This window comes from Urtica dioica, chromosome 7 (assembly GCF_054948205.1).
Source record: "Urtica dioica subsp. dioica isolate 48M chromosome 7, U.dioica_male_clone48M_v1_H2, whole genome shotgun sequence".
In the NCBI taxonomy this organism is placed as follows: Eukaryota; Viridiplantae; Streptophyta; class Magnoliopsida; order Rosales; family Urticaceae; genus Urtica; species Urtica dioica.
In genome coordinates, this window is record NC_142762.1 from 34,803,143 (window position 1) to 34,947,321 (window position 144,179).

General features: G+C 37.8%; 11 protein-coding genes, 1 long non-coding RNA gene and 2 pseudogenes across 16 annotated transcripts; 7 read left to right on the forward strand and 7 right to left on the reverse strand.

The window, feature by feature from the left end:
• Nucleotides 1-4,680: 4,680 nt before the first annotated feature.
• Nucleotides 4,681-7,314, forward strand: LOC149391044 (chloroplast stem-loop binding protein of 41 kDa a, chloroplastic-like; annotated as a pseudogene). Its single transcript, XR_016300164.1, has 8 exons — nt 4,681-4,725; nt 4,824-4,915; nt 5,063-5,320; nt 5,401-5,523; nt 5,616-5,718; nt 5,793-5,931; nt 6,320-6,596; nt 6,878-7,314. The product of XR_016300164.1 is annotated as a chloroplast stem-loop binding protein of 41 kDa a, chloroplastic-like (transcript).
• Nucleotides 7,315-8,012: 698 nt separating this feature from the next.
• On the reverse strand, nt 8,013-8,467 carry LOC149391045 (uncharacterized). The gene is made up of 2 exons (XM_089618803.1): nt 8,281-8,467; nt 8,013-8,201 (listed from the first exon to the last, which is right to left on the reverse strand). Exons 1-2 carry the CDS (start codon nt 8,464-8,466, stop codon nt 8,064-8,066), a joined length of 324 nt encoding a protein of 107 aa, XP_089474929.1. The 5' UTR covers nt 8,467; the 3' UTR covers nt 8,013-8,063.
• Nucleotides 8,468-22,565: 14,098 nt separating this feature from the next.
• Nucleotides 22,566-23,312, forward strand: LOC149391046 (putative calcium-binding protein CML29; annotated as a pseudogene).
• Nucleotides 23,313-28,253: 4,941 nt separating this feature from the next.
• Nucleotides 28,254-30,384, reverse strand: LOC149391047 (acetyltransferase At1g77540-like). Of its 2 annotated transcripts, none has more exons than XM_089621443.1 (3): nt 30,210-30,384; nt 28,631-28,933; nt 28,254-28,492 (listed from the first exon to the last, which is right to left on the reverse strand). In XM_089621443.1, the coding sequence occupies exons 2-3, from the start codon at nt 28,898-28,900 to the stop codon at nt 28,421-28,423; spliced, it is 342 nt and encodes a 113-aa protein (XP_089477569.1). In that variant the 5' UTR covers nt 28,901-28,933; nt 30,210-30,384; the 3' UTR covers nt 28,254-28,420. The 2 variants fall into 2 exon arrangements, with proteins under 2 accessions (XP_089477569.1, XP_089477568.1); XM_089621442.1 differs by having other exon boundaries at nt 28,631-28,939; nt 30,210-30,382.
• Nucleotides 30,385-40,488: 10,104 nt separating this feature from the next.
• LOC149391048 (alpha carbonic anhydrase 7-like) lies at nt 40,489-42,617 on the forward strand. The gene is made up of 6 exons (XM_089620405.1): nt 40,489-40,647; nt 40,803-41,020; nt 41,476-41,694; nt 41,788-41,964; nt 42,052-42,105; nt 42,203-42,617. The coding sequence occupies exons 1-6, from the start codon at nt 40,551-40,553 to the stop codon at nt 42,299-42,301; spliced, it is 864 nt and encodes a 287-aa protein (XP_089476531.1). The 5' UTR covers nt 40,489-40,550; the 3' UTR covers nt 42,302-42,617.
• A 1,346-nt stretch (nt 42,618-43,963) lies between these two features.
• On the reverse strand, nt 43,964-48,620 carry LOC149391049 (protein NRT1/ PTR FAMILY 8.3-like). The gene is made up of 6 exons (XM_089619269.1): nt 48,297-48,620; nt 47,651-47,762; nt 47,348-47,565; nt 46,415-46,971; nt 45,124-45,544; nt 43,964-44,641 (listed from the first exon to the last, which is right to left on the reverse strand). The coding sequence occupies exons 1-6, from the start codon at nt 48,345-48,347 to the stop codon at nt 44,267-44,269; spliced, it is 1,734 nt and encodes a 577-aa protein (XP_089475395.1). The 5' UTR covers nt 48,348-48,620; the 3' UTR covers nt 43,964-44,266.
• A 6,453-nt stretch (nt 48,621-55,073) lies between these two features.
• LOC149391050 (bifunctional monodehydroascorbate reductase and carbonic anhydrase nectarin-3-like) lies at nt 55,074-58,632 on the forward strand. The gene is made up of 6 exons (XM_089620886.1): nt 55,074-55,217; nt 55,948-56,165; nt 56,905-57,123; nt 57,200-57,370; nt 57,471-57,524; nt 58,347-58,632. Exons 1-6 carry the CDS (start codon nt 55,124-55,126, stop codon nt 58,443-58,445), a joined length of 855 nt encoding a protein of 284 aa, XP_089477012.1. The 5' UTR covers nt 55,074-55,123; the 3' UTR covers nt 58,446-58,632.
• Nucleotides 58,633-61,730: 3,098 nt separating this feature from the next.
• On the forward strand, nt 61,731-66,089 carry LOC149391051 (UDP-glycosyltransferase 74E1-like). Of its 3 annotated transcripts, XM_089620614.1 has the most exons (4): nt 61,731-62,267; nt 62,451-63,292; nt 63,592-64,317; nt 64,849-66,089. In XM_089620614.1, exons 3-4 carry the CDS (start codon nt 63,697-63,699, stop codon nt 65,575-65,577), a joined length of 1,350 nt encoding a protein of 449 aa, XP_089476740.1. In that variant the 5' UTR covers nt 61,731-62,267; nt 62,451-63,292; nt 63,592-63,696; the 3' UTR covers nt 65,578-66,089. The 3 variants fall into 3 exon arrangements, with proteins under 3 accessions (XP_089476740.1, XP_089476739.1, XP_089476738.1); XM_089620613.1 differs by lacking the exons at nt 61,731-62,267; nt 62,451-63,292 and adding an exon at nt 63,371-63,499; XM_089620612.1 differs by lacking the exons at nt 61,731-62,267; nt 62,451-63,292 and having other exon boundaries at nt 63,371-64,317.
• A 520-nt stretch (nt 66,090-66,609) lies between these two features.
• EMB3137 (Ribosomal protein S13/S18 family) lies at nt 66,610-67,763 on the reverse strand. The gene is made up of 3 exons (XM_089618625.1): nt 67,585-67,763; nt 67,284-67,508; nt 66,610-66,966 (listed from the first exon to the last, which is right to left on the reverse strand). The coding sequence occupies exons 1-3, from the start codon at nt 67,696-67,698 to the stop codon at nt 66,799-66,801; spliced, it is 507 nt and encodes a 168-aa protein (XP_089474751.1). The 5' UTR covers nt 67,699-67,763; the 3' UTR covers nt 66,610-66,798.
• Nucleotides 67,764-68,677: 914 nt separating this feature from the next.
• LOC149391053 (uncharacterized protein At2g29880-like) lies at nt 68,678-69,668 on the reverse strand (the record flags this gene model as incomplete). Its single annotated transcript, XM_089619917.1, has 3 exons — nt 68,678-68,821; nt 68,927-69,277; nt 69,369-69,668. Coding segments are annotated over 3 exons (795 nt in total), but the record flags the coding sequence as incomplete, so codon positions are not given.
• A 4,788-nt stretch (nt 69,669-74,456) lies between these two features.
• Nucleotides 74,457-76,027, forward strand: LOC149391054 (uncharacterized). Its single transcript, XM_089619918.1, has 4 exons — nt 74,457-75,401; nt 75,471-75,521; nt 75,607-75,819; nt 76,013-76,027. The coding sequence occupies exons 1-4, from the start codon at nt 74,457-74,459 to the stop codon at nt 76,025-76,027; spliced, it is 1,224 nt and encodes a 407-aa protein (XP_089476044.1).
• Nucleotides 76,028-87,510: 11,483 nt separating this feature from the next.
• On the forward strand, nt 87,511-89,506 carry LOC149391055 (uncharacterized). Its single transcript, XR_016300384.1, has 3 exons — nt 87,511-87,566; nt 88,301-88,374; nt 88,546-89,506. It is a non-coding gene; the product is annotated as an uncharacterized LOC149391055 (long non-coding RNA).
• Nucleotides 89,507-128,255: 38,749 nt separating this feature from the next.
• On the reverse strand, nt 128,256-129,995 carry LOC149391056 (feruloyl CoA ortho-hydroxylase F6H1-3-like). Its single transcript, XM_089620192.1, has 2 exons — nt 129,482-129,995; nt 128,256-128,923 (listed from the first exon to the last, which is right to left on the reverse strand). The coding sequence occupies exons 1-2, from the start codon at nt 129,961-129,963 to the stop codon at nt 128,350-128,352; spliced, it is 1,056 nt and encodes a 351-aa protein (XP_089476318.1). The 5' UTR covers nt 129,964-129,995; the 3' UTR covers nt 128,256-128,349.
• A 6,135-nt stretch (nt 129,996-136,130) lies between these two features.
• Nucleotides 136,131-137,885, reverse strand: LOC149391057 (feruloyl CoA ortho-hydroxylase F6H1-3-like). Its single transcript, XM_089620288.1, has 2 exons — nt 137,315-137,885; nt 136,131-136,798 (listed from the first exon to the last, which is right to left on the reverse strand). Exons 1-2 carry the CDS (start codon nt 137,794-137,796, stop codon nt 136,225-136,227), a joined length of 1,056 nt encoding a protein of 351 aa, XP_089476414.1. The 5' UTR covers nt 137,797-137,885; the 3' UTR covers nt 136,131-136,224.
• Between the last annotated feature and the right edge of the window lie 6,294 nt (nt 137,886-144,179).

Genomic DNA, 144,179 nt, shown 5'->3' on the forward strand with positions numbered 1-144,179 from the left:
CCGTTCGTATGCTATATAGAAGCACAATAAATAAATATAAATATTATTTCTGTTAGAATTTAATTAGCTTTCATTGCTTCATTAAATTCTTATGTTGAATATGTTTTATTGTTTAAGAGCTATTTAGAGCTTTGAAAGCGTCTAAATAATTATTACCATTATTCGACAATGACTTGTACGAATAATAAGTAATAAAGGAGACACAACTAAGAGTTAGTGTTGATGATGAATTAAATTAGTGGGAGCTTCCTTAATTGGAACCTAGTCACTAATATTCGTATTGATTGAGTGGGAGCATCCTTGAATGGAACCTAGCCACTCTAGATTTATTGATTGAGTGGGAGCATCCTTAATTGGAACCTAGCCACTCTAAAATTCAATAATCGAGTAGGAGCATCCTTAGCTGGAACTTAGCTACTCTTATTCATTGACATAGTGGGAGCATCCATAAATGGAACCTAGTCACTAAATAACAAATATTATTGAGTGGGAGCATCCTTAATTGGATTCTAGTCACTATTGTTCAATAAAAGAGTGGGAGCTCTCTTTAATGAAATCTAACCTCTTGTTGTTGAATAAATAGCAACATCCTTCATAGGATTAAACCCATCATTGAAGATGTCATCCTTAACTGGAATATATATGCTATTATTCAATAATTAAAGTGGAAAGAGTAATCAATGATTACATTGCCACATAAATCAATGAATTGAAAGGAATGATAATTTTGAATTATCTTGTCGTTAAAATCAATAACCTAGTGGGAGCATCCTAAAATGGATCCTTGTCACTCTCATCAACAATAAACTTTCCTTAAATGGAAAGACATGATCTTGAGATATCACTCTCGATCATACTAACTTGTCTGAAAGTTATTAGCCCATATTTAACAGATCTACCTGTTAAGCTATTAGCTTAAAGGAATAGAGAGATCTATAAAAGGATTAATAAAATGGTTTAAGCTTTAATAAGCTATAAGGTAAGGGATTGAGCCCTTAAGGAGAGACATTATCATCAATGATACTCTTCTTTCTGATACCACGAACCACTTCATTTGGGATCTTCAAAATTGAAGATGAACTGTCCTTTGAGGATGAAGTTCCAATAACATAAAGACATGGATCAAAGTAGTTATACTACTAAACCTTTTGAAATATGAAAGGTAGATCCTAAGTACTTAACAAACTAATCATGATTGTACATGGATGTTTGTTATAATTGATATTTTGAGAATGATCGATAAGTGTAGCTCCTAAACAAGTGTCATGAATAAAGTCATTACTATTATAGTTCTAGACATCATTATGACACAAGTAAATTGACTGAGCTAACTGTTTCTAAAACTAAATTTAGAAACGACATGTTCGTTCCATTATGTCTCAAACATACTTATTGATATAAGGTATGAGCTCAATGTTGAGGCTATTGACATTATCTTTAAAAGGACTAATAATTAGACCTTAGACAATGTCGTATTTCCGAGAATAACTACATGTGTTGTAAACACTGTAATTTCTGGAAATAGTGAGATACTTAGTTATTTAAATATAGTAGATCCTTAAAGTCCTGTGTATATATTGAATATGAACACGACATACAAGGATGAACTATAAATAACCAAGTAATGGAAATAGGTCAATAAAGTTCTTATTCAAACACGTTCAATAAATCACACTATAGTAAATGGTGATGAGATCAAACCATGCAATGGTGCAACCTGTTTTGACACCAAAGGGGTGCACACCTTGATAGGGAGACTTGTTATCTTTAGATATAAAGTCTGGTGTATAATCTAAAGGTATGCGAAGTGTTAATTTGTTCTAAAGTAAATTTATTTACTGTGAACAAATTGACTTGACCTTAAATGGTAAGTCAAAGATCACTTGCAAAAATGCATGAACTAGAATAATATAAATGGGACATATGTCAGATCGACATAAATGATAGAGTATAGATAAAAGTGGGAATCCATATGATGGGAATCTCAATCCTGGGTCAAAGTCTAAACCATCTATAATGATGGCAAAGAATTAAATTGGCTGAAGGAAACTTATCTTCTCTGGTCAAAGTGGGAGATTGTTGGGAATATTGCCCACTTGAAGATAATGATTACTAAATTCGATAATAAGATTACTTTACTAGCATTATATGATTAATGGGTTGAGTTCTAAACAATTAGAATCAATAACAACTATCTTCCATAGCCTCCGTATCTAACTGAGTCACGTGCTGGGCACCTGAGTTCGGGTGTGTGTGCTAAAACATGGTCGATGACTGATATACGCCTGGAAAGCTATATCTAAAGTCATATATGTGGAACACATAGGTGAAGGCTGATCACTATGTGGGAGCCTTCTACACTTGTGGTAAGTGTACGACTTGGACATGTCTTGGTTGTAGATGTGTCGTTTAAGGACCGTTCCGACACACTAACCGAGGTCACTATGATGGTCACAGTGAGACTTGATCTAAATCCTGAAGTGATCATGGACACTGGGTTATGTTACTGAGCTCTTTGACTCATTCACTAAAAGGCTATTCATGCTAATCACAGCTTATGTCTTGGGAGTTTTCTCAGAGCATGATTCGAGTGGGAAGTGATTTAAAGATACAGAATCCAGCCTTCCTGAAAGAAAGTTAATGTTCACTCACCTAAGGGTTGATTCCAGAACCGATAGATTGCTAGCACTTTCGAAGTAAGTAACGTTCGAAAGAATCTTTCGCTGGGGAAGCAACAATGCTTAGGGCTGATATGTATCAAGAGAAGTATAACGGAAAAATTGACGTCTCTTGACACGGGTTGAACCTGGAGGATCTTGATCACGAACTGACTATATCAGTGGACACTCGTCACGATGAGTAAATATAATTCTAGTATAAAGGAGAGTTCAGTCTTGGCTTACAAGGTGGAGTATTTGACCAAGATTAGACGAATCGATGGACAAAAGAGAAATGACTATTTCGTCTTTTTCATCGGATTTGTTAAGCTCCTATTACTAGGTCCATAGTCCCCGATTCGGCTCTGATAAAGGCGGATAAGAACTTTCGTATAATAATGTTTATCATTATTAATCTCACTTGCTGTAATTGTGATTGACAACATTAATTCTGGAAAACGGGTATTCGCAGAATTAAATAAATATTTATGGTAGAATTGTTTATTTATTGTTTGATCAAGTAAATAAACAATTATTAATTATTTGTTTATTGTTGGACCAAGTAAATAAATGATTAATTGGGTTTTAAGCAATTGGGCCTTGCACAAAATATGAAAATCGGATTTGGAAATTTTTGGCACTAGGGTTTGCGCAAATCCCCCCTCGGCCGTGTGCCTAAAATTCGAATTTTATAATATTGGTATTTACCAATATTTTCTCTTTAGTTGTTTAAATAAAGGAGATAGAAAAATATAAGATATTGTCCTATATTTTCTCCTTATTTAAAGGAAAGTATTTAGGAGAATAATATATTCTCATTTATTATCTAACTAAATAAATTATTCTCTATTTAAATAAAATAATAATATCCCATAGATATTGATCTGATGAATGAGAGAAAAAGTAGGATTCACTTGTTGAGATCCAATGGTCTAGATTAAATCCTCTAGTGTGAACACAATTAAAGGAAATAAAATATTCTGGAAGATTCAATGAATATCTCCTTTTTACTACTATAAATAGGGGTTCATGAGAAGGCAAAAATAAGCAATTATTTTAAGGAATTTTTTGAGAGAAATTTCGTGCATCATTGGCCTCCCTTGGCCGTGCATCTGCCTCTCCCTCCCCTCGGAAATTTGTTTCCATTCTTAGTAAAATAAGAGAGAGATCTCGAAACACCTAGTTTCGTGATCTAGTGAGATAAAGACTGTGCCCACTCATCTTTCTTATTTGTCTCGGAGATTACGTTTCGGAAGACTAAGGTGTCATCCTCGAGTCCTTCATCAAGACGACGCAAGGAGTACGCGATTGGATTGGAGCGTTCTGTAGCTGAACCGAAAATCAATGTAAGTACTCGTTTACTCTTATATCGGTTGCTTGACTTATATGCTCTCGTGAATTAAATTAATTAAACATAACTAGATCTTGTTAATTATAACCATAATTTAATTAGCTTATGATCAGCGTAATTAATTATTTTTCCGCATTAATATGGTTATATGGTGGAATAATCTCAAACGAGTCGCATCGGAGCGATCGTTCGTGTCCGATGCGAGCTCGATCCACCGACATTAACGTCATATAGTATTAGGGACCAACGGAATGTGTAATTGTCAAGATTAGGGACTTTTACCGTTCAAAATAACGAATATGGATTATGTTAGCTGTTTCCTAAAACTTAAGTGACTTTTGCCGTCATTTCCTCTAAAAGAAATAATGAAATAAAAATAAATAGCTTATACAGTCAAACAACATTACAATATAGATACAATCAGGGTTAGCCTTAGGAGTAAACCACTTAAGCAATGACTTACAGCATCTCCAATAGAAACTCTCATTTGAGAAGGAGCTTTATTCCATGTTCGAGAAGAGCCCCGAGAGTATATCATAAAATCAGGGTAAAAAGTTGCCAACCCGCCTAGCCTGGGTCTCCTCGCGGAAGGTCTAGGAAAGTGTTCCTCCACTTCCTGAAGTTGAGACGGTCAAAGATGGGAGTGTCTCGTTCGATCGACGTCTGCGGGGGATGGAGAAGAACGTTGTGGAAATCATGACGATCCAGACGAAAATGGTAGAGACGCTAAATTATTTTATTTGTGCATCATAGAAGCAAGCTAGAGATCTAGTTCAAGACAATGATGATGACGATATCATGGCCATGCATCGAAGACTTCTAAGGAACATGATGACGACGAAGACGATTCTGATGAAGATGACGAGGGCAGAGCCACCGGAAGAAATAAGAAACACCTTAACTTTAGGCAAGAACTAAACAATTCACCATAACTAGGAGCCAAATTTACGATATTTTGCAAAATTTGCGGTAAATTTACCATTTAACTTATAATTTGGGTGGTAAATTTGGGGTATTCGTGATATTTGAGGTATTTGTAGTTTTTGTGCGGTAGTTATGCAATAAATAGCTCCCTCCTCGCCGCCACACGTCGCCCTCTCGTCACACCATTGTCGTCTTCGTCCTTCGCCGCCATCACAGCGACCGCCGAGAAGAAGAAAGTGTTGATCATCAACACCAACAGCGGCGGCCACGCCGTGATCGGCTTCTACTTCGCCAAGGAGCTCCTCTCCTCCGGCCACCACGTCACCGTCCTCACCGTCGGCGACCAAGCCTCCGACAAGATGAACAAGCCTCCGTTCAGCAGATTCTCAGCTATTACTCTCTCTCTCGCTCTCTCGTTGATGCGTTGACCGAGTTTGACCTCAATTGACTCAATCATATGGTTGTTCAAGAGATAGTGAGCGCCGGAGGAGAGACTGTGTGGGGAAATCCGGCGGAGGTAGGGAAGGTCTTCGCCGGAGCGGCGTTCGATGTGGTGTTGGACAACAATGGCAAGGATTTGGACACTGTGAGGTCATCTTTCTCTTGAAAAACCTTTATGTAACCAAGCAGAGCTTAATTAATTAGCAAAGTGCTTGATTAATTTGGTGCCTTTTGAATATTAGGCCAGTAATAGATTGGGCCAAAAGCTCCAGAGTGAAGCAGTTTCTGTACATCAGCAGCGCCGAAATCTACAAGCCCGCCGATGAGCTTCCTCATGTTGAAGGGGTACAATTGTGATTAATATTTCTTGATCCCTTTCTGAGTTTTCGTGAAATGATTCTGTTTTTATTTGTTTATAGGATGTAATGAAAGGCGACGCGAGACACGTGGCTGTTGAGAAGTATATCGCGGAGGCTTTCGGGTCGTGGGCGGTGTTTCGTCCACAATACATGATTGGGTCCGGAAACAACAAAGATTGCGAGGAATGGTTCTTCGACCGTAAGTCCAAAAATTAATTAAATGTTGTAAGATCAATCTTTGGGGCAATGTTTTAATAATATTTAGTAATTAGTCAATATTAATACTTGATGCAATAAGATAGAATTACCTTTATTTTTTATTCTTTATTCTTTGCTAAAAATAAATTAAATTAAAATAATTTATCTATATATAAATGCTCTCTCTCTCTCTCTCTCTCTCTCTCTCTCTTCGTTACATTTTTAGTCATGACGAAGGTAAAAAAAAAAAAACATCACACTTAATAGTCAATAATAACTGTTAATAGGTTTCTTGAACTAAAATCAGAAAAATTCTTAAGTTTGAATAGGCTTAATTAGTTATAAATCTTTTTATCTTTTCCTTGATATTTTTTGGGTGTAAAAAGCAGGTATTGTGAAGGATAAGCCGATCCTGATCCCGGGCTCGGGGATGCAATTGCCGAACATATCTCATGTCCGGGACTTGGCTTCCATGCTTTCCGTGGCCGTGGAGAAGCCCGAGGCCGCGAGTGGCAACATTTTCAACTGCGTGAGTGACCGTGCCGTGACTTTGGACGCATGGCCAAGCTCTGTGCAAAAGCTGCCGGTCGCCATGTCAGCATCGTCCATTACGACCCGAAAGCTGTCGGATTTGATGCCAAGAAAGCTTTTCCGTTTCGTAACTTGGTAATAAATTTTGTCTACCTTTTTTTTTCTTCTTCTTTGTATTAAAAAAGTATACAACAGATTAGGCCACTTGAAAGTTGTTGAAATGTTAACATTGCTATTTAACTAACATTTCAAATACAGTTACTGAATCTGACGTTTCTAAGTTAATTTATGTTAATGGCTACTTCGCAAAATTAACAAAACGTTGACCATTCATCAAAATTTATATTTGTACGTGATTGGTTCGCTACATAACCTAAAAGAAAAGCTTAATGATGTTGTGTGTGTGTGATTTTGAGCGGAGAGCTGCAAAGGAGCTTTTGGGGTGGCAAAGTACCACAAACCTTCCAGAGGATTTGAATGAGAGATTCGAGGAGTACGTTAAAATTGGTCGGGACAAGAAGGATATCAAGTTCGACTTAGACGACAAGATTCTCGAATTGCTTAAACTTCCCGTGGCAGCTTAATTCATCCCAAGGATTGCTTCTTTTTTTTTTTTTTTTTTTTTTTTTTTTTTTTTTTTTTTTTTTTCTCTGTTCTTTTTCTTTATTGTTCATTTCTTTCCTAATTGAGGTTGGTGACACTCAATGGCTGATTCAATAAGAGTTGTGGCGCTACAATATTGTTAACACAGTGCCTATGAAAGTGAAAAATACGGAATATAAGAGAATATAAAGATTGTTTGTAAAAAGGCTTCTTGATTCGGAAGTTGGACAAGTAAAAGCGAGAACGAGGATCTGACTGATGTATTCTATATGCAAATATGGATTCAGAGGTGATATAGTGAAATTGTAGAATAATAAAAAATAAAAAAAATTAATGAATGTATAAATTTCAGAAAAATAAAAGTACCAGCAGAATGCTTGTGCATGAGTTCTAAATTCTAATGCTGTAATACGCGTATAAACCCAGGGTATTTTCCTGTAGTTCACTCACAAGTCACAGCTAAACTATCGTGCATATTTTAGTAGTTCTAGTTCTAAATAAAAATTTAGTTCATTCCCTTAAATTTTTTGATGTACCAGTCCTTCAGTTCAGTCTAGTTGTAATTTATCCTGTCCCTATTAGCTAGCTTAGCATGATTTATTTGAATTTGGTAAGCTAAAGACACCATTCCCAGCCAAAATCCTTTGTACTTGAACTATGTAATATGTTAAGATACTGAGGTATCAATATGAGAACTCATAACTAGACTCAGAGTCCCTGATCCGATCAGACATACTATTTTATTTATTCTAAGGAGTCCCTTTCCTCTGTAGCGGATTGTCTAAACCTGTTCAGCACGGCCCGGGTGATTACAGGCAGTGATGGATTTACACGAGGCCCAGGGGGTCACGTGGCCCCCTCAAATTTTTTTTTTTTTTTTTTTTACATTTTTAGCCTGTTTTTTTTTTTTTTTTTTTAAATTACCTTAAAAGTTTTCAAATCAGTCCCACTTGAGATTTATTTTTTTCAAATTTGCCCCCTGGTGAGCTTTTCTATCCATCACTGATTACAGGCTTGAATCGTAGCCTCGATCATCTCAGGCTCGGTCACACCTTCCTCGCACATCTTCTTAATATCCTTGTTATGCTTCATCTCGTAAACTGACAGCCCTCCACAGTGTTGGTAATAAATATGGTACTGCCCGTGAAAAAAAACACCACGAATTAATATCATAAAATTATGATCACATAAACAGAAAACCAAGATTTTAACTCACAAGTGACGAGGAGCAGCTGCGGCGGGAATACGTGACGTTGCTGTTGTTGATCCGAGAGATTGGCTTGTTCTCAATCAGCGAGTCGTTGAGACTGTCGAAAATATCATCCTCTCTTTTCATTGTAGCGATAGCCTCGTCTAGGTCTTTCTTCGCTGAAGCATGGCCTATCGAGCCAGGAGGATTCATCTTGAGCTGAAAAAAAAGAACCAGGATTCTGTAGTTGCAGAACCTGAAAGATAAACACACACACGTACAGTAATATAAATGAACACACTGTGTTTTACTCGCATAATGAAATGGTGAGGAGAGAAATAAATATATCTAAGATAATATTTGGGACAATTTTCTTATCTGTTTTCTCTGAATAAAAACGTACAAGTGATAAGCTATTTATAAGAATATAACTTGAAAGCCCTATATTTGCTCCATGATCTTCACAACACGTGAGATCTTTTCCACTAACTCCACACACACACTAACATCTTATAAAACTTCCAAAAGACTAGGTCCTGAAGTAAAGTAACGTTCACAAGCCAAACGTATTTTATTTAAAAACAAACAAGCAGTAAAAAAAATAAAAATAACATCTTGACCAAGTCAAGATTACACCTCACAGATTCATTTGAAAGTATGAATAACAATGTGCGAGCGTGTAAAAATAAGTCAAGAGTAGATGAAATGATTAACTCACATTTGACAAGATTTTGAATAAAACAGCATTTTTTTCTCTCTCTCTCTTTCGAATTATGACAAGATATTGTACCACATGTTGAAGGATAATTAAATCTCCATCAGCGTAGGTTGGAACTGGTCCGGGATCATCATCAGTTTGAAGAAGAATATTTGTATTTTCAGAACTGCACTTCGGAGATGAAGCAAGGAGGAGATCCACATCGGCGAGAATCGTAAGAACGAGGAGCGAAAGTAAGATATGATGACCTTGAAAGTCACATGTGGCCATTGAGCTAACCGCCTGAGAAAACAGATTAGCAATTCTGTATATAAATTTAATTACGAAAGGTGTGGTTTATCAGAAAAATCACGATTGGACATAAAATCAGAACACATTACAACCGAAATAGATCTAAAAAAATGCATTCAAAATACTAACAATTCGTTCAGAGGAATACAAAACTCGGGCCCAACAATAACCGCAAATCTGTCTGCAAAATATTTGAATCGGTAATTTATTTGATTGACCGAAATCCTAATCCAAATGTATGATTAGGTTTAGAGAATTAGGACTTAGGCGTAGGCATAACATAGTGTATGTAATGATATTATACTGGCTTTTGGAGTGAGAGAAGTTTGAAATAAATGTATGATTACGTTTAGAGAATTAGGACTTAGCGCAGCTTATGATATTATACTGGTTTTGGAGCGAGAGAAGTTTGAAGTAAAAATTTAAAAGGGAAGCTATGATTAAGTTTAGAGAATTATGTTTTAGGCGTAGCCATAATATTGTATGCTATGATATTATACTGGCTTTTGGAGTGAGAGAAGTTTGAAGTAAAAATTTAAAAGGGAAACTGTTAGGTCATGATTAAGTTTAGAGAATTAGGACTTAAGGCGTAGCCATAATATAGTGTATGTTATGATATTATATTGGCTTTTGGAGTGACAGAAGTTTGAAGTAAAAATTTAAAAGCGAAGCTATTACGTAGACAAGTTCATAATTTAGTTTAGAGAATTATTAGGCCGTAGCTAACATAATGTATGTTAAGGTATTTATTTAGAGATTCACATGTGGTGCAATGTGTGACCAAACAGATAGAAACTTACGGTTACTCTGTCTCTGTGCATGGATAATCTCCAACCAAATTATAATGACCCAACTAAATAGCTTTCATGAAAAAAAAAAATATACCATGTTATTTTAGTGTCATTCAAACATCTCTTTAACTTTCTAACTATGCAAAATGTGTGAATTATATAGTCACACAATCTCTATTTTAATCACAATATTTTTTTGTTTCCTGAGACTAGAAACATATTCTTACTCACAATTAACCATACCTTCGTTCACAAACAAATCTACTACTGAAAAGTATCTACTCATAATTTTACTATTATGATTACAATTATTTGCGGCGCGATGTATTATAGTGCCAATAAGATTAACCCCTATTCATTATTCAATTCCTTGCAAATTAATTTACTAGTTACTCAAAATAATTACCATTTTTAATTCTTTGGCATTCAGATTAGCCACTACCTACAATTCATGCCATTGTAGTACTGTATCGGAATACTATTTGTTTCAACTTCTCTTTCTTTTATTAATAAAAAAAAAAAAAAAAACTTCTCTTTCTTTTTTATTTTATTTTATTTTAATTTTTTCGAGTGTAGTTCATTAGTGTTTCAATTCGATAATCCTTTTAATCATACACAATTTTAAAGTCTCCTTCACTTTTCTTGAGTGTTGAAAGTGAATCTACCCATAAACTCAAAGCCTAACAAGACTTTATTGATTTTTCTAAATAATTAGAGGTCTATTTCTTAGTACAATAAATATATAAATATCATTCTTAAGACATGACACCCTTAATTTTTTTTTTTATATAAAACATTCTACTACAATTAAAAAAATGGCTTTTTATACCAATTGGACTGAAAAAAATTAATTTGATTAACATAATTAAAACCTAGTTACTACTTACTATTCATTTTTAGCAACCGCTGAATCAAAAGAATATTAAGCTCATTTTGGTCAAAAGAATATTTTGTTTCACCCCAAGTTCTTGACACATTAGATTTAAATCAAATTAAATCTACTTTTAGTAGCATTTTCTAAAATTTATTTTTACAGAATAATATTTTCTAAAATTAATCTATAGAAACTCGCGTCTTTTTAATATCCCCAGCTATTTGTCCACCCTCCGTGTGGAAGACAAGAAGACTAAAGGTAATTTGTGCATTGATGGTTACTAGCTAGACTCTAAGGCTTCGTTTGGAACCCGGAAAATAAGAGAGAAAATGAAAATAATAGAGAAAATGAAAATGTTTAAGAAAATAATAGAAAAAGTCAAAATTCTAATTGTGTTTGAAAGTCATAGAAAATATGATAGAAAATTGACGGGAAAGTAACGATGAGACTAGGGACGGAGCTAACTCAAGTCCAGGGTGGGCTCTAGCCCCCTCCCCCTCAATTTTTTTATTTACATTTTTTGTCCATTTTTAAAATTTTTTACATTTTTTACCCTAAAATATTTACACTTTTGACCCATTTTTTTAAAAAAAAATTCATTTTTACCATGAATTTTTTTTAATTATAGCCTCCTAAATTTTTTATTTACATTTTTTGCCCATTTTTAAAAAGTTTTACAGTTTTACCCTAAAAAATTTACACTTCTGACCCATTTTTTTAAAAAAAATTCATTTTTACCATGATTTTTTTTAATTAGCCCCCCTAAATTTTTATATTTACATTTTTTGCCCATTTTTATAAAGTTTTACATTTTTACCCTAAAAAATTTACACTTTTGACCCATTTTTTTTTATTTTCATTTTTACAATGATTTTTTTTAATTAGCCCCCCCTTAAATTTTTTTATTTACATTTTTTGCCCATTTTTAAAAAGTTTTACATTTTTACCCTAGACAAATGTGATCCCCTCATAGACAAATGTGGAGAGATTCTCATTTTCCATTTGATTTTCGAAGGAAAATGAAATCCTCATTTTAATTATACACTTTCCCTCGTATTTTCCATCATATTTTTTTTCTACCATATTTTCCTCAATCCAAACAACCTAAGTAAAATATGAGGGATTTTCATTTTCCTTTCCCTCCTATTTTCCGGGTTCCAAACGGAGCCTAACAAGAGCTTGATTCCAATGAGAGCTTGGGTTTGTTCGCCATGGAAATATTCAAGTAAAAAGTGGCTCTTCAACCATGAATGATCATGTCCGTATACTTGCTCTACGACGTTATATCTCTGAATTGTCCTCGTCCAGACTCAATAACCCTTGTATTTTGATAAGTTATTCTTACCGAGTCTCTTGATCTTCTATAGCGGTTGTAGCTGGTATTGGGCCCACCGGGTGTTTGATGAAATGTCTAGCAGAGGATAATTTCCTGATCGGTATTGTTACTAGTTTGTCTCGTCTTTGGATGCAAAACGAAGCCAGAAAAAAGATTCAAGAATTGAGATTTCGTCCCATTTGCTTTGCTGTTAAGCGCTTGTTTCACTTTTGAGGATTTCATTTTTGTTTGTGCGGTGAGTGATTTAGCCTCTGGATTACAATGATGCTCAAGAAACTCGGCGGAAGTCAGCTTTCAAGAACTCCCTCGACAAGTTTACCTCTCTTACTTTCCGATGGAACTTCCGTTACACACCCAACCTGTACAATTCGGTTTCGAGGTTTCTCGAACTCTTTGTTCGTCAGCTCTGATTGTTCTAGACTAGAGAACCGGTTAAGCTGTCTTTCGAGTTCCAAAGCTCGCTATCGTCGTGATGCTAGCCAAAGTGCAGAGTCAAGTCGATTTGCCTGAATTGTTTTATAGGGATTCGTTTCTTTTTAGAGCTAAGATGTAGCCTAAATTGATAATGATCGGAGTTTTTGTTAGGATTAAATAATTGTTTATTTGTTTCAATGTTATGGTTGTTTTGCTTCAATTTTGACATTGTATATAAGTAAATTATTACTTTCAATAAAAATTTAATCCTAAGATATATTTTTTTTATTGATACGTGTACCTGTACATTTGTGTAAATTTTGAATATTTCACTAATTTAGACAAATAATTATAAAACATGCACAATTTAAAGTTCCATTCTGTTGTCGGCCCGTCTAGGGCCGACGAGAACAAATGCATCTCTTCGACACACGTGGCTAGTACGAGGTCTTGGACGGGAAAACCCTGACTCAACCAGGGGCCGGCCCAAGCCAATGGCCAAGTCAAATGCCTTGCCCAGCCATGGGCCGAGTCAATGGCTCACTCGGCCATTGGCCGGGTCAATGGCTCACTCGGCCATTGGGCAGTTCACTCGGCCGATGGCCGAGTGAACCCTCCAGCCACCAAGGCAGTTCACTCGGCCATTGGCCGAGTGAACCTTCCAGCAGTTCACTCGGCCAATGGCCGAGTGAACCTTCCAGCCGCCCAAGCAGTTCACTCGGCCATTGGCCGAGTGAACCTTCCAGCAGTTCACTTGGCCAATGGCCGAGTGAACCCTTCAGTCGGCCTTGCAGTTCACTCGGCCATTGGCCGAGTGAACCTTCCAGCAGTTCACTCGGCCAATGGCCGAGTGAACCTTCATCCGGCCAAGACTCCTCACTCGGCCATTGGCCGACCCAACCCTTCAGCCGGCCAATGGCCGACCCAAACTTGCTCACTCGGCCAAGGGGTCTTCAAACCACCCCTTGGCTGCCTATAAATACAGGGGCCGCTCCCCTAGTCCAGGTAATCCATTCTTGAGTACTGAAACGCTGTCGAACTCGTACCTCGCTCGTTTCCCTCAAGTCTCGGCCTCTAAACACCCCTAAAACCTCTATACTCCACCTCAATCCCACTAATGTTGAGCGTCGGAGAGGTAAACAGGGGCACCCCCCCTGTTTCCCCTTTGTAGTTCACAATCTCTTGTTTGCTTTCCAGGTATCGAGACGAGGTGAACTTCACCCACAGCTAAGGGACGACTTGGGATACCAAGTCCGACACGCTCGAGCCGGAGTGAGACCACTTGGTCCGGCCTTGGGTCTAACCACTTTGGGCTCCTAAATAGTTGTCCAAAAATGAGCGACAACATTTTGGCGCTAGAAGGAGGGGATCTCTCGACCTTGGCGACATATCCCCTCTACCAGTCTTCTTCTCACTTCTACGACTCTCGAGAGATGAGTCATGGCCCGCCACCGCCGTGGGCGCCCGAGCAACGAGCTCGAGGTGCGGCCTCCGAAGCCCCGTGCGTCGTCTTGGAGGGCAACCTCGTGATAACGAGAGCCAGCCCCGAGACCCGGCGAATGACCCCGAGGCCGCAGTCCGAGAGGACACGGCTCGAAGGCTCGCCGAACTCCTAGACCGCCCCGACGTTACCGGTGCGCTCATCGCCGACCTCCTCGACTCCGACAACGTCGACGACGTCAACCACGAGACCAACCTCGACCGCGCTATTCACGAAAGTGGACACACGCGCACGCTTCCAAGGGGACACCCTCGGGCGGCCGCGTCGAAACATAAACTTTCTGATGAGCACGCGCACGCGCCCTCGAGGGGACACCCTCGGGCGACCACGTCAAGGCGTCAAAGCTCGCACAATACCCGAGGACGCTCAACCTCTAGGCCCCGTGAGGGACGCTCCAAGCTCACCATCCGCGTCCAAAACCCCCAGGGAGATGACGACAACGACGGCCGTGTCGTCTATCGAGAACGTCACTCAAATGACGCACTCTCGCCTAAAGTGATAGGGACGGCCGCCGGAGACTTGAGAGATCACATCAATTCCCGGAAGGAATCTCGTGAGAGCGACTTGAGAGAAAAGCTCAACGCCCAACGCGAGATCGCGAGCAAGATCGTCTTGGGACGTCAACCACCTGACGCTGCTAACTGCGCACCTAACAAGAAACGCGCATCCACACTCGCCGCATCGGCCGTCGCTCCCGACTCGCGAAGGAAGAGGCGCAGAAAAGGTCGAGTCCCTAATGACCTTCCTTCTCCGACCCCGAAGCGATCCTTCATCCCTCTCAACACGACGCCCGACCGGATCCTGAGCTTACGCCGCGACGAGCTGGGAAGCCCCGCTCCACTCACAAAGGACCCCGCGAAGCGAGATCGAAGTAGGTTCTGCGAATACCACAAAGATCACGGACACGCAACAACTGAATGCTACCAACTTAGGAAGCAAATTGATTCCCTGGTTCGAGGTGGGAATCTCAGGGAATTCGTCGCATCCGTTAACAAGGTGACAACCCCGACCGAGCGCCCGACTCGTCAAATGGAATGAAGCGTCTCAAGGGGCCGATGGTTAGGCCGGAGGTCCCCAAGAGAGACGAGCACCCACCACTCGCCGTGACGACTACCACGGCTTCCGCCATAAAGCTCACGACCGAACTCAATCGGCTTCGTGATCACTTTTATTTCGAAAATGTAATTTCTTCTTTTTCAAAGAAGACCAAGTGCCATGACTACCTGTAACGACCCCCTTTATTGCAATAAAAAGTTATTCTACACATGACAACCTTTTTGTATACCTCCAACATAAGAGTTTCTTGGCCTTCGTCTCACAAACGCAAGAAACTCGGGGGGCTAACAGGGATCAATGCTCAATAAAAAACAACTCAACAACAACACAAAAAAAAAATAATAATAAAGTCTCAAGGGGCCGATGGTTAGGCCGGAGGTCCCAAAGAGAGACTTTACACATAACTCCTCGAGATGAGTTCATTCCTCGAAGTCGAGCCCGAATCCACGAGTCGACCGATACTCCTCGTGCCGATTCTTCACGAAGCTCCTCGTGCAGGCTCTACATGAGTCCTCGAGTCGAGCCCCGAGCCCACGAGTCGACTAATACTCCTCGTGCCGATTCTTCACGAAGCTCCTCGTGCAGGCTCTACACGAGTCCTCGAGTTGAGCCCGAGTCCACGAGTCGACTGATACTCCTCGTACCGACTCTTCATGTAACTCCTCGAGATGAGTTCTTTTCTCGAGTCGAGTTTGAATCCACGAGACGACCAATACTCCTCGTGTCGATTCTTCACGAAGCTCCTCGTGCAGGCTCTACATGAGTCCTCGAGTTGAGCCCGAGTCCACGAGTCGACTGATACTCCTCGTACCGACTCTTCATGTAACTCCTCGAGATGAGTTCTTTCCTCGAGTCGAGTTTGAATCCACGAGACGACCGATACTCCTCGTGCCGACTCTTCATGTAACTCCTTGAGATGAGTTCTTTCCTCGAGTCAAGTTCGAATCCACGAGTCGACCGATACTCCTCGTGCCGATTCTTCACGAAGCTCCTCGTGCAGGCTCATTATGAGTCCTCGAGTCGAGCCCCGAGCCCACGAGTCGACTAATACTCCTCGTGTAGACTATTCATGTAACTCCTCGAGATGAGTTATTTCCTCGAGTCGAGTTCGAATCCACGAGTCGACCGATACCCCTCGTGCCGATTCTTCACGTAGCTCCTCGTGCAGGCTCTACATGAGTCCTCGAGTTGAGCCCGAATCCACGAGTCGACCGATACCCCTCGTGCCCATTCTTCACGAAGCTCATCGTGCAGGCTCTACATGAGTCCTCGAGTCGAGCCCCGAGCCCACGAGTCGACTAATACTCCTCGTGCCGACTCTTCATGTAACTCCTCGAGATGAGTTCTTTCCTCGAGTCGAGTTCGAATCCACGAGTTGACCGATACTCCTCGTGCCGATTCTTCACGAAGCTCCTCGTGCAGGCTCTACATGAGTCCTCGAGTTGAGCCCGAATCCACGAGTCGACCGATACTCCTCGTGCCGATTCTTCACGAAGCTCCTCGTGCAGGCTCTACATGAGTCATCGAGTTGAGCCCGAGTCCACGAGTCGACTGATACTCCTCGTACCGACTCTTCACATAACTCCTCGAGATGAGCTCATTCCTCGAGTCGAGTTCGAATCCACGAGTCGACAAGCCACTCCTCGTGGTGACTCCACACGTCTCCTCGAGATGCGTTCATTCCTCGAGTCGAGCTCCGAGTCCGCGAGTCGACCGATGCTCCTCGCGCCGACTCTTCACGAAACTCCTCGTGCAGGCTCTACGTGAGTCCTCGAGTCGAGTTCGAGTCCATGAGTCGACTAATACTCCTCGTGCCGACTCTTCACATGTCTCCTCGAGTCAAGCTCCGAGTCCGCGAGTCGACCGATACTCCTCGCGCCGACTCTCCACAAAACTCCTCGTGCAGGCTCTACAAGAGCCCTCGAGTTGAGTCCCAAGTCCACAAGTCAACTAACTACTCCTCGTGCAGGCTCTACATGAGTCCCCGAGTTGAGTCTCGAGTCCGCGCTCGCCGCCCAGCTCGTGAGCCGATAGGCAACGAGTTACAAATGGGTTCAAGGTTTGCGTCCGCTGGGCGTATCTGGTCTAGCCAGCGTCCACGGGAAACCTCGCCACACAAATGTGGCATCGCGCTCGCCGCCCAGCTCGTGAGCCGATAGGCAACGAGTTACAAATAGGTTCAAGGTTTGCGTCCGCTGGGCGTATCTGGTCTAGCCAGCGTCCACAGGAAACCTCGCCACACAAATGTGGCATCGCGCTCCCCGCCCAGCTCGTGAGCCGATAGGCAACGAGTTATAAATGGGTTCAAGGTTTGCGTCCGCTGGGCGTATCTGGTCTAGCCAGCGTCCACGGGAAACCTCGCCACACAAATGTGGCATCGCGCTCCCCGCCCAGCTCGTGAGCCGGTAGGCAACGAGTTACAAATGGGTTCAAGTCCTGCGTCCGCTGGGCGTATCTGGTCTAGCCAGCGTCCACGGGAAACCTCGCCACACAAATGTGGCATCGCGCTCGCCGCCCAGCTCGTGAGCCGATAGGCAACGAGTTACAAATGGATTCAAGGCATGCGTCCGCTGGGCGTATCTGGTCTAGCCAGCGTCCACGGGAAACCTCGCCACACAAATTTGGCATCGCGCTCCCCGCCCAACTCGTGAGCCGGTAGGCAACGAGTTACAAATGGGTTCAAGGCCTGCGTCCGCTGGGCGTATCTGGTCTAGCCAGCGTCCACGGGAAACCTCGCCACACAAATGTGACATCGCGCTCGCCGCCCAGCTCGTGAGCCGATAGGCAACGAGTTACAAATGGGTTCAAGGTCTGCGTCCGCTGGGCGTATCTGGTCTAGCCAGCGTCCACGGGAAACCTCGCCACACAAATGTGGCATCGCGCTCGCCGCCCAGCTCGTGAGCCGATAGGCAACGAGTTACAAATGGGTTCAAGGTCTGCGTCCGCTGGGCGTATCTGGTCTAGCCAGCGTCCACGGGAAACCTCGCCACACAAATGTGGCATCGCGCTCGCCGCCCAGCTCGTGAGCCGATATGCAACGAGTTACAAATGGGTTCAAGGCTTGCGTCCACTGGGCGTATCTTGTCTAGCCAGCGTCCACGGGAAACCTCGCCACACAAATGTGGCATCGCGCTCGCCGCCCAGCTCGTGAGCCGACAGGCAGCGAGTTACAAATGGGTTTCAAAGGCTTGCGTCCGCCAAGGCGTATCTGGTCTAGCCAGCGTCCACGGAAAACCCGGTCACGTAAACGTGACACCGAGGCCCCCCGTGGCCCAAGTCGTGCTAATCGATCGCGCCTTCACTGGTAGGTCGAGAAAATAAGCCGCGCACAACAAAGACGTGCAAATCGATTACGCCTTCGTCGGTAAGTCGAGAAAATAAGCCACGTGCAATAAAGCCGCCCCTCGTGGCGCACAAAGGCCGTCCCTCGCAACGCGCAAAGGCCGTTCCCCGTGACGCACACCCGAGAGCATTCATCCCGCATCCGCATAAAAGCGTAGATTTTGAGTTTCCACTCGACCTACGCTCGACCGGAAACTCGGGGGGCTAATGTTGTCGGTCCGTCTAGGGCCGACGAGAACAAATGCATCTCTTCGACACACGTGGCTAGTACGAGGTCTTGGACGGCAAAACCCTGACTCAACCAAGGGCCGGCCCAAGCCAATGGCCAAGTCAAATGCCTTGCCCAGCCATGGGCCGAGTCAATGGCTCACTCGGCCATTGGCCGGGTCAATGGCTCACTCGGCCATTGGGCAGTTCACTCGGCCGATGGCCGAGTGAACCCTCCAGCCACCAAGGCAGTTCACTCGGCCATTGGCCGAGTGAACCTTCATTCGGCCAAGACTCCTCACTCGGCCAGTGGCCGACCTAACCCTTCAGCCGGCCAATGGCCGACCCAAACTTGCTCACTCGGCCAAAGGGTCTTCAAACCACCCCTTGGCTGCCTATAAATACAGGGGCCGCTCCCCTAGTCCAGGTAATCCATTCTTGAGTACTGAAACGCTGTCGAACTCGTACCTCGCTCGTTTCCCTCAAGTCTCGGCCTCTAAACACCCCTAAAACCTCTATACTCCACCTCAATCCCACTAATGTTGAGCGTCGGAGAGGTAAACAGGGGCACCCCTCCTGTTTCCCCTTTGTAGTTCACAATCTCTTGTTTGCTTTCCAGGTATCGAGACGAGGTGAGCTTCACCCACAGCTAAGGGACGACTTGGGATACCAAGTCCGACACGCTCGAGCCGGAGTGAGACCACTTGGTCCGGCCTTGGGTCTAACCACTCTGGGCTCCTAAATAGTTGTCCAAAAACGAGCGACAACACATTCTAATAAAATATAAATGAAAACTTGAAATTATATACAAATAATAATAAAACATACTTTAAAACTATAAAATTACTCAAATTTATTTTGTTATTTTGGGTGTTAATGCATTTAATATAATATTATTCTCGTACAATTTATGTTAATTTTAATATTAATAATAGCATGTGTTATGATTTTATTTATTCATCCACTAGAAAAAAATAACAAATCACTAAATTAAAAGGATTGAATTATAATATATTTATCATTATGTACCAAAAAATAAAATATTTTATTAAATTTTGAAAAATTGGGTAATCTTTAACAATTTTTATAAAGAGTATGACTAATAAATAATTTTAACCATAATTTTAGAAGATCCAAATAGTGCACACTCAAATATGATGGTGCATTATAGAAACCCCAATAATGAGGGTTTAGATTTTTCCATTGGAGATCCAAAAACCCTCAAGATGAGGATTTGAGGGCCTCCATTGAAGATGCTCTTAAGGCCTCAAATTATTATTATTATTATTATTATTATTATTATTATTATTATTATTATTATTATTATTATTATTATTATTATTATTATTATTATTATTATTATTATTATTATTATTATTATTATTATTATTATTATTATTATTATTATTATTATTATTATTATTATTATTATTATTATTATTATTATTATTATTATTATTATTATTATTATTATTATTATTATTATTATTATTATTATTATTATTATTATTATTATTATTATTATTATTATTATTATTATTATTATTATTATTATTATTATTATTATTATTATTATTATTATTATTATTATTATTATTATTATTATTATTATTATTATTATTATTATTATTATTATTATTATTATTATTATTATTATTATTATTATTATTATTATTATTATTATTATTATTATTATTATTATTATTATTATTATTATTATTATTATTATTATTATTATTATTATTATTATTATTATTATTATTATTATTATTATTATTATTATTATTATTATTATTATTATTATTATTATTATTATTATTATTATTATTATTATTATTATTATTATTATTATTATTATTATTATTATTATTATTATTATTATTATTATTATTATTATTATTATTATTATTATTATTATTATTATTATTATTATTTTTATTATTATTATTATTATTTTGTAAATAAGGCTAAAAAAAAGCGTCGGATTTTAGAGAAAAAGGCCTCAAATTTTTGGACAAATAAGTTATTATATTTTTTTAAATATATATTTAAAAAGCCTTATTTTTTTTATTCTTGCTTAAGGTCACATATTAGCTTGGACCAGCTCTGGATACGGTAATACATCAAATCTATTTTCCATCGATTAGTTACAAAAAATAAAATCAAAATAATGATCTTCGAACCTAAGAGCATCTCATAATAAGAATGAGAAGCAATGTACCACAAGGAAAAAAAATATTAAAAACAAAGAAACCCAATAAATTTTCATTGAAAGTATAGGTATGTAACTTTTTCTCATCGAATTCTGAGTAATCCAAACTGCCAAAGACTTACAAAGATAGTAAGCACGACATGTTGCGATTTTTACGCGCGCAAGTGCACGTGTCGCTCAAGTAATATAGTGAATTAAGTACGAGTGTCGATCCCACGAAGAACAAGCTTAATTAACAAACAAATCAACTAACACGAATTGAACTAAAGATGAGATGGAAAGATGTCACAAATTATTGACAAGTTCTAACGCAAATAAATAACAAAAAACTCAAATAAAAGTTGTAAGCAGAAAGAGAGGCTAAGGACCAAGGCTTCACAGGTTTATTCAACGTTTGAATACACGAATTTGACGCACAATCAAAAAACAACTCACTACTCTTTGCTAACCATACTCACAAAATAATATTGCTAAATCTCTCTCGAGCATCTAACAACCTATGTCAAAATTAGGAAAATCTTCTCTCGATCTCAATCCCTAACAACAACATGCATTAATATCAAGAGCGTTCACACGATTCTATGGCAACCTAACTATCTCTAGCCTAGGCATGCATCATAGTAATTCAAATCAACACACTAACAACCTAGTCTTTCTCAAGCATCAAGTTGAAGTATAAAATCATGAACAAGGTAGCTAATCTCGATCGAGCATTAAAAAAGGATTTGAATTAAACAAAGTAGTAGAGAATGGAAATTGAACTTCATTATATTAAATCATATCCATAACCGAATCCTAAACCCGCTACGTCATAGTCCTTAATGGAATTAGTTCATGGCGTAGCACCCAATATAAATTTACACAGCGAATAAATTTTGGGGGGATTACTTAGTCCGTTTTAAATTTTGAAACCTTTCGGTGCGACAGTCATCGGACCTAAAGGTCTTAGGTGAGGCAAAATCATATCCGGTGCGACAGTGTCGCACCAAATACCACTTAACTTCAGCGAAATATTTAGTTATCTGGATGGGTATCCGGTGCGACATGTCGCACCTATTATGTGCTTAGATGCGACTTTTAGGTGCGACATATCGCATCTAATACTCTTCCGGATCAGAAAATTGAATTTGTAGTAGTGTTGTCGACCAATTTTGTCTTCGATAATTGTGCACAATCGAATGGTGAGGTATAGATCTCGATTACAAGAATATATTATTAATGGATTTCTTAATCAGTCATGCACCAAAAAAATGATTAATTATCGGGAAATACGAATATCTTCCTAATAATTTCTGCGACTTGGGAGCTAAAGTAAACAGTGTAATAGACTAATAGTATTATGGAGCATCAAATGCAAAGTGATCCAAAGTTACAGTCCCATTCAAGTAAAAGTATAAAATATGGAATAGCAAAAAGTAACCATATGGAATAATAACAAAAAACTAAAGTAGAAGAGGATCATCACACAAAGCATAAGAATTAATCCACCTTTACCGAATAACAAGGTCCCAAGGAATAATAGTGTCACTTCCTACAAATTCTAAACGCTTTTCCTTTACTATATATCCAACATCAATAGAATTAGCCTTAACATATACAAGCAATAAAATAATAAAGAACAAAAAAACAGCCTAGCATCATCACAAGTCACAACACCCATGGTTCAATCAGTGACCGAGGCGATGAGCCACGTCCACGGGCTCGTCGAGGCCTTCAGGGCCTTCGACTCGGACAACGACGGTCGATCACCGCCGCGGAGCTCGGCGGCCTCATGGGCTCGCTGGGCTACAGCGCGACCGAGCAGGAAGTTCGGGCCATGATGCGCGAGGGAGACAAGGACAGGGACGGGCTTTTGGGCCTCGACGAGTTTCTGGCCATGAACACCGAGGACCAACTGGGTCTCGGAGAGCTCGGGAACTTCCTCGCCGACGCGTCTGAAGCCCTTACCGGAGAAGGCGATACGGTGACCGGGGAAGAGTTGTTTCAGGTTTTGGCCAGTTTAGGGCTTAACTTTCCACTCGAGGATTGCGTGGAGATTATTTCTTCCATGGACGTGGACGATGATGGGGTTGTTAGCGTAGATGATTTCAATCTTGTTGTTAATTCTCTCCTTTAATTTGAGAGAGAGAGAGAGAGAGAGAGAGAGAGAGAGAGAGAGAGAGAGAGTTATAATGATCAATATTTGTATGTGCGCATGAAAACCGCAATCATAATTATGGAGAGCCACTTTCTAGTTCATGATTAGGGTTTTCATGATATATAAAGCTAAACAGATGTATAAATAAAAACTATAATTATTTACTGATGAATTAATCAACATGTGTAGTCGTTATTCCAATCAAAATATGGTGAGCACATTCCGGGAACTTTCATGTTCAACTAGAATTTACACAAATAAAGATTTTTTTTTTCTGGGTATTAATGCCAATAATACGGCTGCGAATTAGCTTTTGTTCACACATGACTTCCCATTGAAAAATCGTTTTCGTTTAAACTCTAGCCACATATCATATGAATCGCCATAAAATCATGTTTTGTTGGTATAAATAGTTGTTGACTCTATATGTACGTATGTCGTTGATCATAGTCCGATTAATTCCCATAGGGTATATAGTCTTTTTTCTATTAATTATAAATTGACCTTGTAGTTAGTCATTATGATCTCCTCACTTGATACATGCTACGTGTACAAGTTGTATTTTATGCATGTTATTAATATCCGTATCCATGGTGCGTGCTTACTTGCAATTATAACTAAGAGAGAAATAATTCATTCTCCAAAATAATATAGCGATCGGAAAAAACCTTTTGATTCAAATATATTAAGAGATTTGTAAAGAAGTAGCCATTTAATGAGGGGCCTTTTAAAATAATAGTCAACGTTTGTTTTTTGTTAAGCAATTAGCCAAAAAAAAATAATGTACCTAAAATGCCCTTTTCCCCAGTTCATCAGACAAGACTCAGATAAGCTTCCATGGACGCTCAAGAACCGGCTCTTGGAAACCCTAGGATCGCGCAGCTCCTGAGGCTCCTCCCGAACTCGGCTCGCCACCGCACCACCGCGCCTTTCTCGAGCCTCAGGTCGCCGGAGGGAAGCTCCATCTCCAGCTCGCGGACGCGGTCGAACCTCCGGAGGATCTGCGACGGCGAGTTCTGCGGCGGAGGCGAAAGCGATGGAGACGGCGACTCGGACGTCGGGAGCGATCATTCCCGGCGAAATCCATGGCTCTAGTGGTGATCTGCGGTCACCCTTGCAGCGGGAAATTGGAAGCAGCACGAAAACTCGCAGAGGCGATCAAACAATCAACCTCCGATTCCGAATCTCAAACACCAACGGTAAAGATCATCGACGAAACTTCCTTCCACCTCGATCGGAACCAGAGCTACGCCACGGTCCCGTCCGAGAAGAACCTCTGCGGCGTCCTCCGATCCGAAGTCGACCGATCTCTCACCGGCGACTCCTCTGTCGTCATCATCATCTCTGCAGCGCCGCCGCGGCGTTTTCTTCGTCTCTATCTTCGGTGGTGGCGGAGATGAGGTTTATCAGAGGAGCCACCGCGCCGGAGTCGACGAGGATCGATCGGATTGAGCGCTGGATTTTGTGGCAAAAGCGGACTTCGAGAGCAGATTTGTTCTTTGTTGAGTTTGAGCCGAAGACGAGTTGTCGGGCGAGGAACGAGGCGAGGAGGTTTGCTGCTCCACGGCTGTGGACTTGAGTTTGGGTTTTCGTGTTGGTTTTGGGGTTAAAAGAAGTTTTAACTGTGAAATATTAATAGTTAATAGTATTTACATTGATACTTAATATTATTAACTGTCAATGTAAATAATATTTACATTAACGAAAAATACTATTAACTTGCACATGATTAATATGATTTACTGTCCTCGATTGTTCACGGAAATAATTAGTAAATCGTATTTACTGCTAGATTAACTAGTCTTCATCTCTGATGTGAAAATGAAAGAGGACAGCGATATAAAGAGAATAGCGATATAACAGTAAATCGGATTTACTGTTATATTTACCATAGAAACGAATGATTTACTCAATGGTTAATATGATTTATTGTCGGATTTTTAGTCCTCGATTGTTCATGGAAATAATTAGTAAATCGTATTTACTGTTAGATTAACTAGTCATATTTACCATAAAAACGAATTATTTACTTAATGGTTAATATGATTTACTATCGGATTGTTAGTCCTCGATTGTTCACGGAAATAATTAGTAAATCGTATTTACTGTTAGATTAACTAGTCCTCATCTCTGATACTTTTCATGTTAGATTAACTGCAAAATGTTACGGTAAATAAGATTTACTATTGTTCTTGTTACGGTAAATAAGATTTACTATTATTCTTGTTACGACAAATAAGATTTAATGTAGTTTTTGTTATTGTTAATTAGATTTACTAATTTTTTTTGTTATGGATGATATTATTTACTATGATAGTTAATAATATTAACCTAAGGGTATAATTGGAATATTGGAATGTTGTCATGATAAATTGGCTATTTTCTTAAATATGTTAATAGTTTGGCTATAATTTTAAAGTAGGGGTGTTATTTTGGCTAGTTCTTTAGCCGCCCCTATATTCTATTTGATGGTAGACGGTTTTTCATTATATTAGAGAATTATTTTTTGGGAGCCCGAGCAAAATAGCAAAGTCAAACGTTGTAATTGTCAAAATAGCCAACTTTTGGTTTATTTTTAATGTGTAGCCAATATACCACATTAACAGTAAAAAAATACAAATTTGCCCTTCATTTAAATAATATCAAATCAAAATATTGGGAAGATTCCCGCGTCCAAAAAAGAAAGAAATGAAATTGGAATCGTGTGAATAAATGTCAACTAAAACAGATCCATCGTGATAAATGCATATCTAACAAATCCACCGTGATAAATGCTTATATTTCAAACACGCATCCAAACCTACACCGCACGAGAAAAAATTCAAAAACAAAGTCAATTAACAGTAATTAACAGATATTAACGCTAATTAACTGGATTGAAATCGTTCAAACACCTACATAACAGCAGTTAACAGATATTAACGTTAATTAACAGGATTGAAAATCGTTCCATACATGAATCAGCTGGGAAGAACAAGGAAAAAATTCAAAAACAAAGTCAAGTAACAGCAACTAACAGATATTAACGTTAATTAACATGAATCAACATTGAATTAAACAAGAATTATTTCTGAAATCCAAAAAATAAACATAAATAACACGAATTAACACGAATTTAAATGAATTAAACAAGAACTATTTTCGAAATCCCCAATCGAAACCCTAGAATTTCACACTCTGAAATTCGACAAAGATATGGAAAATTCAAAGACTAATTACCTGAGACGAAATCCGACCTCCGACTCCGCGAACTCGGCAACGAACTCGACGACTCGATCGGAGCTCGGAGCGGCGGCAAGGGAGTCGGCGAAGGGCTCCCATGCCTGGTCGAGCATCCCGCCGGAGGGATAAGCGATCGTGATGTCGTTGTCAGAGACCTGGTTGTGCTACGCCGTGATGGCGATCCCGATCACGGATCGTGTCTTGAGCGCCCTCAGCGAGACAAGTATTCCGGAGCGGAAGACCGTCGATCGGAGCAGCGACGTGTCGGCGCGGGATCCCGACGTGCCGTACGACGGCGTGAAGTTGGGCGGGAGAGGGAAGAGCTTCAAGGATTCGAGGAGGAGCGATATCTGCGCGGCTTCTATGGCTGCTCTAGTGGAGAGAGAGAGAGAGAGAGAGAGAGAGAGAGAGAGAGAGAGAGAGACGTGTAAGGAAAAAAAAAAAAATACTCAACAATAACTCCTAACTTGCTATCAATTATATATCATATAAACATAAATATGTTAGCAATCAAAATAGAATATCTTGGCAATCAAATCATAAATATGTTAGCAATCAATTTTGATTTTCTTTAATTATATTTTTTTTAAATTAAAAAGGGCAAAACTGGAAGCAAAATATTGGCTATTTCTCAAAATAAATGTAAATGTTGGCTAAAATGCAATCTCAACGTTTGAATTTGGCTAGTCCGTCTAATTTTTCTTATTTTTTCTTAATACCCTATAGTACTTCTAGTTTATTGTATTTAGATTTTAGATTGAGAAATTACGCTCATTTTATTATTTTAGGATGAAGATATACTTAGACCTCTAGAAATGATTTAATTTCTTAATTCACTCTCTATCTCTTATTCATTGCTTTGTTTACCGTCAAAAACTTTGTAAACACATTCTAAATCATTTTTGACATTCAAACACGTTTAAAAACATATTTTGATGATCTAATAAGTGGAGTTTTACTTGGCATATTAGAGGTCGCAATCAACGTGTAAGTTTAGTCTAGACTTACTTATAGAAGTTGTTTCAATAAATATTATTTTGTATATAGACTTTTATACACAAATAGATCTGTATCACCATACACTTGATTGAGTATATCCCGTGTTTTATAATCGCGATATGTTGCGATGGGTTGCGACAATGGCATAATATTACGGATTCAATTTTTGAATTCTTTTTCCATTAATCGTAATACATCATGACCATTTCAATAAAAATTAGTATAATATTTACGATATTTTTGCATGATAAAATTATATTGGCTAATTGTTTTTTCAACGGGTCGCAGAGTTGGTGTTTTATTTTATCTTATGGGTGATAAAAGGTAAAACGGGGGTTTATAATCTGAATACTTAATCATGTAAAATTTTGCGGCCACTAAAATGAAAATATTCTAAATTCGTGGTAAATTTGGCTAAATTGTCAACATTTTTTTTTTAATTTAGATCGAAAAGAGGCAAAATCTTCAAATTGGTAACTTAAATTTCGCTCAAATGTTTGTTAGAATTTCCCTACGCTTCCGACATTTCTGTGAAATTAAACCATCGCAACCCGCTGTTTAATCCTTGCAAGTAACACCAACACTTTGTTTGGTTTGGTGGAAAATGATAAGGAAATAAATAGTTAAAATAATCAATTTTCTATCCTTAAAAAACCCCTCATCTTTCTTTCCCTTCACCCACCACGGTGTTAGGATGAATCAGGGATTAATTTTATGGGAACTTATTTTCTGTGTTCAACTATGGAATTAGTGTGTAAAATTAGACTCTAGAACTGTACGGATGTTGTGCGAGTGAGCCTCCAGTCATATTCATAGTCAAGTTTAAACTTTTCGTTTAAATTAGTTTTTGTGCTGATTTTATACAAAGGATCTTCGTGTCATCGTGTGTATACATTTAACTGATAAAGATGTGTATACTAAATAAGATGTAAAAATATTAGCACATTAATTACATTTAGCACGAGTTTAATACTAACGTAGCAGAGGATTTAGCCATAGTGAATATCACAGTATACATGTATATATTTTTTTATTACAAGCTTTAAGCATGACTTTGGGTTAATCAACTACATACTAGCTTTGATGGCATCGGAATAAACGAGAGAATTCCATGAAGGGTTCTTCGGAAGGAAAGTATCCTACAAAAGGAAGGAACAAACAAACGCCAAATCAGCAGAGCACAACACCAAAGGATTTTTTTTTAAGTTATGTAAAGACATTAAGGTAAATAATAAATGTTTGTTAATGAGATAAAAAGGAAGGATGAAGAGACTGACTGAGATGTAAGAGCAGGAAGGAACGACGAGGAGTGAGTTGGACTTTGCGTGGTTGAAAGCAGCGATGCAGAGGAAAGCGGCCAATCCTAATCCTCTCTTCGACGGAGGCACGAAAGTGTGAGTCAAGTCCATCACTTTCCCATCTTCGATCAACTCGTATTCGAGATAAGCCTTCTCGTCCTCGCTCTCGAACCTTCTCTTCCCCGGATTCCACCTTATCTTCGGACCCTCGCTCGCTTCTTTCGCTCCTCTAGAGCTTGGCGCTTCCATTCCCTTTCTCTTCTCCTCGCTTGATCTCGTAATCTTTCACTTTCAAAAAAAAAATATCACTCACGAAAAAACTTAATTTTCGCACACTTTTTTGTTATATGAAACCACTTGAGCCGAAATTGTTAAGCATTGGTAAGATAATTGCCATTTTTAACATAACTCTTTGTTTTGATATCCGATTTATACAAATGAACCACGATTTGGAAGCAATCGTAATACATATTGTAGATGCTTGATCTACGATCAAATTGCGATTGGTGGGCACTTGAGACTGCCTACGTGGATGATTTCTCGAGAAAGAGACGTGTGTGGCACGTTAGAGACGATTCGCAATTTCGATAACATAAATACCAGAACAGCTAATTCATAGTTAATACTGCAAATGACTACTGAAATGATAGATAATGAAAAGATTGTAAAGGAAATGATGAAATGTGGTTTCTATGATGGCTTCAACCCTGTTTGTGATGGGATTTGTGGATGGAAGCAGATCTAATAGTCCGTTGATTCTCTCTTTCTTGGACCAAGACTAAGGAATGAAAGATAGAACCCCAACCTTCTATACTCTCATAATAGAGAACTTATTTTATTGAGAATTTTATCTCCTTGAGACATACATGCCCTAGAGGATATTACCTTGTTCATTAGAGACAATATTTCCCTAGTATAAACCAACAACCAAATAGGCTTTAGGATGTTCACATCTAGAGTTAGGAAGTACTACACAAGAAATACAACAGGTGACGAGTCGGTTTCAAGACTGCCTGACTCGTTAGGAACGGATTGGAGACCCTAAAATCATAAATCCTAAACTCCAGGACATATCAGTAAAAACAGCATATTCACGCCACTACCCTAAAGCGTATCAAAACTCGAATTAGACAATTCCGATTGGATCCTATCTAGTTTCATAAGAAACTAGGTTTTCTCAGCTTTCTACAAGAACAATTTGGAGTGTAATAGCTAGTTTGAATCAGCGTTTAGAAAAAATTCATAATGGTTTTACCAATTCTAGGACTTCCTGGAAAGCTCATGAAGTCTATTCTCCAGAAAAAATAACAACGTAAATCATTTCAGTCCACAATATACTGTACGTGTTCATTTGCTCTGGCTATGGAATTTAATTTACGCCCGAGCCCAAATTCAAGGAAAATCATACAAACCCGAAAAATTCCCAGTTTAGATTTTCATTTCAATACCACAGCCACGAAACAAAAAGGAATTCCAGTAACAAAACACATCAAATAAACATCTTGCTCCGAATTTCGAACACAAGAAGATAAGATGAAGAAGAACATGAACAACCTACCTCGAGCAAGTTACGACCTCGTTCACTCTCTTTTCCAACGAAAATCTCTCTCTCTCTCTCTCTCTCTCTCTCTCTCTCTCTCTCTCTCTCCTCTGCGTTTCTTCTTCTTTACCCAAATTCTAATTGGCTCTACATCCCCTTAGTCATTTCCCCTCCTATTTTCTACCCCAAAAGTCATTAAAATGTTGCATAAGGTTTCTTAAATCATTAAAATGCAATATTACTTCTTCCAAATGAATGGAAATCATACTTAGAAAATTAAATCTCACTCGATCAAGTTTATTTAAATTATACTTCAGTTGTTAAAGGAATATATTTTTTTTTTTGCTTTCTATAACCTTCGTTATTTCTCAAGAATTTATAAAAAATCTTTGTCCCCGATTCACATAATCGAGACGAACTCAAAACTTGTTAAAGTTAATCCAAAACTTCCTTTCAACATTCAATAAATTTCATTTTAAACCATTCCCGCTTTTTCAAGAAACTTTTTTTACAACATTTAAAAACTCGATTTGAAAAATATCTTCTATGATTCTTAAATAGATGCGCGGCGAGGATTGCGAAAATCTTAATATTGTGAAAGCCTTAACATATAAGCAAGAAAAAAAAACTCTTTTAAAAAACTATAGCCTTATACAATACTCATGACTCAATCGGTGTATCTCGACCAGCACTAAGACGATGAGCCATGTCCACGGCCTTGACGAGGCTTTTAGGCCATTCAACTCAGACAAAAATGGGTTGATCAAGACCGCGGAGCTTGCTGGGCTACAACCTGATCAAGGCAGAGGTTTGAGCCATGATACGAGATTAGTAGGATAACAACGGTCTTTTTGGTCGAGTTTCTTGGCATGAACACTGAGGACCTTGGCCTACAAAAGCTCGGGAACTTCCTTGTTGATGCGTCTGAACGTGCCATAGAAAGCAATACAATAACGGGGGAAGAGTCATTTCAAGTTTTAGCAAGTTTAGGGCTTAATTTTTTTACTCAAGGATTACTAGGTATTGAGGAAGAGAGATAGAGAAGAAGAGAAAGATTTCATTCACTATCGTCTTGATTCAAATCAGAGTACAGAATGATATTTATACCTACGCAACATAAGCAATGAATACATGCCACATAAGAAGAGGAAATAAACCAATAGGACAACAGGAGAGACCACGTCAGCTAGGCTCTCTAATAGCCCCCCTCAAACTCAAAGTGGGCTTCTCACCGACTTTGAGTTTGGAACACAATGAAGCAAAGGTAGAGTTGGAGATAGGCTTAGTGAGAATGTCAGCTATTTGATCAATCGCTGGAACGTGCTTGACCTGGATAAGCCCCTGAGTAACCTTGTCACGCACAAAGTACATATCAACATGCTTTGTGCGGGCATGAAGAACCGGATTTGCAGAAAGCATCACCGCACTGATGTTGTCGCACCAGATGTCAGGTACACGAGATTGGACAAGACCAAGCTCGTGAACCAGAGATTGAAGCCATGTGACCTCAGATACAACACTGGCAAGGCTACGAAACTCAGCTTTAGCAGACGAGTGTGAAAGAGTGTGTTGTTTCTTCGAGCTCCACGCAACCAAGTTAGCGCCGAAGAACACACAATGACCTGACGTAGACCGTCGATCATCAGGATCTGCTCCCCAATCAGCATCACTGAACCCAGTGACATTAAAATGCTCAGAACGTGCAAGTTGCAAGCCAAAGGTCATTGTGCCAGATAGATACCGCAAAATCCTCTTAACCGCCACCCAGTGAGATTGAAGAGGATTGTGCATGAATTGACATACGCGATTAACCGAGTAAGCAATCTCAGGATGTGTAATCGTAACATATTGTAACCCACCAACAATGCTACGATATAGCTGAGCATCCAAAACAGAATCACTGCCGAAAGAGGACAGTTTCAACCCAGATGTCATCGGAGTCGCACATGACCTGGCATGTTGCATCTTTGCTTTGACCAGAAGATCCTTGATATATTTCTCCTGACAGAGAAGAAGACCAGTGGGAGTGGTAGCAACCTCAATGCCAAGGAAAAAATTCAATAGACCCAGATCTTTGAGCGAAAAAGCGGCACTGAGCTCTCGAATCACCATCTCAACCTCAGATGTGGAGTGACCAGTGACCGAAATGTCATCCACATAAACTACAACCAGTACCTGAGATTAAGGAGTATCACGAATGAACAGAGAAGAATCCGTGCGAGATGCCTTGAACTGCAAGCGAAGTAAAACAGACTGCAGCTTGCCAAACCAGGTCCTAGGCGCCTGTTTAAGACCATAGATCGACTTCAAGAGTTTGCAGACACGCTTGGGATAGTTAGGGTCCTCAAACCCCTATGGCTGAACCATATAAACCTCTTCATCAAGCGTAGCATTCAAAAATGCATTGTTAACATCAATCTGACGCACAGGCCAACCTCTAGTCAAGGCTACTGAGAGAATCACTATGATTGCAGTGGCCTTTGCAACAGGACTAAAGGTTTGATTAAAGTCAAAACCAGGCACTTGTGTATATCCTTTCGCAACCAGCCGGGCTTTATACTTGTTGAGAGAGCCATCGGGATTTTCTTTCACAGTAAACACCCATTTGCTCCCAATGGCCTTTCTATCCGATGGCAAGTCTGTGAGAAACCACGTATCATTCCTCATTAAAGCCAGATATTCAGCATCCATAGCCGCCAGCCATTGACTTTGAACCATCGCTTCACGAACAGAACTTAGAATGACTGCAAGTGAATAGACCTTAGGCTTGCTGATACCACACTTGGACCGTGTCATCATATGATGTACATTGCCCCCCTGGCCACCAGAGGAACTGGTCGGTGCCGAACTAGACTCAGCGCCACACTCATGAGGACCCGAATCAGGACCAGACCCTGCAGAATCAGAGTACACAGGCAGAGAGACATGAGATGATAAAGAAACATGTGGACTAGAGTGAGAATATGAGTTTGGTGCTGGACTAGAGACAGTGGGAGCTGGACAAGAGTCAGTAGGCAATGACACAAGAGGAATGGAGAGACTAGGACACATTGAAAGAGATGAACTTGAGTTAGAAGTATGGGAGGGAAACAATTTAGTATAAGGAAAGAGGTGTTCATTAAAGATGACATCTCTAGACACATAAATCCTGCCTTTCCCATCAAGACACTTATATCCTTTGTGATTTAAACTAAACCCCAAGAATACACATTCCGTGGACCTAAAGGCAAGTTTGTATTTATTGTACGGCCTAGTATTAGGATAACACGCACAAACAAAGACCCTAAGGAGATCGTAGTTTGGCTTTTGATGAAACAAGACCTCAAGGGGTGTGCTGTTTGACAAAACAGGAGTAGGCAACCGATTATGAAGATATACATCAGTCCTAAAAGACTCATCCCAATACCTAAATGGCAGACCGGATTGTGCCAGCAAAGTTAGGCCATTTTCAACAATGTGACGATGTTTTCTCTCGACAACACAATTTTGCTCATGAGTGTGGGGACATGGATTCCTGTGAAGAATTCCAAAAAACTCGAGATATGCAGAGAATGGTCTAAACTCCCCACCTCAATCAGACTGAACACACTTGATTTTGTAAGGGGTTTGAAGTTCTACCTGAGCCTTAAAATATTTAAATGTGGTAAAAGCGTCAGATTTTGCTTTGAGGAGATAGATCCATGTGAATCTAGAGAAGGCATCAATGAATGATATATAATACCTATAGCCATTCCTAGATAATGTTGGTGAAGGACCCCACAAATCAGTGTATATAAGTTGCAAGGGTTCTGTGTACTTTGTCTCAGAGGATAAGAAAGGAAATTTGTGAATTTTCCCAGAGCAACAAGCAGGACAAATCTCAACAGCCTCTTTATTAATTGAACAAGAAATGTTACAACGACTCAACACCTGTTGAACTACTTTACCAGACGAATGACCCAACCGACAGTGCCACAGTTTGTACAAGGAAGATTGTGGCAAACGAGCAGAAATTAAAGCTGAACACGAACTAGGAGACATATTTGACATTTCAAAAATAAACGTTGTACAAGATTGAGAAGACACATTAGACTCACTAGGCAAATTTGACACACGAGGCTGTGAGGACGACAACATAGGGTGCTTAGACTTGGACAGCTCTCCTAGCTTAATCTGGTCTTTGTCAAACACATAGAGGCCATCCCTAAGCCTGCCCTCCAAAAGAACCTCCTTGGAAATCTGATTTTTGACAAAACAAGAATTGGAATGAAACTAAAAAAATACACCATTGTCAACACAAAACTTAGACACACTAAGGAGATTCTTTGTAATTTCAGGAACATGGAGAAGAGACTTTAGGTCTAATTTCTGAGAGTGAAAAGGAGATTGAAAAGAGGAATGTCCAACATGTTTAATTATCAAGCCCTTACCATCACCAATGTGAACCTGTTCCGGACCAAAGTACTCCATTTTGTTCTCCAAATTCTGAGAGTCAGCAGTGACATGGTTCGTAGCTCCCGAGTCTGGAAACCACTCACCATCAGAACTGTACCACTGACTTTCATGTGGACCAGCAGTGTACCAATTCGTGTCATGTGAATCCTCAGCTGAGAGAGTAAGAGCAGCAACATGGCCTTGAATGGAGCCACTGGATTGACCATGTCCAGTCGAAGCTGCTAGCTGAGCTAGTCCTTTGAAGGAGTCATCAAACTTGTAGAAGCACTGCAAGGCTGTATGGCCAAGCTTTCCACAGACTTGACACTGCGGTCTGGAATTGTTGGTGAAGCCTCTGCCAAAACCTCTACCACGTGCTCTACCACCTCTTCGAGTCTGAAATCCTCGACCAGTCGATCCAAACTGACTGAAGTTACGAGGAGTATAGGTGTGAGGCGAACTGTAACCACGAGACTGTGAGTGAGGTAGATGGTTAGAGTAATTAGCACCATAGGAACCTCCATAGTAGCTTCCACCACGACAGCGATCAAACGATGGAGGAACAGCAGAGTAATTAACACTCATAGAGGGAGATCTGATGTGGTGAACATCGAGTTCATCATTTTTCCGTTCAATTCTTGCCTCCCGAGACAAGAGAAGTGCCTCAATCTCCTCAACCGATTGAACATCATTTTGTGCAATCGTAGTCAGAACAAAGGTCTCATAATCATCAGATAATCCGTCACAAATCACTGAGACATGTTCCTGGATTGAGAATTGCTGGCCGACTATAACTAAAAGATCAACCAGTTTACGAATCTTGAGGAGATACTCATTCATAGTGGAATCATTCTTCTTTGTTCGACTTAGTTGAAGCCGAAATTGAGATACCTTCGCTTTAATCTGAGCTGAAAATAGGTCTCAAGAGTTTTCCAAACCTGCGACGCAGAGTCACAGCTAACAACTCGAACAAGAACATTGTCAGTCATCGAAGCTAGAAGCCACGATACGAGAAGTTGATCTTGCCTCATCCATCGCTTGAACTCTGGATTGACTTTCTCCAGTTCTTCATCGCCAATCTGAAGAAATTTTTCTGGAATAGCCGAACTTCCGAGAAGAAATTCTTCCAAATCATGACCTCGAACAGTTGAAATGACTTGTTTCCTCCAAACAAGGAAGTTGTTCAGATCCAATTTTGTGGAAATGTTGTTGAAGACGATTGGAGCCGATTTTTTAGAAGAAATTGCCGAATCTTACTCCACCTCTGTAGTATAAACGCTCGCCATTGCTCAATGAAAGAATGATCGAAAAAAAAATCGACCAGATCGGAAACCTAGAATCCGCTACCGGAAAATGGCTCTGATACCATATTGAGGAAGAGAGATAGAGAAGAAGAGAAAGATTTCATTCACTATCGTCTTGATTCAAATCAGAGTACAGAATGGTATTTATACCTACGCAACATAAGCAATTAATACATGCCACATAAGCAGAGGAAATGAACCAATAGGACAACAGGAGAGACCACGTCAGCTAGGCTCTCTAATACTAGGAGATTATTTCTTCCATAACTATGATGGGCTGATTAACATAGATTGTTTCAATTTTATTGTTAACTCTGAGAGAGAGAGAGAGAGAGAGAGAGAGAGAGAGAGAGAGAGAGAGAGAGAGAGAGAGAGAGAGAGAGAGAGAGAGAGAGAGAGAGAGAGTTATATGTGATATTATGATAAATATTTGTGTGTGTACTCCAGGACCGGCCCGAGGCTTTAACCACTTAGACCTCAAATTTTTTGAGGAAAAAAAAAAGGTCCATAAAAGGCCTCAAATTTTATAGAAAAACGTCTCAAATTTTTAGAAAAATAAGCTATTTTAACTAACTTTTTTTAATATATGTTTAAAAAACTTTAATTTTTTTTATTTTTGTCTGAGATCACGTAGTAGTTTGGGCCGATCCCGTGTATTGGCGCTCCTCCATTTCGCAATCATAACTATGGAGAACCTGTTAGGGTTTTTCTAGATCAATAAAATAAAAGGAATAAATAACTAAAAATGATTACTGCTGAAGAATTAGTTCTGTGTATTTTTATTTTTATAACATGCGTATTGTTACACTCGCCGAAATATGGTGATCACGTTCCGAGAACTTCATTTTTCAACTAGAATTCACACAAATATGGAATTTTTCTGGGTATGTGTCAGGAAATATTAATGCCAATTATTAAATGCAATAATACGGCTGAAAATTAGCTTTTGTTCACACATGACTTCCAATTGAAAAATCGTTTTCTCTTAAACTCCAGCCACATATCATATGAATCGCCATAAAATCATTTGTTGTCAGTATAAATAGTTGTTGACTCTATATGTAATGTACGTATGCCATTAATCAGTTGATAGTCTAATTAATTCTCATATGCATATGTCATTTTTCTAGTAATTATAAATTGACCTTATAATTAGTAATTTTGATCTCCTCAATTAATTGTTCCGTGTACAGTTTGTATTATATGCACTTTATCAATCTATAGCCGACGTACTTACTATTATAACTGATAACTTGAGAAAAATAAACCCATTCTCCAAAATAATCTTAATTCAAATATATTCTATTTAGATGTAGAGGGTTCTCATTATAATAGAGAATTTGTTTTTCGTGATAGTTAGTTAATACCCTATAATACCTCTAGTATATTGTATTTAGATTGAAAAATTACGCCCATTTTAATTTTTTTTTTTGGATGAAACTTTATACTTAGACCTCTAGATATTATATAATTTTTAATTTACTCTCTCTGCCTCTCATTATTCATTGCTTGCTTTTTCTACCGTCCGAAATTTTATAGCCACATTCTAAATTCATTTTTAACATTCAATCACGTTTAAAATCATATTTGATCTAATAAGAGTTTTACTTAATATATTTGAGGTCAAAGTCAACGTATAAGTTATTTATGTCTAAACTTAGCTATAGAAGTTGTTTCATTCAATAATATTTTTTCTATAGACCTGTATCACCATACACTAGATTAAATTAACATTTTTTGCCTCTTTAATTTTACGCATTTTTATCTGTTTCATTGATAATCGAGATAAATTGAATTGAGATGTAGTACATCATAATGAATTGCGACCATTGCAATGAAAATTAGTATAATATTTACGATATTTCTGCATGATAAGATCAATATCCCTGTTTGTTTTAACAACGGGTCAAAGAGTTGGTGTATTTATTTTATTTAATGGGTGGTAAAAGGTGAAATTGGGGTTTATAATCGAACTACGAAATTCATGTAAATCTCGATGATCCTAATTTCTTTTGAGTTATGGGAAAAGTTGTTTTTTGAGCTGAAATCCAATGTTTCAATTAATGGTAAAGGTGCTTTGTTTTTTGCGGAAAATATTGCAGTCCATCCAACAAAGGATTGTGTTACGTGAGGCTCATACGCTGGAAAAACATAAATTATGACCCATTTACATGATCAAATACACATAAGGTGAGAAAAGGATAAACACAAATAGAGACATGTTCATTCTATAAATAATAATCCACAAGAAATCAATATCCAATTATAATAATCTCACAATAATCTAAATCAAGATCAACAAATATTATCTCAAAAGACTAACAAGATTTAATAAAGGAATGGAAATGATTAACAAAATGGAGTTCAAGCAAGTAATGAAAAAAAAATGATAGAAAGATAAAACTATGAAAAAGAGGTTAGTCAAAAATAGGTTGGAGGGGCTTGTAACTAGCTTTCTCCTCCTCCTTCCTCTACTTATTCTTCTTCTTCTTCTTCAAAAGCTTCAATGACTTCTTCTCCAAACTCTCACTTTGCTCTCTCCCTCTCCAAAATCAAGTTTGAAGTGTATTTCTTTTCAATGACATGAAACAAGAGCATTGATAAGAACTACAAAATTCACTAAAAACTACAAAAATAACATCAAAAACCTGAAAAATTCACTAAAAACTACAAAAATAACATCAAAAACCTCAAGAACAAGTCTCGATTCATTCTCGAAAAGCATTGATAAGTGTGACTGAATCGCACATATTAGTCAGCTAAGTAATCTGCCATTAAATTGGTTCGAGCTCTGGGCTCGAGGACTGTTTATGTTGAGAAAAGTACCAAGCTCATTCGCTAAGAGCTAAAATAACAAAACATAACCGATAATACTGGATAAGCTTCAACTATATAAAGATTAGTCGAAAAAATCTCAAATTGTGGCCACAAACTTATATGATAACTATTTAAACAACAAGGTTGATTATTAGATCACAAAAAACGACACAAATTCATGTACTCAAAGGATATCTGTATATAGCCGTTTTTTTAACACACTCAACATTTATTTTTTTCTCTCTATAATTTGATTATTCTATTGTAGAGATAATCCAGCTCAAATATTTGTTATGAATGACGCTTCTCTAGTCTACCTAAATCAGCTCTGCCGAGGTAATTGTTAAAAAAAGGTTTTATTATTCAATAGAGTCCATACATTTTCTTTTTTCGTGTACATCATGTTATTGACAATATTAGTGGCATTATGAATTAAGACGATTAAATGCACAATAATAAAGGCAGGAAAGTGAATAACACAACAAATTGGTAACCCAGTTCTGCGCAATCACAATCTAATCTAGAGGGATTAGAATCACGGTTAAAAGGAAATTCGGTCGTCAATGATAGAAGAAGTACACAATTATCTTCGAGGAACCGTCAATCCTTTGCTTCTCATTTCCTAAATCTATCGGTGAGTTCCAACTTATGTTCGCCCTGAATAAAAGATTCCCTTACATCCACTCAGTTAACTTCTCAATTGTTTAATTCACGTACGAATAATAGTATATGTGATCTTTACAATATCACAAAAAATAAATTCAAGTTCTATCGCTCACAAATAAGTGGAACGCCTAAGATAGATGTTATCACATTCAACAAAACAAAATTTTGTTCACAATCCTTCTCGAAAACTCACAATGCGTAAAAATGCTCCTAAGGGTAAAATATATCTTCTAGGAGTCAAACCCTACACACTGCATTGCTAGGATTTTAGACAAGATCGCCACTAATTTATCCGGTTAAAATTAAATCGGAAGCATATCTCATAAAAACACAATGAATCGCCACCAATTTATCCAGTTAAAATTAAATTGGAAGCATATCTCATAAAAAAAAAATGTGTGCAAAATACTTTATGAATTAAAAACGGAGGCATACAAGCCAACATATTTGTCCTAAATGTTAGAATACGACGTAGTACATCTTGAAACAATTTTTACGGATCTACAAATGTAAAAATAGCCAATCTACATGACAACATAAATATCAAATTATTTCTGATTGAGGTTACATAGTCACTACCGTATGTCTGAAGTATGCTCTTAACCGTTGCATTAGTTATAATATTATTATTTTATTGAATGTGTAATGAAACCAAAGCTATTTTTCTGAGTATTTATTTAGGGTTGACTAGGGCATCCACATGCCACTTGGACAATTCAGTGGAGGTGAGCATTTCAACCGTGCATATATAACACTTCGAATGATTACACGTAAACTACTCAAATGAGGCTGTTTAAAACCATCAGGTATTTAACAACACACCTCTTTAAAATTTTATATTATTTTATTGAGCTTATGATTTTTGCAAACACGTCGACAAGGACCTTAAATTACACGAAACTTCCTCATAAATACATTCTTGATTAAGATATCCCGGCTAATCATATATTATCATTAGGACCACGCCCTAGATCCTTCCTTTACATATTGCGCCAAAGAGCCTTTTGAAAAATGCGTACTTGCCATTAATATGTTTGTACCACGGAATACTATATATACCCTCCACAATCATAGTTATTATCCCATCACACCTGCTTCAATATATACAAATTACAATATTTTATCGAGAAAGTTTTTGCTCTATATCACAGAAAAAAAAATGGAGAAGCTTAGGAATGAAATGATGATTTTGAGTTGTAGTTTATCAATAATACTTGTTTTGCATGTCATGAGCCGGGCAACATCTCAGGAAATCGGTACGTATTTAGTTACTATAACATGGGTATATTTTTCTCCCTTAAAATAAATTCTACTTTATTTGTTGGATTTTTTTTTAAATGCTCCTCAATTAGCTAAATATATATAGTACACAATTAGTTGTTTTGATTGTAAATTACTACATTGCGCGTAGACGATACGAGCTTGTTTGACTACTTAGAAGGGAGTCCGAGGGGACCCCTGCAATGGGGAGCGCTTCGGCCGGATTGGGGGGCGTGCAGCAATGGGACAATGCAATCGCCGATCGATCTGTTGGATCAGAGGGTTCAGATTCTTCCTCAGCATCAAATTGTTAGGAGAGTTTATAGGCCAGCCAATGCCACTCTTAAGAATAGAGGCCATGATATGACGGTGAGCAAATATGTACATATATTTGTACTTGCATATCTTACTTTCCACATTAAGCGTGTGAGCATGAATAAAACTAAAAATAAATGCCCACATTTAAAAAATAGTTGTGAATCAACTATTTAGGGTTTATTTATTATGTCTCTTTGCGAGCCCTCGATAAAATTAGGGAGACTAGGGTCATGTGTTTCTCTTTTTTTTAATGAATTGTGTTCCTCCAATAAAAAAAAAAAAAAAAGTATGTCAACATTTTTAAATTTAATTTTACAAATAAAAATTAAAATAATGACATGGCTTATTTAGATTGGAGGAAGCAAAATGAGAAGACATAGATGCATGATCTCAATTATTCTACTTTACTTATAAATAAAAAATTTATAAAGTCATTTTGTAGCTAAATGCATCACATATAGTTGATCATAACAATTTTTTTTTAATGAATTGAATGGGGGTGGCAGCTGACGTGGCACTCAGGTGGAGCCGGATTCGTAGAAATAAATGGGAGCCAATACGAGCTGCGACAATGCCATTGGCACTCGCCGTCGGAGCACACCATCAATGGCGGCAGATTCGACCTCGAGCTCCACCTCGTCCACCAGAGCCCCGTCGGCGATATTGTCGTCATTGGAGTCACTTATCGGATTAACCAAACCCATCACGATTCCTTCTTGTCAATGGTATACATTTTTCATATTCATGGCTATATATTTATTTAAATGTAATTATTTAACTTTATTTGGTTTTAATTGAATTAAATGTGCGTGTGTTAGATGAGACGTCATTTGGTAGCAATAATATCGAACACCACAAGCACACCAAATAGGACAGTGGTTGGAAGGTTCGATCCCAACAAGATTAAAATAGGCAGTCGAAGGTATTACAAGTATATTGGCTCTCTCACTGTCCCTCCTTGCACTCAAAATGTTCTCTGGTTGGTCTCCAAAAGGGTACGTATTTATAATAAAAAAAAAAAATCAAATTAATCGCATGCTAATTATTCCAATATTCTAATTAATATGTATCATTCAATTCAGATAAGGCCAGTCACAATTCGACAAGTTAATCTGCTTCGTGTAGCTGTTAACGATGTGAGTTCTTTGTAACCTTCTTTTTTAGTCAAATATCTATGCTAATCCTTATTTATTTTCGATTTTGAAAATCATTTATTCATTCCTAATTTTGCAGGGTTTCGACTTTAATGCCAGACCGGTCCAGCAAAACCTAGATCGACCTGTGCTATTTGCGAACGATGCACGATATAATGATCAAGAGCCTACCGTCTAAAATTATTTCGAAAAATTTCGGGTTTACGTACCATTTATATTATTTGCCCTGATATTATTATGTATGGTTGTTGCGGTGAACTTTTCTTTTATTCTTTTTTAATAATTTTTAAGGCAAATGACACATGATAGGCCCTTTAAAATCATATAAATGGGTGTCAAGCTAGTTTCCATGCCTTTAAATCCTTGATGTTATTTGTCATATTTAAAATTAAAAAGTCAGTGTTTGTTTACTGTTATGTAGCTTTTTTGTAAACCTATTATTATCCGATGACATTTGTTGTATTAGAATAAAATTCGTTTATTTTATATTTGTATCATGATAATAATCCCTTCTTCTTATATAATACATATATATATATATATATATATATATATATATGGTTATTGTTTACCGTTTACCTGAAAAAGTGGTACTTGCAGCCTAATTACATAACGTTGAAATCAGACCTCTATATCCCACCAGTAATGAAAAGATACAAATCTTTAAAACATAATGGTTAACACTTAACATACTAGTTTCTTTCAGCCATGCATTAAGGTTAAGCACATATAAGTCTTTTTTTTCACTAGTATAGTCCATTTCAGCAGTTTAAAGTGTTCACAGATAGTCTTATATAAATCATCATATTTACACAAATCATACAATCGGGAATGAAATATAATGGGTTGATTGGAGTTTGTGCTGTGCAAAATCTATGTGCCATCAATTTTGGGCGACAGATTGATGTCAAAAATGGTTTTGCTCATACAAAAAAATTTCTTTCAGAGAAGAACACACTCTTAAATCAAGGAAATCTAGAAAAACATATAAGCTCTCAAGAAAACTACCGATATTTTCTTTTTATGCGTACAAAAAAGCTAAGTCAGAACACAATTAAATACGAGACTTGCATAAATTTGAACCAAAATCTTCTATTTAAAATCAAATCTGAAAGTTCATGTAATCAAATCTGCCAAAGCGGGTGAGAACTCACAAGAATTTCGTTAGCAAGATTGTCGAAATACAATGTATATCACTTCAAACTTTATTTTTTGGATAGTGAATAAATAACCGGGCATGGTGTTCATTGAATGAATTCATTTTCATAAAGATTAGGGACATCTCCTAGATAAGCTAATAATCGTTGACGGAAATAGTATATAATAAGGTACATATACTAATTTGTTTACCTATGGTATTCACGATGGGTAACAAATCCACTTCACTTTGGGCGATCATAAGTTGACCGTTAATATCCTTCTACCAAAGATATTTCTTCACGTCTTCCATGACAGCAATGCACTCGGTCTACATCATAGAAAGTGCAACTACCGGTTGTCATGAGGCCTTCTAACTCACCGCATAACCAATTAAAGTGATACACCCGATCAATAATCTCATGTTTTCCTAGTCACCCGCAAGTTTGCGTCAACAATGCCTCTCAAATTAGACTCACTTTTATTCCCTCGTCTATAAGAGTAATCCAACATCCGAAGCTTCCTTGACAAACAGAAAGACCTACTTCACTGCATTTCAATGCTCTCTTCCAAGGTTGGCCATAAAACGGCTCACAAGGCCATAAAACCTTGCATACGATGGCCTTTGATGGTGGTTGAGACTTGCTTTTGCCAAATGAGCAAATTGTTTTGATCAAACTTTGATGGGATGGGTTTTGAGGTGTTCGATGAAAATTTCCAATATTGCTTCCCTAGTGGGGGTCTAGCGATCAATCTGATCGAAGATTGGGCAAGCTCGAGTGATCTCTCGTAGCTGCTAACAACTTACAACCGACTAACTAATTACACACACTTGCGAGTCATATGTGAACTCAAGTTAACTAGAATGTATAACATGAGGTCATGACTATTCTAATAGGTGGCAATATTCTATAGCTTCAAGCAATTAATGAAAAAATATTGCGAGGGATATACACCAGACCAGAGTATGAATGAATTGTCATAATACTTACAAAACGGATCTGCCTCAAGACGAAGTCTTCTTCTCCTCGTACTTGCTCGCGAAAACGAGGTAGACCAACAAGTTAACAGCGCTGAGGGCAGCCAAAAGCCAGAAGAAATAATCGAGGTGTCCACGATCAAGGTCATCGGGGATCCACCCGTTGTTCCCTCCTGCGGTGGAAGTGGCGTAGGTGACGGCGGTGATGAGGGCGGAGCTCAAGTAGTTGCCGAGGGAGTTGGTGAGCAGAGACAACGCGCTGCACAGGCTCCTCATCGCGTCAGGGGCCTGCTCGTAGAAGAACTCGTGCTGCCCCACAAACGTGAACACCTCTGCCCACCCCAGCAGCAAGTACTGCGGCACCTGCCACAGTATCGACACCTGCGCGTGGGACCCGCCATCCTGCACGGCCCACCAAATATTGTCATAATAATTTTTTAAGTGGTAATTGCTTTTAAATAGTTGTATTTTTTTTTTTAAGTTGTAAATAGTCTTTTTTTTTTTTTTTTTTTTATGTTTATTTTTTACGAAAAACTGAATACTATTCTGGGCAATATTTAACTTTATTTACTGTTTACAATTTCGTTGTTTTGAAAAGGATTCAAACTAACCGCTATTTTGGAAATGTTGCATCCTAAAACGGTAATTGTCGTAATTTTCCCATTTTTTATCCGAATTTCGGGAAACATACATGTTTATTCCTAAAATACAACAAGAATGCAATTTGTACGTCTACTTTAGATTTTTAAGCATGGTAATCTCATTTTCGTAATTTTTTATGTCCGTTTACTATAATGCCCTTGCGCGGATATGCCTATAAATCATGGACATATCGTCGTCGTAAAGGCATTTTCAGGGATTGGATAGTTGACCAAAGTTTTCACCTTTAGGCACGAGGCCTCGAGCGCCGCTGCGGCTGACATACACAAAATGGAGACGAAGAGGCCGGCCCCCATTCGTTGGAGCTGAGAGAAGCCTCTCTCGCGTCCTGTGTGCCTCCTGGCGGCCGGGACGACGAGGCGGTCGTAGATGGGCACGAGTACGACCACAGTGACGTGGTTGAAGAGCGATAGAGAGGCCGCCGGGACGGTGAACGACCCGATCACGCGCCGCTCCATTGCCTTCCCTTGCTCGACGAAGAGCGTCGGCATCTGGGCAAACACGGCCGAGAACACGATCCCCGTCGCCAGTATTGGGACCATCCGCCCCAAGATCTTTACCTCCTCCACTTGTGTCACGGTGCATAGCCTCCACATATCGCCCGACTCCTCGTTTTCAGATATTAATGCTGCCTTGTCGAGACACCTGTCGGAAGAATCGAGAGATTAGTGTTCGAGTTCGTGACCCGACACGAATGCTCTACGTTTCTAATGTTTGATTTCTAGCGGTAAAATAGAAATCATCTTTACCCGGGCATAATTTTTACTATTACACGTACCGGCAATGAGTATTGAAACCTTAACACTGGGAGACATCTGCTTCTATGCACCATGTTTTTTCATTAGTTCAGTAATAATTATTGTGGTTCATATGCCTGCTTCATTAGATTGTGCTAAGTACATTTTCAAACAGCATAAAGAACATTCTGTTATGAATTTGATAGTATTGCTCAGAAAATATGGGCTCCGGGTCATTCAAGAGAGCCCATGGCTCTCCAACAATTCTTTCAAAACAATATTTCTCAAATTATTCGATACCTTTCTCCCAAATTCTCTTCTACTTAAAGATTAATTCGACTTCCAATTATACTATATTATCCCCGGAACTATGAATAACTATCTAACCTTCCTTATATCTGATATCTTAACACTTTCCCTCTTTTTTAATAACCATGGTGTCCGGGTTAAACCTGACTAATAACTGTGCTCGATTCCCCAGCCCACATCCTCTACGGGGAATCAAACTGGGGATTGATAAGGTCCCAAGAATTGCCCTTACCACTACACCAACCCCTCGCGGTTATTATTCCCTTTTTTTATGTTTTGAAATCATTGCAAATTTTAAATTTTTTTATTTGGATGCCTCATTTACGTAAGCTATGATTTTAGATCCAAGGTGCCCCTTACTATAATTGTATATTTGAAAGAATTCTTAAAATGTATACTTATAATTTGAAAAATATATGAAACGATAAAAAAAGATGAGCATTTTATAAGTCGAGATGAGATTGGATACCTAAGATCGTTGGTGTGGTCGAGTTTTCGGCTACCTTTGATGGCAGAACTCGAGCCCTCGGTTTCATAAAGGACGCCACAATTCTCACTCGAATTCAGTTTCCGCTTGCGAAACGCCGCAACCAACACCTGGCATATCCTGGTCAAAGGGCTTCCGCCGGGTCTCTGCAGCCGATACAGGAACGTGCCCAAGAACAAGCTCGCGAAAGCCAAGCCGATGAGCAGCGCCGAGACCCCGAACCCGATTCCCCAGCCCACATCGTCCTGAATCCACACCAGCAACGTGCTGGCTATTATGGCGCCGATGTTTTGCGAGAAGTAAAAGAGGTTGAAATAAGTTCCTTTCTTTGATCTCTCGGTCTTGTCCGTGTCGTCAAATTGATCGGCCCCGAATGGCCATATGCAAGGCTTGAGGCCGCCGGTCCCGAGCGCGATCAAGTATAGGCCCGAAAAGAAAACGGCATATTGGGTCGGAGTAGCAGGAGGGCATATGAAACCAGTGCACTCGACGGGTTTCAGGGAATGGACAGAAGCTGAGAGAGTAAGCGCACACGTTCCCTGATAATATTATTACGATACACGATCATCGAACTAGTAGAATCCGTAAAGGAAGTTCTCTCGCTTAATATCCCATCTACTTTATACACTTACATGGTACTCTTGACTAACATATTTCTAGCTATCTTATCTGCTAATCATATAATGTCCATGCCACCGAGATCCTAACATATGCTAAAAAAAAGTTCATTGCAGTTTCAATATTCGTACTTAACAGTGTCATATCATATGAGAATCTACCAATTGAAAACGAATACCTTGTTAAGTCAACCTATGATGGGGAATATTTTATCTTTCTAATGGGTAGTATTTTTATTTCTAGAAATCTAAAGGGAAGAAATAAACGAGTAAACACGGGTTTTTTAGAAGCACCGACGAGTAAATAGACAGTGATGAAACCGGCGATGGTCCAATATCGACCAAGATAGGTATCGGCTAAGATGGCTCCGATGAGGGGCGTGAGATAGCATGTGCCTTGCCATGTGGTAACATTCCTCGCTGCAGAGACGTTTCCTTGGTGTAGTTTCTCGATGAGGTAATTCACCAAATTGGTCGAGACCCCATAGAAAGCGAGTCGTTCGCAGAAGAACGACCCTGCACACAGCCAAGAAGACAAGTTTGTGCATCAGTGTGTCTTTTTCCTTTAACAGACAACAATAAAATAAAATAAAGAGCATACCCAAAATGAAAGAACAGGCTTTCCATTTTCCTGTTTTAGTCTTGAGAACTGGCCTTCCACGAATATCGATCGACCCGTCCCCCGTATAGTATTGTCTCTCAGTACCTTCGTTCTGAAGTAATTGATACACTAAATGCCAATTAAGAAATAACACTGCTTCTCTTTTTTAAACATTTCATCAATCTAGTGTCAAAGACCGTCACTCATTTTTAAGATCCATGAAGAACTAACTGATTAAGCAAGCAAGGTGTGAATGATGTGTTTATATTAGCAGTAATGATAGTTTGTCTGCGTGTGTGTGTGAATTAACATGCACAACTATAGGTTAGAGGAACAAAATGGATGTAAATACAGAAGAGTCCATAGTCAACCAATCAATCAAAACCATGGGCCAAAAAAAAAAATTATGGTTTTATGATCCATGATAAAAGTTCCGCATATATTAGAGACCTCAAAAACGACTCGTATCCTACAGACTACCTCAATATTTTTTTTTCTTGCCTGAGTTTATTTAAACCCTTGGCAAGATTTTATCCAGGAACACACACCCAAAAATGACAGAGGATCAATTATCCTAAACCCTCAATAACATAATATAGATGCGTTTATGTATGAGAGAGAGAGAGAGAGAGAGTTTGAATTGTACCTGCAATAGAGGGTCTTCCAGGAGAGATGTTTGATCAACCATAGAATCCATGTCCTAGAACTCGACGTTCCTTTCTGGGTCAATCTTCTAAGGACAAGGAATGATGTAGATAAAATACAAAAATGGAACTTTTGTTTAGTGGTCTCAAAATTTTTTTTTTTTTTCAAGTCAGTTCTGTGATCTCAAATTGAATGTTTTTTTTTTCTTTCCCTATTTCGGACATTTTAGCTTCATGAAATTAACCAACTGCCCTGGGGAAATAAATTTGTGCTTTACAAAAAAAAAAAAATCTGGACGTTAGCAAGAGTCTCCTGAGGCAAATTTACAAAATGGGTGTCTTTTGAAATTTTAAGGAGTCATTCGGAGCGGGGTTTCAAAAGAAAAATTTCTTCAACTAGACCTCATGCTTAGAAAAATATCATTAATGAACTTCTTATTTAAGAAATCTTTGAAAAATAGACTTTTGCTTATATGTTAGATAAATATCCCTTAAAACCATTCTCTCTCTCTCTCTCTCTCTCTCTCTCTCTCTCTCTCTCTCTCTCATTCCGACAATCTTCGACAAACAACCACGGAATTAATGTGTAATTTTTTTTTCATTTTAAACTCTATCATTGAGAAAAATATTGAATTTCATCAGAATTTATTGGAACTAATCAAAATTGATTCGAATTAAGAAAAACAACTAAAAAAAGAGTCGTTGTAGCTCTTAATTCAAAATTATTTCAATTAATTATAAAAACTTTGGATTATTTATGATGACATCGATACCTTTAAATATCATCGAAAGTCATCGTAATCAATCAAAATTAATTTGAATTAATGACTCTTTTTGTAGTCGCCGTTGTAAAAAATAGTAATGTTTCGTTTGGAGATCTTTGAAATCCGTCAAAACCGAGAGAAATAGCGGAAATGAAAAAAATATAAGCAAAAATTAAGTTTAAATAATATGAGGGGTATTTTTATCCGAAATAAGATCAAAGTTCAGTTTCAAATATTCAATAAGAGGCCTATTAGTGATATTTCTCTATCTATTAGGTATTGCTTAAGAAGTTTCTCGTTTCAAATGCCCTTTTCAATATTGTTACTCGTAAAATACAGAAAATTGAGAAAATCAAACAAAATTGTGTTAAACAAAAAAAATATATACATTTCAACGTAAATGCATTTCCCAAGAGAAAACAAACATGCCGATCAAAATATCAAACTCAAAAAATTTCAAAGAATATACTAAACATATTATATACACACATAAATATATATAATATGAGAGGAAAAAAGAGTGAATTTCTTCTATCGGTGATTTTTATCCTTGGAACCGAATGGACTTCCACGCTTCAGGCGTGTTGTAACTTCATGAGTGACTTTACTTTCGAATTTCCCTTTTGGGATTTCAATTTGCGCAGTAGCATTTTCAGCTGGAATGTGTGATTTAGTCACTCTTTTTGTGTCAACAAATGCATCAGGAAGTTGATTTTCTATACCTTGCAAATGTACAATTCTTTGAACTTCTCCTTCAGAGTCTTTTGTGTAAGGATCAAGATGCAATAATATTGGTACAGACCAAGTAATTTCCTTTTCTAGTTGTTTTCGTTCTCCTCGTAATGCTGGAAAGTTTTCCTCATCAAAGTGACCATCAGCAAAACGTGCTTAGAAAATATTACCAGTTTGAGGTTCAAGATATCTCATAATAGAGGAACTTTCAAAACCTAAATAAATTCCAAGTCTCCTCTGTGGCCCCATCTTTGTTCTTTGGGGTGGTGCAATGGGCACATAGATAGCGCAACCAAAAATTCTTAGGTGAGATATATTAGGTTCTTGACCAAATGTAATTTGTAGTGGGGAGAACTTATGATATGCACTTGGTATTATGCGAATTAATGCCGCAGCATGTAATAGTGCATCACCCCATACTGAAGTAGAAGATTTGTTCTCATTATCAATGGTCTAGCAATAAGCTGGAGGTGCTTGATCAATGATTCAGCTAGACCATTTTGTGTATGTACATGGGCAACGGGATGTTCAACAACAATCCCAACTGACATACAATAATCATCAAAAGTCTGATACGTGAATTCACCAGCATTGTCAAGTCTGATTTTCTTGATTGTATGATCAGGAAATTGAGCTCACAATTTTATTATTTGAGCAAGTAATCTAGCAAAAGCCATATTACGAGTGGATAACAGACATACGTGTAACCATTTGCTCGAGGCATTTATCAATACCATGAAGTATCGAAATGGTCCACATGGGGGTGAATAGGACCACATATATCACCTTGAATACACTCAAAGAACATATGGGATTCATCTTTAACTTTTACCGGTGAGGGTCTTATGATTAGCTTTCCAAGAGAACAAGTTTTGCATGGGAAAATACCCTCTTGAGGGATCTTTTGGTCTTTCAATGGATGCCCATGTGTATTTTCGACAATTCTTTGCATCACTATTGAACCAGGGTGGCCCAGCCGATCATGTCACGTAGTTAGTATTAAAGGATTGGCAACTATCAGATTCAATTTGATTGTATTTATATGAGTGTAATGCAATCCAGCTGGAAGCATTGGTAATTTTTCCAATATATATTTCTTTCCCTCTTTAACTACTGTAATATATAAATATTTCATGGTACCTTCAGTAAAAGACTGAGTGTCGAATCCATGAGAATATATGTCTTTTGAACTCAAAAGATTCTGTTTGGATCTAGATGAAAATAAAGTGTTGTTTATTGTAATCTTTGAGCCATTTGGAAGAGTGAAGTGTGCCATGCCAATTCCCTCGATTATGTCTACAGGACCTGATATTGTATTCACAACGGTTCTTGTTGGTTTTATCTTTGAGAAAAAAAAAATTATCCTTCAAGATAGTATGCGTTGTTCCATTATCAAATAAGCAAATTTCTTCGATACTATCTCCTTGGTTGGCTTCACAATTAGCTTTATCCATGTCAAAAACTTCAAAATAAAAACAAACCAAATGTCGATAAGAAAATATCTTTAATTAGGAAAAAAAAAACATAGGTAGGCTATTACACATGGAAGCATTCATATTACAAATTATAAGAAAGCATTCATACGTAAGATATTACACATTACATAGGAAAATATAACATAACATCGGACCGTCAAGCTTCATTCTCAATTGGGGATTACATAACCCCTTTCATTCTCCACCATCTGCTAGTTCAGCAGTGTCTACGATTGCGTTGATGAAATCATTATTGAATTCAGATGCGTCGAGGTGAGTGGAGTCATCATGGTCAACATAATTAACCTCTTTCCCTTTCCCATTTCCATATGCCTGATAAAGTTTGCATAAGTGCTCCGGGACTCGATAAATCCGTGACCAATGCCCTTTGGTGCCACATCTATAACAAGAGCTTTCATGATTCTTTGAAGAATCGGCATCTTTTCCCTTTTTGTGTGGATTTTTGGGATTCTTTTCCTCTCGGTGCTTCTTGTGGTTATTGGTGGTCTTATTGGATATGTTATTGAAATAACCACCTCGACCACGACCACGACCACGAGAATGACCACGACCTCTTCCACGACTTGGCCTTGCTCACGATCCTGAAAATAGTTCTCATATTGGGGTTCATCGGAGTCGGCAGCGTTTGCTTCAGGAAATGCTTTTGAGCCAGTTGGACGGGACTGATGATTCTTTATCAACAACTCATTATTCTTTTTTCTGCAATAAGTAGGCAAACAATTAATTCAGAATACTTAGTATATCCCCGCACTCGATATTGTAGTGGCAGGGTCATATTAGATGCATGAAAAGTGGTGTATGTCTTCTCCAGCATATCAGTATCTGTAATTTGAATCCCACAATATCTTAAGTGGGTTACTATTCTGAACATTGTAGAATTATATTCATTGACTTTTTATAGTCTTGGAATCGTAAAGCGGTCCATTCATCACGAAATATGGGAAGCATTACATCTTTCTGGTGATCATATCTTTCTTTGAGATTCCTCCATAGTTCACTGGATCTCTTATAGTGAGATATTCGTTTTTCAGGCTTTCAACGAGATGTCGATGAAGAAAGATCAATGATCTTGCCTTATCCATTCTCGAGGAGTTGTTCTCCTCGTTAAGTGTCTCGAGAAGACCCATGGATTCCAAATATATCTCAGTGTCTACCATCCAAGGCAGAAAGTTGTTTCCCGTGATATCAAGGGGACTGAAATCAAGCTTCACAAAGTTCGACATGTTGGAACTATAATAGAAATAAAATAATTTATTAGATTAGTGAAACATATAAAAGTCTACCAATATTGTAAAGATTAAAGATAGATACATTATTCCAATCCGTACTAAAGCAAAATAAAAATCATTAGTTGGAACATCTCCAACGAAAAATTAAAATGTTAAATGCAATAATAAATAAGGCAACCAACACTAATATGAGGTGAGACACGTGTATTAGATTAAAGAAAATTTAGAGTAAGAAATATATGAGGTAGATAGGATAACTAATTTTTTTTAGATGGTAGAAATATGATGGTGAAGTTTGTATATATAGGTAATTAGAATATAGTTAATGTCATTTTATTATAGGGTGACAAAGCCTACCTTCATATAATAATTTGACAATTATAAATAAATAGTTATTAAGTGTCTTTCACATCGTTTTACTATAAGGTGGCAGAGTCTTCCTGTAGATAGTAATCCGAAGTTATACACTAATGATGTTAGTATAAATATGGGTTATTAAGTTATATAGCCACACGGTTATAGTGAATTGGGATATAGCCCACCTTTGGTTAATTTCTTGTAAATAGCCAAGTTAACTTATTAACAAATTAGTAAAAGACTTATTTAACCCATCCAAACATGTAAAAAAGGTAGTTAATAGGCTGTCACGTATGCAAGTTGGCTATTTACAAAGTATTTAACAAAGATTGGCTAATTTACAATTCCTATAGTTTAGGTGGTTTATGTAACCAATTTTTTGTATAAATATTGTAGATCACATCACATTGATATAAGATGGCAGTGCCTCCTGTATATGCAGATATGATGATATACAAAAATAACTCTCATAATAATTTATATACAAAAATAACAGTCATAATAATTTAATGTTGTAGAATTATACCTACGCTCTGAACTGCTGGGGAATATAGTGATTATGCTGATAACGTGTTATAAAATACAACTTATAGATTATTAAACAAACTATTATAAGTAATATATAATGGGAGACAAAAGTGGATGTGATAGCTTGAGTGTATGAATAGCTAAAGAAAGATGAGAGGAAACAAGAGTGAATTTCTTCTATCGGGGATGGATTTTACAAAGTGAGAAGTATGCCTTTTATAGAGAATGTTACATATGGTGAAAATGACAAGTGGTAAAAGTTATTTACAAGTGTAGATGGTAACTTGTAGGAGTATGATAACTTGGATGAGTATCCCTTATCATTCATAACAATATATATAATATTGAAAATAAATTACAGCTTTCATAATCAAATACAAATGTAATTAAAAAAATTGTTTGCGTATGTACATATATATATATATATATATATATATATGGTCTGACTCTCTATACGTTATACACTCGAGTGATGTGAAAGCGCCGTTCTAGCTACTTAAGCTTATGAGTAACTAGTTGTAACAGGTTGTGAAGGAACTTAGAAGGGTAACATGAGAGAGAGAGAGAGAGAGATTTTTTTTTTCTTGGTTGGCTTGAGTGATAAACTTCTCGAGTGTATGAAGTTCTGTGAGAGAATTTCTTTGAGTGTGTAATTTGATCCGATAGTATCCACAGTGCAAATCGAACGTCCCTCCAATGCATTCCTTGGGACTAGGCTCGCTATAGCTTAACCTTGTCAACAAATCATCGCGTGTGTGCGTGCGTGTTTGTATGATTGTGTGCGTAGTAAGTTATCTCGATTCTTTATCGAATAAAGCTATTGGGTTCAACAAGTGAGATCAGAGCCTCGTTTGCTTAGAAAATTCAATCTCGACAAGAAGCGTTATGAGGTCATCATCAGGTTGCAATCCTAGAAGAGACAATACTCGAACAATATTCCGCCATCAGAAGGCCAGATATATATGCATAAATATTACCAATTTTTTTCTCGAGTGAATGAAACACAAACGAATTTGTGGTCGAGAGTGTGTCAACGAAACAAAGGAATAAGTCAAGGTAAGTCTCTATTTGTTTTAAATAACGCGAGAGAATAATGCGCATAGTTAATGTATAGTGTCATGAATTAATAGTATATAAGCAAATATAGTGTTTTTTCAAAATATTTAAAGCTATTTGAGATTATTTTTTTTATAAATAAAACGAAAATTGTAGCTCAAAATATTACAAATTAAAAAAATTGTAAACATTAAGAAAAATAATTGTTTTATAACTTAAAAACACTATTTTTGTGATATATTTTAAAAATGCGTTATTCTTGCAATAAGTTTGGAAAACGCACTACCATACACTTTTCACATTAATTTTCACACATGCATGATGTTCCGAGAAACTTCCCCATAAAATGATGAGTTAATGAGACAGATATATATGCATAAATATTACCAATTTTTTTCTCGAGTGAATGAAACGCAAACGAATTTGTGGTCGAGAGTGTGTCAACGAAACAAAGGAATAAGTCAAGGTAAGTCTCTATTTGTTTTAAATAACGCGAGAGAATAATGCGCATAGTTAATGTATAGTGTCATGAATTAATAGTATATAAGCAGACTTATCAGCTCCGTCTCATCCCCAAATCATTATCATCTCAACTCCATTCATCAGAAGCCAAAAAAAAAAAAAAAGGAAGTCCCAGTTTATATATCAGTCTTATCCCAAGAAGACGATGAAACTCGAGAATCAAATTTTGTTGGTTTTCATGAGCTTCTTCGTGTTACTTGCTATGCAATTCATGTGCCCGGTAACATCTCAGGAAGTTGGTAAGAAATTCTTTGAAGTGTGTGATATCCCAAAACATTCAGTGATAAATACGTACTTATGTTTTGCATGAATGCATGAACAATATTACTTTTTTTTTTTCCTTCCAAAAGTAGAAGCCCAGTGATGCAACATGGTTATATTATAAATTACAATATTGTTCTGAATTAATTCACAGTTTAAGTTACACTTGTTTTACGGTTATTAATCGCTAAAATATATGCCTGCACTGATGCACCGAAATTCATTTCAAACCTTAATTAGCTATCACGAACGATCCATACATAAAAGTGCAATCTAAATACTGATTCTCAAACTTAGTCCAGCACTTCGTGCATATATAGAACATTTTGTAACGTATAATTAATGCATACATGAAAATTATGTATCTTCCAATTTAAAGCCGATAATTTTTTTTTTTTTGGTTCATTAGGAAAATAACCAATTTAAACGTTTGACATTGTTAAATTTTGTTAATCTTATGTAAATAACCATTTTCAGACGTAAATCTTAGATAAATAGCCACTTTCATGTATCAAACATTTATTATTTACTTAATATTTACGTTTGATAGTGACTATTTACCTAAAATTTATCAAACGTTAGCTATTTAGCAATGTCAAACGTTTAAGTTGGCTATTTTTTTAATTTTCTGTTTTTTTATCATTCCACTTTTATTTATAAAATTTGTCACACATGTGTGAGATAATATATTGACAAAAATGTTTGTAGAGGACACAAGCGTGTTTGATTACATAGAAGGGAGTCCGAGGGGACCCGCACAGTGGGGAGTTCTTCGGCCGGATTGGAGAGTGTGTAACAACGGGACGATGCAGTCGCCGATTGATCTGTTGGATCACAGGGTTCAGATTCTTCCTCAGTATATAACTGTGAGAAGAGTTTACAGGCCAGCAAACGCCACTCTAAAAAATAGAGGCCATGATATGATGGTGAGCCAAAAGCATATCATTTCCAACATATTGCATGAAATAACATATGAACAAATAGTAGAAGATTGTCTTATGTCTCATTCACTATTTCATAAGAATAAATGATTTCATAAATGCTAGCTGAAATATTATAAGTTAAAATTATGGCTGATTTTTTTTATGTACACTAATTGTTATGAATCTCACGTTGAAAAAGATATGAGAATTAACAAGAGTTAATAAGGTATGAGTTACTTGTCTCATTATCAATTTAGTTTTGAGATGGAACCTCGTGATATACTTTTATATGATATCATAGCCTAACTAAGCCCAAACGAGTATTCGGTTTAAATCGTTAAAATTCGACACAAGATGAGCGAACGCAAATAATCGCCATTTTGAGGGGGCATGTTAGAAATTCCACACTGTAATGATATAAGAACTAACAAGAATTTATAAAGGTCACGAGTGACTCCTCTCATTATCAATTGGTTTTAAGATGAGCCTCATAATACTTTCACATAGTATCAGAGCCCATAAAACTCAAAAAAATATCCGATCCAAATTGTTGGGATGCGATCCAAAATGAGTGAACGCAAGAAATCCCACATTGAAAAAAGATGAGAACTAACCAAAATTTATATTGTTTATAAATTACTACTCTCGGTGTTAATTGGTTTGACATGGAACCCATAATACTTTCACACTAATTAATATAAAGATGACTAGATCATTTACCATTTTTTTTGTGGGGTCGCAGCTTACGTGGCTCTCTGGTGGGGCCGGATATGTAGAATTAAATGGAAGTCGGTACGAATTACGACAATGCCACTGGCACTCTCCATCAGAGCACACAATCAACGCCAACAAGTTTGACTTAGAGCTCCACCTTGTTCACCAGAACCCACTCGCCCAAATTGTTGTCATCGGAATCACCTATCGGATCAATCTCACTCATCCTGATTCTTTTTTATCCATGGTAAAATATATATAAAGTCGATATGGTTTTAATTCGATATGGTTATATATACATATCTCATGTACGACATTTTTAGATGAGGCCACATTTACTATCAATAATTTCAAACACCACAAGAGATAGAACAGTTGTCGGAATTTTCGATCCCAACCAGATAAAAATTGGGAGTCAAAGATATTACAAGTATATTGGCTCTCTTACCGTCCCTCCTTGCACTCAAAATGTTCTCTGGTTGGTTTCCAAAAGGGTATGTTCTTTTGTACTTAAATTGATCGTATCATGATGTGTATATACAGTCTTTTGAACTAATTATAGCATCGTTATCAATTTGTTCTATTTTAATACAGGTAAGGCCAGTCACAAGTAGACAAGTAAACTTGCTTCGTGTAGCTGTGAACGATGTAAGTACTTCAAATTCTTTTTTTCTCTGCTGTCTGACATGATAAATATTCCTTACGTATACTTTTTTTTTTTTTTCTGTTTAAAAGAAGTTTATTATGATTTTAAAAATATGTGCGTTTACTATGGGAAAGTCATTTAACGTTGAACAGTTTTTTGCGAAATACAAGTTTGTTGATCAAAATGATCATTTTGTTTTTGTCCATTTTTTAAGGTTTTCATGCCACAAAATCTATTCTTAATTTTGAACTCTCAATAGCACTTTTATTTTTTTCTTAATAAATTTTATATATTAAATAACATGTTTCTAACTAAAAATTTGTTAATTAAGCTATAAAATGATTATTGGCATACTTATCTTTTCAAAATCAATCGAAAATGAGAAGAGTAATTTATGACTTGTGTAAACGGTTGTTAATTTCTCTCTCTTTTTGTTGTGGGATTAATCCTAAAATCTTTTGTCCTACCAAAATATAAAATACTTTTTAAAATAGTGAGATACTTAATTTTGATTCAAATAAGTTTTACAATAAATCTGTAATTTTATTCGATAGTATTTTTTATTCATTTAGAATATATTTTTAAAATAAGAGTAAATTGAAAGTACGGAATTATATGAAATTTAATTTGATTGTATAATCATAAAACTCAGGAGTAAAATGATCTTATCTGAAACAAATGGACAATACTTGCAATGTTCGAAAACCTAAGTTGATTTTCCTTTCATATCTTCTTAAATATATTAAGTAATCATTTTGTTTGTTTTTTTCGTCTTCAACTTTGGCAGCATTAGTGATTTCATTAATTTTGTCTTAATTTGGCAGGGCTTCGACTTTAATGCAAGACCTGCTCAACAGAATCACGGCCGTGCAGTGTTATACGCCAATGAAGCAACATTGATCAACGAACAAGACAATATATGAAGTCTTTGATATATTGTTCCCTTATATAGTTTTTGTTTTTTTTCTAAAGTTAGCCATGTCATGCCTTTAAATATTGTGATTGGTTTATTGTAAGTTGTTAAAAAATTTACACAGTATATATATATATATATATATATATATATATATATATATATATATATATATAGCTATTACATTTGAACTATTATTCATCAGCCTGCCTTTATACTCACAATTCAGGATTTTTTAAATTAATAAATTCGCAATAAATATACATTACGCAGTTGCTATAATGATAATCACTCGTTCCTTTTGTGTTGCATTTTCCTATCATTGTTCTTCTCCCCAATAATATATACATGCAATCTCTGTTGAAAATTAAGTTTATAAATTGCAAAACCTAGTGTTATTTTTCCTCTCATTGGACTTCTTGTAGATAGTAATAAGTTCTAACTTTTATATAAATTAACACAAAATTATATTTTCCCACACTTATCGGACAAAAAAAAAGCATATGTTTTTTGTTTCGCGATTGTTTTTCCAAGAAATTGCTCCAAAACAACCCACCGTTTCATTATGGTTTAGATTAAAACTTATTATTTGTGTACTTTTATGATATTCTAGTTTGAATTTAAGTTTAGAACATATATAACAAAAATATTTTTCTTCATCTTTTCCGTAGACTTTTCTATCTGCATGGTAATTTTTGTCGAAAATATTTTTCTATTTTCCAGACATATTATTGGGGTTTTTTTTTCCCTTTTTTTAGGACCATTGATTGAAGCGGCATGAAAAACAACATTAAATCATGTGTACAGTAACGTTTTCATTATTAAACTTTCTGAAGCGAGAGATGTTAGAAACAAATGATAAGCATGCATAATACAAATATATATATATATATATATATATATATTAATGGCTTCGGATCTTATCAGCCGATTCAAGGAAGGACCATAAAATTCAGAATCAAGAAGAGCTTTAAACGGTTATCTTATATGTAGCCTCATCATTAAATATGTTTAAATGTTATGAGGATAGTATCAGGATACATTAAGGCTTGCAAATATTTATGAGTCCTCGTGTATTATATATAAGAATTAAGGGACCATAAACAGTGGTGACAAGGCTTGATCAGCAATTATATTATTGTAGAGGCATATAGTCAAAACTTTCTTTATTTCATTTGCTACATGGTCATCTCATCATTGATTATCAATAATATTCTCTTTAAATGATATCATATTAATTGCTTCCACACTTAAGGACAGAGAGAGCCAAATATTGGACATAAGGAAACACAAATGTCAAAAACAGTTTTAATGGATAATAATTAGATTTAAGAGAAGCTTATAAATAAATAAATTTATTCGATCAAGAATATTTATACCAAGGGCTATTTAGTAAGTGAACACAAGTAAGAAATGCTATATACTAATTTCATTAAATAGACTAGCATGCACCTACATTGAAGGATTTGAAATATCAAAAGCTGAGCTTCTACAAAATATGTACAAAAAACTTCGATTTCTTGGATCTCGTACGATACAATCGCGGTACTGCAATATTTAATAAACTGGACAGTATATGATGTAATCGAGATACCGCTGAGATCTCATGATATTTAAAAACTTGCGGTTGTACGTTGAAAGTGTAGATTTACAAGTGTATGAACACGAGAATTCCTAGAATGGTCAGAATACCGAGCCAATTCGTTGGTTATTCAGCATATTTTTTAATCGCGAGAATGAGGTTTCTCTGCCTCCGCACGTTTCTCTCATGTCGTGTAGAATCCTGACCTTGACATTCCTCAAACATCAGCCCGATCACTCATGCAAGATTTGTTTGTAGTATTTTCATTTTATTTTTTGTTTATGTATAATCAAGATCTAATATTGGTTTTAGTTATGGGTAAGAAAATAATATTATGCTTTCCCCAATTTCATATCGTGAATTGTTAGATCCGACCCAATCTAGGTTTTCTTTGAAGTTTTTTTTACATAGTTAGTTATGAGTAATTAAGTATTCTAGGATTATATATATATATATATATATATATATATATATATATATATATATATATATATTATTTGGGTGTAGTTGAGTTTTTATTGTAGATCTGGATTGTTTTCTATTTTGGAATGGAAAGATTGCCCTCTCTTTTTTTAGCATGGCCTTCAAGAAGGTGGTTCTATACAACCCCTCGTCGTCAACTATGTTGAAGTCGTAACTTGTGTACGACTCCACAAGTGCAATCATGTACTATCGACCATACATTGCTTCATAAATGGTCTTACATTCCAACCGATTTCAATCATAAGGGCGTTGCACTTGGCTGCCTCAAAGTTTCTCGACCTCATGATGAGGTTGGCATTACCCAAAAGTGGCAAAAACATGATGGCTTGAACAACTCGATCTTCCCACCAATAGTAATGACAACTTCTTCGAACTTGTCGAAAGCGCCATTAAAGTTAAAGTAATTAGAAATCTTAGAGTAAATATGAAGAGAATCCTAGTAGGAAAAATAAGACAAAGAATGACAAGAAGAAATGCAACGATGGGATGGGATCAAAGCTTATGTTCAAGTGAAACAACGGGGCGAAGGTCGAGAAGAGCGGTATTCGAATTCGAAGGCTTTCTCTCCCTCCTTGAATTCTATCGCCCTATTGTTTAAAAAAGCTTCCATGGCAATAAACAATGAGATTCATCATTTGAAAAAGCTTCAAATGATAAATTAATCTCTCCTTTTCAATAACTCCGTTTTCGTGTTTTCTTCTTTTTACTGACATTTTTTCATTTAATTTTGAAAAACACTTTTATTCTCCGAAAAATCGGCAAAAAAAAATTATTTTTCTCCAAATATTAATGAATATGCAACGAAAGCAAACGAGTTTTGTGAAACGAAAAAAATCAGTCGTTTTATGGCCGAATTTGCCGATTTTCGAACGACATCCGACGGCGAAATGAAAAAACACGTCTTCGTCGGCCGTCAGTGCTCCGGCAGCGGCTTTGCCGGAAAATTTAGAACCTTGAGTAGTTGAGAAAATTTTAAAACAATGTATTAGAATTGAAAGGGAAAAAAATGCTAGGAATATTATTAGTGTCCATTTCCTTTAAAAATAACATAATCATACGATCACTACTTTGGAGTTTCGAGGAACGCCTTTAGGTTGGAAAGCTTGATATTTAGTCATCACTATCCACCAAGCAATGGATCTTTTTTTTTTGGGATTTTCTGGTCTTAACCTACGAATCCTGACTTGACTCGTTTGTGGTGATCTAATTAGAGTATGTCTATATTAGAGCATAAGAAAAGTATGTTGCTTATATGTCGTTTGTTATTTGTTTAGTCTTTTCTTTAGACTGTGTCGTTTGTTGTTATTTGATTAGTCTATTTGTTTTTAGTCGTTTTCCTTTCCTGTAACTACGCTATATAAGAGCCAATGTCTTGTACAATTTGATAGATCGAAGTAAACTTTTGTCTCTGATTCTCTTTCAAGAACAGAGTTTCAGATTTCCCCAATTCGATTTCCTCTCTGTAAACCTAGAAATCCAATATTGGTATCAGAGCGAATCTTCCGTGCTGTCGATTATCCGATTTCTTCTCCTTCTCGATTTCAAGATTCTGGTGAATGATGAAGCTTCATCAACAGAGACAAGTTGTACGGTTCAAAGAAAGATTTTCAGATTTGATTTTCTAGGTCAGAAGATCTCCCTCGCCATCACGATTCCCTGCGATCGGAATTGATCTCTGCTGCTCCTTCTCTCCATCTCTTCAAGTTCAATGGCGATTCATATGGAATGGCAAATCTTAGACGCAAGCTTAGGTGGAAAGTCACGAAGGTTAGGTTTTCGTTCCGTCCCGAAGTTTAAGATTCGTTTCTTGATCATCGTCTCTTCAATGACGAATCAAGAAACCTCAACGAAAATTGGATCGACACTGCAAAATCTCAAACTGATTCAAAGTTTATTTCCTCTCTTTTCTCGGTTGCGCATTCCGATTCCTTTCCCGTGCATCCATGGCAGAATCAGGAGTTCCATCGACAGAGAGCTCATTCTCTCGATTCAATGAAGTTACGAGATGGCGTTCCCTTATCTCGATCCAATGTAGGAACGAGACGGCATTAGATATCCGGACTCCATAGTGATCTTGTTTATCATCAGAATCTTTCTCCTGCGAGTCTCGCCGTGTCAATTCCATCAAGATTCTTTTCCGGCGAGTTCCGCCGTGTCAGTGCTATCGAGAATCTTTCTCCAACGAGTCCTAACGTGTCAATGTCATCAAGACTCTTCTCTGGCGAGTCCCCGCCGTGCCATTGCCATTTAGATCCTCCGCTACTCCGCATACCTCACATACGAAGCTGTGGCAATCCACTGCTGATGTCAGTCCGACAATCTCTCTCCCAAACCTCGATGTCCAGACTTTTCCGGTGGTTCAACCGCGGTCTAGTGCCGTGGGCCCGGGAGGGAATCAGCGCAACCTCGATGAAGAGAGCGTGGGAATTCAAGGCTATGCCTCAAAGGAAGGTTGTTCAGAGTCGCTTCGTGTTCGCGAATGAGTTTTGGGGCAATTCTCGCTCAAGGTCAGAGATCGTCAAGCCTCCCTCAAAGCATTTCTACATGTCTCTGAAAGCTGTTCTTGACAACGATGAAGACATTTTCTTGACTCGCCGATTCCGTGTGGGCAATGATTACAATGATGGGTTCAACTGGCGTTTTTGCATTTGTTCCGAGTTCTTCGGTAGCGAGCTGTTTGTCTTCATCTTCACTAACGATACGTCTTCTCCGATGTTTAACTTCAGTCCAAGATGAACTTTCAAGAAAGCTTATCTTGAGGGGGTGTACTAGAGCATAAAAAACTCTTGCTTGTATGTCGTTTATTATTGTTTAATCTTTTTTTTTTTTTTACTTCAGTCTTTTCTGTAAACTGTATTGTTTGTTGTTATTTGATTAGTCTGTCTGTTTTTAGTCGTTTCTATATCAGAGTCAATGTCTGATAGATCGAAATAAACTTTAAGTCTCTGATTTTCTTTCAAGAACAGTGCTTCTGATTTCCCCAATTCGATTTTCTCTTTGTAAACCTAGAAACCCAATAGTCTATAATCTGCATATTTCCGCTTCTTTTGGTTTCAATGCCTTATAATTGTGGCACTATTTTGTAATGCAGAAGTGCTATCCCGATTCTCCTTGCTTCGGCCATAAAAAAGAACCCAAAGAACCAGACTTTAAAGATAACAAGCTTAGATTTGGGAGTATTTGAAGAAGAAGAAGAATGGAGGAAGAAAGAAGCAACGTCCATGTCCTGGTGATCCCACTCCCATTCCACGGCCACATAAACCCAATGCTCCAATTCGCGAAGCGCGTCTCCTCCAAAGGCCCACGTGTCACCCTCCTCGTCCCCGAACCGCCCGCCCGGACCGAACCCGGCCCCGTCAACTTCGAGCCCATCTCCCTCGGCCCGCGCGTGGAGACCACGCTGCAGAGCACGCTGGAGTGGTTCAGGGACGCCGTGCCGAGGAGGCTGCCGGAGATCGCGGCGGCGGAGGAGGCCGAGGGGCGGCGCGTGGGGTGCGTGGTGTACGACTCGGGGGCGCCGTGGATCCTGGGGCTGGCCCACGCGCTGGGCGTGGCTGGCGGGTCGTTCTTCACGCACTCTTGCGCCGTGGCCTGCGTCTACTGCCACGTCAGCTCGGGGTTGCTGAAGATCCCGTTGGAAGAGGAGGGTCGGTTTTCGCTCCCGGGGCTTCCGGTTCTTGGGTCCGACGATCTTCCCTCTTTTATCTCGGAGCCCGAGTCGTATCCCTCGCTGTTGGAGCTCGTGATCAGCCGGTTTTCGAACATCGGTGAAGCTGATTGGATCTTCTTCAGCAGCTTCGAAGCCTTGGAAAAAGAGGTAATACTTATTAGCTTTAGCTTAGTTAGGGACACTGAGGCATAATTAGAGCTGACGAACACAATCAATGAAGAAGTTGAAAAATTCAAAATGAGATTCAACAATGACCAAACAACAATCAAGGTGCCTGAATTCAGCAACTCATCTTCTGCCGGGGATCGAGAAGCTCTATGTTGTTTCTTGAATTGCTGTGAAATAGGAATAGACGAAACTAGAGTGAAACTATGATCAATGACATCAGAGGGAAAATTTACGTCGCGGGACCCAATGAAATTCATGGCAGCGGTTGTACAAGCGTGTCGAGACAAGTGAATACGATCGTTGACGGCTCCACTGAGATAGCAGCGAACTGATCAATCTTGAGGCCGGTGCATGAACCATCTCTCTGGAGGAAAGTCAACAAGATTGATTCCATGTTTTATTCCTTACGAAAAACTACTAACCAACAAACTCTTTACGGAGGATTCATAGCTAGATTTATCTTCTTCACACACTTTCTGGACTATCATTCTGATCGTGAGCATGAACCAGGCATTCGCGTGGATGCGAACACGGTGGCCAATAATGCCGATCGGTCCGACCATCCCATCCATGTACTTGGACAAGAGGCTACAACACGACACGGACTACCACCACCACAGCGAGAACGACCCCGCCAGCTCAGCGTGCACCGATTGGCTCGACTCGAAGGCCGCGAACTCGGTGGCGTACGTGTCGTTCGGGAGCCTGGCCGAGCTGAGCGACGAGCAGACGGCGGAGATCGCGGAGGGCCTGAGGCTGAGCGGGCACCACTTCCTGTGGGCGACCAAGAGGAAAGGGAAGGAATTTACGGGGGCGCCCCCGGAGGAGGGGCTGGTGGTGGAGTGGTGCCGCCAGGTGGCGGTGCTGGCCCACGCGGCGGTGGGGTGCTTCGTGACCCACTGCGGGTGGAACTCGGCCTTGGAGGCGGTGGCGCTCGGGGTGCCCCTGGTGGCGGTCCCGCAGTGGACGGACCAGCGCACCAACGCCGCCTTCGCCGCCCGAGTCTGGGGCCTGGGCCTGAGGGCGCGGCCGGGCCCGCGAGGGGTCGTGGGCCGGGCCGAGATCGCCCGCTGCGTCCGGCAGGCCATGATGGCTGGGACCGAGACGAGGGCCAACGCTGTTCGGTGGAGGGAGTCCGCTGTCGAGGCTCTCCGCCCGGGAGGGAGTTCCGATTCGAATATCGACGCCTTTGTTTCTCAGCTTGCGGCCAAAAATCCGTCATCATCGGCATCTTCTTGAGATTTGTGGGATGGTTATAGTAAATGATTGAATAAGTTTCGATGAATCAGTTGTACGAGTATGATATGACCCAAGACTTTGGTCATTCACTTCTCACTGTAAAATAATATGCTAATATATGATTTCTTGTGTTTTTATCACGAGTGAATGAGATAAGTCATGATACTTTCATGTTCTTTATTTTAACATTTAAAATGATCAGTTGCATAGAAACAAGATTACAGGAACTGAAAGATAATACAAATGTTGTGACACTAGAACCAACAGTGTGTTATGCGTGGGGTTTTCATTCTATCTGTTTTATAATCTACCCATCCTCATCACTCGAACTTCAAATTAATTTATCACTTTTTTTTTTCTCTCTTTCTTTCTATTTTTGCAAAACCTCAATCCATGATGGGTGTACTTCTATCAAGGATGAACAAGTGGTTAGTTTTAGTGGGATTGTTATCACTTGTTTTGATTTTTTCTTCAAGCTCTCCAGGTCAAGGTGGGATTCACATCCATGGTGTCAGCCCAGTTAGAGGGTGGATGGTCCGGTGCGGCTACGGATCAAGTTGGGGCCAAGGCTCGAGCTCAAGAGGCGTCACTGTCGGTTCGGGATCGACCCCGAATGGTGGCAGGTACAGTTTCGGGTGGGGCAACGGGTTTGGGTTTGGGTTCGGGTGGGCCGGGCAAAGTAATGTTGGGCCTCAACTTGACGGAATTGTCGACAATGATGATAGTAGATATAACAAATCCCCAACTCAAACCGGTGGAGATGGTAGTGGAGTCAACAACAGAGACGGAGTTTCACCGCCCTAGAATGGCCGACCCTAACAGAAATAAGATTAAATTTCTCGTAGTGCATCAAGAAAGAAGCCCTTGCAATGTTGGGGTTGTACATCTCAATAAATTTTGCTGGGATCATATTGCTTAAAAAAAACACTATGTTCCAAGGTGAAATTTGTAGCTTTTTATATTAAGAAAATAAAATGAACTTCGTGTGTGAACTATAAATTTAACTAAACAAGCTTCACATTCAAAACCAAGTGACCCATCTAAGAAGAATTACTTCAAAAGAAGCACAATATACATTGAAAACAGAGAAGAAGAAGAGTTTCAACAAAATCGGACCGAATGTACCTTGAATTTACGGAATTGAGAGTATTTAACACGGAAAGTAAGAGAAGCTAAAGGAATAAATCACGAGATACAAAATTATAACGAAGAGGAAGATGATTAACGCGGGGCCTTTTTCTTGCCGGCAATGGCGACCCTTTTGCCCTTCAAAGTTCGGCAATTGTTCTTTGTGCGTTGGCCTCGGCAAGGAAGGCCCTGAATGTGCCTAATCCCTCTGTAGCACTGAATCTCCTTCAGCCTCCTTATCGCCAAAGCGTTGAAACGCCTCTGCAACCAATCACACACAAACTCGTTAAAACATAACTCCAATTTCTAATAACCCCTCATAGCATCTCTAATAACCCCTCATAGCATCTTCTTTTTTTTTCCTAATTCTAAGCAGCAAAACATAGCCTTCAAGGGCCTAATCTGCATTTGTGCTTAAATGTTTAACTGTACAATGTAATCAGTTGTACACAACATATATAAATATATGAGAGCTCAACCATTCAACACAACAAGCTTGTATTTTGAAAATGACAAATGTGCATAATAACATGAATGCCTTTCCATGTCTTTTTTTTACTCGAATTCGAATGCCGTACCAGGTCACCCTCGATGGTGTACTTGGAGACTTCGTCTCTGACGACGATGAGCTCTTCCTCGGAGAAGTTCTTGGTGAGCTTGTTCTCAATCCCGAGGTCGATCAGGATTTGGCGCGCTCTCGTACGCCCGATTCCATGGATGTACTGAAGCGAGAACTCGATCCTCTTGTTGTTCGGAATCTCCACTCCTCCCACACGAGCGCATTTCACTTGAAGCCCCCAATTCTGACCCCAACACCATCCATGTTCGCATTAACCAAACGAGAACAAATAAAAAAAATCTGAGGAGGGTTTTGATTACCTGAGTCGGGTTTGTGGGAGTGAAGGAGGGGCGTTTGGAGAGCGAGAGCGAGCTGAGACCGTTGCAGATTGATGAGAGCGAAGTGGTCACAGGCATAGCCAGAGTTTGTGCCATCTTTCCTCTGTGGATAAAAGACCATAAGAGTCACCAAGAAGAACAGACTATGCTATGTTATCCTCTTCTCTTATTATTATTATTTTTTTTTTTTTTTAAAGATTAACAATGAGTATGCAAGCCCAATTTAGGACTAGAAGCTGGATTTCTGAATGAGCCCAATTATCTAAAATGACATTGTAAACGACAGACTTCCAAATTAGAAAGTGGGATAGAATACTATTTCGAATTTATCGCTTAAACTCAAATTTATTCTTTTAATTCATATATATCTTTACCAGTACCATTTTTTACTTGTTTTTTTTAATATTATTGATGATACAAACTCATTTTTTTTTCTTCATGTTTACTCATTAATAGGACAAAATCACTCAAAAAAAAAAAAATATGGAAAGTTCGAAAAATGTGAGGTATTATAACAATAAGGGCTCGTTTGGTAGGAAGAACGGAAACATGGGTGGATGGATTTAGTGGGATGGAATATAAATGAAAAGAAAGTAATGGATTATAAGTATTAAAAAAGTTGATTGGTATAATAGGTGGAAAGATTAAAATATATTCATTCATTGTTTGGTACAATTAGAAAAAAGATTTTTATTATATTAAATTACAAAAATAGCCTCTTTAATATAATACCTCCACTTTGTTTCTAATTTGTTTTTAACTGTTTGAAAAAAAAAGGTGATATTAAATGCACAATCCTACATTCTCAAATATAAATAAAACATGTAAATGAAATAACTAAATTATATATATATATATATATATATATATATATATATATATATATATATGAAGTCTTAGCCAAATAAAAATTTACAATAACCATAACATCACAAACAGATTGTTCATGTTCAAAATACTAGTAATCTAGCTATTTATATGCCATATTTAAAGCAAAATACATTCCCAAACAAAATAAAATAGTGTCTTTTGGAAGTGATTAAACCAAAATACATTGCACCCAAATCACAAAGGGTTACTCCTTGTTGCTTGGAGACATCATCTTCAAAAGAAGCTCATGGCGACGCTCACTTGGGACGGCAAAAAAAGCACTGACTTTGGACGAGTCTTTGATTAGAAATAAAAACGCGTCGAGTTGAATATGATCCGGAACTCCAATCTTCAACAATTCCGCATAAACTTCCTCCTCGAAATATATTCTCGGTCGTCCTCTCTCGATAGCATCTACTCCTTTTTCAGCTATGACATTGCTTTCTCAAATTACCATATTCCCTTCTTTCATCGCATCAACAACGCCAACTAGACTTGATTGCATTGCCTCCATATGTTTATCAAATGTATCCATCATAGTAAATTTTCGTTTTGTACCTTTAGATGAGTTCGGAGTGTGAGCGGCTTGTTGTGAAGACTTTAGTTGAGAGACATTAGAGGTGGTATTCTCATCGACTTCAAGATCAACAAATTGATTTCCTCCATCTTCATCTTGCCATATCTTAGATTTCTCTTTTGCGCTAATTGCATTTTCCCCCGTAGCTCTATCCTTGGCAAATAACTCATATAGTTTATCATAATTTTGAATTGCACAATATCTCCACTTATTTGCCTTAGGATGTTTCTACACATAAATTAGGATAACATAATTAATAATAATAATGATAATACCAATTACAATAATTGTGATGATGATGCATATATCAATATGATACGCTTTCCTCTATTAGAGCATTCCAAACTTCTGATTCGGCTTCAAATAGCTTTGTTGTTGAGTTCCAAGAAAATCCACTCAGTCCCTTGAAAAGGTCATGAATTCCATTAAAATTGCTTTTCAAAGTTTTGATCCGATTTTTTAGATGATCTTTATCGAATGGATAATTAAGCTCCTCTTGGCAAATTTGGAGAACGTTATTATATGCCATTGTTGTGAAAGTTCCATCGATCCTATTTCCATTAGCTTGTTGCTCCAATAAAGCATCAATAAGAACAATATCCATAGATTCAGTCCATTTTACTGACTCCCTTTTTGGTTGTTCATGCTCTGTACTCTTTCCTTTTTTTGGCCATTACCATAACCTGATATACATTAAAGAGAAAAATAAAAAAAATATAATAAATATAATGATTCATTATATATATATATATATATATATATATATATATATATGATGAAGTCATGAACTGTTACAGTGTCATAAACTCAAAACTTGATACATATAATAATTAAGAACTAAGTCACATGAAACAAAATTATAATTCCATCACCATAGATCTCAATCAAGGCAAAAAAATTAGCATATATATACATATTTTAGATGAAGATCATACAAAAACTAGCATATATATGACACAAAATTATGGGACCCCAAGACTATTCCCTAGTCGTCAAATAATCATGTCACATCACTTGTGCTATATTATCTCTCAAGGCAGCCCCTTGTTTAGCATCTTCTCCATCATTCAAATTGTTGCATGACTCATCTACTTCTTGTTCCCGATCCATGAGCTCTTGATCTACTTGTCGAAGTAGTTCATCATCGGGATCCACATCCACTAAGTAGTTGTGCAAGATAAAAAAAAAACCAATACAATTTCCGTTAGTGTCTTAATAGGATATTGAGGTTCGGTTCCTCTCGATATGATAGAAAAACGTTTTTTCAAAACACCAAACGCCCTCTCTATGACATTGCGTAGTGATGCGTGTCGAAGGTTAAACAACTCTTCCGGATTTTCCGGACCACGTTGTGAGTACTCCTTCAAGTGGTAGCACACGCCTCTATATGGGGTGATAAGCCCACTTCGTAACATATAGCCCGCATCAACCAAATAATATTTTCCTATACAAAAGAATAATGTCCTTAGTTAACTAGGAGAGATAGATCTAGGGAGAGTATATGTTTTTGTGTATGAAATGTTTACCTTTAGGAATTACAAGCCTATCTTCTCTTACTAAAGCATTTTTAATAATCCTAGAATCCGTAGCGGTTCCTTCCCATCCAGGCAAAACATACGTGAATTTCATATCAAATCCGCACACACCCATTATATTTTGTGTAGGGTATTCCTTTCTTCCTCGATATCGTGAAGCCTCACTTTGAGACACTTTTACACGGACATGAGTTCCATCGATTGCTCCAACACAATCCTGAAATTTAATTTTTACTTTATTTTTTAACTAAATGATCCTATCAAGGCAATACATGAATTTACATGAGTGGCAATAAGTACCTTAAAATAAGGGTAGAATCTGAAATTGTTGAGGATTTCTTCCGGTATGTGGTCTCCATTGGGTTGCCTCAAAAAAATATTTTCTAATGAAATGATTGCTTGTAACACGTCGTGAAAATGCCTACTTATTGTCTCCGACGGAAGAAAAATGATATTTGGCGATTTTTTGAGTTGTGAGATATTGTAAAGAGAAACTTGGCCACTTGTTCCTCTACTATTGAGTTTTTGTTGTCCTTGAGTCGACCCGATTTTCGAAGTAGTTCACACAATTTAGAAAATGCCAAAGGACTCATGCGTATTATATCACGACATTTTTCATCGACACTAAGCCTCTTTATGAGCTGATTCCTAATAATTTTACTATCATCACTACTATTAAGTAAGCTCGAGTCCACGTAGTTGGAGCTATAAAACAAATCCATCATGCATATCATTTTCACTATGCAACACACAACTTAGGTGATGGCAACACGTCTTTGTCTTTCCCATTCACTCTTGAATTTTCTACCATTTTCTTGATATGTTCTATATAGGCTCTCTCCTAAATTCACATATCTCTGACTAATTTCCCAATCACTTGATGAGTTTCCTTGTTCATCCATCTCAAGTAAAAGAAGTAGCCTTTGACCATGAACTGAATAAACTAATTTCAGGCACACAATTCAAACAAAGAAAAAAGTAGATAAATACATATTTTTCAAGCTTTAGTAACTAAATAAATTATTTGATCATAGTAAATAAATATAACAGCTTTTCTAAACCTAGCTAAAATTGCTAGTCATAATTTTAATAAAAAAAATGCAATTAGCCAAATAATTGGAACAGACATTGGTCATAAAGAAAAATATATAGTTTCAACCAAAACAAAATACAGACATAAATAAATATGGACATCATTTAGAACCAAATATAGACTTTTAATAAATAAATAAAAAATAGAGACACTATTAATAAAAACAACAAATAGACTACTGCAAAAAAAAAAAAAAGAAAAAAAAAAGAAGAAGAAGATTTACGTACCTGGTAGTGAGGCAATGGGTTATGGAAACACAAACACAACTTGATGGTGGAAAATAGATTCTGAAACATATAATGAATTGCAACCAAGTATTAAATCTTTAATAACACATCTTTTTATATAAAAGGATGTTAATATAAAAAAATAAAATAGAAGCTTACTTGTGAATGGTGGTGGAGGCTTTCACGGAAGTGGGCTTTTCTTTTTTGTCAGATGAAAGATGGAGAGTTTGGAAGAGAAAGAGGCATTTTAAAATCAATGTTATTACGAAATTGCCACAAACTAAGAGGATATTCTTGTAATTTGGTCAAAATTGCTTTGTTATTTTGCACAATCCATCCGAATGTGGAAGAATTATTTTTTTGGTGGGCCCCACTAACATGAATCCATCCATATTTCTCTTTTTTTACTTTCTTATTTTTTACCAAACAATGGAAATAATAAATGAGAAATTGCCTTATCTACTAGCAAATCACTAACTTTTTCCAATTTCTCACCAAAACCATAATTTGGCCAAAAATGCCACTAACTCAAATGTACAACTATCCTTTTACCCTCCACTTAAATTTTTCTTACAACCCACACCAACTCTCCATATCCCGCTCATATCTCATTAATACATGAGACTTTATACATTAATCCCTGACTCTCTCTCTCTCTCTCTCTCTCTCTCTCTCTCTCTCTCTCTCTCTCTCTCTCTCTCTCTCTCTCCGTCGGTCTCTAAAACCCTCGGCGTCTCTACCCCCACGGTCACGCAGAGCCAAACGCCTACGAGACCCAAACGCCTACGAGTCTCAAACGCCCACGAGACCCAAACACCCACGAGTTCGTAGTCCAAGACCAGCCCGCGCCTACGAGACCCAAACGCCCACGAGTTCGTAGTCCAAGACCAGCTTGCCCACAAGGTTTGTCTCGCATTTCTTCATTTCCCATAAATTTCTTGGTTCAAAAAGTTCAAGTTCTATGTCATTTTGATAGTTTAAAGAGATTCAAATGTTCTGTTTGGTCTGGGTATGTTCACCAGTTAGTATGAAAACAAAGTTCATCAATTGTTGACTTCAGATGTCAACAGTGGACGTCAACTGTTGACATCTGAAGTCAACAAATAATTAATAACTCTGCCTATGCTTTTTGTACGCAGTGATGGCAGCTATTTATTTATTATTCAAGCACAGTGGAACTTGAGTTGAACCTGGTTGTTATCATGAGAATGGATCTTTCGGAATCATGGTGCCGTATGAAGTTAACTTCGCTAGTTTGATGCAAATCATTTACGCGAATTTGGGCAAATCACCATCCACTCATACCATTGGTGTTGCATACGCGATGGCTGGTGCCATGAAACCTGTTGAGATAACCAACGATACTACGTTAGAAGATTATTTATATTTGAGGAAGAGGAGAGAAGATGACACGGAGAAATTACAATTGATATTGGAAATAAATGAAATTCCATCCGGGCTCGATTCTCCAGGGGTTGGATCCACTCGCAACAGCCGTGATAGTGGTTACGTTGGAAACCTGCCTAGAAGAGTTTCCGACATGCCATCCATACCCGAGGAGGGGTGTGGTTCGGTTCCAACTCCTGATTCGGTAATTCGTGGTACGTTCGGATTGGATGACTTAAGGTTGTCAGACTATGAGACACAACGACAACAACAACAAAATAGATAATGCTCTCCACCACGAAACTCGCCTCCACCTATAAATTTCCGATCCCCTCCTCCACCACGAAACTCTCATCCTCCACCACGCAACTCCCCTCCTCCACCACGAAACTCTCCTCCTCCACCACGCAACTCCCCTTCTCCACCACGATCCCCTCCTCCACCACGCAACTCCCCTCCGTCACCACGATCCCTTCCTCCACCATGCAACTCCCCTCTTACACCTTCACAAAACTCCCGTCCTTCATCACCGTCTACGCCGAATTCACAGAGCGTCCCAAGTTCATCTACTAGGAAAGACGCAAACATGGATGATGCTATTATTTTAGATGGTCATTCTCCCGTATTTATTGAGCGACATGCATTGTACAAGGATAAAAAGACTTTACAGAAACACTTGATGTTGTTCGCTATAAACAACAACTTCACGTATAAGATAAAGAACTCGGACAAAAACATATTGCATGTTGTTTGTCTGGGAGAGCATTGTAATTGGGCTGTCCGGGCCGTGAGAAAGGCTAACACGCCCATTTTCCAAATTAGAAGGTAAACTCTCTTTGTTGAATTATGTATGAAATTGAAATACTGCAATTAGATCTCTGTTTTTGACATCTACTGTCATTTGTTGACATCTGATGTCAATTGTTGACATCTGGTGTCAATTGTTGACATCTGGTGTCATTGTTGACATCTGATGTCAACAATTGACATTAATGTTGAAACTAAGTTTGTTGTAATTTTCATGTTTTAGGTTCGACAACGACCACAGTTGTGCCCTGAACGTAAGACAAGGACGTCACCCGCAAGCAACAAGTACTTTAATAGGAGAGGTTGTGAAGCATAAGTGTATTGATCCAAGCTTGGCTATGTGCAAACCGAAAGAGATAATGAACTACATGCAAATGGATTATGGGGTGTCTATGTCTTACAAAAAAGCTTGGCGTTCCAGAGAGCAGGCTCTAAAGTCCCTCTACGGCAATTCCATGGAGTCGTACGCATTCTTACCTAAGCTAAGGTACATGATCGAGACTAAGAATCCAGGTTCTTTATTTGACCTCGTCACTGGTGAGGGCGGCGTATTTATTAGTTTTTTCATGTCACTCGGCCCATGGAGAACGGGGTGGAAGTATGTAAGACCCGTGATTATCGTCGATGGTACTCATTTGAAGAACTATTACAAAGGAACGTTGTATACGGCGTGTGGGATGGACGGAAACAAACAAATTTTTCCACTAGCCTACTGTATTGGTCCTTCAGAGTCTAACGAAACTTGGATTTACTTCTTCGCCAAATTGAAAGATGCAATTGAGGAACGGGAAGAGCAAGTATTTGTATCTAATAGGCACGCTGGCATAATCAATGGCATCAAGACTGTATTTCCGAACTGTGATCATGGTTTTTGCATGTACCATTTTCACGGTAATTTGAAGACTACTTTCAAGGGGATTACGAAGGAGGTGAAGTGGAAATTTTACGGTGCCTCGAAGGCATACACTCATCGGGAATTTGAAAGTTTCATGGTCATGTTGGACGCTGAAAATCCCGAAATACGACGATACTTAGCTAATGATGTCGGGTATCAAAGGTGGGCACGATGCATGTTCAGGAGAAAGAGGTACGGTATCATGACGAACAACAACGCGGAAGCATTGAATGCATTAAATGTAAAAGTCAGACAATTTCCAGTTTCGAAGTTGATGGATTGGCCGAGAGAGAGAAGTATGAAATGGTTTTATGAATGTCGAGACGCTGCGGCAAAAACAAACACGCTCCTAACAAAAGTATACCAAGCGAAAGCAGACAAGTACATTGCATACACTGTTCGAATGGAGGTAAAGTCTACAATTGTTGTATGTTTCATGTTTTGTACATGATTTTGATGACGTTATGTTTTCTACTAGGTGATGCCATCTTCAGTCGACGAGTTTGAGGTCGTAGACAGAGAGAGGATTGTATATGCTGTTAATTTAGAAGAGAGGACATGCTCATGTCGGCGATGGCAGGCTCATAATTTTATTTGTCCACACGCAATCGCAGCATGTCGAGTACGTAACCGTCAAGTTGAGACCTACATTTCCGAGTTCTACTCTACGGAGCTTTTGCGGGCAACCTACGCAGGTGTACATCATCCTCATGGCGACATTTCGAGTTGGAATATTCCCCCCGAGGTGGAGAATATCAAAGTTCTTCCGCCTCAACACAAAGCACGTGCCGCCGGTAGGCCCAAAAAGAGAAGAATACCCTCTCAAGGTAAGGACATTATTAGGCGCAAGTGTACGCGTTGCGGGCAAATTGGCCACAATCGTCAAACATGCAATAGTGCTACTCCTTTGTCCACGCAATAATTTCATACTTCTTTGTGATTTCCACCATTTCAGTAGTGACTCTTGTTGATTTCTTAGTTTATTGAGAAATTTATTTGTAATCTCCGACTTGTATGCAGATTTTAGACATCTAAAGTCAACAATAGACGTCAACTGTTGACATCTAGATGTCAACAGTTGACGTCTATTGTTGACATCCGATGTCAACAATTGTTTGTGATTTCTTATTGTTCTCCATTAGTTTTGAGGGAACTAAACAATTGATGTCAATTGTTGACATTAGATGTCAACAATTGATGTCAACTGTTGACATCTAGTGGATGAATTTAAATTTAGTTCTTCACTTAGGCATGCAATTCACAACATTACACATATATAAAAGGGACATAGTGTAAATAGACATATTAAGCAGTTTCAAGCATTCAAGTCATACAAAAACCCATACACAAATTTATTAAATATTACGAAGTTTAGACCAATGATGTGGGAATTCATCGTCAGAGTTATTTCTTGTTGATCATCATCCTCCTATAATAGAGAAGTTCCTCTCTCTGAGTTTTCAGCATAAACAGTCATGTCCCCTTGGGCACGACTTCCATAAAATCTCCTTTTTCCTTCAACTGAGTCCCCCAGTCGTCTCCGATGATTTCTTTCATAACCCTTTCGAGACACATGATCGGACCCGATTCAGTCTCACTACAAAAAGTATCCAAGTACCATATGTACTCAGCTTGGCTCATTTGAAACTCCGTGAGTTGTGCATCACCGAGTTCCGATCCGCTTGCCTTATTAACATCAATTGACTACAATTTTAGTAATTGTCTACAATTATAGGTATGAATGTCTACAATCATAAAAAATAATAACCGAAAATCAGTTTTGCTTGGCATCAAAATGTACCTCATTTTTAGAACATTTTCTCTTTCGGGGCTCGAAGTCGTCATAGGTTGTCACCGGAGATTCAATGGAGCGTTTTTCTGACATTTCTGCATATTAGTATCAACAACGTTCATTATTTGTTGATTTAAGATGTCAACAGTTGACGTCCATTATTGACATCTAATGTCAACAACTGATGAGAGAAATTGACATCTAAACTCTACAGAGTTCATCAGTTGTTGACATTAGATGTCAACAATGGACGTCAATTGTTGACATCTAATGTCAACAACTGATGAGAAAAATTGACATGTAAACTCTACAGAGTTCATCAGTTGTTGACATTAGATGTCAACAATGGACGTCTATTGTTGACATCTAATGTGAACAACTGATGAGAGAAATTGACATCTAAACTCTACAGAGTTCACCAGTTGTTGACATTAGATGTCAACAATGGACGTCCATTGTTGACATCTAATGTCAACAACTGGTGAACTCTGTAGAGTTAATATGTGTAAATGAATGTAACTAAGTGTTAATTAATATGTTATATTCAGTGACGTTAGTTAATATGTGTTAATAATTATTGGTTTCGAGAATCCGAAAAAAAAGGAAAGAATCCAGAGAGAAGAGAAATGAAAGAAAAGTTTATGAAAGAATCTTTCCGAATTAATGAATTTACTGAATTGACTTGACAGAAGCAATTCCTTAAATACATAAGTCAAAGAAATGAGTTGTGTAGTCAATACGACATACACATTTAAAACGAACAACAAACTACAAGTTGTTAAAAAAAAACCTGAAATGACTTGTATTGCAAGTCATTTCACCTGAACACTATACATCAAAATTACAGCTCCAATACTCCTCCTCAAGGTGAACTGAAGATACTCTTCAATTTCATCTTGGATATAAGATGAAGTAGAGCCAGTGACGGCAATGGTTTGGTGAAAATGTCAGTTATTTGATGCTGTGTCCAGATGGGAAGCAGTTTCACAAAGCCTCTCGTTGGAGATGATCACGGACAAAGTGTAAATCGAACTCGATGTGCTTCGTACGCTCGTGAAATATTGGATTGGAGGCTATATGAATGCAGCCTAATTATCACAATAGATCACTGAGGTAGTATCTGTCTTGACCTAGAAATCCTTCATCAACTGTTGCATCCATATGACCTCACTCATTCCTATTGTCAGTGACCTATACTCAGCTTCTGCAGAGCTCCCTGAGACTGTGGTTTGTTTCTTTAACATATGTAAGCAAATGATTAACAACTTGCAAATGTGCAGTTCTAGGTGCCTGAACAGATTGGCTTAAGGAAAACAATTAGCATTCAAAACATCTGACTAGTTATTTATATTATTGTATATTCATTTTCGAACAAAAATAAAATTACTTATTATATGCATGTAAACTTTTTATTATTTTTTAATTGAATTTTAACGTCTTTTTCATTCCTAAGACAATTAAAATTATAATAATGGGATATTGCCACAATAATTCAATTAAAAAATCGGCAATCTAATGTTTAGATCAAGATGACTTGTCATAAGATGATCAAACCATCTAAATAATATGATCGTAGCTTAATATATTTTGTTCTTATGATTATCTTTATTGGTAAAATAAAGTAATGCATATCTATATATATATGTGTGTGTGTGTGTGTGTGTGTGAATACCACAGATTTTATCAGATTTTATAAAATATAAGGGGTCAAAACATTCATAATAAATAAACACTACAACAAAATTCCACATTCCTTAAATCCGCAACCCGCACAGGTGCGGAACTATTCACATGGTGGGTGTGGTGGCCCTGGCCCCCCATTTAAAAAACAAATTTTATTAGTTTATTACTTATAAATTAGTATTGTGTGTATATATATATATATATATATTTTTTTTTGGCATTTTAGTCACTTACTCCTAAAACCGTATTCTTTGTATTTTTAAATGCGTTGCTTTTTATCAATTGCGTTGCTCTTTTTCTTCCTGCGGCGCAACCTTCCCAAAAAAGAAACTTCTCCTCTGCCATTGTTCTCTGCAAACTTTTATCCAAAATCGGGTGATTTTTACATTCAATATGCGTACACAAACACTGCGCACGTTACACACAAATTGCAATTCATATTTATCGATTCTTTAACTCCCCCCCCCCTATTTTTTTTTGGCATTTTAGTCACTTACTCCTAAAACCGTATTCTTTGTATTTTTTAAATGCGTCGCTTTTTATCAATTGCGTTGCTCTTTTTCTTCCTGCGGCGCAACCTTCCCAAAAAAGAAACTTCTCCTCTGCCATTGTTCTCTGCAAACTTTTATCCAAAGTCGGGTGATTTTTACATTCAATATGCGTACACAAACACTGCGCACGTTACACACAAATTGCAATTCATATTTATCGATTCTTTAAATCTCCCCCCCCCCCCTATTTTTTTTTTTGGCATTTTAGTCACTTACTCCTAAAACCATATTCTTTGTATTTTTTAAATGCGTCGCTTTTTATCAATTGCGTTGCTCTTTTTCTTCCTGCGGCGCAACCTTCCCAAAAAAGAAACTTCTCCTCTGCCATTGTTCTCTGCAAACTTTTATCCAAAGTCGGGTGATTTTTACATTCAATATGCGTACACAAACACTGCGCACGTTACACACAAATTGCAATTCATATTTATCGATTCTTTAAATCTTCCCCCCCCCCCCCCCCTTATTTTGTTTTTTGGCATTTTAGTCACTTACTCCTAAAACCGTATTCTTTGTATTTTTTAAATGCGTTCCTTTTTATCAATTGCGTTGCTCTTTTTCTACCTACGGCGCAACCTTCCCAAAAAAGAAACTTCTCCTCTGCCATTGTTCTCTGCAAACTTTTATCCAAAGTCGGGTGATTTTTACATTCAATATGCGTACACAAACACTGCGCACGTTACACACAAATTGCAATTCATATTTATCGATTCTTTAACTCTTCCCCCCCCCCCCCCCCCCCCCCCCCCCCTATTTTTTTTTTTTTGCATTTTAGTCACTTACTCCTAAAACCGTATTCTTTGTACTTTTTTAAATGCGTTGCTTTTTATCAATTGCGTTGCTCTTTTTCTTCCTGCGGCGCAACCTTCCCAAAAAAGAAACTTCTCCTCTGCCATTGTTCTCTGCAAACTTTTATCCAAAGTCGGGTGATTTTTACATTCAATATGCGTACACAAACACTGCGCACGTTACACACAAATTGCAATTCATATTTATCGATTCTTTAACTCTTCCCCCCCCCCCCCCCCCCCTATTTTTTTTGGCATTTTAGTCACTTACTCCTAAAACCGTATTCTTTGTATTTTTTAAATGCGTTGCTCTTTTTCTTCCTGCGGCGCAACCTTCCCAAAAAAGAAACTTCTCCTCTGCCATTTTTCTCTGCAAACTTTTATCCAAAGTCGGGTGATTTTTACATTCAATATGCGTACACAAACACTGCGCACGTTACACACAAATTGCAATTCATATTTGTCGATTCTTTAGCTCCTCCCCCCCCCCCCCCCCCCCCCCCCCCCCCCCCCCCCCCCCCCGACTTCATATACATACATATATATACGTATATATACATATATTTTTTTAAATAGCTATATTTGTTTTTTAACCGGATTTTAATATGTTATATGTTACTGTGTGTAGACTGCAGAGTAGTAACGGATGTACGCCGCTTTTGATTGTTTATCTTTTTATAGGGTTTTACTAATTTTATGTATTGATCAGATATTTTTAAATAAATAGTAAATAAAATTGTTCCTAAATGAGATTTGTTTTGAGTGTTTTGGTTTATTAATGTTTTTTTTTCATTCACACAGTTTGGATTTTTCTTAATTCGAGATGGAAGATGATTTCTTGTCGGATTCTTTGCTCTTTAATATTGAGAAAGAAATTGTTGAGATGTTTAACATAGATTCAATAATAGATTATTTCAGTGATATGGAGTCAAGACACTCTTTATTTTAACTAAATTATATATTAGAATACATTTTTGTTTTTTTATGATTATGATACTTTTTATTATTTTTTCTCGACCACCCTCAACTTCAATTCCTAGTTTCGCCACTGCTCCTGGTCGGCGTCGGTCCGCACCGGGTCATTCACCTGCTCCTGGTCGGCGTCGGTCCGCACCGGGTCACTCACCTGCTCCTGGTCGGCGTCGGTCCTCACCGGATCATTCACCTGCTCCTGGTCAGCGTCGGTCCTCACCGGGTCATTCACCTGCTCCTGGTCGGCGTCGGTCCGCACCGGGTCATTCACCTGCTCCTGGTCGGCGTCGGTCCGCACCGGGTCATTCACCTGCTCCTGATCGGTGTCGGTCCGCACCGAGTCATTCACCTGCTCCTGGTCGGCGTCGGTCCGCACTGGTAATTCATCTGCTCCAGATCGGCGTCGGTCCGCACCGGGTCATTCACCTGCTCCTGGTCGGCGTCCGTCTGCACCGGGACATTCACCTACTCCTGATTGGCGTCGGTCTTACACGGCAGGTTCCTAGGGCGGCAAGGTACCTTCCCGAGATGGTATGCCAACTTGTTGGGGCCGCAAGGTATCTCCCCGGGATGGTATATCATCTTCCTGGGACAGCATGTCCTCCATTAGTGGGCGCCTCTAGATCACAATAGCAATCTTACCCCCAAGCAAAATAAGGATGGCTTATTTGATGATTTCGGCAATGCCGGAGACGACAAATTGAACGGCCGCAAAATCGTCCTTCTCCAGCTCCCCCGGCCTGTCCATTTCTTCTAACATGAAGCCAAGGGCTATCACCTCCAAGATCACTATGGTGATATTCATGGACTGCACCCAGCCTGAGGTCGCTTGAGTAATAAAACCGTCGGCAGTAACAACTAGAAAACAAAATGTATTCTGGCAACTAACATTCATTATGAAATTATTGACCAGCATCAACGTAGGATTGATTCCGAATAGTTGATTATATGTTTTCATGTAATGTAATCGTAATATCTCAAATCAGCAGTAGGGTACTCAATCTCATCGTTACAAAAAATCTCAATCACTTAAAAAAAGAAGCAACCACCACTATTTTAACGGGTACTTCCAGTGTAGAGAGGCCTTCTAGCCAATAAAATAACCAGGTACATCGACACCGTTAGATTTCAATCGCACGGTCCACATGTACAAAATAATTACAATACATGGATACGTGAATTTCAACTACCGTCAGATTGGCATATAACGGCTAGAAACAGTTCTTGTACCACTACAAATTTTCAAACATCCTCACACTAATACACCCTGATCGTAGATCGTATATACTGTTTTGTCTCACTGAAAGGCTGAAAGAAGCTTGTTTATATAAGGGATATTGACACTAATAATATCATCTTAATGTGACTTACCAAATATAGTCCAAAATCAAAAAATTGACGCATGTAGTACCTAGACCATTATGTAAAGACTATTACACCCTGGTTGTTCATCTTCTTTGTTCTGCAAAAAAAAAAAAAAAAAAAAAAACTGTTCGCTCTCTCTTTTCATCTTCATCCCGCTCTTTCATTTTCATGCTTCTGGTCGGCGTCGCTCCGCACCGGGTCACTCACCTGCTCCTGGTCGGCGTCGGTGCGCACCGGGTCATTCACCTGCTCCTGTTCGGCGTCGGTGCGCACCAGGTCATTCACCTGCTCCTGATCGGCATCGGTGAAAAAAAAAAAAAAACTGTTCGCTCTCTCTCTTCATCTTCATCTCGGTCTTTCTTTTCTCGGTCAATCCACGATTTCGGCCATCCCCAACCCATTTCCCAGTTCTCCATCTTCTTTTTCCTAAAAAAAAAAGAAACTGCTTGTTCATCTCTTCATCTTCAACTTCATCCCGCTATTTCTCTTTCTCGCTCAATCCACGATTTCGGCCATCCCCAACCCATTTCCCGGTTCTTCATCTTCTTTTTCCTTAAAAAAAAATGTTTGGTCTCTCTCTTCATCTTCACCCATCTCTTTGACTTTCTCGCCCAACCCACGATTTCGGCCCCTCATCACATCTCATACCCACACGCAACTACCCAGTCGGGCCCCTCTTTATCTTCTTCGACATCCATATAACCATTCTCTCTTTCTCTCCGTCTCGCTCAAATCTCTTGGAAAAACCCAAAATTTCGGCGACCCAAAGCGCGCGCACCAGCACTTTCGCTTAACCCACGCGCAACCCCAAATTTCGGCGACCCGACCCATCCTCATTGTGTTTCTCTTCGATCGGCGACCCATTTCCGGTTACCCATTTTTCTACAGTGAGTTTCTCTAGATCTTGGATAAAATTGTAAAAAAAAAGATGTTTATTTAAATATTCATCCGAAATTGCATGTTTGTAGAGTTTATGTTTGTTGAGTTTGTGTGAGATAAATTGGTCCGAAATCCATATTTGTTGAAGAAGATGCAATGCTTAAAATGTTTCCTTCATGAAAGTTTGATTTTGGATTAAAAAATAGTAGAGTGTTGCCGGTTTGATGAGTATTTACTCAAAATAAGGATTGTAATGTTTTCACAATTTTTTTTGTTCTAATTGATGAGTATTTTAGCTTCTAGGTCCATGTTTGGTGATTTGATTTGTTTTAAGTTTTATCTTCAATGACGAAGTTGAAAGATACCAAGGCAAATGAGGCCTCAAAAGTTGTCCGACGAAGCCCTAGGACGGCTTCGAAAAGGAAGATTGTTGAGCTGTCCAAGAATTCTGATGATGACGCGTTCATGGTCGCACCACCCAAGATGAAAAAGGTATAGAATAAAAACTAAGAAGCTTATTTAGAGTATTTTTGGTGACGCATTGGTTTGTTTTGTGTTTGATATATATTAAAAACAATGCCGAGTCATCAGGCGTTGCGGTGGCCTCGGAGAGTCCTACCACTCCGGTTTCCAGAAAGGTGAGTTCGTGACATTTTGATCATGTTTCGTGACATATTGGTAACGAACTGATTGAGTTCGTGACCGATGTGTCACAAACTCGCCTACTCCGTGACCGATGTGTCACGGAATGACCCACTTCGTGACACATCGATCACGAAGTGGGCGAGTTCGTGACACATCGATCACAATCTCAACCAGTTCGGGCCACATAGTAGATGTAATTGAGTTTATGTAATGGTTTCACTAATTATGTGTAGGAGTGGAAACAGTGTATACCCGAGGCAAACATTGAAGGATTTTCGTTTAACTTCCACGGGGGATTGGAAAATTTCCTCACTCTCTTACTCGGCCGCAGCGCCGAAACTCAAGCTGGCTTCGCCCAATCATGTTTTGGGCAGTTTGTGGGGCAACCAAAAATAGTCCGATCATCGGCGATTATAAGCCACCTGGTGTTGAGGACCGGGAGCTTCGAGGGAGAATATCTCCAAGCTTAGTTTATGTCAAACTTGTTTTAGTACTTTAGCTCGTGTGTATTTAAGGTAACAAGAATGTCAAAACATGTTTGGTACTTTATGATAATGCAGTTATATTATGAATATTCTTATATTATTGGCTTTCCTTATCCTATTATGTTTTGTTACTGAAGTTCCATTAGCCTTATATTCTTCTTATTATTATGCCATATGAACAATGAATTCAATATCACAATTCCAATATCACATTACACAGACGGTCCAACAAAAGTCAAACCAAATCAAATGTAATTTCATTTTTTAAACCATTCAATACATCTCCGACTCATTTGAACAATAACACAATACCTATAAACAAAACAACAACAACCAACATTTTGATCTTGAATAATTCAGATACAATCAGTTGTTCCAATTCATTGGCTTCAGTTGGTTCTTCGTGTTTGAAGTCTTCATCGACAAAAGATGGTATCTGATTTTCCAATGAATTTATCTTCCTTAGCAGCCCTGGAATGATTTGAACCGATCTTGGGCACATAGGTGGGTCAATCCATTCCAAAAACCCGCATCCATTGAATTTCTTTATCTGTCACAAGTATAAACCGAGAATATTTATTTACAAAATCTTAAAAAGAATAGAAACATATGCGAACCTTATACTCGGGGCATCCCGATCGATCGGCCGTCATAACTGAATACCTAACAATTTTCCTTATTTATAAGATTTCTAGACGGTTTCTAGGATAATGAGAAACATATTCAAACCTTATACTCGGGGCATCCATAGAATCTTCTTCCAGGGTTATCAGCAGTCCAGGAAGTTCGTTCAACTCCATTTAGACCACACAAACATGAAGGAGGAGGTCGCCGACGCTCGGTACCCCCTCCTATATTTCCAAAAACGCGCGGCTTTTGACGTGTTGACGAACTGCAATCACTCGACTCCATCGTGATTGTATCATTAATTGTTATTTAATTATGAAAGAATAGAATAAAAATCATCAACAACAAGGTAAAATTGTTATTTCCAGTTCGTGACACCCTGGAAAAATCGGGAATTCAACAAAAACCACCATTTTTGACAAACAAATCACACCCAAACACAATGGAACCTATTTTAACACTAATCAAAACAATTCAACATGTTCTTGTATGTTAAGGATAGGAAGAACTTACCAAAATATGTTAGAAGAAATTTTGGATCTAGGATTTGCAGGAAGAAGAAGCTTGGATTTTGAAGCTTTTATGAACAATTTGCAGCAAACAAACTTGAATCTTGAAGTTTTGATGAACAACCTTGGATTGCAAAATGGTTTTAGACGGGTTTAACATTATTGCAAAATGGGTTTAAGAAACTTACATTCGGCGAGCAAGAAGATTCCGGCGACCCAAGAGATGAAGATTCCGGCGACCCAAGAAGCTTCACTCCTTCATTCTCCAGCTGAGCCCAAGAGGAAGAAAAAGTTGAAAAAAACCATGAAAGAAGTTTCAGATGGGAGAAGTGAAACGTAAGATGTATTTGAGAGGATAAGAGTATTAAGGGTAGTTGGGGAAAATTTAATTTCTATCACCTACCAAAAGTACTAGTTTTGTCAATTTTTTGGTTTTTGGCTAAATTTGGTAAGTGACATTGAGATGGTATTATTTGTGTCAATTCCCCTTTATATAAAAGCAAAATCTCAAAAAAAAAATAAAAAATTTCGAAATCTCATTTCTATTTCTCTCAGACTACCCGCCCAGAAGCTTCACTTTGTCTTCCAGTCTCAAATCTCAATTACCCCCAACAAGTAAATAAAATAAATATCAAAACAATTTAAACTTGACTAGAGAAGGTTCAACTCAACCTCACATCCTTTTTGTTCAATATCCCGCAGTTTTCATTCATAATTTATTGTTTATTTATTGACATATATGTATGAGATTATTGAAACTAAAAAATGATTAATAAAAAACAATGGGACCATATGATATGACAAATATATTGTATTCGCATCCATGCACTCCCCATTTATTTGGGTAAGTTGAATTAATCAGCAATTAATACCATGTACTTCATTATTTTATCTTACGCTTGTCCAAAGCACGTGCAAACGGAGCATTACCTTGGCATGCTTGATATTCATTAATTTGTTATCCAATTCACGTCTGTGTTTCTTAAAAATAAAGCAAAATCAAGTTTGGCAAACGTTGTGTATAGTGATTTTTTTTTGTTACTCTCCTATATTTACTGGTGCATCGTATACATAGTCCAACAGTTGTTTGAAATTTTGTTATTTTACGACTCTGATGTTACGAGGATCTTATAAATTACATATATAATAAGAAATATATAGTAAAAATATGACATTGAATATTCACAATCAATTTAATAGCATTCAATAACCACTTTGAAAAAAAAAAAAAAAAAGCTAAGACAAAGAAACAAAAGGGAAACTCTACATAATTAAATTAAAAACAAAGATTACAATAGCTCAGATCAATAAACCAATCGCAGTTTGCAAATAATAATAATAATAAAAAATTGGATAACATTTGTATGTGTATAATTGAAAACAAATATAAGTGGTGCACAAATATGGACATAAACAACAAAATACAAATATTGGCTACTCTCACTCCCGCCAATTCAAAACAAAAAAGCTAATCCTGGGTACACACAGCAAAAAAAACCTATCAGACCTTAGGCAAATATCAATTTTTGTCTTTTACTCTCACTCCCACCAATTCAAAACAAAACAAAAAAGCAAATCCTTTTTGTCTTTTTGTGTACCTGACCATAAACCAAAACACTCGAAACTAATCTCATTTAGAAACAATTTTATTTACTATTTATTTAAAAATAGCTGATCAATACATAAAATTAGTAAAACCCTATAAAAATATAAACAATCAAAAGCGGTGTACGTACATCCGTTACTACTCTACAGTCTACACACAGTAACATATAACATATTAAAATCCGATTAAAAAACAATTATATAGCTATTTAAAAAAATATATGAAGTCTTACTCAAAATATATATATATATATATATATATATATATATATATATATATATATATATATATATATATACATAACGTTCAATACGGTTGCTTGATGTAATTATATCCCTGTTTCATGTCTTTATACAACCAAAAAGAAAACTAGAAAAACAGTATTGCATAATTATTTGTCAGGATGTTATGGATAGATCTAATGATTACAGTCGGTGTAGCTATAGTATTTTATTACAATAGTATCTTGCATGTTGGCTGAGACATTTAAGCAAGCCACGTCGCACTGCTGACTCTATATAATTTTCATAAATGCATAATAATATATTGGCTATATGCTGTATTTTAACTCAGAATTGAGTTGCACATCAATTTCGATTTATTCTGACTTCACTATCTATTAAATTCTACTTTCTTCGTACGCTTCTTCTTCTCAGTCGTTGTCGACAGCCCCAGGTTTGAGCTTCGTACCGAAATAACGTCTTCTAATATTCTGTAATTAATGATGAATTGGAAATTATTGGCGCTGAACAACACTTTTCTTCTCATATTTTTATACATGTTAATATTTTAGGCGGTTTGAATACCTAAAAAAAAATTTATTCCTGCAGTGACCTTTTTTTAAATTGAAGCTCTCATCTTCTGTATTAGGCGACAACATATTATTAAAAATTAGAGCTTACTTCCGTTTTTTTTAATATATCGTCTACTGAAATACAAACTGGTTTCGTCTAAAAACACCCGTCTTTTGATTTTTGAAAGGTGAATATTTTAGACGGAAAGTCAATATTTAATGGTCTCTTTATTATTCTAATACAATTTAATAGTTTTTTTCCCTGTATTCTAAACTACAGTAGCGTTTTTTCGTCCACAAGTTTTTGTAGCCGTGGACTACGTGCATTTATTTGACTGTTTTTTTTCCTTTTGCTACTCATCTTCTGAGATTAAAAATAAAAAATCAAATATATTTTTTATTGAGGGATTCAGGGGCGTCAGTTATGAAATTTTTTTAAACTTAATATGTGATAGATTTACATGAACGTCTATTGTACTTTGACTACAGAAGTTGTTATAAGTATAATTCTATTTATTCTCCTATAATACTGATTGTGAAGTTCGTATCGTAATTTTTTTTTTTCCCCATTTTCAGCCACAATGTAAAATTAACAACAACTGAATGTGTGTTGTAGGTTTGATTCTGATAAATCTATTCGTCTCTTCGAAAAGATTGGTAGCTGAGACTGGTGTAGTCATCTGAAAGCAGGTATGATAGTCTACCGGTAATTGTGTTTTTTATTTACCTTTTAATTTAGACGACATCTGGCTGTTTATGAAGTTAATACTAAGTTTTAATATGGCTGTTACTGATTGCTAGGCTTTGGAGACGGTACTCTTTCAGTTTATTTGTTGACGTTTTTTTTTATGTCTTTTGCAGATCAAATTTTTTAAAACAGCGCCGCTAATTTCTTTCTAAACCACAAGAACTTACTTTTGACCATCAGTTTTATTGCATAGCTTGCTTCGTACATCAAACCTATTGTACAAGTAAGTCATTTTGTTACTGGAAGCCTCAACTACATTCTACGTTAACATTATTTAAGATTATGCTTGCTTTAGATTTTGGTTTTTTTTTTTTTAAATATTCCCGTTAATAATATACCAACGAGTAGGACTAGAACAGCTTAACTTATTGCACAATAAGAATACATATTAGAACTTAAAAATATATATTTATATTTATACAATACGTTTTAATTTATTGTAATGAGATTACCAAGGAGGACTAAAATATATGCATGGTTTTTTTTGCTTATTAACATTTGTAGCATAACAACTTCTTCACTTCCTTTTAAATGCTGTAAGATCCTTTTATTTTACAGGGAAGGTTTAGAAATTTGTGCAAAATAGCGATATTGAGAAGCAAAAAAAAAAATACATGATACAAGTAAAAATGACAAAATCAGGATATCAAAGCACCACACACCTCAAATATGTTGTACAATCTTTTTGTAATGTGCTTGATGTAGAACCATCGTCCAAGTGATGAGAAAGAACTTTATGTAAAGCAAGTGATGAGAAAGAACCATCGTCCAAGTGATGAGAAATAACCATCGTCCAAGTCATGAGAAATAACCATCATCCAAGTCATGTGAAAGAATTTTACAATCTCTTAGTACTAAATAATGTATATAATTAGTGATGAGTTTTTTGTATTACCTTATTTTGGAAAGTGTCACTAGTTGCAAGATCACACTATAAACTATAGTGATCATTTGTGTTTTTCTAATACCCTTCCGAATCTGCTATATATTGCTTGATGTAATTATGTCTTTCAGATTACATATTTATTTGAAATTATGGGCATCAAACAACTCTTGTTCATCCCGATTCTAGGTAGTGTTTTTGTCATGGCTGTTTGAAATTTTAGTATTGGTGATTGATGCTGTTGAGTTTGAGAACGAAAATGCTCTTGTAGAATAAAAGGATATCAAGTGTTAGAGCTAGCACGTGCGTAGCACGTGTTCATCAACCTAGTATTTATATATATATGTATGTATGAAGTCAGGGGGCAAAGTAAAGAGTTAAGGAATTGATAAATATGAATTGCACTTTGTGTGTAACGTGTGTAGTGTTTGTGTACGCATATTGAATGTAAAAATCACCCGACTTAAAAGTTTGCAGAGAACGATGGCAGAGGAGCAGTTTCTTTTTTGGGAAGGTTGCGCCGCAGGAAGAAAAAGAGCAACGCAATTGATAAAAAGCAACGCATTAAAAAAATACAAAGAATACGGTTTTAGGAGTAAGTGACTAAAATGCCAAAAAAAAAGTCTCTCTCTTATATATATATATATATATATATATATATATATATATATATATACACAATACTAATTTATAAGTTATAAACTAGAGAAATTGCCCCATTTGCCACCAATTTTATAATTTTTTTTCACTTTCCACCAAAAGACTAATTTTTCCCAAAATACCACTGAGATGTCAACAATGTTGACATCTCATAGTGAAGCGCAAAAATAGATGTCAACATTGTTGAAATAGATGGTGGCATTTTGGGAAAAATTAGTGTTTTGGTGGAAAGTGAGAAAAAATTATAAAATTGATGGCAAATGGGACAATTTCTCTATAAACTAATAATATATATATATTTTTTTTAAATGGGGGGCCAGGGCCACCACACCCACCATGTTAATAGTTCCGCATCTGGCTTAGAATGTGGAATTTTGTTGTTTATTTATTATGAATGTTTATAAATGTTTTGACCCCTTATATTTTATAAAATCTGTTGTATTCACACACACACACACATGTATATATATATATATATATATATATATATATATATATATATGCATTACAATTTATTTTACCAATGAAGATAATCATAAGAACAAAATATATTAAGCTACGATCATATTATTTAGATAGTTTGATCATCTTATGACAAGTTATCTTAATCTAAACATTAGATTGCCGATTTTTTAATTGAATTATTGTGGCAATATCCCATTATTATAATTTTCATTGTCTTACGAATGAAAAAGACGTTAAAATTCAAATAAAAAATAATAAAAAGTTTACATGCATATAATAAGTAATTTTATTTTTGTTCGAAAATGATTATACAATAATATAAATAACTAGTCAGATGTTTTGAATGCTAATTGCTTTCCTTAAGCCAATTTGTTCAGGCACCTAGAATTGCACATTTGCAAGTTGTTCATCATTTGCTTAGATATGTTAAAGCAAATCCGGGTCTTGGTTTTATTTTATCCTTCTGATTCCTCTACTCAATTAAGAGCTTTTTCTGATGCCGATTGGGTTACTTGCTCTGACACTAGGAGATCAGTGACTGGCTATTATGTGTTTGTAGGTGATTCTCTGGTTGCCTGAAAGTCAAAGAAACAAACCACAGTCTCAAGGAGCTCTACAGAAGCTGAGTATAGGTCACTGGCAGCAGCAATGGGTGAGGTCATATGGATGCAACAGTTGATGAAGGATTTCTAAGTCAAGACAGATGTTGCCTCAGTGATCTATTGTGATAATCCGGCTGCATTACATATAGCCTCCAATTCAATATTTCACGAGCGTACGAAGCACATCGAGTTCGATTTACACTTTGTCCGTGATCATCTCCAACGAGGCTTTGTGAAACTGCTTCCCATCCGGACACATCATCAAATAACTGACATTTTCAACAAACCATTACCGTCACCGGCTCTACTTCATCTTATATCCTAGATTAACTTGAAGAATATCTTCAGTTCACCTTGAGGATGAGTATTGGAGCTGTAATTTTGATGTATAGTGTTCAGGTGAAATGACTTGCAGTACAAGTCATTTTAGGTTTTTTTTTAACAACTTGTAGTTTGTTGTTCGTTTTAAATGTGTATGTCGTATTGACTACACAGCTCGTTTCTTTGACTCCTGTATTTAAGGAATTGCTTCTGTCAAATCAATTCAGTAAATTCATTAATTCGGAAAGATTCTTTTCAGAAACTTTTCTTTCCTTTCTCTTCTCTCTCGATTCTTTCCCTTTTTTTCGGATTCTCGAAATCAATAATTATTAACACATATTAACTAACGTCACCGAATATAACATATTAATTAACACTTAGTTACATTTATTTACACATATTAACTGTTAAAAAGATGAGTTGGATTACCAATAATTGTGTAAAACTGGGCCCATTTTATAATTTTTAATTAATGCCACATTTTCTTCATTTCCTAGTTTATAGTCGTTATTTATGTTTTATTAGAATCAATGTTGCGTGTATAGGGATTGGTTCATGATTTTCAGGAGTAATTTACACGCGTCGATATAATTGCATTTTGTTTAACATAATTTCCGAAAATATAAGTAAAATATTTACACGATTTTTTTAGGAATATAATAGGCAATAAATATAACAATTTTGAACGTGTGGTTACTAGCCAACTTTTTTTAAATGATGGCTATATCGAGATTTTATAATTTTATTTTGGTTACTTAACTACCGTGTCCTTATTTTATATATTTATATTCGGTCTACTGGGTATCTATATACATATTTTTAAAGATTACATATACACGCACATACAATTGAATGCATTGGTAAACTTGAATCGCTGAGTTTACCTCTAGTTTTATACTTGTCCCTAAATATTAATGGAACTTACTATCAATGTGACGACCCGACTTTTCGGACCGTCTTAGTTATTTTACTTTTTAAACTTTAAAAAATTCTTTAGAAAACTTGGAGGAATTTTTTTTAAAACACATCGAATCAAGGCGAACCAAAATTTTAAAGATCTTAAAAAGAAACTAAAGCATTTAAGAAAAATTTGAAGATTGCATATCGAACATTTCATGAGAAGTACTTAATTAAAATTGAAAATACGAATTTAAAATTAAACATAGCGGCAAAAATACTAAAACATAATCCAAATTCTAAGTCTCAACTAAATTAGAAAACTCTTTGAAACTTCAGAACTTTGAAATAATTGAAAATAAAAACTTAAAAATTTATTTCTTATTAAAGACTTGTAGCGGAAGACTTATTATTCAGTAAATGAAAACCATAACCCAACCATCTCGCTATCGACGCCGCTAGTCCGTCCTGCTCAGTTCCTTCCAAGTTGCTTACCTACAACACAAACGTATATTTTTTTTTCGAAGAGATGAGTTTACGCTCAGCGAGAATAATATAAAGCTTACAAAATAAAAAGAGTAATGCAATACATGAACCGGTTATTAGTATTTTAAAACTAATTGGTGACTTGATCTTTCTTTTCTTGATTCTATCAATTTTTAGTTCGGAGTGTCCTTAGGGTAGTCGTACCTATTTCAGTGCGCACTTTAGAGACAAAGATATGGGGTTGCAAGGTCCCACATTTTGCTCTAGCTTACAAACATATTAGGGCCTCGACCTGAGAAATTTCCCCATTTGGACCCGTAAGTCGGCTCGAGAAATTCTCTTTAAGACCTCTGTAAATTGAGGCGATACGACTCCCTTGCTTATCTTTATCTTTTCACTTTTTATTTTCGTTACACGCATGACATAAAATATACGTGATAACACGACTAGAAATAAGAATATTATATAAATATTTTAATTTATAACGTATCATCACATAACATACCATACATATCATATCATTACATAACATACTATACAATACCATATCATAAACTCAGCATACATAACATATCATTCATAATTTATCATACCATACCATATCATACCACACCACACATATGTCAAACAATCACACAATAACAATTAAAAAAAAAATTATTAACTCATTTAGATCATATACTTATCGTATTTTATTTTGAACTAATCTGTGTTGCAGTGAGATTATTCTCACATGGTCAAAACAAAAATAAAGCTCTTTGGGTCGAAGACGGATTGGAAGCTCTACTTGGCTCGAAACCTAATCGGGGTAAAAGATTTTCGGGGATCAGTTTAGAAACGGATTTCAAGACATATTTTAGATTCTGGAAATTTTCAGAAACGACATTCAACGTGAAATTACTAAAATACCCTTGGCTACTAGGGTTCCGGGGAAAAACTAAGGTTGTGTTTGGTACGTAACTCAAAAAGTTTTTTGTTTTCTGTTTTCTAATTTTTGTAGTTGTATTGAAAAACTGTTTTGTAGTTGTTTTCAAAAAGCTGTTTGGTACAGTTTTCATTTTTGTTTTTGAGAAATTGAAAAAACTGGAAAAACTGTTTGGTACACTTTTCACTTTTTTTTTTTTGAAAAAATGAAAAGTGAAAACTGTTTGGTACATGGAAACAATTTCTTAACTCAAATTTTTTTTTTAAACATAAATTTAACTACACAAAATATAAATATGACATTATTGTTTAGATTGAATACAAAATTTTTTGGTCATCATAAATATGAAATCATTCTACATAATCATCCCACATAGTTTGAGCAATAACATCTCTAAACTGGGAATGTGCACGTCGAGCTTGTGTAGTTGCGCTTGTGTACGACGGTCCACCATCTTCTGACGCACCTTGACCTCCGACTCCTTCAGAACTTTGGCCTTCAATGTCCTCCGGAGGAACATCTTGATTCCATGTTGTAAACAAAGGGTCGTCGTTTGTGTACATTTTTATTAAATTATGCAATACAAAGCATGCCATAATTATACGAAATTGTTTTTCTAACGGATAACGTGACATATGCTTTAAAATAGGGAACCGAGCTTTTACGATGCCAAAACATCTCTCTATCACGTTGCGTAACGACGAGTGCCTGTAATTAAAAAGTTCTTGGGGTCTACGCATTTGCCTGTCCTGTCTGAACTCGGATAGGTGATATCGTACGGTGCGATACGGTGCCAAAAAACCTGGCTCATTAGGATATCCACTATCCACTACGTAGTACTGTCCTCCTTGTGGTATTAAAAAATATGGATCGTTAGACAGTAATACCTCACGTAGTATTCGTGAATCGGACGCTGAACCTTCCCATCCGGCATTGACGTACGTAAATCGCATGTCAAATGTACAAGCAGCCATGACATTCGTCGTACATATTCCTTTCCGTCCTCGATAATTCTGTTGTTGCGCAGCGGGGACGATGACACCAATATGAGTACCGTCAATAGCGCCGATGCAATCCTTTATAAAATATTAGAACAAAACTTAGTTTGATAATTAATATAACTTACGTTAGAGATAAAATAAATTCATTAAACTTACTTTAAACCATGACCAATATTTTGGGTTGTTGGCAATCTCCGGGGGTGTGGTTGTATAACCGGGATGCTTTATGACGTCGGGTGCCAACTGAGTTTGTAAAACCCCAAAATATTTATGAACGTATTGGAAGTTTTTTTTTATAATATTTTTTTAAGCATTTTAAAATTCAAAATATTATCGTATATATATATATTATAGACCAAGAATAATATTACGTTAATAAGTTTTGTTTCAAAATAATTATGTATATGTTTATGTGTGTATGTAATGTGAATATGTATATGTATATAAGTAAATTTATATATATGTACATAATTAACGTGCATTGTGTGCACTGTGTTGTTTTATTAATGTTTATACATATAAGATTTAGTATATGTACACGTAGTAGTTTGTTACGAATGTAAATATCTCTCTATATATATATATATATATATATATATGTATTTATATGTTATTCGTTTCCTTTTAAAAAGGAAGTTTGTTTTGGTCAAAACAACATCTGTTGTTTTTCTTCGGCAATAAAAAAAAAAATAACAAATAAGTCTATTTTTTTTTTAAAGGGAAACGTAACTTTTAGGGTTATGATTTCCCTACTATATAAATAACTTCAAACATCTTGTTTCATTCTTTTTAGACTCTGCTCTTTCTCACTCCACCACCGATCTCTCTCTCTTAATTCATAATTTTATCATTCTTCCCACAAAAATAAACCCTAGCCACCAAATAGATGGATCTTACCATCTTTGTTCTCAAGTTTTATGAGCGTTAAAGAGTATTCTTTTCACAATCATCTGAGGAAATTAGGTATGAATTTCGTGGTCTTCTCAAATTAATTGCTATATTGTTTGTGATTTTTTTTTTGTGAGTTTTTAGATTAACAAAGGGTTTCTGGTTCGGATTTTATCAAACTCTAATTTTCATACGCTTACCGTGGTTTCAAAAATCGTGATTTTGCATCGATTCTTTTTGGAAAAGTTAGCTTTAGATGTCTTCTATCTAAATCCTTAATCGAAAAATATTTTTATAAAATACAGAATATTTTCTGATTAAAGTCCGATCGGTGCGCGTACCAGTTTTACAGTTTTGACAAATTTTCAAAATCAATTTTTAGACGCTTACCAATTCGGTTACGTTGATTGTTTTAATACAATTCTTCTTGTAACGTTTATTTATGTATGTTATCTATTCAAAAAAATTAATTTCATAATTTTCGGATCACTTTGATCTGTTTTACAAGCGTTATAAATTCATTGCGCAGATCAGGATTTTTCCAAAGTAAATCCTAATATTTTTGTATTTTGTTATTTTTGTCTTTTCTCAAATTTAAAAAATAATTCTGACTTTGTCGATTCAGAGTTTTATTTTTAAAATATTATTTCAGATTTTTTTAGAATTTTTCCAGAATTTTCCAGAATGTTAGTTTTTTTTCCCGAAACCCTAATAGCCAAGGGTATTTTAGTACTTTCGCGTCTAATCTCGTTTCTGAAAATTTCCAGAACCTAAAATATGTCTTGAATACTTTTCTCAGCTGATCCCAATAGTCTTTTATTCCGATTAGGTTCCAATTCTCTTAGAGCGTACAATTCCTTCGACGATCCACGATCGTAACTCCCGATTTTCAGGTGAGAATAATCTCACTGCAACACAGATTAGTTCAAAATAAATTTGATAAGTGTTTATTCATGATATGACTTGTTTATGGATTTATATGTTTGAGTATGCGATTTGTTATTTGATTGCGTGACTAGTTGAAGTAGTTTGTGAGTTATGTGTTGTATGCCATGAGGTGTTATGTTAAAGTATATTTGAGATATATGTTTTATTCTAGTCATGTTTTTGGTATGAGAATATATATAAAAGTTTTTATGCTCATGTCATATCAGTATGTAACGTAAGATTCAAAGTGAAAAGATAAAGTTAAGCAAGGGAGTCATACCGCCTCGAGCTACGGAGGTATTATGGAGAATTTCTCGGGCCGAGGCTCAAATGGGGAAATTTCTCGGGCCGAGGCCTTAATAAGTTTATTAGCTAGATTGAGCGAAGTGTGGGCTTTGCAACCCCATATCTTCGTCTCTAAAGTGATCACTGAAATAGGTATGACTACCCTAGGGGCACCCCGAACTAAAAGTTGATAGAATTAAGAAAAGAAAGATCAAGTTACCGAGTAGTTTCAAAATACTAATAAACTATTCATGCATTGCATTACTTTATTTTGTGAGCTTTATATTATTCTCGCTGAGCGTAAGCTCATCTTTTCGAAAAAAAAATTATGCGTCTGTGTTGTAGGTAAACAACTCGCAAAGAACTGAGTAGGGTGGACTAGTGGCGTCGATAGCGAGAGGGCGGGTCATGGTTTCCATTCACGAAATAAGTCTTCCGCTATAAGTTATTAAGAAATAAATTTGATGGTTTTGTTTTCTTTATTAAGATATATGTTTTCCGCTACAAGCTATGGTTTTCTAGTTCGTTGAATGTTATTTTATGGATTACGTTTTACTTTGCTACTATCTTTGGTTTAAAATCGGTATCTCATATTTTATGTTTTCGTCAAGTACTTCTCAAGATATTTTGAAATGCAATCTATATGTTTCTTTAATGCTTTTGTTTCTTTTTAAAATCTTTAAAATTTTGGTTCACCTTTGTATGATGTGTTTTAAAAAAAAAAATTCCTCCAATTTTTCTATAAGAAATTATTAAAGTTTAGAAAAAAAAAAGTAGAAGTAAGACGGTCCGAAAAGTCGGGTCGTCACAGAGTTATTGCATCAAGGACATATCCAAAATGTCTACTGATGGTCTCACCAGAGTGATTGAATCGGTCTTGAACGACTCTATTCCGGTCCGAATGTGCGAGAACTTTCATGAACATCATGAAAGACTCTTCTGGTGATATGTGACCGGGCGGGAGCAAATGCCGAATCAGTCCAACGATTGCTATGAATGGGTCCTTGTACATGCGACACATCTCAAACAAGGGCTCTCCGTTGGGATTATTTAACATAGCATACACGTACTCACTTCCACTTTCCGTGGTCGTTCGCCGGGGTTGGCGTTCAATTCTTCGTGATTCTTCGGCATCTCGTCGCCGCCTTGTTTGATCATGCCGCCGTCTTCGACGAAGAAGCATGGTGTCTATCACACGCTATTCGTCACCACTGGAATCCATGGTCTTAGACTACCCAAACAAGACAAAGATTAGTACAAACAAGACTACTAATGTAGACTTACAAGTGGTGAGTACTTAACAAACAACACATAACCAAACTCACATCCAAATATAATTAAAAGCAGAAAACACTCAAACTTACAAGTGATTCTCTCTGACCATAAATATTGGCAAGTGATTTTCTCTGACCATAAACTTACAATCCCTTAGCTGGATATCATCACAACACAATCTCCCATAAAATGGCTTTCATGAGTGATTTACTCAATTTCCACATTTTTTTGTTTATTTTTCCCGTTCCTAAACCTAGAAAAAATACGACTTAAAAATAGAAAAGTAAACGACCCAAAACTTTTAATCCAACTAAAACTCAATCCACATAACACATTCCACATAAAACACAATCCACATAAAACACAATCCACATAAAACTCAATCCGAAAAAAAACTCAATCCACATAACACATTCCACATAAAACACACTCAACGTAAATAAAACTCAATCCGAAAAAAAACTCAACGTAAATAAAACTCAATCCGAAATAAAACTCAATCCGAAGTAAAAGTAAACGCAAATAAAACGAAAAGCAAATAAAACTTAATCATAATTTATGCCTTGCACAAACGGTAACACCGCGTCGTCCGGGAGTGACATGAAAAGAACGCGCAAGTCCTTCTTATTCACAAGATCCATCATGAATCCGCTGTATTGTCTCAGCGAAAGCGAATCTCGAAAACTTGTAACCTTAGCCCCACACAGTTTCAGAAGCTCGTTGTCTGAAGTCATCGAGTCCGCCTGACTAGACGTTCTCCGTGCTTCTTTCTCTTCCAGAAAAGAAAGCAACTGCTGACTTGTGTAGCGCTCAGTTTCATTTTGGGATTCAATTGCCTCTTCCCACCTGCTTTTACTGCTACTCGAGGATTTCCTCTTGCGTGCAGTAGATTTTTTCTCCGTTTGTTTCTCGACCTCCCGGGCTTCATCAGATGAGCCCCCTCCCTCTTCCCCATCAGGCGCACTTCCCGCAGTCGATACGCACGGATTCTTTTCCCGAGCGCTTGTTGCAGCCTGGCCGATGGCGGCTACCTGGCCTGGTCCCATCGCTAATGCACCGGTTGCCGACTTACCAGCGAATATTTCCTTTAGTTTGTCGTAGTGCGGCAATCCCTTTTTCTTGAACTTTTTTGAATCCGGATATTTCTGCAAATAATTAAAAGCAAGCAATCAGGAAAAGAAATGACCCACGGCCATAACAAGAAACCAAATTACGAAACAAGTCATCACAAATCCAAAAATCAAATCAACCATAACAGTTTCTGAGGCTCAGAATTATTATCACAAAACTGTCAAAATGAATCACACAGCCAAAACAGGTCACACGGCCAAATAACACATGGCCAATAAGTCAGACGTCCAAACAAGTCACACAACCAAATCTATTTCCAAACCAAACCTCACCAATTCCCAAATTCATCATAGCCTCTCCTAATTCGAGCAACAAATCACTTCAACACGTCACAAAAACAGAAGATTCCCAAATGACCCACGGCCATAACAACAAACCAAATTCCGAAACAAGTCATCACAAATCCAAAAATCAAATCAACCATAACAGTTTCTGAGGCTCAGAATTATTATCACAAAACAGTCAAAATGAATCACACAGCCAAAACAGGTCACACGGCCAAATAACACATGGCCAATAAGTCACACGTCCAAACAAGTCACACAGCCAAATCTATTTCCAAACCAAACCTCAACAATTCCCAAATTCATCATAGCCTCTCCTAATTCGAGCAACAAATCACTTCAACACGTCACAAAAACAGAAGATTCCCAAATCCAAATTTCAGGAACGCTAACTCATATTTTCGTCCACATCAAGAAAAAATTCAAACAAAAATGATACCTATATCTAATTCACACAATTTCAAACAATATTACACACCGGCTGATTCTTAAATACACAGATATAAAACAAATAAATACAAATTGCAACTAAATACACAAAAAAAGCAACATACCTGTATATACGTCTCCCAAACTTCGTCATCGGCAGTCACTGTATTCGTGTCCATATCCCATCCAAAACCAGTGGCTTCCGTAAGTCCTTGGAAGATCTTAGTACTAGTTTTAAGTCGATGCCACTTTTGCTTCAATTTATCAACCTTATAGGCGTTACCAAACTTACCCACCATTTCCAGCTCAATTTTCATCCAAGATCGTTTGTCAAATTGAGCTGGTCCCATGCGGCGTTGGACTTCTTCATGACAAAGGTCAATGAACTTAGCCTCGGCCTCGTCCGGCCAATGAGCGTCGTCACCCATTTTTCACAGAACTGAACCATATAAACATAGTATAACAAAAGAAGAAAAAAAAATTCATTACCTCACTGTCAATATCAAACTAAATTGTGTGGATGTATTATTTATTTGAGATCTGAAAAATACTTATCAACGTTGCAATTAGGTAAAACCAGAACCAAACCAGAGTCAGAAAAAAATTACACAAGCAAAGCAATCATCCGAACCAAATCAGAACACGTAATTCGAAACCCTTTCATCAACAAAACTGTTACCCACACATAATTTCAGATGAACAACGACCACAAACCGAGCCCAAACATAAGCAAAGCACGAAGAAATCATCCGAACCACATCAAAAGCTCTAATTCGAAACCCTAGAAATCGAGAACAAAAAGGAATTAGGGATTTTACCTTGCTGGAGAACGCGAACCCACACAGTCTCGTCCTCTCCTACTCCAACAAATCGCTCTCCAATCTTATACAGAGAACAACTCGACGCCACCTGCGTTTGAATGAAGAATTTGAACCAACAAAAAATTAGCGCAGAGACCTCAAAAGAACGAACGGAGAAGAAGAACGAGAAGAAACTCACCGACAACTCTCCGGCGACTCTCTGTCTCTCTCTCTCGCTCTCGCTCTCTCAGATCTGCTCTAAAAAAACCCTCAGATCTGCTCTCTCGCTCTCTCTCTCTCTTCTGCGTTTCTTTTTTTTTTGTGTTGCTCGACAATGACAGAGGACAGACTAGAGTAAATGGACAGGCCCGTGACTACACGCGAGAAAAAAAGTGAAAAAAATTTCGGAAAACACCTCAACCCTGTTTTCAATTTCCTTTACCCTGTTTTCAAAACAATTCCAAAATTTTTTAAAAAGTTTTCCCGAAAATTCTAACCAAACACTACTTTCCCATTTTTTTTCCTATTTTTTCACTCAAAAAGTGAAAAACACTTTTTGAGTTACGTACCAAACATGGCCTAAAGCTCTGTAAAAACTTCTGTAGAAAAAGGGTAACTATAAAACATAAATTTGAGCACTTTTTGTGAAGCCATCAGGGCCAAAACCTCCTTTAACTATTTCTTAAAAAATAAAACATTTATAACATTTTACTTTAAAAAACTTGTGAAAAATCGGTTTGCGGACCGATCGTAAAATAATAAGAAAATATTATGTATAGTGTGAAAATATTTTTTGATTACTTTTTAAAAAAAAAGACATGTAAAAATAGCATTTCAAAAAAGATTCAATGTAAAATAATAATTTTTGAATCCACAGTAAACGTTTTAAAATCTAAAAATCGAAAATAGGCCAGACTAGTGAATCAGGTCTGGCACTGAGGATTTAAAAATAATTGGAAAATATTCTATTTTTCATAAAAATATTTTTCGATTAAGGATTTAGATAGAAGACATCTAAAGCTAACTTTTCAAAAACAATCGATACAAAATAATGATTTTTGAAACCACGGAAAGCGTTTTAAGAAACGATATTTATTGAATCCGAAACAAAGATCACTTAAAAAAAATATCATTGTTCATAAAAAGATAGATAAAACCATAAAATTTTAGATAACCTAAAGGGGAAAACGAATTACCTTGATAGATATGAAGAAAAGAACTTTAAAAAGCTTTCTATAAGCCACAAATTAAAAGAATGCAGATTTATAGTGTTTAGAGTTTTATTTTTGTGAAAAGGGAAAAAGCAAGAGAAGAGAGGAGAAAGAAGCTGAGAGAGGGATCTTGAAAAAAGAAATCAAACTCTAAAACTCCTAGCAAAAAAATTATATATATCCTTTATTTGTGATATTTTCTTTTAAAAGCACTTTTATTTTCTTGCCGAACAAAAGAAATAGAATCGGCATTACGTAACAACATATGCATTGTATATATATGTATCTAAGCACACATATACATATAAACACGTTCGTACTATATATACATACACGTACATATCTAACATACCATTATATAATATATATATATATATATATATATATATATATATATAATATGATATTGATGAGTACAATATAATACATTTACGTCAAACTATTAATTCATTAAATATATATATATTATAATATTTTTTCCACTTGCCGATAGTCTATATAAAGAAGTTTAGGATTTTAAACTCGATCTGACATTATTACTTTATACATATACTTATAGCACGCATATATATATAAGTACACTACCTCTATTTATATATATATATATATATACACACTAGGACGTGCTTCGCACGTGGTGATTATAGATATTAATATGTAAATTTATCTTAAAATAGTGTTATAACTTATCAATACATCTTGTTAAACCATTTACAATATTAAATTATGATGTGTCCTATTTGCTTTCGTACGTGAATAATAAAGATTTACTTATTTTCATATTTTTATTCAAGTCATATTATGTGAATAATAAAGATTTTCCACATGATAATAGTTAAAATTTATAACACATAGTAACATTAATTAGGAAACACTCAAAAAACATATTTAATGAAATGATATTTAATTACATGCAATGATATTGGTTTCAAGTGACATTTTTCTCATTGAAGACAACGTCGAAAAACAAATTATGCAATGATATTGGTTTCAAGTGACATTTTTCTCATTGAAGACAATGTCGAAAAACAAATTTTGGTCTACAACTATTTTTGGGAACATGTTTTCTGTTGTCGAAAGACACCTTAGCCATAGAAGACAGACATAACGACCACTCCTGAAAACGCTACGATCAACCTTCACAAAAGGATTTTTGTTTACGTGATCTAGAACATTTAAGCATACTTTCATCACATCTCAGTTCAACCGTTCGAAATTTAAATCACTAAGACAACTTTCCTTATTTGATTTAAGCATAAAAGTATAAGAGTTCAAAAAATGCACTACCCAAATTCTCAAAACCCATGAAACACCAAACTCATTTTTGAAGACATGACTACTAAACCCAAAACCCCATAAAATCAAGCCTATGACTCAGTGGGTCAGAGCGGAACCGTCTAGGTGGTGTGAAAAATGCTTGGCAACCAATAACAAGAGTGTCAAAACAGCATTTTTTATTACTCTGCTTTGAACAAACTATCGAAGCATTTCTTTCACCCTTTCGAGTGTTGGATTTTCTTCGAATGACCAAAATATACTCTACAACAAATACCTTTAAAGAAAACGATTATAAGTAAATAAATTATTCAGCTCAAGTGAAAGTGAACCATTCTTCTAGGATAGTGCTCTGTATACCAAAAAATGAAAAGAGACAAACATGAAAACTACCAGTTCTTTTGCAAGCTCTACATCCATGAACTCCAAACTTATACAAATTCTTTTATGCTGGAACTACAAATACTTGCATAAAAATCTTAGTACGTAGAAAAATAGGAAAAACAATAAAAAAAAACAATAGATGAAACTTCAGTGTGTGAAGCAGTAGCATAGAGACAGAGAGAATAGAATTATATTAATACCACAAAGAAGAAATGATTAGCATAGATACAGATGAACTACCACTACCCAGTTTTGACCGTTGTCTAGAAGCCATTTTCTTACTTCAAGGTGGACATTATTACTAATAAATATTTACGAGGCCATCCTCTGCCAGTGGCCCGCCGGGTAAGCCCCCGCCGGGAGGACGGCGTAGTACACGCAGCGAGAGTTGGCCGAAATGACCTCTGATGGAAGGGCTGAGTTAAGTTTCCCATAAGTCCAGTAATAATACCAGATATTCTAAAATATAAAACTTCACGAAGGCATCCACCGCTACACTTCTCGCCAGGCTCTTTGTTAAAGAAAAAGAAGAGATAGAAATGATTAAAATAGGAAGACGTAAATGAAAATGGATTATAATGACAAAAAGTCAAAACTTAGTTAATTTAATTTAGCAAGAGAAGCTACAATGCTAAACAAAGATGTGAGTTCAAAATCTGTTAAACTATGTAGATTTAAGTTTCGACCTCTGTGATTAGTCATAGGAGCAGATAGATGGTGTACATACAGTTTTATTTATATTAGCAAGGAAAAAAATAAATTAAACCTAGTAAAAATAGACGATTTGATTCAAAATACTTGAACTGAACAACAATTCTAAATCCTAATTAGGAGAAAAAAATAGATAACTTACGTGTAATAAATCAAAGAGGATGTGAAGCAAAGACTTGAATTTAACAACAATTTTAAATCCTAATTCAGAGAAAAAAAAATACACATGATTCAAAACCTAGTTACTTTCTTTGAAATCGGAAGAGGAGAAGAGAAGGACGAAAATGACAATCAATGAATCAAGAACATGAATTATCATTAAACATAGTAGTCAGCTATAATATGGACATACATAATTGAGTCGGAAACGCTAGCCAAAGCTTCTAATAGAAAATAGAGTATGGCTGAAACATAATTCAAAATTGGGACTATATATGGATAGTGGAACTATGATTCTTCCCGATAAAGAGTCTCCATTCTAACAAATTGTAAGAATAGGCATTCTAGGAATTGAAACTCACAGCTTTGTTTCTTTTGTACAAATAGTACTAAATTTCTTTTCTACGACGATTATTTCATCCATCCGCGTATACAAATGCAAAATATAAATATATATAAAAAAACCCACGGCAATTCAGAAGCCTAAACAAGATTTCAAACCAAAATTCGATGCATATGTACCAGCACTATGAAATCCCTGATTCATTGTTATGAGTAAGAACTGGCCAACATGCACAAGTTATTCTCAACTATCTACAAAGCCAAGAATGTAGGGACAAAATGACTTATTCAAATTCAGATTCTTGAATAGAATGTCTCTGTGGAAGGCGAATTGACAATAAAAAATTAGTTGCATGTGTGCAGCATGGTATATAGTAATTCTGCTTCCTACCTCTTCAAAGCTCTTGCACCAGAGTGATTTCTTCTTCAAACTTCTTACAATCTTCCTTTGACTCCTGATCTCAGCTCTTAAGTTTACAAAATCTCCAACACCTAAGGAACAAAGACAATCTAAATAAAATAACGGACGAATCATGATTTCCATGATAGACGGACAAATAAGTAACATTACATTAATTAATTAGACAAGAAGTTAAAATTGTCTCTTTCAAAATGTGTATTCTATCGACCATGAACTTCATTGGAAATCACTTGTATAAATTCCCTAAAAAATGGTTCCTATGGCTATAAGTGTGACAAAAAAAAATAAAAATCAAGGGCACTAAAAATGTTTAGTATTTGGTGAATGTATATGTGGGCTTCATGTTCTCTAAGTCATTGATTATAGTCTTATAAACTATAAGTCAAGGATTCAATATGTGTCATTGTCACTGTCATTTTAGCTTTCTACCATGTCATTTATACCGGATCATATACTCGGGCGTGATATTAAGTCCTTCCCCGGTTAGATATTTTCTCAGGCTGTCCATGCATAATTTTTTTGGGTTTTAGAAAAAGCAAGAGCAAAATCTCTTTTTAAGTAACACATCAGAACAAAAAAAAAAAAGCATAAATCTCTATAGGTCCACATTTTTTTTTTCTTTTCCCTTTTCTTCCTTCCTTGTTGTCTAGTACTACTATAATGATGTGGTACTGTGAGGACCACTGTTTTATGTAGTATTTCTGTTAGTTCACTATATGCATATGGTATTTTATGAGATAAGGTCTGTTGGTATCACCAACAAAATGAATAAATATATACATAAATAAATTCATACCTCAGATGGGTGAGCGATTCTCCGGTCTACGACACGTTCTATGGATGGGCATATATAGGTTGAGGAGATCGACCGGCCAATAGTTTTCCATGGGAACGAAACCGCGGCTGAAAAAATCTTCGTACTCGGGCGATGTTATCAGCAGGAGAGAGCCACAAGACAAAATGTTTGTCAAGCTCACAGACCAGGCATACCCTTCTGCATAGATTTTATACCTACAAAAATGAAACAAACTCTCTGAACTTCCAATCAATCAAAAACCAACATCATATCTCAAGAACTAAATATTTACGACACTAACCGAGTTTTACACTGATTAGATAGTTTGGACTTCTTGTAGCCACCGCTCGCCTCTTTAGCCCAATCCTGTTTCCATGAAGAGATAGAAACTGAGACATCGTGGGATGTACGAAGAAGAGCTTATTACGTACGTCAATCCCTAGACACGAGAATGAAAAAAAAAACCGAGGGAAAATCTGGGCTCCCCAAATGCGAGTAGTTGCATTGAAACAGCTTTGTTAGGACCGGAGATCCAACATCTGGATTTTCTTTCCAATACGCTTGCCCCAACTTCTTCTTCCAACTCTTCTTCTCGTATCCGTGTTTGCTGTCTCTGAACTCCTTGTCCGAGGGATTTATATTTGTCTCCGGCCTATACATACACACAAAAACACACATAGTGTAGCGCAGGGGTTATTTATTATTATGTAAGTCGAGGAGATCTAAAGATCGTATCCAAATGATACATAGAAAAAAAAAAACAGTTTCGGTGCCGTATTTAATTATGCAGAATCTTTTGAATTATTATTAAAACTATATTATATTACACAAACATATAACAAACAAATCAAATCAAAGCCATACCCTTTTTTCATTTCAAAATCAAGAACACCTCAAAAGAAACACCAGGCCTTATTTGATGAGATTCAAGCATAAGCCTCTTTAATCTTGATCAAATTAGAAGCACAATAGGTTATTATTGCTTAATTTCAATAAAAAAAAAAAAAAGTCTATTGCCTTTGTACAGTGCAAACAGAACCTTTATACCATTCCATTGGTTGAAAATTGAAAAACCATGTACTTCCTGGTCAAATCATACAACACAATATAATATATATACACTTATCAACCCCAGGAGGACCAATCGGGAATTGGGATGTCAAACAAGAAAAACAAACTAAACTTTAAGCTTCATATACTAATCACAAAAAAAAAAATTAAATGCCATAATATCTACAAAGAAAATTATTTCGGGTTTCACAATCAAACGTTTATTATAGTTGTTGTATCTCTGTTTTTTTAATGAATAAAAACTTTGCAAGCATAAAAATATATTTCACATGCATGGACTATCCTTAAAAATAAATATTTCACATGCATGAGTTATCCTTAAAAAATAGGTATTTGACCGAACGTGCCCATATACATAAAACCATGATATAGATATTTAGAAAATAGAAGACAGGACACCAACGAAATTGTGGTTAAGATGACTCAAAGTAACTGAATAGAAGTGAATTAAAAAATAATCAAAAAGTCAATAACGATAAGGTTATAATTTTTTTTTCTTTCGAAAGATGGGTTCACAAACCTTATGGATGTTTAGACTGTGGATATTGATAATGTTTGACGAAGGTGAAATCTCTGAAAGTTGGATTTTCTAGAAAGATAGTGAATGTGGAATCCACAGAACTATTTGCTCGCAACTTCGTATATATAAGTTATTGTTATATAAAAATATTAAAAATATAATCTGTGCAAAGTAAAATAGTTAAATAATTACTTTCAATGTCTCGTACTCTCGCATAGTCGTATGATATAATGCATGTGGTTCGTCACCTGTCTTAAATTGAATTATGTTTTAAATATTCATTTATAATAAAATTTAAACGTAAAAGAGAAAAATACTTTATAGTCTAATCCCCCTAAAATATTATTCTAATCTATAATCTATGCATGTACTAGAAATGATAAACGAAAAGCATTTAAATTAAGGCACCTAGAATGTCTTCATAAATTATTTTGTAAAATGCCCCAAGGGAAAAATGTTAAAAATATAAGACTACAAAAGTTCATACTAATTTATGTAATTTTTAGTATTACATAAATTAATCAATATACTTGTCAGTAGTAAAATTTTTAAAAAATTATATTTCCTATACAGATTTTGCATGAATTGCTGTAATTTTTATAAGGTATCACGATTCTCTATCTATGGTTTTTTTTTTTTTTTTTTTGATCTAGGTGTGACTGTGATGATTAATGGTTGAACAAATTTCAACGTCCGGTAATGATTGAACTTTAAATGAGCCTATCATTTAAAAACAATTGTCTTGGATTATGAAATATAGTTAAAAACCATAAATATATAATATTCTAAGAACCTTTCCTTTTATACACTGTTAATGCCTGAAAATGGATCAACACGAGAACCGGTCCGCGGTTCGGTCTAGGGCCGGACCCTATGACCGCGCGGTGGTCGAACGGAGAAGTTGTCTCAACACGTGTACCTCCGCCGTGCCGGAAAAGGATTTCCGACGACTCGTCACCTGAGAAAAGAGAGAAACGTAAGCTAAAGGACCGCGGAGGGGTTTCCTCCGGCGGGCACTCCGACGCTCAACATTAGTCTAGGTGTCGTGCTTCAAGGTTCTAGAGAAAGAAGCTCTGATGAGAGAGAAGCAGAGGTTTTTGTAAGTGTGAGCCAAAACTTGCCTCCAAATGAGGAATCTGGAGGTATTTATAGGATTTTGAATGTGAAAAGTTATGGAAACTTGACGGAGGGATCCTCTGGTTTTGTGAGCTTTACCGGAGGGATCTTCTGGTTTTGTGAGCTTTACTCGAGGGATCCTCAGGTTTTGTGAGCTTTACCGGAGGGATCCTCAGGTTTTGTGAGCTTTACCCGAGGGATCCTCAGGTTTTGTGAGCTTTACAGGAGGGATCCTCAGGTTTTGTGAGCTTTACCGGAGGGAACCTCAGGTTTTGTGAGCTTTACCGGAGGGAACCTCAGGTTTTGTGAGTTTTACCAGGGCTGGGATTGCCTTCACAACTTTTGGGTTGGACTTCCTCCTGGAGGCCGAATCTGGTCTGGAGGTCGAGCTGAGGCCGAGGTCGAGCTCACGAAGCCGAGGTCGAGCTGAGGCCGAGCTGCCGAGGTCGAGCTGAGGCCGAGCTGCCGAGGTCGAACTGACGAGGTCGAGCTGACGCCGAGGTCGAGCTTAAGCTGAGCTGAGGCCGAGCTGCCGAGGTCGAGCTCATAGGTCGAGCTGACAAGGTCGAGCTGCCGAGGTTGAGCTGAGGTCGAGCTGAGATCGAGCTGCCGAGATCGAACTGACGAGGTCGAGCTGACGCCGGGGTCGAGCTTAGGCCGAGGTCGAGCTCAGGCCGAGGTCGAGCTGAGACCGAGGCCGAGCTGAGGCCGAGCTGACGCTGAGGTCGAGCTCAGGCCGAGGTCGAGCTGAGGCCGAGGTCGAGCTCACGAAGCCGAGGTCGAGCTGAGGCCGAGCTGCCGAGGTCGAACTGACGAGGTCAAGCTGACGAGGTCGAACTGAGGCCGAGTTGCCGAGGTCGAACTGACGAGGTCGAGCTGACGAGTTCGAGCCGAGGCCGAGCTGCCGAGGTCGAACTGACGAGGTCGAGCTGAGGCCGAGGTCGAGCTCACGAGGTCGAGCTGGGGCCGAGCTGAGGCCGAGGTCGAGCTCACGAAGCCGAGCTGACGAGGTCGAGGTCGGTCCGGAGGTTGAGGCCGAACTCATAAGGCCGAGGTCGAGCTGAGGCCGAGGTCGAGCTCATGAGGCCGAGGCCGAGCTGAGGCCGAGGTCGAGCTGAGGGCGAGGTCGAGCTCGCCTGGAGGTCGAGCTCGCCTGGAGGTTAAGGCCGAACTGGAGGTCGATCCTGCCTGGAGGCCTAGCTCGCCTGGAGGTCGAGCCTACCTGGGGGTCGAGCTCGTCTGGATGTCGATCCTGCCTGGAGGTCGAGCTCGACTTGTCTTAATCCCGGGCTCTACTCTTTGGGCCGGGGTCGCCATGCGCCCTTGGTTGAGTTGGGCCTTGATGTTTTTTGGATGGGTAAAAATCCCACACAACATACACTATTACCACCAACTGCACGGTAAATCGAAAATTATATGAGATATAGTTAACAACCATAAATATATAATATTCTAAGAACCTTTCCTTTTAAATACACTATTACTATAAATCTAACAAAAATTATATGAAATATAGTTAACAACCATAAATATATAATATTCTAATATAAACTACTGTTGCCTAGAATTAATAATCAATAATGAGGACCTTTCGTGTGTTTTCAGCCAAAAAAACCAACGACCCATTTATCTTTTTTGGATCAACAGTTTATAACGTGAGTCACGTGACAGGTCCTGATCGTTGTTGCTAATTTTTTTTTTTTTTTTGGTACCTCCGAAATAGAACTTTATAAACTTGTACTGTACAACAACTACAAATCACAATCTAGAGAAGTCCCAAAGGGAAAAAGAGTTTGTTCCAGTTTTTCTAATTTAAAAATATATCCATTTTTAGGTCTGTGATATTCTCTATTTCTATTCCCAGTAAATTGATCTCACAGGAATGTATAGCTAGCTTCGAGCCTTGTGTACATATGGACGGACCAGGTACATTTGATAAACTAATCTATAAATATTTGGTTCTTGTAGATGCTTTACGTAGCGAAGTTATAGAAACATTAGCGTATTCGTGCAAACTAACAAGCCATTCCTAAATTCAAGCGCTCGGTCGTATTCATTTCTAATATGATATTAAACATGTATCAGCGTAGTTATTCAACTAATTTTGGAAAAAAACAAGCTACATAACTATAGATCAATTGAATAAGCAAATAAATCAAGTAGTATCAAGCTATAAAGACACACAATAGATATCTAGTTTAGTGATAAAATACCTAATCTAAAAACAATGTATTTCACAGTTTTAAAAATAATTTATTATATTAAATAGAAAAACAAGGACTTAAACTTGCACACACCCCTTAAAGTAGTTGTTTCATCTATCATTGACAAATTACAATTTCCACACTTTTTGGGGTTGCAAGTGGAGCAGGAGAGTCTGGAAAGAGGTGGGCTTCGGCCACATTCTTCCGCCTTTCAGAGACGGCGATGCTTTCGACGCCATCCTCAGAGCGACGGAGACCCTTGAGGTTCGTTTCCATGAGCTTTTCATCACCATTATTTGGGAACTTTGGAACCACAGGAACAATGTTTTGGCCGGGAGATCAGCTTGGAGCCAGCCTCAGCTAGTCCAGTGGACGGTGAGCTTCCTCGAGGAGTACAGAGCGGCTGCGGTTGGGGAGACTTTGACGAGCACAAGGGTGACTACGACCCCCAGATGGACCCCCCTAGTGACGGGACCCTCTCGATTAATGTCGACGCGGCACTCGCTCGCGACCGTGGAGGCTTCGGTGTCGGTTGTATTGTCCGAAACCACACCGGAGAGGTGATCGCCTCGCAGACGCTTTTCCTGGCTAGGGGGCTCTCCCCCCAGCTTGCGGAAGCGTATGCTGTCCTCCAGGGCATAGAGCTTGTTCGCAGCGTCGGTGGCAGGAGAGCGGAGATCCAGTCTGACTGCTTGGGGGTGGTGAGGATGATCGATGAGGGCGTGACGCCTGCGACTCCTGCACCACATCTTCAGAGAGGTGAGGGAGCTTGAGGTTTTTCGCATTTTGCATATTTCTCGTCTTTGTAATGTTGCTGCGCATAATCTAGCGCGCTACGCGGTTAACCATCACTCGTCCTCGACCTGGCTGGGTTTGGTCCCGCCTTGTTCGGAAGAGGCCATTTGGGCCGATGATCGCGAGTTGAGATCCCGCGCGGCCTCCTAGGGCCCTGTTTGTTTGAGTTTATTTCTGTTTCTTTACCGTTGATTTCTGTTTCACTCTTATCTTTGTAACCACGGTATTCCTCCGCCATACGCGAGGGCTTTTATGATATTCCGTGGCACAGACCACGTTTCCTCAAAAAAAAAAAAAAAAAAAACTCCCCTAAAATAATAATAATAGAATCACTCTCCATATAGTCCCTCTCCTGAAGATCACTCAACGATTAAACGTAAATACGTACACACCACGATCTACTCTATGCAGATACGGTGCACACACTTGTTAATGTCGAACCAAAATAGTGAATGCAATGAAGAAGAAAAAATAAGTTACTAGAACTAAGTTAACGTGTGTGACTAAAAGACGTTATTCGATAATCAAACTCTTATGTTAGTTTGATGAGAATTGAGAATCAAATCTTTCGCGAATAAGCATATTGGGTAACCAAATTTGAGTGTACCAGGTAGTAATTCAATTCCAAAAGAAATCTCACGCTCTGGAGCTGCTAGGCCTGGTAAATCCTCGGGGAAAATATCAACAAAATCTCTCACCACGGGCACGTCATTTGGGATTGCTTCTACATCCTTAGTCTTGTCCACTACCGACGCTCGGAATCCACAACACCTTTTACTCATCAATCTTCTAGCTTGTAATGATGACACCAACATATTTGATTTCTTGAGTGGCCTTCCTTCAAAAGTGAACCATCTTCCCGTTATCGATTTGAAGATTACTCTTTTACGACGACAATCGATCATTGCATTATTCTCGCCTAAGAAGTCCATACCCAAGATAGCATCAAAGTCTTTCATTTCTAAGACAATGAAATCGATCCTTAACTCATGACCACCAATTATTACCGGTACTCTTTTTAAACAGTACTCTGATAATAGCACATCACCAGACGGTAATGCCGTCCTGAAAACCTTCCTAGTTTTCACTAAACTATCGCCTAATTTTCTAGCCTATTCTAATGAAATAAAGCAATGCGTAGCACCAGAGTCAAACAAAACTAGAGCATCAAAGTGAGCTATAGGAAGCTGACCTGCTACAACATTCGAAGAACTGGCTAGAGCATCGGCGTTGGTGTAGGCGTAAATACGACCTTGGGGCGGCGGTGGCGTCTGAGTTCTGGGTGGTGCCTCAAGTCGACCCTGGAAAATTTGTGGCCCTTCAATGGCAGCTTGCACGGAGTTGAGTCGTCCATTCTGACTGTGTTGCTGATATTGTGCATTCGAAGCAAAATTCGATTTCAGACAGTCTTTAATATAGTGACCAGGCTGACCACACTTGAAGCAGGTCATGTTTCCCCTCCGGCACTCTCCGGGATGCCTCTTTCCACAAGTGTTGCATATAGGAAATGTCGCTACCTCTGTCTTGACCTTGGTGTTGGCGTTACCACCATTTCCAGGATGGCTTCTCTTCTTTCCATTCTCATTCCATTGGGGTCGTGCCATGGCTACTGTAATTAGGCTGGGGATTTCCTGATAGGTTTGGTTTCCTGTTGTCAGGTCCTCGGTTTTGGCATTTCTCCTCTTTTCGAGCCTTGTAAAACTGGGCTCGTTCCTCCTTTACTTGGATCAAGTGATACTCGGCTCGCATGGCACGTTCTAGGCAGTCTGCGACTGTGGTAGGTGGCTGACTTCCACTATCAATAGCTAGGGCTAATTCCGGTCGGAACAGTCCCATCATTCGTCAAACTCTTTCTGTCTCTGTCGGAACCAAATGAGGGCACAGTCTAGCCAATTGATTGAACTTACTAACAGCTTCAGTCACAGTCATCGTCCCTTGCTTCAGCTCCGTAAATTCCTTCTGCTGAGTATTCATCGCTCGCATGTTGAATTACTTACTGTTGAACTCCTCGATGAAGTCTTCCCAAGACATAGCGCGTGTGTCTCTTCTAGCTGCTATTGTCTCCCACCAGTATCGTGCATCCTTTTTCAGAACAAAAGACATGCATATGACCTTCTCAATTTCTGAGATATTCAGGAAGTTGAAGATCTTCTTCATCTCGGACATCCACTCATCAGCAACTAAAGGATCATTCGATCCTTTGAAATCTGGAGCTCTCATCCTCCTGAACCTTTCGAAAAGATCATCAGTCACAACAACTTGGCCCATCTGAGGTGCATTCTGAGGAGGTGCTGGTGGTGCTTGTTGATCCTCTTCCATATTTCCATTCACTTGGGGGAGATGGTTCATAAACTCTTGTATCTCCACTTCTTGGGCTTCGATACGTTGTAGCAATGCAGTAACGAGTACCGCAAGCTCTGGCTGGGCAGCTGGCTGCGGGGGCTGGACCGTTAGGATTATCTGCTGCTCCCTGTTGTTCGGGAAATTGAGCTGCATGATGAGCATCTTGCACTGGGACATCAGCAGCAACTCTGCCTCTTCCTCTACCTCGGCCTCGTGGCCTACCTCTACCTTGTCCACGAGCAGCTTGAACGTTTTCCATCTAAGATTTCGAAGACATATTCGCGATTAGGGTTTTTGGCTTCTAAAACTATTAGGATCGATTATAGAAAAGACTTAACATGCAAAACACCCTCATACAAGGAACTTTATAAAACCACTAAGATGATAGTGCTTTCCATATTAAATAACTTAAACATTTAATCCAAATCCGAAAGTGATACTCAAAACCAAAACCTCACAAAAAAATAAATAACAAGTGCTTTAGACTTTGGGAAGGAGAAGAGGAAGGAAAGAGTGATGGTCTAAATCAATACGAAAGATTTAGTTTTCTTCTGGATCGTCTTCACTAGGATCTTCTTCTGATTCTTCCTCTACCGGGTTCATGTTGGAATCGCCCTCTGGAGGTAGATCATCGTCGACAAGATCCATATAATGCTTCATGTCCCTCATGAACTCGTCATATGTTATTCCAGGCGCGGGTTCATACGTGTGATATGTCCCTTGTTGTTTTTCAAAATCAGAGAGTCTATTCCAGTAAACTCTAATCGCATCTTCCTCATCGAAATTACAAGGACAGTTGACGAACGTTTAGAAGAACCGATCGTAGTATTCTTTTACGGTCTCTCTAGTGTTCATCTTCCATGCATCCAAAACTTGACGGAAATATACTCTGTCCATTTTTTCTCGCCATCCTTCAGCAGTGAAGTTTCGTATAATTCCTTTCTTCATATACTCCCAGCCAGCTTCGGGGTCCTCCCCTATCTTTCTTTCCCAGTAACTCAGTGCTCGCCTTTGGACTTGAAGTTGCGCGAAGGACACCTGTAGAGATTCTCGGACTCGCAAAATTTGAAAACGCATATCCATATTATTACACCACTCCCGTGTGTCAATAGCTCCTGTCGAATCGCCTGTAAGAACTAGAGGGTTCGTCTTTAAGAAATCGACCATGACATCTCGATCATCATTGCGCTCTTGAGTTTCCGCGATCACGTGTTTTACTACTTCATCGTCCATCTAATGAAAGGAAAAAAATGAACTAAACGTACAAAATAAAACAATAATTAACTTACTTGAGTAGGGGGAAGCCGTACGATCGATAGCGAAGGGGGTCGTAGGTTCGTTGCTCTGATACCAACTGTGACGACCCGACTTTTCGGACCGTCTTACTTATCTTACTTATTAAAAACTTAAGAAAATTTGAGGTAAATTTAAAAAAAAAAAACATAACTTAAAATATAAAGTTTGAAAACTCATGACCTAAAAATAAATTTGTCATTTAAAAACTTGATGAACGAAAACAACCAAAAATCAAAGTTGCGTGATATCAAAATATATGACTAAAAATACCATTGTAAATAAATACCATAAATAAAGTCGCAACCTTTAACGGAATTGAAAAACATCACTTAAACCATGAAAAATAAAACCTTGGGTTTGGATTATTGAAAAACTGAAAGTAAAGCGGAAGTCTTTTATTTTCGAAAATGTCAACCATTACCCAATCCTCTCGCCATCGTCGCCGCTGATCCACCCTCCTCACTTGCTCGTAGGTTGTTTACCTACAACACGGACAGATATACATATGTGAGCTAACGCTCAGCGAGAACAACTATACTCACAAAACAAGAGCAATGGCATGCTCTTGGCTGCAATAGGTATTGACTTAAACAACTCTCAATACCCTATTGCTTTTGCTGTAGTTGAGAAAGAGAACACCCAAACTTGGACATGGTTTCTTCTTTTGCTCCGTGAGGATCTAGGCGTCCAAAACACTACTGGTTTCACTATGATAACCGACAGGTAAAAAAGGCTAGAGAAGGCATTGGCAGATACCTTTGAAGGGGCTGAGCACCGATTCTGTGTAAGGCATTTGCATGAAAATTTCAAGAAGGATGGTCATGGTAGCTTGGCTTTGAAACAGTTGTTATGGGCTTGTGCTAAAGCAACCACTGAAACAGAGTTCAAGAGGAGAATGCAAGAGCTTAAAGATCAAGATGAGAAGGCATATGAATGGCTACTAAAGAGACCGGCATCACAATGGAGCAAGTCACATTACAGAGACTTTGTGAAATGTGACATGTTGTTGAACAACTTGTGTGAAAGCTTTAACTCTGCAATCTTGCCTGCAAGAGACAAGCCCATCATCACATTACTTGAAAGAATCCGATTCTGGCTTATGCGCAGATTTGCTACCAAAAGAAATGAAGTTCACAAATGGGTCAATGAAGTTGGTAACAAGATTATGGACATTATGGAGAACCATAAGAAAATCACAAAAAACTGTATGCCAACAAATGCCGGCAGTGGAAAGTTTCAGGTATGTAAATAGATAATATTTATAGATTACTTAGACAACAAGCTTAATAAGGGACATAAAATCTCAAGTGTTAAACAGATTGTTCTAAATCTATAGATTACTTAGACAACAAGCTTAATAAGGGACATAAAATCTCAAGGTCAAGTTTTAAACAGACTGTTCTAAATTTATAGATTACTTGGTTTTTCAGGTCATGTATCACGGGTCCGAGAGCTTTTCAGTTGACTTAAAGGCTAAAGCATGTACATGTCGATTATTTCAATTGACTGGAATCCCTTGTCCACATGCATTGGCATATATTTGGTCAGCAGGTTTAAAACAGATTGACTTTGTTGATGACTGATACAAAAAAGAAGCTTACGTAGCTGCATACTCGCGATTGATTGAACCTATGACCAGCCCTGACAAGTGACCGAACTCTGGTCTCAATCCAATACTGCCTCCTCTTGAACAACGTCTACCTGGTCGTCCAAAGAAAAAGAGAAACAGACACAACGACGAGATTCCACCTGGATTTGGACCTGGAAACGGAACAAAGCAAAGCAGAAAAGATCAAGCCAATCGTTGCAGCAACTGCAAGCAAACAGGACACTCCAAAAGAACTTGTCAAAATCAAACCATTGTTCAGGTATGTTTAGGCTCAGTAGACTATGTTTAGTTGATTATGAGTAGTTGATAATCTGTAGTTAAAGCTGCATACCAGGCTTTGTTTATACTTATTTGATTGAGTTTATGGTTATAGGACTCGGCTCCAAAAAAGAGAGGCAGACCAACAAAGGCAAACCCGAATTAGGAAACCTTGAAGAGAAATGAAAGAAGAATGAGGCAACAAGAGAGAGCTGGTGCTGCAGTGAGTTGAAATGTATTGGCATGGAAGTTTTTTGGTGAATTGTATTGAACAATGTAAGGCTGTTTTTGGGATGCAACTTTTGGGATTCTGTGGAAGTGATTCAGTGCAACTTTTAGGAATTATATTGATCAATGTAAACCTTGAACAAGTGATGTATAGCTTTTAAAGGCTGTTTTTTTTTTGCTACAATCACTAGTACAAAAAGCATCATTGGGTGCGACTTTTTTCGCACCTAAAAGTCAAAAGTCGCACCCAATGATACTTTAGGTGCGACTTTGTCGCACCCGAAAGTTCGCACCTAAAGGTGATGGGTGCGAAAAGGCGCACCCGATGGTCATGACTTTTAGGTGCGACTTTTAGGTGCGGTTTTCCGCACCCAAATTCGCACCCATAAGTCAGAAAATATGTGCGAAAAAGTCCGCGGGAAGGCCATTAGGTGCGACTCTTCGCACCCAAAGGCCTACCCGCCAAACCTTTGGGTGCGACTAGTCGCACCCATTGGCCTACCCGCCAAATTTTTGGGTGCGGCAAGTCGCACCCAATGGCTTTCCCGCGAAACTATTTGGTGCGACAAGTCGCACCCAATAGCCTGCCCGCCATTTTGTGGCGGGGAATGTTGACCTTTGGGTGCGACTATTCGCACCTAAAGGTCTACCCGCTCAATTTTCGGGTGCGGATAGTCGCACCCGATAGTTTTTTTTGAATTTTTTTTTTTGGTTTATTATGCTTATAAGTTTATGATTATAATCAAATAATACTTACTAAATGGTTTATTAATTAGAAAATTCATTAATTAATATTCATAATAATAATAATAAAAACTAAACATTTGTTGTTCGATTACAATAATTATTATAATGTACGACAAATAATTAAGAAAAATGTTCATTCTTTTCCCTTTCTTTTTCCTCGGTTTGTAAACCACTCCTTGAATGTTTTACTCCATCTTCCGCCAAATCTTCCTCCGGAACTGCTGCTACATCCTCGTGCACTGCCGCTCGTACGCTCTCGCTGGAATTCTGCTGAAGCTGGCGGCGTCGTCTGAGCATTTGCCATTGAAACTGATGGCGGCGTTGTCTGAGGCGACGGGTGCATTCGAGGCAACGGCGTCGTCTGAGGCATCCGTGGCAACATGTCGGGCGACATCTGTGGCATCGTGCCGGACGTCATCTGAGGCAAGGGCGAAAACTGCTGCGTGAACGCGAACAGTTGTCGTTGCATCTCCTCCATCTGCTGTTGTTGGGCTCGCCTCATCTCATCCATAGAGAGTTGTTGTGCCGCCACCTGAGCTTGGAGCTCGCCAACCACTGGATCTGGAACGCGGCGCCGCGACGAGCCTGAGCCTGACGACGAGCTTTCGTCCTGAGCCTGAGCAATAGCCCAAGATGATCTCGGGACCGCTGGACCTATTCCAACGTACCAATCTTGACGGTTCCCGAGAATTTCTAGCATCGCGTGCTCCTCTGCGTCGTCCTGGTTAAAGACTACGCCTTGCTCTTATGCTTGTCGCTGAAGATCCGCCAGTAGAGTAACTATCCGCGCCTTTACACATAAGAAAAATTATTAAAAATTAATTATTATGTAAGTAACGTAATCGTAATTATCACATATGACTTACATGTGCTCGTCTCGCCCAATCTGTCGTCCATTCACCTTTTCTATTATGGTGTTTTTGCTCCCACGTCGTTCACGCGGAGCCCAAAGTCCCATCATCCTTACTCTGCAATTGTTATGAAAATATAAGTATTGAATTTATTTCAAATTAAGTATTTCAAAATTAGAATAACTTACATTCAAATGACGATGAGCCAAGAAAGAAAGAGATCCTTGAGTCGACCTCGTCTTCTTCTTCTTCGAATTCTCCTTGTTGCGATTAGACTTTTTCTGCAAATAATTAATTTTGTCATTATTCAATCTGATAAAGATATTGTGATTTATTACAATCATACATTACGTACCTTCCAATCGTCAGTTGCGAACTCGTCTACCACCGCCTCCCAATCATCTTTCTTATATCTCGGTGGTGTTTCCGCCTTAGCGTTTTCTTTGCTCCCACAAAACTCAAACCTGAACTTCTCTGATAGCTTGGACTTCTGGTTGCGTCGCCTGATCTTGGCATTCCGAATGATAGCCTGATCAATCGTATTCTGATAGCAATCCGCAGGCAGATCCTCGCTGGTGTCAGGATCCGTGTACACAAATCTGAACTCGGAATGAAGTGTGCTCAAAATAGCAGCCAACGTCTGGGGCGTCACTTCACTCCAATCACGAGTCGTAGGCGGGATATGTGCTTTCACCAAAGCACCGAGGCGGTTGTTAAATAGTCCAACCTTTTTTATTTTCTTTCCTTATCTCTTGATAGAATGTTTGGTTTATTCGGTCCCACTTGACCACCTTCGCACCCGGTACACCCTGTGTTGCTCGCGCCGACGTCGAGCCGGTTGTTGGTCCCCTTGATTTCGTGGCGAATCTCCACCAGAACCTGAAGCGGTTGACATCCTATAAAATGAAAACAACATTTGTAAATTGACATCGTATAAAATAAAACAACATTTGTGAACATACATCACAAAACAAAACGGAAAAACATCATACAAAAACGTGGGTGACACCACGGATATATTTTATTATAAAACCTCACATATGGCGGAGGAAAACCGTGGTTACATAGATAGTTCTCATTCATCGTCATCACTACATATATCAACATCAACATCAACATCAACATCTTCTCCCTCAAAAACGATGCATTCCTCATGATCATCATCGTCTTCCTCACCATCGTCAACGATACTTACTAGCTCAGCATCTTCGATTTCATGTCGATGATTCAGATGATCGATGTTTGACAATTCTATTGTCAACGGAATCGAGGCTGAGGTGGTGGGGTCGACTTCAGGAACGTCCCAAATCCCTCGATGATTGCATTCCTGAACGATTTCCCAGTTACCACCTAAAACAAGATCTTTGATGTAAAAGACTTGTTTCGCCTGAATTGCGAGTATGTACGGCTCCTCTGTAAACCACTGTTTCGCGGTAAAAACACTCGTTTCTCCAGTAGTCTTATCGTTGTGAACTAGTCGCCGAGAATCGTGCTTGTCACCGTACCATATACATTTGAATAATACAACATGACAGTCGTACCTATAATTCAGCACCATGACGTCTTCCATCCGACCGTAGTAATTGAAATCATCCACAGGCACACATACACACATACACCGCTATTTTGAGTGACTCGTTGATTATCGCGACGATGAGTAATGAACTTCACGCCGTTAACAAAGCAGCATGGATATTGATAAGCGACTTGAAGGGAACCGATAGAAAGCGAGTAGATCTCGTCAGACACGTCAGAGCCACTAGCTTTCATTTCAAAAATCTGGTTATTACGAAACAAAGTATTGGTTAGCACTTGTGTGTTTATAAAAAACGGGTTATTGTGTTATTACCTTGTTCGCAAACCAATCTTTGAATCCCTTTCTATGCTCCGCTTCAATATCGCGAACTCCAGATTCGTTCAGGAAATCCAAATGCTCGCTGTTGTTTAAAACATTGCTTAAACAAAATACAACAATGAAATAACTTAGAGAAGCAAGTGGATCGATTACTTACACCAAATACGGATCCACTTCAGGACAGTTGGTATAGATGTACCACTCCGCTTTTTCTCTTTGCTCATCGTCTAATACTATCGCGTTCATCATCCCATAAGGCACACACATCTCGGATCGAAAAACGGAGAGCTCTCGCACTTGAACTTCTTCAACTACTTTCTTATCTTCAATATACCTTGCAATGAACGTTAGAGCTTCTTCTACAACATAAGCTTCTGCAATAGAGCCTTCTGGTCTAGCTCTATTTTTTACAAAATGTTTTAACGTCCCAAGGTATCTCTCAAAAGGGTACATCCACCGCATATGCACCAGGCCGCCGTGCAACGCTTCCTCTGGTAGATGCATCGCCACGTGAACCATGATCGTGAAAAAAACAGGTGGAAATATCATCTCAAGCTTACATAAGATCTCGACAATAGACTCTTGCGCTCTTTCAAGATCTTCGGCTCTTAATGTTCTCGAACTTATCAACTTGAAAAAGTTGCAAAGCTCAGTGATCGTATCATGTATTGGTTGTGGCACAAAAGGACGAATACCAACAGCCAACAATCTTTGCAAGATCACGTGGCAATCATGCGACTTCAAACCTGTGAGCTTCCCATCAGTTGTCACATTTTTTTTTAAATTCCCAGCGAGACCATCGGGAAATTTGACAGATTTTAAGTACTCTGTAAATCGCTGTCTCTGCTCAAGGGTCAAAACGTACGACGCTCGCGGTTTGTAATACCCACCCCCATTTGGTTCCAAGTGCAAAGAGGTCTTGATGCCCAAGTCCATCAAGTCAAGCCTCGCCTTCTCGGTGTCATAGTTCTTCTTTTCCAAGCTGAGCATCGTCCCGAGAAGATTCTCACACACGTTCTTCTCTACGTGCATCACGTCCATGTTGTGTTTCAACTGCGACTCAGACCAGTATGGCAACTCGTAAAAGATGCTTTTCTTGGTCCAATTCAGTTCGCACTCAGCTCGCTTTCGTTTTTTGCCTACAAAGGCAGCGTGTTTGCCAGTAGTCGTGCAAGAAACACCAGCCAACTGAGCGAGTATGTCTTGCGAAGTCAACTTCTCGGGTTTATTTCGTTTCTCGTGCTTATCTTTGTAGTGATCGTTGCTTTTCCTCAATCGGTGACGCCTTTTTAAGAACCGACGATGGTCGTAGTAGACGATCCTGTTTCTGACTTTTAGGGACGGCGTGTCAAAGTTGCACGTAGGGCAAGCGAGATACCCCTGGCCGCTCCATCCCGATAAATACGATCTAGCCAGAAAATCGTTTATTGTCCAAAGTAACGCGGCACGCAACCGAAACACTTCATCTCTGTCTCCATCACGAACGCGGACTCTATTCTCCCACAGTTCTTTTAGCTCTTCAACCACAGGCTGCAAAAAAATGTCCATATATTTTCCTGGTGAATGAGGCCCCGGGATCAGAAGCGTGAGCATCAGGTACTCTTTCTTCATGCACAACCAAGGCGGCAAGTTGTACGCCGTAAATACTACAGGCCACATGTTGTATGATAGGTTCATATCCCCAAACGGGTTGAATCCATCCGCAGCTAACCCAAGCCGCATGTTCCGAGGCTGTGCAGCAAAACCTGGGTATCTCTCGTCCAAATTCTTCCACGCTGTACCATCAGCAGGATGTCGTAGAACGCCAGCTTCCCTGACGCGATCTCTTTTGTGCCACTGCATATGAAGCGCCGTGTGTCGAGATGCGTACAGTCGCTTCAATCAATCTTTCAAGGGAAAATATCGCAATATCTTCTGCGGTATCTTCTTACCAGTTGGCTTCCATCTACTCTCGTTACATATCGGGCACACGTCGACGTTCGCGAGATGTTTTCGGAATAGGACACAGTCATTAATGCACGCGTCGATCATCTCGTATCCCATGCCAAAACGCTTCAGCTTTGCTTTTGCCTCGTAGTGCTTCTCCGGTATTCGATTACCGGCTGGATGAGACTTCCTCAAAAGCTGCAGTAGTTCTGTGAACGACTTGTTCGTCCAATGGTTCGTGACTTTAAGGTGCATCAACTGAACCAAGAATGACAACGACGAAAACTCCTTGCATCCAGGGTACAATTCCGCTTCCAACTCAGCGAACAAGTCTTCCACTTGCTCATCCGCACGCACATCGCTCGGAGCCGGCTCTGTAACACCATCGAAATCCTCGTGATCTCTTATATCCTCCACAGCAGCATGTATTCCTCCTACTCCTCTCTGGGCTGTTTCTTCGATGGGGACTTCTTCAAGATGACCGACGGAACGCACGACCTCGCCATGATGATACCATTCTGTGTAGCCCGGGGTAAACCCTTTGTTTAGCAGATGATGCCTTACAACCCCAATGTCGTGCCATCTCACGTTGTTGCAAGGCTTGCAAGGACATCGATATTCGTAATTATCGTTCGGAAATCTTCTTGCAGCGCGGATAAATTCATTAACTCCGATTTTATACTGCAAGGACAACCAATTGTTCTCGGTGATCCAATCTCTACTTGGATTGGACATTGATTTCGCTAAACGAAAGGGAAAAAGAACAATTATTAAGAGTTGTTGCTAAGTGACGAAGACGAATGAAGTCGATTACTTATTTCTACGTGACGAAGATCAATGAATGAAGATGAGATTATGAATTTTATGTTATTTGAAGTCGAATTGAAAAAATTAGAGTTTTGAGAATAATAGACTGGAAACTCAATCTAAATTTCGGCAGACTTTCCCCTATAATACTAACAAACCAAAAACCTGCAAACTCATTTAAAAGCATATACAAATCATCCAAAACTATCCTAATAATCAACTAAACCCTAAACAGAACCTCTGTGGCTCGTTTACAACAAAAATACAATAATCTCAACTCATTTATGAAAAAATGTGTGAAATAAAACTAAATTATACAATAACGTAACTAATTTTAATTTCATGATTAACAATTTAACACATATCATTAAACTAATTTGACAATTTCAATTAACCTAAACTAATCAAAACTAAACAACCTAAACATATTATTAAATTAATTACAATTTTAATTTGATAATTTCAATGAACCTAAACTAATCAAAACTAAACAACCTAAACATGTAAATATTAAACTAAACAACCTAAAACTAATTAGAACAAATTTCAATTAATAAATTAATTACAAACTAACTAATTAATTCATTACAAATCAATTATAAACTAACTAACTAATTATAAACTAAACTTCTAATCAAAATACTAAACAAATTATGAAAAATACCGATCGTCGGAGGGGCTGCAGCGGAGGCTCGGGACTGGTCGGAGGGGCTGCAGCGGAGGCTCGGTGCTGGTCACGGAGGAGCTGGTCGTCGGAGGGGCTGCAGCGGGACTGGCCGGCTCGGTGCTGGTCGTGGAGGGGCGGCTGGTCACAAATCCGAGCATAAAACCAATCCAAAAATCATCAATTTAATCTCAGAATCACAAAGCCCCAAATCCACTTCATAAACCCTAATTTCGGATTTTGAATCCTTACCTTGATGAAGGAGACGAAGAACACGGTGGTGGCTTGGTGGCTCACGGCGTCTCGGTGGCTCACGGCGGTGGTTTTTCGTATCGGTCAGAGTCTGGCTCGAGGGGGTCGCGCGAGGAAGAGGTTCAGAGTCCGAGGAGGACTGGTCCGAGTGGTGGCGGCGACGGGTTTAGTGGTGGTCGGAGAAATTGCAGAAGAGTTTCGGAGAGAGAGAATAAGGGTTTTGGTGAATGAAAACCGAGCAGCTTTTTTATATAGAAATTTGAATTTGGGTGCGACTTTGTCGCACCCAATGACTTGTGTCAGTGATTTCGGGTGCGACAAAGTCGCAAGTCGCACCCAATGATATTTGTAAAAAAAAGGGGGAAAGTTGGCCGCGGAAAAATTTAGGTCATTTAAGTCGCACCTAATACGTTGGAGAAAGTATTGGGTGCGACTGCGACCCAAAAGTATTAACAAACTTATGGGTGCGACAAGTCGCACCCAAATTCACAAAAATTAGCGAAAATTTTCCAGCGCTTATTTGATTTTTTGGTCCGATTATTCGCACCTGAAAGTCCTTTTGGGTGCGACTTTTAGGTGCGAATAGTCGCACCCAAAAGTCATCCGCACCGGAAAACCATATATGTAGTAGTGAATTGTAATGCCTTTTAAAGGCTGTTTTCTTTTGGTACAATGTAAACCTTGAACAAGTGATGTATAGCTTTTAAAGGCTGTTTTTTTGCTACAATTGTAATGCCTTTTAAAGGCTGTTTTCTTTTGGTACAATGTAAACCTTGAACAAGTGATGTATAGCTTTTAAAGACTGTTTTTTTGCTATAATTGTAATGCCTTTTAAAGGCTGTTTTCTTTTGGTACAATGTATAGCTTTTGCTACAATTGATTACAGTGAATACATCTTCTTTTATTTTATTTTTTGCTACAATTTTGGTACAATTGATTACATGTATCGCTTTTCTGCATTACTTGATTACATTAACTATTTTCTGCATGTGCTTTATGCATTACTTGAATCAAAACATCTCATTTCAAAACATCTGATTTTCTGCTTCATAAACCATCCAAATCATAAACCATCCAAAGTGAATACATTTAGATTAATGCCATAAACTCCATTTAGATTAATGCCATAAACTCCATACAGTACCAAATTTATATTCATAACCAAATCATTTGAACCACATGTACTGATATCGGAATGGCTACATTAACTAAGCATTACAACCAACATAATATCGACCCCAACTCCAAACACAAAACCTATAAAAACTGATTGTAACTTCATGCGTTGACATTTTCTGTTTGCTTCCTCTTCTTCTTTTCCTGTCGCGACTCTTGAAATTTCGAACTGCAATTGGTTTAGTCTTCTAAGTAAACCGGGTATGACTTGCTTTGATCTAGTGCAAATTTCAGGGTCTATCCATTGAAAAAATGTGCATTGTTCCTCACGCTGAAGAAGAGAAATTTTCATTCAAAATTTGGTGGTTTAACAGATAACCATTTGAAATACGTTGAGTTTAAGAAATACCATTTGAAGAGAACTTACGTTATCCTTGTAGCAGCCGAAAAATCTCCTCCCGAGATTCAAATCAGTCCAAGATGTCCTCTGAACGACTTTAACACCACATTTACATATCGGCGCATTTGATTGAGAAAACCTCATCCTCGACGTGGATTCTCCACTTTCGCCACCATGTCTATGACTCTTGGTGCTGCAGCGATTCATGAACACGACTTAACTTCTTCCATTTACTTGGTTATCGAGTTCAGAGGTAGAGGAAATGGATCTAGGGATTTCGGTTTCTAGGGATTTTGGTTTTCAAATTTGGGGCTTTGTTTTGTTCTGCATACGGCTTTCTTTATTGTGACTTAGTATCTTCTTAACTTCGTTACAAACTCCGTTGCATTGTATTACTGTGATGTATCAACGGTGTAACAACGTGGTGAGTTTGGGTACTTTGCCCACCAATTTTAAAGATTGAGTATTTAAGTGTAATTACCCGAAAATATTGGGTCTTTTTGCCGTCATTTCCTCAATTTTAAATGAGAACATTTATTCATTAAATGGAATATTTACCTACTAATTAATACCCTATTTTAAATATTGTTACGGTTAATTAGTGAGTGGCACATAATAATTTAGATACGTAAACTATCATAATAATAATAATAATAATAATAATAATAATAATAATAATAATAATAATAATAATAATAATAATTAGTACGTAAAGTATATCTACCTGCATGAGGAAGGCCACAAGGCAGAGGCTTCTTCTTCGGAGACAAAGAAGAGACTGAGGAAATGTTTCCACTCGAGAGCCTTCTCGGCCTGAGGAGTGAAACTCGTGCTGTAACGCACGTTGTTGGATGCCGAATTCTCCTTCGAATACTTGTTCTTCTCATTTGCCGGCAACCCGAAGAGCTTAGAGAGGAACGCCGTGATTCACGATCTGAAAGAAACCCCCCACCTCTCAGCCGTGTCGCAGATCGAGACCCTGCCGGAAGGGAGGGTCGCCTCCGGTGGACGAGGAGGAACGGAAGTGACGGCTCCGGTGGAGGACACGTTGGGAGTTACGGCTCTGTTAGAGAACCCGCCGGAAAGGAGGGTCGTTTTCGATGGATGGGAAAGGAACGGGAGTGACGGCTCTGGTGGGGGACGCATCGGGAGGGACGGCTCCGGTGGAGAACCCGCCAAACGAGAGGGTCGGCTCCAGTAGACCGGAAGGTATAGAGGTGACCGCTCTGGTGGGGAACGCGTCAGGAGGGACGGTTCTAGTGGAGAACCCGCTGGAAGGGAGGGACCGCTCTGGTTGACCAGAAGGGACGGAAGTTACGGTTCCGGTGGGGACGCGTCGGGAGGGACGGCTCTGGTGGAGAGCTCGCCAGAAGGGAGGGTTGGCTCCGGTGGACGGGAAGGGACGGAAGTGACGGCTCTAGTGGAGGACGCGTTGGGAGAGACGGCGCTGGTAGAGAGCCCGCCGGAAGGGAGGGTCGGCTCCGGTGGACGGGAAGGGAAGCTCTACCAGAATTAGCATAAAAACATGTTTTAAAGTTGAATTCATGGAATTTATGCAATCAGCAAAGTCATCATCAGAGTAGTCAATCGCTTCCAGTTCATCGATGTCTGTAAATAAACATGTAGTCATTTGTTCTTTGAAGGTGTCTTTTAACCGTCTTTGCAGCTTTTATAGTGGCCAATACCTAGTTACTCTTATACTTACCAAATACTCAAACAACGGTAAAAATTTGAGCATATATAAAGCTCATGCAACACAAGCATATGAAATATTTTTTATTTGTTCCTGTCTAAGATCACTCTTTGGACATGAACAACTTTTCATGCAAATCTTTCTAGAACTTTTTCTACATAAGTCTCTTGATACAGATTCAAAAGGCGTATTGATTATTCAAACAAAGCGAGTAATTACTTTGACACGATAATACCTTACTTAATCCTAACCAAAATACCACTTCGTCTATCTATGATTCTCTTACAATTCTACCATATGTATTTACTAATTGTGATACATATGTCGGTTTAATGGTAACTACACAACATCAAGCCGGCCTTAACAAAATGTATTAACTAATTGAAATATCATAGTGCATTCATCATAGATTCGTCTGTGGTAGATCCCAACAGTAATTACGCTGCTCGACAATTATAGTCTTTTTATTCATCAAGAAAAATTGTCACGAGGAACTTATTGGTATTAGAATAGATTTTTCAAGAACCGGTTACATATATAGAATTTATTTCACTATTACATCGTAGACGAACTTCACACTTAATAAATAAAAAATAAATAAAAAAACTTCAAACCGACGCGTAATTAACTGTGCGCTTTCCATCATGGCCCTTTCTAAAGAAGTGTTTGACATAATCGGAGTACAAAACTTGTTTGTACATCGCCTTCTCTCCCGTGGCTAGAATCTCCGGCAACGGACCGATAACGTCACACGGCCTCGGATTAACAAATATGGGCACTGAAATTCTGTTACTGCTTCCATTGGCCGCAACTCTGTGCTCGACGCTTCTGTACCGTCCGTTGCTTATGATTTGAAGCGCATCGCCGACGTTGATCACCAACGACCCTTTGATCGGAGGGACGTGAATCCAACTGTCTCTCTTCTCATCCCGGACGTAGAGCCCGCCAATCTCGTCTTGGAGAAGGATCGTGAGCGTTGAGACATCGGAGTGGCGTCCAACTCCGACGGTGAGCTCGGGGTTCGGACAAATCGGGTAATAGTTTATGTTGATGCGCTTAGACCCCATCAAAAGATTCTCCTTTTTATCATCAATTTCTGTCACGTTTAGCCTTTGCATGAGCACCTTGAGCAGCTTCTTGATAACTACTTCGCTCTTCTTCATGTACTCAATAGCTTCATCCCTGAAATCACGTATCAAATAAGTAGTGAGGATTTCTTACACTTATGGATAAATGTAAATAGTTGTTATTTTTATTAGATATGAATAATTGGTTTAACATAATAGAGAATGCAATTAGCTGAATTTTTACGGAAAAATTATACAAAAAATAATCATTTAAGCTATTTAATTAGTACAATAGTCAAAAGTTTCAAACTTTCAACAAAATATCCTAAATTATCTATATAAAAAAATTGAACTCTTATTGAAATTTTTGACGACTTATATATAAACTATATATCGCTTCAAAACAAAGTTAATCACTGGTCAAAACTTGGTCCTTGCATATTTTGATTATTTTAATAATTTTAGACAAATTTTAAATGGGAACATTCATTCATTAAATGAACTATTTACCTACTAATTAATACCCTATTTTAAATATTGTTACGGTTGATTAGTGAGTCGCACATAATAATTTACATACGTAAACTATCGTAATAATAATAATAATAATAATAATAATAATAATAATAATAATAATAATAATAATAATAATTAGTACGTAAAGTATATATACCTGCATGAGGAGGGCCACAAGGCAGAGGCTTCTTCTTTGGAGACAAAGAAGAGACTGAGGAAGTCTTTCCACTCGAGAGCCTTCTCGGCCTGAGGAGTGAAACTCGTGCCGTAACGCACGTTGTTGGACGCCGAATTCTCCTTCGAATACTTGTTCTTCTCCTCCGCCGGCAACCCGAAGAAGCGGTGAGTCGCGCCCTGAACCCTCTCCAGGGCTTCCACAGGAACTCCGTGGTTCACGATCTGAAAGAAACCCCATCTCTCAGCCGCGTCGCAGATCGAGGCCGCGAGCTTCTCTTCGTCCCGCTCCGACATGTCGATGATCGGAATCGCCGCTCCGGCCAACACGTCCGACACGTCGATCCTCTCTTCCATCGGCTGAACGTACTGAGTCGGCAGGGCTTTGAGGCCCGTTTCCGAGAGGCCCTTCACGCCGTGACCTTTGCTCATCACAAAGTCACTGATGTCCATTGTTGGAGCCATGTGATAATGATAATATATTTATTATTTGGGGTGAAGTTTCTTTGTTTGTTGTTTGATGAATAATATCGAAGAGATATGTGTACATATTTATAGTGGAAGAAGTTGGTGGATATGGAGCTAGCTAGATAGTGGGTTACGTAAATTTGCATACATATACACATGCTAACATTTTCCATACTAATATAATATAATATTGCTCCCACCTAACTTTTGTCACCCTTACTTCACGTTTTTTGTTGACTGCCCACAGCTATATTTTGTCCTTTATAGCTCAAGTTTAATTCTACCAAATATGTGCATATGATTTGGTTGAGTTTGACCGCTTCACTCGCGAACTGGATTCATATGAAAACAATCCATACTGTGCTGTTAAAAAACTTGAAGGGTCGTCGTGATATGCACGTTTTTTTTTTTTTTTTTAGAATGTGGTTTAACTATGTTAACGCAATTATGGATGTGGCCGAAGTTCCAAATGCTGAAGTTGAGATGATAAGTGATGAAGATGCTCGATTTCAACAATTCTTAACTCGACACCGACAAATCAAGGACAGCGACGCTCATATTGAACTTCGAAATGCATTAATTGAGCACTTATGGAATGAATATACTAATTCTGATAATTAGTACGATGTAATGTATCTTTCAAATGTATGTTTTTATGTTGAATTATTTAAATGTAATATTTTTAATAATGTTATTTTTATTTATCTTTTTTTATTTATCTTAACTTTTGTTAAATATTGGTAAGTACTAAATTATTGTAATCACTTAATTAAAAAATATCACCATTATAATTATTTATTGAAATATTTATTAATAAAGAGATTGTTTTATTTTAATAATATAATAATGGTGAATAATATTTGTAGTGTGAAATTTGATGTTGTGATTGGAGTTGGAAAAAAATTTGGTGCTAAATCAACACATTAATACCAAATATAGGAAATGGGTGTATATAAATCGATTAAAATTCAAATTGTGTCTGGGTCGTTTGGGTGTCTAGTTCGTGGGTGTGCGAAAATCACCGAAATCAATCACTGTTTCTTCATTTATTCCTCCAATTTAAACAATGATCTCAATTTTCGGAATTCCTGGTAAGTTCATGATTCGATTCATCGATTGAATTTCTAATGTGTTCTAGGGCTTTTTCATGTTGCGGAATCCGTAATATCATTTTCTTGTTTTGCTTCTGATTCATGTTCTGGTTCCTAATCCGAGTACACCGGGAATATATAATAATATTGTTGGTTTTTCCTCTCACTGCAGTAAATATGGAGTTCGAAAGACCGTTGATGAAAAAAGTGGCCGGAAAGAAGATGGTGGTTTGGGGTATGTTTGTTGTCTCCTTGTTCCATATACCTTGTTTTGCTGGGCTTCCATTTACGAAAATAATGGGGATCGCCTTTAAGAACGTCAAGGAACGTTATCCTCTAGTGATGCTGTGTTTTCAAGATTTTTATATGTAGGTGCTTGTATATGTCCCGCTTCTGGCTTTATATACGCATAAGCTCAAGAATAAGAAGCCTAAAATGTTGAAGATGATATTAGAGGACCAATCCTTGGCCACTGCTTTTAAGGAGGTGCACGAGGAAAAAGATATAGAGAGGTAAACTAAAAAAAAAAAGAGAAGAAAAAAAGATACATATATATATACATACATATATATATATATATATATATATATATATATATATATTTAATAACTTAATGCATGAATAGAGGTTTTGTTTCAGGGCAACACCTCAAGTTGTGGGGTACTGAAATGCACATGGAGGCGACGTGGCTATTAACCAAGACGACCTTACTTTTATTTTTTTGCTCTTGGTGTGTTATCATATACAGAGAGTATAGGTATATCCCTATGGTTTCCGAGGTGCCTATGGCCTGGTTTATTATGACATCAGGAAACCTTTTCTACATTAGCTATGAAATGAATTACGAGATACTCCAATTCGCTACGAAGAGGATGGAGAAGATCCTAGCCACAAATGCTTGAGGGACTCTATTATCACATGCAAATCCTTTGAATTGAATATTTTGCACCCACCTGATGCTTAAAGTTCGTTTTTTGGCCAATCGTAGCCAAGATGATGATAAAGTTTGAATCTCCATTTTATGTACATCTCGAGTAACTCATACACTATATCTTGGCGGCTCTGTGATCGTGATTGCAGTCTTTTGCCATTTTAATTATCGTTGTAATTTTTATACCTTGGTAGCAGTAGCACTAATGAGGTTCGCTTCCATTTTTCCTTGGAACTGTGGTTGATTGACTTAGACTATTTAAAAGAATTATGTTTCATCATTTGGAACAAAACAAGCTACCAACAAATCTTAGTTTCTACGTGTGACACTAGTGTTCATTAGTCGTCGGGTGGCAAAACATTATTTGAATAATTTGGCTTCACGAGAGTGGAGACAGTTTCAAATTCATTTGTACAATTCCATAATTCCAAAGCTTCTCAAGTTTATATTGGATATGACAGTGTCACGCTAGTCGCATAATTCAAGCAACGGAGTAATAAAACTTATCCCACTCTGAATATTCTATGATTCTAAACATTATGCCCCTGAAGGACGATTTCCAACATTTGAATCCTACTAAACCTTGAATATGGCTATCCATTTGCTGAACCTTGCGGTGCAACCCCAGCTGGTACTTACTCACCAGATCATCAAACACCAAGCCCTCCACAGGATCGACAGTGAAGGACCACTCGATCACACACCCGGGATGATCCTGACCGTCGAAATGTAAGACTTGAAATCGATGTTGCTCTCGTAGATGAGGACACGGTTACGTACCATGATCGACGGCCGTGAGCTTCTCCTTAGACCAGGAGGTGGGCCCGTCTCGGCCGTTGGATGATGGAATGGAAGAGCCGGAGCAGAATCTGATTCAGCCGGCGGGATCACCGTTGGTTTCGTGCACGCTGTGACATGTGGACAGCGAGGGAAACCACTTGTGGAAGTTAAAGAAGTCTGTGAGAAGTGGCCATATTTCATATGCGTTCGTGTTACATAGCTTTTAACTCACTTTGCCTTCCCACTTTGCTGTTGATATTATTTTGTCCACTTGTGTGTTTGTGTCTGAGAGAGAGAGAGAGAGAGAGAGAGAGATATTTAAATTTGATATCAGACTAAGAATTGCGAATTAGAGGTAATAAAATTAGCAGGCATGCTTATGTTATTATTATTATTATTATAACAAAAAGTTAGTAAAATAGTCAACTTAAACGTTTAACATCGCTAAATAGCCAACGTTTTGTAAATATTAGGTAAATAGCCACATGCATGTCGTTACCCAATAGTTGACTAAGATTTACGAAACGTTGATTATTTAGCAATATCAAACATTTAAATTGGCTATATACGTAATGAATCCTTACTATAATTATAGAAAAGATAAGTCAAGGCAATGCCGCATGCGTTGGATTATACTTTCGAGACGTGATGTTCGAGAAATATTATTAATTAATGCAATGTTGTAATTTAATAGAATCAGTGGATTAGTGACGTGGAATAGGAGTTGTTAGGAGTTGTTAGAGTCGTTGATAGTCTAAGGGCAACTTCAATCCATGCATCAAATTTGGTGTTGAAATCACATAATTTTTGTATATTTTTAGCACCAAATTATTTTTCAACTCCACACTAAGGCACTATTCTCCATTATTATATTATTAAAACTAAATAACTTATTTATAATTCCTATATTTTTTTAATTAACTGATTAAAATTATTTTTTACATGTTAATATCTAACAAAAATTAAAATTTACTAAATTTTAAAATAATAAAATTAATATTAAATTACTTAATATATATATACGTGTTATATGGTCTAGCATATATATTATGAAAAAGAAATTGCTATTGTAAACAGGTGTGTATTTTCAGTGAAGGTGTTGCCATATATATAGGCTGTGGAAATTACAAAACATATGAAATAAATGATAATATCAACTAATAAATTCCTGATATCAAGAGAATATCAAGGAAATATATGAAAAAAACAATTAATAATAAATAAACCCCTACTTAAATGCTAACTGATTGTTGATTGTGGTGTGTTGCGCGTAACACGAAATATATCTACATATTATATGATTTAGTATATATATATATATATATATATATATATATATATATATATATATATATATATATATATATATATATATATATATTAATAGTCAAAAATTGGTTTTTTTAAAAATAAAAAAATATTTTTTTTACCATGTATACAGTATCACGCCAAATTTGACGTGATACTGTACAAACGCTATAATTTGGCGTGTGGGTTACAATATGATTGGAGAAGTTTTTGCATCATATTTGGCGCTATACCGCTACATTGGAGATGACATAACTAACTTATATTGTTAGATCAGCATTGTATAAATGCAAATGAGGATACTGAGATCACTTGGATGATCAATCAATACAATTCCCAAATTCTCATATACAGTTGGACTCATCGCCTGATAAGTTGAATCGTCGCTGCAAAATGGAGACACGTGATGAGATTAGTCTCCAAGTGGGAAATTATTAGAGGTGTGGAGCTTAAAATAATAGGAGTAAAAAAAGTCTCACATGGAAAATGGAAAACAACTTTGTGAGCTCCAAAAGTGTATAAAGAGGGGTACATATGGTGTATTCTATTCATCCCTGCAAGAAACACTTTAAGCTAAGTGTATATTATAAACACCTCCCCGATTTGGGTTTATAGTGATTTTCAGCGGAAAAGTGGATGTAGCTTTTGCATTGAAAGTGAACCATTATAAATCTTTGTGTCCTTTATTAGGTATTGTTTAATTTGTTTTCTGTTTGTGAGAAGAGTTTCGACGAAAAAATCCCAACAGACGGCTCCGGTGGACTAGAAGGAATGGAAGTGACGACTCTTGTGGGGGATGCATCGAGAGGGACGGCTCTGGTGGAGAGCCCGTCGGAAGGAAGGGTTGGCTCCAGCTGACAGGAAGGGACGGGAATGACGGTTCGGTGGAGGACGCATTGAGAGGGACGGCTCCGGTGGGGGACGCGTCGTGAGGGACGGCTCCGGTGGAGAACCCGCCAAACGAGAGGGTCAGCTCCGGTAGACCGAAAGGTACGGAGGTGATGGCTCTGGTGGAGAACGCGTCGGGAGGGACGGATCTGATGGAGAACCCGCTGGAAGGGAGGAACCGCTCCAGTGGACCGGAAGGGACGTAAGTTACGGCTCCGGTGGAAGACACATCAGGAGGGACGACTCCGGTGGAGAGCTCGCCAGAAAAGAGGGTCGGCTCCGGTGGACGGGAAGGGATGGAAGTGACGGCTCTGGTGGAGGACGCGTTGGGAGAGACGACTCTGGGGGAGAACCCGCCGAAAGGGAGGGTCGACTCCGGTGGACGGGAAGGGAAGCTCTACCAGAACTAGAATAAAAACATATCTTAGAGTTGACTTTATTGAATTTATGCAGCCAGCTAAGTCACCGTCAAAGTAGTCAATCACTTCCAGTTCATCGATCTGCCTGTAAATAAGCAATGTAGTCCTTTGTTCTTTAAAGGTATCTTTTAACCGTCTTTGCAGCTTTCTAGTGGTAAATACGTAATTACTATTATATCTACCAAATACTCAAACAACGGTAAAAACTTGAGCATATGTGAAGCTCATGCAACATAAGCATATGAAATATTTTTTATTTGTTCCCGTCTAAAATCATTTTTTGGACATGAACAATTTTTCATCCGAAATCTTCATAAGTCTCTTGAGACAAATTCAAAATGGTTGGTGAACTTAAAATACATGAAAACACCGAACTCAACGTTAGTTAGGTAATAATCTAACGAATGAATGGAATCCAAGTGTATTGATTATTCAAACAAAGCGAGTAAGACTTTGAAGACGATAATACCTTACTTAATAGTTAATCCTAACCAAAAGACCACTTTCTCTATCTATGATTCTTTTACAATTCCACCATATGTATTTACTAATTGTGATACTTAGGTCGGTTTAATGGTAACTACTCAACATCAAGCCGGCCTTAAAAAAATGTATTTACTAATTGAAATATCATATCATAGAGTCGTCTGTGGTAGATCCAATAGTAATTACGCCGCTCGACGATTATAAAGTCTTTTTATTCATCAAGAAAAATTGTCACGAGGAACTTATTGGTATTAGAATAGATTTTTCAAGAACCGGTTACATATATAGAATTTATTTCACTATTACATCGTAGACGAACTTCACACTTAATAAATAAAAAATAAATAAAAAAACTTCAAACCGACGCGTAATTAACTGTGCGCTTTCCATCATGGCCCTTTCTAAAGAAGTGTTTGACATAATCGGAGTACAAAACTTGTTTGTACATCGCCTTCTCTCCCGTGGCTAGAATCTCCGGCAACGGACCGATAACGTCACACGGCCTCGGATTAACAAATATGGGCACTGAAATTCTGTTACTGCTTCCATTGGCCGCAACTCTGTGCTCGACGCTTCTGTACCGTCCGTTGCTTATGATTTGAAGCGCATCGCCGACGTTGATAACCAACGACCCTTTGATCGGAGGGACGTGAATCCAACTGTCTCTCTTCTCGTCTCGGACGTAGAGCCCGCCGATCTCGTCTTGGAGAAGGATCGTGAGCGTTGAGACATCGGAGTGGCGTCCGACTCCGACGGTGAGCTCGGGGTTCGGACAAATCGGGTAATAGTTTATGTTGATGCGCTTAGACCCCATCAAAAGATTCTCCTTTTTATCATCAATTTCTGTCACGTTTAGCCTTTGCATGAGCACCTTGAGCAGCTTCTTGATAACTACTTCGCTCTTCTTCATGTACTCAATAGCTTCATCCCTGAAATCACGTATCAAATAAGTAGTGAGGATTTCTTACACTTATGGATAAATGTAAATAGTTGTTATTTTTATTAGATATGAATAATTGGTTTAACATAATAGAGAATGCAATTAGCTGAATTTTTACGGAAAAATTATACAAAAAATAATCATTTAAGCTATTTAATTAGTACAATAGTAAAAAGTTTCAAACTTTCAACAAAATATCCTAAATTATCTATATAAAAAAATTGAACTCTTATTGAAATTTTTGACGACTTATATATAAACTATATATCGCTTCAAAACAAAGTTAATCACTGGTCAAAACTTGGTCCTTGCATATTTTGATTATTTTAATAATTTTAGACAAATTTTAAATGGGAACATTCATTCATTAAATGAACTATTTACCTACTAATTAATACCCTATTTTAAATATTGTTACGGTTGATTAGTGAGTCGCACATAATAATTTACATACGTAAACTATCGTAATAATAATAATAATAATTAGTACGTAAAGTATATATACCTGCATGAGGAGGGCCATAAGGCAGAGGCTTCTTCTTCGGAGACAAAGAAGAGACTGAGGAAGTCTTTCCACTCGAGAGCCTTCTCGGCCTGAGGAGTGAAACTCGTGCCGTAACGCACGTTGTTGGACGCCGAATTCTCCTTCGAATACTTGTTCTTCTCCTCCGCCGGCAACCCGAAGAAGCGGTGAGTCGCGCCCTGAACCCTCTCCAGGGCTTCCACAGGAACTCCGTGGTTCACGATCTGAAAGAAACCCCATCTCTCAGCCGCGTCGCAGATCGAGGCCGCGAGCTTCTCTTCGTCCCGCTCCGACATGTCGATGATCGGAATCGCCGCTCCGGCCAACACGTCCGACACGTCGATCCTCTCTTCCATCGGCTGAACGTACTGAGTCGGCAGGGCTTTGAGGCCCGTTTCCGAGAGGCCCTTCACGCCGTGACCTTTGCTCATCACAAAGTCACTGATGTCCATTGTTGGAGCCATGTGATAATGATAATATATTGATTATTTGGGGTGAAGTTTCTTTGTTTGTTGTTTGATGAATAATATCGAAGAGATATGTGTACATATTTATAGTGGAAGAAGTTGGTGGATATGGAGCTAGCTAGATAGTGGGTTACGTAAATTTGCATACATATACACATGCTAACATTTTCCATACTAATATAATATAATATTGCTCCCACCTAACTTTTATCACCCTTACTTCACGTTTTTTGTTGACTGCCCACAGCTATATTTTGTCCTTTATAGCTCAAGTTTAATTCTACCAAATATGTGCATATGATTTGGTTGAGTTTGACCGCTTCACTCGCGAACTGGATTCATATCAAAACAATCCATACTGTGCTGTGAAAAAACTTTAAGGGTCGTCGTGATATGTACGTTTTTTTTTTTTTTTAAGAATGTGGTTTACATTGGTAGATTACGAAATTTCTTTGTTTTCGTTTTTTATTTAATTTTTATTACTTTTCTGTGAGCAGTATTATTGACTATGAAGCGTGATCCACTTCCACAAGACACATATGAGATTCCGACGGATCTAGTAAAATCAACACTCTTACGTCTATCGTTTGACCACAGAAAAATAAAATTTTGCTTTGTCCTTTTGAAAATTGAGAGAAAGCATTAGCTTTATAATCTTCACATATAATCAAAGTTTGCAAACTAAAATCAACACTCTTACGTCTATTGTACAGAAAAAAAAAAATTTGCTTTGTCCTTTTGAAAATTGAGAGAAAGCATTAGCTTTATAATCTTCACATATAATCAAAGTTTGCAAACAATTCAACAAACTACACCTTCTATTAAGGGTAACATGCGCGTGATTTATGCACAAACAATGATCGAGAGTTGCGCTAGTTCACATCAATTAAACAAAATTAATTTAACTCCTCGTATCATTATATAACATAATTGATTTTTCTTCAAATTTATATTATTTTTGCATATTTATTGGCCGAGTTAGCAAAATAAACGCATTAAGATATAAAATTAAAGGATTTAGTTGTAATAGATCTATTAAGCATTTTCTGCAAAATTGTTACAAGAATTAATTGAGGCATTCTATGCTGCAACCGTGTTGCACGTGTGAAAAATCTGATTGTAAATAGTTTTTCAAAACCTAGAGTTATACAAGGCGCCACTCACGGCCTTAGAAAATGACATACTCATAATTTATTATTCGTAGAAATTTTGTTAAGTTCTTGTGAGTAAGGAACAGTTTTTGTTGCTTAGTACTGCCTTTAGTGTGTGTTGTTTAAGTTTTCTTCTATACGGGTGTTGGAGTGTATTAGAAACAAAAGTTAGGTTTATTATTTTTGTGAAAACGTAGAAAATACGTTATTTTGTAGTAGTTTCGGGAGAGTTACTCTGTGGAAGCGAGGTATCCCAAACCTATGAAGAGCTTTAGTTTTGATTGCAGAGATAAAGGTGAGTCTAATAGTGCAAATTCACGTTATAATGGTGATGCAGGGCAAATCGGGCTACAGTTTTTGGAAAATTGGGATCTCCAAAACGGACAAAGAAGTAGTGTTTTTAGAGTGGAAACGTCATTCTAAACAAGCACCACATCGTGGTGTCTCATGATTTAAGCCTAATTACGACGTTTGGGCTATCAAATTGGACGGTTTAGTTTCTGCCTGATTTTGCAACTCTACAGTATTTATTTTTAATTTTCGAGGTATTAATATGTGTTGAATTGTATTTATTTCCTAGTTACATTCATCATGGTTTGGTATGTAAAAGGTCTCAAGATGCACTATAAATCTTGGTGACTTGTTTTGTAAAAGAGAGATTTTTTATGAAATGAAAAATTGAAACTTGAATGTTTCTCTCAAATCTGAGCGTCGTGAGCGAGCGCGGAGTTGATGCCCGAAAACCGGTGTTCGTGCGCGAATCAAGATTGGATGCCCCGAGTCTAGCATTCACGAGCAAATCAATAGGCGAAGGAATGTTCTTCGATCGGTTATTCGTGCGCGAATCAACGATCAAGTTCGACTATCCGGTTACGTTACTTTTTATTTTGGTTTTTTTAAATCAATCTCCTATCTTTGAATTCTCCGCTGCATCAGTTGGTATCAGAGCCGAAGACTATCGTGAATCATGCAACTTTTTGCTGGATTCGTTGAAGACTACCCTATGTCATACGTGTTCAATGACGACGGTGAAGATGAAGAACATTTTTTTGAGCCTCTAGGTGATCCTATCTACGATGAAAGCGACGATGAAGAAGAAATAATTGGTGAGCAATTGAGCAGTCTAACTTTTTATGAAGAACAAGAAGATGACGAAGAAAAACAAGAAGTCGTGAAGATAGCTATCGCTCCAACGATTAATAGTCAAGCCGATCGAGCCCATGATGACTTCGTTGATGGGTCCTTTTTGTTTGAAGTGGTGTTTCGATCATCGGAATTCAAGAATACCATCATCCTCTTTCCACACCACCTAAAGATGCATCGAATTCGAGGACGAATTATGTCCGACATGAGGAGAAACTGATGCGGCGGAGAATTCAAAGATACGAGATTGATTAAAAAAATCAAAATAAAAAGTAACGTAACCGGATAGTCGAACTTGATCGTTGATTCGCGCACGAATAACCGATCGAAGAACTTTCCTTCGCCTATTGATTCGCTCGTGAATGCTAGACTCGGGGCATCCAATCACCGTTGATTCGCGCATGAACACCGGTTTTTGGGCATCAACTCGGAGCTCGCTCACGACGCTCGGATTTGGGAGAAACACTCAAGTTTCAATTTTTCATTTCATCAAAAATCTCTCTTTTACAAAACAAGTCACCAAGATTTATAGTGCATCTTGAGACCTTTTACATACCAAACCATGATGGATGTAATTAGGAAATAAATACAATTCAACACACATTAATACCTCGAAAATTAAAAATAAAACTGAAGAGTTGCAAAATCGGGCAGAAACTAAACCGTCCATTTTGATAGCCCAAACGTCGTAATTAGGCTTAAATCATGAGATCACACTATGTAGGTCTTGTTAAGAAGGACGTTTCCACTAAAAAAACACTACTTTTTTTGTCCGTTTTGGAGATCCCAATTTTCCGAAAACTGTAGCCCGGTTTGCCCTGCATCATTCAGTTTTCGGAAAATTGGGATCTCAAAAACGGACAAAGAAGTAGTGTTTTTTTAGTGGAAACGTACTTCTAAACAAGACTCACATAGTGGGGTCTCAGCATTTAAGCCTAATTCGGACGTTTAGGCTTTCAAAATGACGTTTTATGTTCTTCACGATTTATTTAAGGGTTATTAAGTTATATAGCACACGGTTACAGTGAATTGGGATATAACCCACCTTTGGTTAATTTCTTGTAAATAGCCAAGTTAACTTATTAACATATTAATAAAAGACTTATTTAACTCGGCCAAACATGTAAAAAAAATGTAGTTAATAGGTTGCCACGTATGCAAGTTGGTTATTTACAAAGTATTTACCAAAAGTTGGCTAATTTACAATTCATATAGTTTAGGTGGCTTACATAGCCAATTTTTTCCTTATTTAATTATAGCTTTTATTATTTTATTAAGTAGATTTAATTTATGCATTAATATTCAGTTTTGGATTATGAAAAGTCTCTTGATGCATCTATAAATCATGAGCACCTATTTTGTAATGGAGAGATTTTTGATGAAATGAAAAATTGAAACTTGAGTGTTTCTCCCAAATCCGAGCGTCGTGAGCGAGCTCCGAGTTGATGCCCGAAAACCGGTATTCGTGCGCGAATCAACGGTGATTGGATGTCCCGAGTCTAGCATTCACGAGCGAATCAATAGGCGAAGGAAGGTTCTTCGATCGGTTATTCGTGCGCGAATCAACGATCAAGTTCGACTATCCAGTTACGTTATTTTTTATTTTGGTTTTTTTAAATCAATCTCCTATCTTTGAAGCCTCCCGCTGCATCAGTTGATTATAATAGTGAATTACTTTCTGTTGGGAAAACGCTCTTTAAAATAGACATCATCAATCGAATTGAGCAACCAATTTAAGTGTTTGTTTATTATTTGGCATTTCTTATGTTCCCATAAAATTCTCAGACGGTTTAAAAATTTTATGAAGCAATTTATGTAACCAACATAATTTCAGCTACTTTATTTACGGTGAAGTTGTCGACAAACTCATCTGCTTTGACAAATGAGTACTGACGACAATTGTGAACTTTTTTCAAACTTTGACCAAAAAAATGAGTCGTATGTAAAAATTGGAAGGTGTAAATATCTTTGGCAATCATAAAGTTAGTCTACTTTGGTTTCTTATTTAATATTTAAAATAAATCATTGGCTTTAGTATATAATATATATTACTTTTGCATACATCTCACTCTCTTAAAAAGTCTGAGATAGACTTTTCAAACGATATATTCCTTACGAGATTAGTTCACATTATTGGGCGACATTTTTGACCGTGATATTTCGCTACTTTTAAATCACGTGGGTACTCCTGCAAAAAATAGAAATTTAAGTGTGTCTTCTCAGTGTTACATCGTTGTGACGATTATAATTATTAATTGGTGAATTGCTTTCAAACAATGTTATTTCCCCTCATATACGTAGGTATTATTTCATCGAACTACATTCATAATGTGTTTCGTTTACGTTATGCAGTCATTTGTTTGTTAATTATTCTTATTCTCAGTTCTGAAATAAATATCTAATCTAATTTATAATACAGATATTTGTTACACCTATATTGTTGCTGCATCTTATGAACTCAAATTCTCTATCTTTTTGGTGTTTTTTTTCCATCAAATATAAATAAGTCAATTTAATAATTTTAATTTATTTTAAAATAAGTATAAATTAATAACTAAATAAAATGATGACATGACTTATTATGATTTGAGGGACACATAGATAGACACTAAAAAAACACAGATTATCAAAGTTCGCATCTTGTCCGACATTGAAAATGAATTAGCGCATTTCAATTAGTATCATATAGAAAATATTGTCGCTTTGTGAAAAATCCCACCAATACCTATTAAGACAACATATCATCTTAATAAGTCTATTGTACAATAGCTACTTAACCAATTGCCTCCAAAACTCACTCAAACTTCAAAGAGGAAGGCTATAAATACCCATTCAACTCACAAGACAAGGTAAGTTTCTCTTGACTTAAGAAAACTCTACACATTTCACACCACAATTTCTCTCTCTAAGAAACAAAGAAACGAGCACAAACCCATTCACGAAAACGCAATACAACACGACTAATGTTGAGTGTCGGAGCGCGCACAGAGAGAAAACCATTTGCGCCCCTCTAGATTCACGTTTCTCATGTTCAAGGTGAAGGCACAAGATTCTAAGACTCGATGAGGAACGCGAAGAACTCGAAGATCCAAGAACGACTTGAAGGATAGAAGAACTCGAAGGCTCGGAGATGATGAGTGCATTTTATGCGTACAAATTGCTCGTTCCCGGACTTGAATCGAAGCGAGTCCTTAGGGTTTTTTTTATATATTTTTATGTTTTTTCTTTGATTTTATAGGTATTTTATGAGCTAAAAGCGTTTTGAAGGCAATGGAGCAATTTTAGGATGATTTGAAGACTTTTCAGACGAGTTAGAGCTAATCAAGAAACATGGCGTCTTCTTCTGCATGATTTGAGAATTTGAAACAACGATTTTGGATGAATTATTTCCACCATTGGGTAGAGTTTTCTCTTATCTTTCCGACACATATTTATATGCAAAAATCGGGCAACGGAACAAAAAGTTGCGGCCGATTCAGTTTCACCACGCTGCTCTGAAAGCCCGTAACAGACCACGTCAATCACCGCATTTCACCGCGCCACGATGCCCAAAAAAAATATATTTTCGTCAATTTTCCGATTTCAAAGTGTTTATTTACCCCGCTATCTCATCTGAGGGTCTAACTAGCTCCGAAAAATCCCATGGGATCTCAAAAACACGCCTTTTCTCTTTACTTTTTATTTTTTCTAAAAGTGTTTGGCTACTTTGGAGAGCTTTGAGAAGAGACACCTCCGACGATTTGAACTCGTAACAATTGTTCTTCCTTCTTAATTTCTTTTTGTTTATTGTTAGTTATTTTTTAATCATTGTTGAACACCTTTGGTTATTAATATGAATTCTCTTTTGCTTTCATCATTGATTTTATTGCTTTCCATTATTCTGTTATGTTTAGTGATGCGTAATTCTCGCACACGCAAGGACACGTGGTAGAAAAATTAATATATCATAAGAACGAGTCGAATCCCACGAGGACTAAGCTTAATTAATAATTCAAAATTAATTAGAACGAATTGAACTTAGAAGAGAGAAGAAAAGATGTCACAAAACGTTTTGAGAAGAAAAAATAAATAAATAAAGAAAATAAA

Coding starts and splice junctions, on each gene's coding strand:
- LOC149391045 (XM_089618803.1), bottom strand. CDS start 8,466: ATGAATCCTCCTGGCTCGATAGGCCATGCTTCAGCGAAGAAAGACCTA. Junction 8,202..8,280: donor GCAGCTGCTCCTCGTCACTT/GTGAGTTAAAAT, acceptor TTTCACGGGCAG/TACCATATTTATTACCAACA.
- LOC149391054 (XM_089619918.1), top strand. CDS start 74,457: ATGAACTACATGCAAATGGATTATGGGGTGTCTATGTCTTACAAAAAA. Junction 75,402..75,470: donor CATACACTGTTCGAATGGAG/GTAAAGTCTACA, acceptor GTTTTCTACTAG/GTGATGCCATCTTCAGTCGA. Junction 75,522..75,606: donor TCGTAGACAGAGAGAGGATT/GTATATGCTGTT, acceptor ACGCAATCGCAG/CATGTCGAGTACGTAACCGT.
- LOC149391050 (XM_089620886.1), top strand. CDS start 55,124: ATGAAACTCGAGAATCAAATTTTGTTGGTTTTCATGAGCTTCTTCGTG. Junction 55,218..55,947: donor GGTAACATCTCAGGAAGTTG/GTAAGAAATTCT, acceptor AAATGTTTGTAG/AGGACACAAGCGTGTTTGAT. Junction 57,124..57,199: donor CTGATTCTTTTTTATCCATG/GTAAAATATATA, acceptor CGACATTTTTAG/ATGAGGCCACATTTACTATC.
- LOC149391047 (XM_089621443.1), bottom strand. CDS start 28,900: ATGGAAGCGCCAAGCTCTAGAGGAGCGAAAGAAGCGAGCGAGGGTCCG. Junction 28,493..28,630: donor CTTCCTGCTCTTACATCTCA/GTCAGTCTCTTC, acceptor TTCCTTTTGTAG/GATACTTTCCTTCCGAAGAA.
- LOC149391048 (XM_089620405.1), top strand. CDS start 40,551: ATGGAGAAGCTTAGGAATGAAATGATGATTTTGAGTTGTAGTTTATCA. Junction 40,648..40,802: donor GGCAACATCTCAGGAAATCG/GTACGTATTTAG, acceptor CATTGCGCGTAG/ACGATACGAGCTTGTTTGAC. Junction 42,106..42,202: donor TTCGTGTAGCTGTTAACGAT/GTGAGTTCTTTG, acceptor CTAATTTTGCAG/GGTTTCGACTTTAATGCCAG.
- LOC149391049 (XM_089619269.1), bottom strand. CDS start 48,347: ATGGATTCTATGGTTGATCAAACATCTCTCCTGGAAGACCCTCTATTG. Junction 47,763..48,296: donor TGGAAGACCCTCTATTGCAG/GTACAATTCAAA, acceptor CAATTACTTCAG/AACGAAGGTACTGAGAGACA. Junction 46,972..47,347: donor TCATCACTGTCTATTTACTC/GTCGGTGCTTCT, acceptor TAATATTATCAG/GGAACGTGTGCGCTTACTCT.
- LOC149391051 (XM_089620614.1), top strand. CDS start 63,697: ATGGAGGAAGAAAGAAGCAACGTCCATGTCCTGGTGATCCCACTCCCA. Junction 64,318..64,848: donor TCGAAGCCTTGGAAAAAGAG/GTAATACTTATT, acceptor AGCATGAACCAG/GCATTCGCGTGGATGCGAAC.
- LOC149391057 (XM_089620288.1), bottom strand. CDS start 137,796: ATGGCTCCAACAATGGACATCAGTGACTTTGTGATGAGCAAAGGTCAC. Junction 136,799..137,314: donor TTATGGCCCTCCTCATGCAG/GTATATATACTT, acceptor ACGTGATTTCAG/GGATGAAGCTATTGAGTACA.
- LOC149391056 (XM_089620192.1), bottom strand. CDS start 129,963: ATGGCTCCAACAATGGACATCAGTGACTTTGTGATGAGCAAAGGTCAC. Junction 128,924..129,481: donor TTGTGGCCCTCCTCATGCAG/GTATATATACTT, acceptor ACGTGATTTCAG/GGATGAAGCTATTGAGTACA.
- EMB3137 (XM_089618625.1), bottom strand. CDS start 67,698: ATGGCACAAACTCTGGCTATGCCTGTGACCACTTCGCTCTCATCAATC. Junction 67,509..67,584: donor CTCCCACAAACCCGACTCAG/GTAATCAAAACC, acceptor TGTTGGGGTCAG/AATTGGGGGCTTCAAGTGAA. Junction 66,967..67,283: donor ACACCATCGAGGGTGACCTG/GTACGGCATTCG, acceptor GATTGGTTGCAG/AGGCGTTTCAACGCTTTGGC.